The sequence below is a fragment of the Eschrichtius robustus genome, chromosome 1, assembly GCF_028021215.1.
Source record: "Eschrichtius robustus isolate mEscRob2 chromosome 1, mEscRob2.pri, whole genome shotgun sequence".
In the NCBI taxonomy this organism is placed as follows: domain Eukaryota; kingdom Metazoa; phylum Chordata; class Mammalia; order Artiodactyla; family Eschrichtiidae; genus Eschrichtius; species Eschrichtius robustus.
This window is the reverse complement of record NC_090824.1, coordinates 9,671,593-9,815,771: the sequence shown is the minus strand read 5'-3', so window position 1 is coordinate 9,815,771 and position 144,179 is coordinate 9,671,593. Positions and strand designations below refer to the sequence as shown.

General features: G+C 42.9%; 1 protein-coding gene across 7 annotated transcripts; it reads right to left on the bottom strand.

Moving 5' to 3' along the window:
- Window positions 1-70,838: 70,838 nt before the first annotated feature.
- Window positions 70,839-138,634, bottom strand: DICER1 (dicer 1, ribonuclease III). Of its 7 annotated transcripts, none has more exons than XM_068541135.1 (28): window positions 138,574-138,634; window positions 119,955-120,018; window positions 118,870-118,970; window positions 113,925-114,087; window positions 112,808-112,938; window positions 111,735-111,869; window positions 111,114-111,274; window positions 109,081-109,249; window positions 107,305-107,777; window positions 101,437-101,569; window positions 99,958-100,200; window positions 99,214-99,368; window positions 96,484-96,616; window positions 95,428-95,503; window positions 94,275-94,414; window positions 92,386-92,565; window positions 91,944-92,157; window positions 91,590-91,743; window positions 90,417-90,599; window positions 90,033-90,138; window positions 89,420-89,595; window positions 87,646-88,426; window positions 84,696-84,851; window positions 80,781-81,672; window positions 78,563-78,831; window positions 75,906-76,068; window positions 75,739-75,814; window positions 70,839-75,384 (listed from the first exon to the last, which is right to left on the bottom strand). In XM_068541135.1, exons 3-28 carry the CDS (start codon window positions 118,921-118,923, stop codon window positions 75,219-75,221), a joined length of 5,682 nt encoding a protein of 1,893 aa, XP_068397236.1. In that variant the 5' UTR covers window positions 118,924-118,970; window positions 119,955-120,018; window positions 138,574-138,634; the 3' UTR covers window positions 70,839-75,218. The 7 variants fall into 7 exon arrangements, with proteins under 7 accessions (XP_068397236.1, XP_068397226.1, XP_068397245.1 ...); XM_068541125.1 differs by lacking the exon at window positions 138,574-138,634 and adding an exon at window positions 137,857-138,116; XM_068541144.1 differs by lacking the exon at window positions 138,574-138,634 and adding an exon at window positions 138,018-138,116.
- Window positions 138,635-144,179: the final 5,545 nt, after the last annotated feature.

Genomic DNA, 144,179 nt, shown 5'->3' with positions numbered 1-144,179 from the left:
GTTAAAATTTATCATCAACTTCTTTAATATTCACGGGATTAGAAAAGTTGTAAAGCAACTTGTAAGAGATAATAAATAACTAAATACATTTTTGCCTCATCCACATTCCTGTTTTTACCTACTTAATCTTAAAGGACTTCTTCTTAATGCTGAATTCTCCTACTTTTATTGTGTTTGTGATAATTTCCCTTCGTATTATTGACAGATTTTGCTTTCTAAATTTTAATACTATGCAATTCATCCCATACAACTTTGTGATTGTTTTGTTTTCTTTATATACTTTATCAATTTATAGCAACCAAAATTTAGCCTTTGTGGTTTTTTGTTTGTCTGTTTTGTCTTATGAGTGCTTGAAAAGGGCTTTGAAAATACTTTTTCTTCAAACTTTTGAGCCACTTCGTTTTACGTGTGCCTCATGGAAACAATACATAGCTGAATTTGGGGTTTTGTTTATTTTTTTGTCCAATCTTGGAGTAAGCATGAGGTGTAACCCATTTACATTTACTGTCATAACTGATATCTTTGCTCTTGTCTTCATCACCTTGTTTTATAAGATACTGTTAATGATTTATTCTTCTTTCTTTTGCTTTGATTTTTTTTTCTTTTGATTAGGAAGTTGTGCATACCATTTTTATTTATTTATTTATTTTTAATTAATTTATTTATTTTTGGCTGCGTTGGGTCTTCGTTGCTGCGCGCGGGCTTTCTCTAGTTGCGGCGAGCTGGGGCTACTCTTCATTGCGGTGCACGGGCTTCTCACCGCAGTTGCTTCTCTTGTTGTGGAGTACAGGCTCTAGGCGCACGGGCTTCAGTAGTTGTAGCACGTGGTCTCAGTAGCTGTGGCTCGCGGACTCTAGAGCGCAGGCTCAGTAGTTGTGGCGCACGGGCCTAGTTGCTCTGCGGCACGTGGGTTATTCCCAGATCAGGGCTTGAACCCATGTCCCCTGCATTAGCAGGCAGATTCTCAACCTCTGCGCCACCAGGGAAGTCCTACATACCATTTTAAAATCTTCTGGACACACTGGTACTCACCTACAGCTTCAAGAAGCCATCTCTCACTGTTTTACTCTTGGGATAAGGCCTGGCCACCTTTCTATTTATTCATTCAACAAATGTTTAATGGATGCACACTATGTGCCAGGCAGGTGCAGGCCCCAGGAATCAGAGACGAGCAAGGATGGTTTGGTAAGGAGAGAGAGACCCTAAGTAAGTAATCATCAATAACTGGATAAGTCATTATTGTGATAACCGTATAGCTGCCTTCAAATTCTACTGATGTAGAGCAGTTGAAAGGAAATATAACTTGACTTGCTTGCAAATACATCCCTGTAAATAAAGGATCTCCATAAGGTCTGGGTTTCCTCTTACAAGCAATGCTGCTTTCTGGGAAAGGTGAGCTGCACACAGGCCCTTAGCAGCATTTTGGAGTCTGTCCTCTTTCTGCTGGAATCCATTTCTGACCCATGCCTGGTACCCTCCCCGAGCTACCAGCTGGTGCAGAGTTTTCTGTTTCTACATCTCATGCCCATTTCAATAGGAACCAGGAGGAAAGAATCACAATCCTTGCTCTTTTTTAGGAAGATAGAAAGTTTTCCCTTCCATGTAGCCCCAGAAACTAGCACAGCAACTAGCCATTGAAATAGTGACTTAAACAGTACCCTTTGCTCTAAGCTGCTTCAACTTTTGAGAAGAAGAGAGGACATAGAAATGTATATATTGTCATAGTCCTGACTCTGTCCTTATGTGACTAGGCAAGCCTGGGTGACTCCCCTCACCCTCCAGGACTTGGTTTTCTTCCCCATCCTGCTGTGGCAGGACAGATGCAGTGCCCACACTTAAGCAGCATAACCGTCATAAGGTTTCCAATCACATCTGCCCTTACTTGTCAAGGACTCCCTAACGGCTGCCTGCTGCCACACCCTGGCCTCAGGGCTGGAGCCTTTCTAATGAAGATGAGGTGCAAAAAAAAAACCAAAATGAAGACCTAATGGCTGCATTAGGTCTTCCCTGTTGTGCACGGGCTTTCTCTAGTTGCAGCGAGCAGGGGCTACTCTTCGTTGTGGTGCGCAGGCTTCTCATTGCGGTGGCTTCTCTTGTTGCAGAGCACGGGCTCTAGGCACGTGGGCTCAGTAGTTGTGGCGCATGGGCTCAGTAGTTGAGGCTCACGGGCTCTAGAGCGCAGGCTCAGTAGCTATGGCACACGGACCTAGTTGCTCCGCGGCATGTGGGATCTTCCCGGACCAGGGCTTGAACCCATGTCCCCTGAATTGGCAGGCAGATTCTTAACCACTGAGCCACCGGGGAAGCAGTCAACGGGTCAGAAACGGAAGCCCATGGGCCTCAGGTTTTGCCCCAGACCTGAGCGCAGCAGCAGAGGAGGCCATGGGGGCAGGAATTGACGTTCACTGGGAGAAACAGTGAAAGCCAATTCAGGAGACAAACAGAAATTCCACAGCAAGAAATAGATCTAGAACCAGAGTTACCTGCCAGGCCTCCAGGGAGACAAGTGGTTGGGAGAAGAGGCTGTACCAGAAGTCAGAGAGGTTGAGTGAGTCTTGTAGGCACACACAGACCCGTGGGCCCTCTATGACAGTTGGAGCAGACAGTCTTAGAGCTGCGCCCTGATGCTGTGGTGCCCTGACCCTGCTTCACCCTGGTGTTCCGGGAAACAACTTCAGGACGAGACCACCATGGTTTCCCCTTCAGCCCTCCACTGTGATCAATCATTGTAACTAAACTTTTCCAATGACTGCTGATGCCAAACTGCAGTTTCCCAAGAGGCCCGCCCACAAGGAAGAGTTTATGGATTTTGGGATCCAACCAAACCCACTGGGGCCAACTACATGGCCAGATTCCGGCAGGGGGAGCAAAACCCCAAGAGAGGGAGTCCCCGTGGATGGTGTGGGAAGAAGAGGAGGGTTTTTGAGACTCAGCTCAGCTGTAAGAGCTCAGTCCACACTCGGGCCTCTCCATTGCAGGGCCCCCAGCCTACCCTGCAGCCACAGGGCTTGCAGAGGACATGAGTGTCAGCTCAGTCACTGCCTCTGTCCCACCTCTGTCAGCATCTCTTCTGTTACCAAGGGAGATGGCTCTCCATCCATCTCAGTCTTGCGGACAAATATATTAAAAGAACTTCAGCTTTGGGGTAGGCTTGAGGAGGCAGGAAGGGAAAAAGTTCACCTACATAGTGCCCAGCTCTGCCTTCCCCCAAATGTAGTACCTAATAGGAGGCACCATTCATAAGGAGAGTTCGCTGCTGGCTAAGATTTTCCCTTTTTCTTTTTCTTCTTTTTTTAAATCTGGTGTTTATAATTCCAATTGGTGTAAAATTTCCTGATGGTTAACACATCACATTACTGACACTTCTGAATGAATGACTCATTCCCAAATAATTGACTAGGTTTGTAATTTGGGAAGTAAAATCACATTTATGAGTCCCTCGAGGGGAGGGTCTATATTGTTGTGCATAAAAAGTAGATAAATCATAAGAGCAAAATCTGCAAACATTCCCATTAGCCTTTGTCCTTGCATTAAGGCAGTGCCTCTTAAAAGCGCACAGCTGCCTAGAATCACAAGAGTGCTTTAAAATCGGACCCTGTTTTATCTTGATGGTAAAATTACATGTTGGTCACCGTAATCCTATCTGTGTCCAATGGGTCCGCCATGCTCCGAATCCCCTCTGTCCCAGCCCGGCTTCTCAATCCAGTTCAAACCATCCAGGCCACGCTGACTTTGAGTGCTTTGCGGCCAAATGAGGAGCCTCATCCAGCAGAAACACTCCCCAGTTAAGCCAGATTCCATCACAAGCAGCACCCACAAATAATAAATAGGTGCCTTGCCGATTTAGGGTTCAAGAAACCCACAACATGATCCTAATAAGATCTGACAAGGGTATTTTTTTTTTTTTTTTTTTTTTTTTTAGTGGTTGAGAGTCACCTATTATTATTTTGTTTTAACTACACACATGCACGCATTTTTAGGCATATCTATTTTTAAGGGCCAAAAAGTACATATGGAACCGAAAGGCAGACTCGAGCCTGCACTCTTTGGTGCTGAACTCTAATTGTATTTTTATGTGCTGTGGATTTGAAATCTAGAAGTCCTGGGATTTTAAGCCTCAGGTCCTTTTCCCACTTTTCCAGAGTACTGTAAATTAGTTTAGTATGCTTGAAAGAACCCCTAATTGTAACTGCTCTTGTTGACATATCAACTTGAGGCCGCACAGAGCTGGGTTTGGGACTGTTGCCCTTGGTTTTGTACTTACAGTGCATTTTAAGGGCCTGACAGGTCCGGTGCTAAGATGTTCTGAATTAGATTTGAATTACAACCGCTAAATGCCCTTGTCAAAGCTTGTTAGGCCTGACACTAGCCATATACCGTGTGCTGACTGTTCTGATGCAAGGCCCGCGGCTTAAACAAAGACATGCCCCCAAGTTTCATTCCGAATTGTCAAAATGTAATTGAGTTAAAAAGAGCAACTACAGCATAAGAATTGCAATCTTTGCTGCTTCTTTTCACTTTGAAATAAATCCAGGGGACAATTTAGCTGCATCATAGGCGCAAAATGAGAAGAGCATTTTCTACCAAGATGTGGTGGTGTGCTTAAAAAATAAAAATCCAGACCCGTTCCTGTACTGCAGGATCAGAAGAGCCAAAGACCTTTTCAAATGCCTTTCAGTTGTGGACTTAGTCCTCCCCAAATGAAAGAAATAAAAATAGCCAGCCAGACAGTTGACCCGGCCGTGCCAGGTATGCGGTTGTCACTCAACAAATACTGGTTCATGGAAATGAACAGCTGAATTTTAAGGTCATGGGTAGAGAGATGGGACACCGGAGTCAGGCAGCCTGGCTTGAATCCCCTTCCTGCTGCCAGATGTGTGACTCGACCAATGATTTGTCTTTTCTGAGGCTCCTTATCCTTATTGGCAAACCTGAGGCTAGCCAAGCCTACGTCCTCGCGTGTTAATTGCGATCATGACTGTTAAAGCACATTACAGTCACTTGATACATTTTCTTTCCTTTCTTCAAAAGATCACCCACAGCAAGGTTTCAGGACGCTGTTCTGGGAACTTCCAACCAGAAGCCACAGAGGAGCAAGGCCTGGAGAGGCTGGAACAGGGGTGCCCAACTCAAAGGCTGCCAGGCAGCACATCTACATGGGAAGCTGCTGGGGCCACGTAAGGAGTGGTGGAGATCGTAATGGCTGAAGAACACCTGCTCCATCTAAAATTTCCCAAATTCAATTTTCAAACACCTAGGCCAGAGCAAATTTAGCTGCCAGTGGATTCAGCCAGGGACCAATAGTTTATCCCTAGAAGACGCATATCTTCTTATATTTAAGGGAAGGCAGCTGGTAGAGTAGAACTTGGGTTGTTAGATAAAATATAGGATGCCCAATTAAATTTGAATTTCAGGTAAATAATTTATTAGTATATGGACATCCTAAATATCACATGGGCATATTTTTAAAGTATTCACTGTTTATCTGAATTGTTGTTCCTTTTTTTTTTTTTTTCTTTTGCTAAATTTGGCAGTCCCTGTTAGAAAAAGCCTGGAACTGGGAAACAAAAAAGACCAAAGCTGAAATCCTGCTGCCCCTTAGTAATGCATTTCACGTCCTGGAGTCCAGGCAGCAAAATGGTAACACTGGTCCTGACTCACAGGAGAGGGAAAAAGACAGCGCATTGCCATAGGACTTAGGACACTGCGGAAGGCTCTGCTGAGGTTCACTGCTGCTATTATTTCATAACTGGTGAGTGCCATCAAAACGCACAGCGCAAGAGGCTGTTTCATTAGCCGAGTGAGAAGTCCCTCCCTCCCTTGCTAAGAAAAGTACGCAGTGTCTCGACTACACATGTATTTCTTAGCAGGGATGGAAATAGCAAGTTATCGTATTGCGAGGTTGGATTCTTGGACTTGGAACAATGAGCACAAATCTGGGCAGATTAGCATGGAAAAAAATACCCCAGAGAAGACGTTCCAGTGGCTTGTTTGGGGGATCCCCCAACCCGGGACGAGGAGAGTGTGATGAAAGCTGAGGTTCTCCGTCTGCATCTGGAAAGACCATTTCGTGCTTCATTAGGGAAAAGCCGGAGGCGCCCAGGAATGCTGGCCCTGGCAAGTGGACAAGGAGAGAGAAAGAGCAGGTAGCAGAGAGGGACAGAGAGTTCGCTAAAGCTGGAGGGTTTCGCTTGCCCTTAACCATTGACCCGGAGGACTGGGAGAAGCTGCCCTCTTTTCAGGCTGCAGAGAAATCTCTTCCATGCTCTAAAATAAATAACGGGAAGGAAAATTAATAATTTTTATGCGTCATGCATAAAGCCAAAAAGCAAAAATATCCTCCTTTTTGCAAAAAGCGGGAAATGCTGAAATGATGAACTGCGTGTCTGAAATTAACCTACTGGCGCGCCCCGTCAGATAAACAGGCTTTTATGAAAGTAAATTATTTCTCGGTTGAGAGAAGATTCAGACAGACCAAGGAGGAGACATTTGTCTCCAGGCCCATCCGCTCCAGCATTTAAGCCACAGGTTGGGGGGAATGAGCTCAACAAGACACCCCTTCGCCCCTTCATTAATTTCCAATTCCATTAAGAAGCCGATCTGCTCTGATCGGCCCCTTCCCCCCACTTCCACCGGCCTGATTTCGGATGCAAGTTACAGCTCTGGAGTTCAAGCTGCTGCCGCTTAAGAAGGCTTATTTTGACACAGTAATTACAGGGCTCGAACGATGCTTTACATTAGAGTATAAAACACTCATTAAATTAAAATTCTTCCATGAAATCATGAAAATAAACAGTCTGTCCAAACTGGCATCAACAAATTCACAGGGCGTCTCTGCGTTTTCTCAGGCCCAGGCTGCATTTAACCATGAAGTGTGAATGGCTCACATTCCTCTGAAGGCCGCATTCTGCTTCTTTTTAAGATTATTGCTTTAATTGTTTTTACAACTTGTAAGATTTTAAAGCTATTAAGCTTCAAAGTTGGGGGGGATGGGACAACTTGAAATGGGGACCCTTGTACCCTGCTCAGCTTGCTGGTGGGGGACAGGTCACCCCTCCTAGCCCCCAGCCGATTAAAATGAGACAATTAAAATGCAAGGGATAAGAGGGGATGGACAATTTTTGCACAGCCCCTTGAGAGATAGAAAATAAACCACACATTTCAAGGGTTTTAGATAGGAGAGGAGGGAGGAAGAACGTCAGGGCAGCATGGTTTGGTGGAAAGAGAAGGGAACTTAGAGCCAGCCGACTGGACATGAACTTGGCAACTGGCTTTTCTGAGCTCACTTTCCTTCCGTATAAAGTGAAGCATGTTGTGGTAGTTATGTTGTATAAATGTCACCACAAACACTGAGTTAGCCAATATCGAACCACTGCTCTTGGGAGAAACACAGGGTCAGGCCCCCGAGAGCCTCTGATCACAATATTTTCATCAACTGATCAACACGTAACCTTGTTTTATGTGTGTTTCTGTTTGGAGACACCTTATTTAATATACATTGCTGACTCATCAACATTGAACTCATGGCCAATGTAATTCACATCTGAATTAACGCACGTATTTTCACAGTAAGACACATTACAGCCTTCTTGAGCTTGACAGCATGACGCATGGGGGCCACTATAACAGGGATATCGCCAACAAAAGGTGCAAAAATGCAAAACATAGAGTGCTAAATAGACTGCAGCCAGGACCCTGGTTTCCAGCCCGTGAGCAGAACCTGGAAGGCAGAGCATTGCCTCGTTCAACCTTGGGTGTGAATAACTGCACATTAGGTGACCCAAAGGTTTCACTGCTCTGTCCATGCCCATGGAAGACTTCCAAAGCACCTCCAAGTTTGACTTGGGGCTACAGATGAATTTTAGCACAGAGGCAAAGTCACATATATGGACTCCACGAATAATGAAGGTTGACGGTACTTGATAGGCATGCAAAGGGGGGTTTCTTAAAAAAAGAAAAAGGGAAGGTGGCCACTTTGCCTTCCTAGCCGGGGCTTTAGGGAATGGAGTGGAGATGACACAGCGTCACTTGTATCAGGAAGAATAAATCTCAGTACTGCTCCCTGCCATCTACAGAGACCAGAGGGACACGAGTTGTGACAAACAGTTTGTTCAAGTTGCAGGAAAGACAAATTTTAAGACGCAGGGTCTCTAGCAGCTTGTTTAGCAAAATATGTTGATGGGCCACAGGCTTTGTCCAATAGGTGGCGGGGAGAAGCTCTAGAAAGAGGACAAAATTGAAGCAGGGATCGTTCAAGGTTTCTAGGGTATTCAGAGAGCATGGCAAGTAGGTGGGAGGAGAGCTGTGCAAAGACGCACAGTATGGCCAAGTTCTCCTGATGAAGATGCATTCTCCCCCGACCAACCCATGTTCCATTTGAAGCTGTGTGCATCGCTGTGCTGCCAGGGCTGCAGGCTCCGTGTGCTCAAGCTCCCATACCTAGGGGGATTTGGGGGAAATCCAGGTTGCAGGAGGGACCAAAGAGAATGGGCCAGAGCACAGGAGGTAAGATGGGGGAAACGTGGAGAAGTCACTGGAAGCAGAGCTTAGAGTTGGTGAAGGTGAGGAGAAACATACACCCTCGACCAAGAGCCTCCAGAGAAATTGGATGGAGGATGCTGATGGGGGTCCCCTCACACACAGGGTAGGAGTTCAAGCCATTCCCCTTTTACTGTTCAAAGGAAAGGGGGCCCCAAAAGCAGTATTAGGAAACACCTAAGAGGCTAATACTTGGGTGGCTACAAAGATTTAAAATAATTTATCCAAAGTGCTCAGAACATAATGGAGCTCAAAAAATAGTACTGTAGGCATAATGGTTACAAATAAAATGTATTGCCTATAAATTCTCTGGCGGTCCAGTGATTAGGACTCCACGCTTTCACTGCCAAGGCCCCAGGTCTGATCGCTGGTAAGGGAACTAAGATCCCGCAAGCTGCGTGGCATGGCCAAAGGGAAAAAAACATGTATTGTCTTTTACCTCCAATTCTCTCCCCTACCTCTCACGGTATGACAACTCCTCAGAACTGAAACTGAGTCTTTGTCATTTCTGGATCTGCTGTGCTTAGAAGGAGGCCCGGTACACAGTAGGTACTCAGGAAACATTTACCAAAAGCAGAAAATGACCATGTATTACATGAAGACCATCACCTGCCTTCTGAAAGGAAGCGTTGCTGTGATGGGAAGAAATTCACAGGGCCCACAGCCTGGAAGAGATGCCCAGTGTCTCCAAAGCCAGTACCAGAAAATAACCCGGACTCCCCCAGGGTCCCAGACTTTCCAACCAGGGCCATGAGGAGCCCCAGATGGCTGTTGGGTGCACTGTGGGAACCAGGGGGACGGGTCAAGCAGAGGGAAGACCAAGCAGGCCTGGTTCAGGAAGTCCCATTCAACATATTCCACCAGCCAAGCAGCAAAGCTATAAGTTTCTTAGATTATTCAAGGTAGTATTCAACAAAACAGAGATCTTTGTTTTAAAAAATAATAATAAAACACACATTTGCACACTGCTGATAGCCGATCACTTAATAATGGAGAGAAGAAAACTGAGATTCAGAGTGAAAGGGACTTGACCAAGCTTACAAAACAAGAAAGGTACAGACGTCAGCCCCAAAGCCAGGCTCCACTATACCATTATACCTCCTGGCATACGTCCATTTAAGTATGCCTTCCTTATATTAGTCAGGATGAACTAGACCAGGCTGCTGTAACAAACAAGCCCCCAAATCTCAGGAGCTTAACCCAAAACTTGGTTGCTCACTCACACAAGCTCCAGTGCAGCTCTGGGTGATTCTCCAGAACAGCCATCCTCCATGCGGTGACTCAGGATTCAGGATGTGTCTTTTGTGTGGCTTTACCATCTCAACATTCTGTCCTCCTCCATCATCAGGGAGTCCAGGGAGGACCAGACAGGAGAATCAGTCACACAAGAGCTCTTCCCTGCCTTCACCTAGAAATGACATGCACCACTTCCTCTCACACTTCACTGGCCAGAACTCATCACATGACCCCACCTCCCTGTGCAGGGGCTGGGAAGTGCGGTCTTCTTATGCCCAGGGAGGAAAAAAGAACCAGATACTGGTTCTGACCAGTTGTGGGTTTTTTATGCAATCCCTAGGAGAGTAGAAAAACCCTGGGACCTGGAATCAGAAAACCTGAGTTCGAGTCCTGGTTCCACCGGGTTGTGACATGTGATCTCAGGCAAGTCAGTCGAGCATCCTGAACCCCATACTTCCCTCAAGTGGGTGCAATAGTCATACCTACCTTCTCTCAGGAATATTTTGAGGTTCAAAGGACTGAGGCATATAAAGTTGATTTGAAAATTGTAATGAAGTCTACAAATGTTATTTATTTTAATTGTTACCCAAAGGTTAGGCCCTTGTCAGAGCTAAGCCAGAGAATTGTTAAGCCCAATGAAACCATAAATTAACTCTCAAATGAGTGCACACTTGACAAAAAGAACCAGTGCAGTGCATAAACAGTACATGCCTATGGAGGTCTGAGAAAGATCCAGAACTGGAAAGAACTGGGAAGATCATCTCCCTCCTGCTTCTCATTGTACATGATACTGCACCTATCATTCCAATCCTGTCACTAAAAATATAAATACCTTTGTCGACTTAGGAGGATTCACTGAACCCAACTTTTTTTGTTTTTGCTCATAATCGGCATTTATTTATTTTTTTTTATTGAAGCATAGTTGGTTTACAATGTTTCAGGTGTACAGCAAAGTGATTCAGTTATATTATACATATATGTTCTTTTTCAGATTCTTTTCCATTATAGGTTATTACAAGATATTGAGGTCTTTGTCGTTTATCTATTTTATATACAGTAGTTTGTATCTGCTAATTCAATTCCTAATTTATCCCTCCCCACTTCCCCTTTGGTAACCATAAGTTTGTTTTCTATGACTGTGTGTCTCTTTCTGTTTTGTAAATAAGTTCATTTGTATCATTTTTGTAGATTCCGCATGTAAGTGATATCATATGATATTTGTCTTTCTCTGTCTGACTTACTTCACTTAGTATGATAATCTCTAGGTCCATCCATGTTGCTGCGAATGGCATTATTTCATTCTTTTTGATGGCTGGGTAGTATTCCATTGTGTATATATACCACATCTTCTTTATCCATTCATCCCTGGATGGACGCTTAGTTGCTTCCATGTCTTGCCTATTGTAAATAGTGCTGCTGTGAACATTGGGGTGCATGTATCTTTTTGAATTAGAGTTTTCGTCTTTTCTGGATATATGCCCAGGAGTGGGATTGAATTGAACCCAAGTTTTAATATCATCATTTTGGACTTTCCCCATCTTGTTCATCCTGGAGCTTCTTGTAATGCTTAGCTGTCAGAAAAATGCAATTGTGATGGAAAAAACACTGACGGGATTCAGAGCTGTTGAGCATAAAGTGAGATAGACACGTGCATACCTTGCTGGTCTGGACGCGGATCAGAACAATTCGTTTTTTTTCTTTGGCCGTGCCACTTGGCTTGTGGGATTTTAGTTTCCCGACCAGGAATTGAACCCGGGCCATGGCAGTGAAAGCGCTGAGTCCTAACCACTCGACCGCCAGGGAATTCCCCAGAACAATATTTTTGAATAGAGTAATGTCAATATTAATATATCAAAACCTTTGACTCAAGAATTCCATATTGAGGAATCTATTTAAAATACATACAGACAGTTATGTACATAGATATTAACCATAGCCATATTAACCATAATATTTTATATAATCATGAAAAATTTTAAACTCTTTAAAGATCCAACAATAGGGGGGCAGTAAAGATGAAGTGGTGGAACTTTATGCAGCCATTAAAAGTAATAACAATAAAGAGTTTGTCATGAAATGAGAACATGTTTCTGATAAAAATGTTATAGAAAAATAGTATTTAATTACTTTCTTCAATTTCAATGAGAAGCTACTATCTACCAGGCTAGGAACTGAGATGAAAAGCATTTATTTCTTTGCTTATACATTCATTCAAACAAAATTTATTGATGGCCTGGTATGTGTCAAGCACTCAGCTAAGATCTGGATACAAAGTCATGCATTTACTTATTCATTCATTGAATATATATATTTTTGAAAGCTTCCTAGTCAGGCAGTACAGTAGGAAGTAGGAAGCAAAATTGCATGTTAGTAAATAATACCAATGTGGAAAAAAAGGCTGGAAGGAAAACACACTAAAATGTTCATAGTGATTAACCCTTGGAGTGGGATTCTGAATAATTTTTATTTTATTGTTTATATTGTCCGAATTTTCTGCAATGGATATTTGTTACTCTTGAAATCAGAAAAAAAAAAAAAATGATGAATAGAAGGAAATTTAAAATCAGAAGTAGGGCATAGTTGTGAACATGAGTTTGCAGAGAGTTTTGCATGGGGGACAATGAACTCAGATGCAAACATTGTCCCCTGGCTCCAAAACAAGTTCCTGCCCATCTCTGCTTCCTTCTGACACCAATGGCATTTGTTTTCTTAATGAATGGGGTTTAACCGTCCTTCCATGTCGCAGCTAGTTTTCTCTTTGAAACAGAAAAATCACAGAACTTTTAAACAGATCTGAATTTGGGCCCTAGCTCTGTCACCTACTAGTCAGGAGACCTGGAAAGAAAATTGTTTAAGCTCTCCGGGCCCCTACTTCTGGATCTGTAAAATGGGATGATAATAGTTCCTCCTTAGCTGTGCATGCTGGGTAAGTATGTAATGCACCTGGTGCGTAACTGAGAGATATTCATCACGTCTTATTTACCTCCCCGAAATATCCCCCATCCTCCATCCATTCTGGAAAATACCAGGAATTCTGATATGGTATTCTAAAATATATTCAAGAATAATAGACTTATGAGAAATATCCCAGGAGTCCAGAGATAGCTTCCAGGGTGGATACACCATCTCTGTGATGTCCTCATGGCCAGGATCTTTCTCCCTGCCAGCTAAATGGGTGGCTCCCATCCTCTTGGTCTCAAAACCACTCCTTTTGAAGCCAGAAAGCAATAGTTTTCCCAGTAATCTGAAGTTACAAGCTGCTGTTTTCTCCTTATTGAGTCAAAGGGCAATGCCAGCTGCAAGGGAGTCTGGGAAAGTAATTTTAAACTGAGAACATTGCTACCCTGAACAGAATCCGAGGTTCTGTTTATAAGGAAGAAGGGAAGAGGGTAATGAGTAGGCAACTGTGTCTGCTGTGGTTTAATATCCTTTACCAGGAATGTGGCTCTGGGACTCTGTTCACAAGAAGTAATCCAAAAAGACTTGATGTATAAAGACATTTATCGCTGAATTATTTTTAACAGTAAAAAGTTGAAAGCAAATTAAGTATCTAAAAGAAGGGATTGGTTAATCAAGTTATAAGGTACATTCACTCGATAAAATATTATGCAGCCACTAAAATTATTCTTAAGGAGACTAGGAGGCAACTGGAAAAATGCTTATGCTATTATGTTAAGTGAAACAGCAGAATATAACATCATCTCTACTCATGTCTAAAACTATGTAAAATATCTACACACAAAGAAAAACACTGAAGGGAACCACAGAAAATGATAGCAGCCCGGACCAGGTGACGGTGTTGTGTATGGACAAATTTTTTTCTTTATTTCAAAGTTTTCTGCAATGTTACTCGATTATTTTTTCCAATAAAAAAGTTACCCATCAAAAATCAAATTATCCGAAAAGCCTAGCAGAAAATACAATCAAATATTTGTCAGACTCCGGGAAGGGTGGTGATTTTCTAAGCTTTGAAGCCAAAGAAAAAATTTGCAAAGGAAAAGACATGCAAGTCTGATGAAACAAAATATAAACATTCTGCCAAATGCAAGCTTTAACCGATACACTTTATTTAGCAAAAGAAATCATTTTAACAGTACACACACTACTGGCAATGTTACGTTGTAACCCTGGGCTGGCTGGCAGGGGAAAATGGCATGATGTTTTCGGAAGGCAATTTGGCAACATAAATCAAGAGCTGTAAATACCATCACAGGTTTTGTCTTGGCATGACCACCCTGGAAACAGTGTGCTGAAGACACAGTTCAGTAGAAGATAAAGCTACATGCAGGTAGATTTTCCTTGCAATGTTGTCTATAAATGCCACTCTTGTAAAGCTCTTCGTGACATGCCAGTGGCTTAGAAGAGCACACATGACACTTCCTGCAATACTCTTCAGCCTTATAGTATGAAGACAATGCCGTAAACTGGAAACGTGTTTTGCTATAACAACAGATGTTAAAGAGTAGAGTGGACAGGGCCACAGAGGCCACTTATTCAAGAAGCATTTATTGAGCACCTACTGCGTACTAGATGCTGAAGCTAAGCACAGGACTTTGGGAGGGTGAGTGGAGGGGAAAAGTGCAGAACTTCACCTAGTCTGGTGTGCAGCCATGTGACTGTGTGTAGGTGTGTGCACATGTGTGTGAGGTGTGATGCACTGTGATGTGGAAGGTGTGTACAGGGCTGCATGGGAATGTGCAAGGTAAGATTATGGGTGATTTGTTTTCTCTGCTCACAGTTTTATTATAGTTGTTATATTACTTTTAAAATAAAATTTTTAACTTCCAAGCCCAAGAAATTGAGAAAGGGCATGTGTCTGAGTCATTTTAAAATGTAATCTTCATCCCCAAAGTTGGATACTTAGACAACTGAGAGCAAAGTTTCAGCCACCACCGTTTAGAAATGTAACTAGTTAAGCAACAAGGACCTACTGTGTAGCACAGGGAACTATACTCAATACTTTGTAATATCCTATAAGGGAAAAATATCTGAAAAAATATATGTAACTGAATCACTTGGCTGTACAACTGAAACTAACACAACATTGTAAATCCACTACACTTCAGTTTCAAAAAATTTTTTAAAAAGAAATGTAACTAGTGCTGCTAAGGACCTGAATTTTTAATTTTATTTAATTTTAATTAAATTTAGAAACTGAAGCAGTATAAAATATTTTCTGGTAAACACTCTGTTATATTCATTACCTATCATTATCATTAATTAAAACGAATTTTACCTGTTTGCCTTTCCTTTTCTATTATGGCTACCAAAAATTATAAAACTCATACATACCTTCCATTATATTTCTATTGGACAGTGCCGTTCTAGATGTTAATCTTTGGCAATTACGTTTTACAAAAATCTATTCTAGTTTGGAACTTGTCTTTACACTGTTTATAGTATCTTTGGGTAATCAGAATTCTCTACCTCTATCACTTTTAGGTAGGGAAAGATTTCTTAAAGATGACCCCCAAAATCACAGGCCTTAAAAGAAAAGATTGATAACTTTGACTTCATCAAAATTTTATCTTAAATTTTATTACAAAACTTCAGAATTTTTGCCTGTCACATTGAAATCCTTGATCCATCTGGGATTAATTTTAATTCACGGCGTGAGGTAGGGATCCATTTCTTTTTTTCCAATATAAATTGCCATTTGTTTCAGTCCCATTTATTGACCAGTCCAACTTTTCTTTCCCTCAATCTGTCAGCCTCTCCCATACCAGGTCTGCACAATGTGCTAATTAGTCTGTTCCTACATATCTCCTCTGTTCCTTTGGTCTATTTGTCTGTCCTTGTTCATACACACCGCTGTCTTAATCACAATCATTTAATACTCCTAACACCTGCCAGGGTAAGCTACCCTGACTGCTCTTTCTTCTTCAGGAGGGTCTTTGTTATTCTTGGCCTTTGGATCTTTTGTATAAAATTTAAAATCAACTGTCAAATTTCTTCAAAAAAAAAGTGGGGAAAACCCCTGGGAGTTTGACAGAAATGGCATTGGATCAATCAATCAATTTGGAAAGAACTGATGTCTATCAAATAATAAGTCTTCCTATCCATGCAGATGTACATCCTTCCATTTACTTAGATATTTTTAATACCTCTCGACACATTTTTACAGTTTCTGACTTTGTCTTGATCTATTTGGATTGTTCTATTCCAGGATACCTTAATTTTTGTTGCTGCTGCAAATGATAACCTCTTAATGCATTTTCCAACTGTTCATTGTTGATATGTAGAAATGCAATTAATATATGCATATATTGCTTTTACATCTAGTTTATTATTCTGCTCAGGCTGCCATAACAATACCACAGATTGGATGGCTTAAACAACAGAAATTTATTTTTTCACAGTTCTGGAGACTGAAGTCTGAGATCAAGGTGCTGCCAGAGATAGTTTCTGGTGAAGCCTCTTTCCTTGGATTGTAGACAGTTGCCTTCTTGCCATGTCCTCAAATTACCTTTCTTTTAGACACTCATGGAGAAAAATCCCTGGTGCCTTTTTCTCTTCTTAGAAGGACACTAGATTAGGACCCCACCCTTATGACCTCATTTAACCTTAATTATCTCCTTAAATGATCCGTCTCCAAATATAGTTACATTGTGGGTTAGGGCTTCAACATATGAATCAGGGGCTGGGGAGCACATCCAGCAAACTCATAAAATCCCCTTATCAGGTCTGATAAATTTTCCATAGATTCTTTTAGATTTAGGACAAGAATATCATCTATGAATAAGGACACTTCTGTTTCTTTCTTTCCACTATTTACATCCTTTATTTCTTTTCTTATTTTCTGTTTTGACTAGGACCTCCAGCCAAGTGTTAAACAGAAGCAATGATAGAAATTTTTGTCTTATTCTTGATTTTAAAGGGAAAGATTTTAACATTTCGCTATTGAGTAGGATATTTGGTAGAGGTTTTTGGCAGATACTTTTTGCCAACTTAAGGAAATTCCCTTCATAGCTGCTAAGAGTTTCTACCATAGATTGAATTTAATCAAATGCTTTTTCTGGAAATACTGAGGTAATCCAATGGTTTGTCTCCTTCAAGCTGTTAACATGGTGAATTTTCCTAATATACTTTCTAATGTTAATTCAGCCTTGCCTATCTGGAAGACATCTAATTTCATCATAATTTGTTTTCTTTTTTTAAACATTTCTGGATCCAGTTCACCAATATTTTGTTTAGGATATTTGCATTTCTGTTCATGAATGATATTGACCTGTAACTTTCCAAAACTTAGCAGCTTAAAACAATAAACATTTATTATCTCACAGTTTCTGTGGGTCAGGAATCTGAGCATGGCCGTAGCTTCAGTCTTATCTGATGGCTCAAGTGAGGAAGATATGCTTCCAAAGAGATCTTAGTGAATTGGATCCAGAAATGTATCTGATCACAAGGAGGAAATGTTCATGATCAATGGCTACTCCTTCTCTCCACAGAGTGAGTTCACCAACAGCAGGGTCCCCCATTCCTCTCCCTCCCCTGCTCTCAGCCACAAAGCAGGGATCCTGGGTTTTATTATCCCAACAGCATTCACTAGCTATGTGACTTTGGGAAAATCATTTAAACTCACTCTCTTTTCTGGGTGGAAAATACCTTGGTCTTTTGAAGAAGCACTTGAACGTGACAGGTCAGCCTCAGATCAGCTCTGAAAAGAAAAGGCAGAAGAAAGGGATAACAAAATGACTCTGCATAAAGAAACGGGCTGGGGGCTTTGTCCCTGAGAAGTAGAGGAAAGACAAGGGCTCTTATCAACAAGAATAACTAGTATTTAATTTTAAGCTCTTTATTATATAAGCAAATCTGACTCAATAAAGTCTGACACCCTCAAAGGCCTAAGGACTCTGTGTGTGTGTGTGTGTGTGTGTGTTTGTGTGTAAACCAAGGAAAGGAGATGAGGCCCACAAGGGAGCCGGGTGCACATACAGAAGAGAGACAATCTCTGAACTGGGTCAACTCAGTCAAGGCAGCAGCTCTGAGCTTGAAGGCAATATGGAAGCATAGCCATCTGGAGCCCCCAGAAACCTGGAAGGGGGAATGAGTCCACACAGAACATAGAAGGAAATCTTGAGTCCATCTTTGTGGTTCTTTAGAGGCATGCAGTCCCAGCTGTCATGGCGACTGGGGGGACCTGACAATGCTTCCCTGAAGAAGGTGGCTTCCTGGTGGCTCTTCCAGCTTGTCCCCTGTTCAACAGCCTTTCTGCAGTGAAAAGGGAAAGACGTGTGTCTCTCCGTATGTGCAAAGAAGTGTTCTTCTCCCTGAGAAACAGGACTTGGGACCATAAAAGTTTTGGGGAAGAAAGCACAGGGTCTGGAGGGTGAGGAGGCCTCCTGGTCATCAGGGGGAAACTGGGTTCCCGACAGCTCCACACAGCCTGCTTCTGGAGTCTTCTCTCCTCTCTTCTGGCTTTGGAGGTCTGAGCAGTCCTGGAGCCCCGCCTCTCCCTTCCTCTGGACAAAGGTGGCCTGGGCTGGCAGCCATCGAGTGGGACAGGGACCTCAAGTTAAGGCCCATACACACAGCCCTGGAAATCTTAAGCTGCTGTCTACAGGGGGGCAGCTGCCCCATGGTTGGAAGCCTCAGTCCGGGCTCCCCGAGAAGGGCTGATGCAATCATGGTGGTTGGGAACATTCTTGGAACATCTCTGCTCCATCAGAGTCCTCAATTATGGCTGCTGGGGCTTCATCTGAAGCTGTTCCAGGAGATGGCCTGCTCGGTAATTGCCCCGTTTTATCTCAGGATGCAGATCTGGAGGCTGATCTCCCAGACTTATGAAGCTACAACCAACGCAATGCTTTTTCCATTTGCATAAAGCAAATCTGAAACATACACATACATACATTTTTGTCTTGAACTTGTGAAGATGTACAAACCCCAGCAACTCCAAGAGGACTAAACTCCTGACCATTCTGTTAATCCAGGTTGTGCATCCCAGACCATCTGGGGTGGCGACGGACCTGTTTCAGTATTCCGGCAATTTCATGGGAATGTCTTTCACGGATCACGTTGGGTTTTCCCTGCTCCAGCCACACACATTAGTGGATGGTGGGCATCCCTGAGGGACAGCCGAACCGTGCCCAAACCATGCCACCACTATTCCACAGAGTCCTGTGAACTGGCTTGTCACGTTCACAGTGTCCCCCTCCAGTCTAGGACCTTGATATTTTGTCTTCCTGCTCCACAACCTTGAAAGAGTCACATATGTGAACACACGGTGCCTGGAAGCATTGCCATGTAGCCCAGCACTTCCCAATCCTATTCCAAAATTGTGGTTCATAGGAAGCTGATTAGTGAGCTTCAAAACAAAACAAAATGAAAGTGTTTTTATTAAATTCTGGGTTAAATTTTTTAAGAGTTCTTATCCTTTTTCTGCAGGACTTCTCAGAGCCTTTGGTATGCCAAGGTGCCTTGTGAATTTCTAAGAGGGGGATACAGTATGTAGCATTTCCCAAACTAAGGACCACAAAGCCCTTTTGTGGCAGGTGCAGTGAGCAATTCCTGGTTTTGCTTTCCCAGCATCCCTTCCCTCTTTCAGCAACAGATTATTCTTGTTTCCATGGTGGTTTGAAGGGGCTGAACCTGAACCTCTGCCATTTCCCTCATCACAAAAGTAAACAGGTGATTCAGGGCTGGTCTAAAAGAGTCCTCCTTGGAAATTCTCTGCTAGCTCTATTTGTGAAGAAGTTCTTTTTTTTGTCGGAGTTACTGACCTGATAGGATCAACTATCAGTGGGACTTAAAGCGAAGAGGCACAACATGGTCAGGGTCTTTGGATCCAGCCATGCCTGAAGCCTTCTCTTCCTCAGACTCAGGATTGGGTTTTGCCCCAAGGAGCAGGAAAAGCCCTAGCTGGCACAGAGAATAAGCTAAGGGACAATATTGGTACACACTTCAGAGAATGCCTGTGTTGGTCAGGATGCTTCCAGCGACAAGGAACAGTCGCACCCGCTCAAAATGGCCTCACCAATACAGAACATCGATTTTCTTATCCAACCAGAAGCCCCTGTAGGGTGGCCCCTGGTTTGGTGAATCCAGATGCTCAGTGTTGCATCAAACAACTGGTTCCTTCACAGCTTCCATCCAGGACGTGGTCCCTTTAAGAAGTGCCACTTATACTGGTGCCTTCACATTTCCAAGCCTCAGTTTCCTCATTTTTCAGGCTAAAACCTTGGAGTTATCCTTGATTTCTACCTCTTTCCCCTTCTCATCTGCATCCAACCCGTCAGCAAATGCTTGGAAACAGCTGTCTAAACTGCCTTCTTCCCACAACTGTGATCCAAACCACCCTCATCTCTACCCTGGAATTTTTTTAAACAGCTTTATTGAGATGTAATTTACATACATTTCATCCATTAAAGTGTATCATTCAGTTTAGTGTACAAACATCACCACAATCTAATGTTAGAACATTTTCATCACTCAAAAAAGAAACTCCCTACCTGTTAGCAGTATCCAGCACCCCTATCCACCACCAGCAGCTCCAGGTAACCACTAACTGTTTTCTGTCTCTATAGAGTTGCCTATTCTGGACATTTCATATAAATGGCATCATACAATATGAGGTCTTTTGTGACTGGCTTCTTTCACTTAGCATAGTGTTTCCAAGGTTCATCCACATTGTAGCATGTGTCAGCACTTCATTCCTTTTTATTGCATAATAACATAACTAATAATATAAATAGACCACATTTTGTTTATTCATTCATCAGTCGATGGACATTTAGGTTGTTTCCACTTTTTGACTTAATGGAATAAAGCTGCTATGAACATTCACATGTAGGTTTTTTTGTGGACGTATATTTTTACTTCTCTTGGGTATATACCTAGGAGTAGAATTGCTGGGTTGCAAGGTAACTCTGTTTAACCATTTGAGGAACTACCAGATTGTTTTTCAAAGCAGCTACACCATTTTTCAATCTTCTTAACAATGTATGAGTGTTTCATTCTAAGGAGTGTTAGGCAGTATCTTCACTATGGTTTTGATTTGTATTTCCCTGAGGATTAATGATCTTGAGCATATTTTCATGTGCTTATTGGCTATTTGTATATCTTCTTTGGAGACATGTCTATTTAAATTCTTGGCCCACTTTTTAATTGAGTTCTTTGTCTTTTTTTAATTATTGAGTTATGAGAGTTCCTTATATATACTAGATACAAGACCTTTGCCAAATCTGATTTGCAAATATTATCTCCCATCCTATGGGTTGCCTTTTTATTTGCCTTTCCTTATCCTTTGAAGCACAAAATGTTTTAATTTTGAGGAGATCCAGTTTATCGGGTTTTTTCTGAGGTTACTTGTGCTTTTGCTATTGTATCTAAGAAGGCTTTGCCTAATCCTAGCTCACAATAATTTATTCCTATATTTTCTTCTCAAGTTTATAGTTTTACTTCCTGCATTTAAATCTTTTATCCATTTTGAGTTAATTTCTATATAAGGTGTGAGGTGAGGGCCTGACTTCATTCTTTTGCATGTGGATTTCAAGTTGGCCCGATACTGTTCATTGAAGACACTATTCTTTCCCCCATTGAATTGTCTTGGTATCTTTGTTGACAATCGATTGACTATATAGTTGAGAGTTTATTTCTGGACTCTCAATTCTATTCCGTTGTTCAATATACCTATCCTTCTGTCAGTGCCACACTATGTTGATTACTGCAGCTTTGAAGTAAGTTTTGAAATTGAGAAGTGTGAGTCTTCCAACTTGGTACTTCTTTTTCAAGATTGTTTTGGCTATTATGGGTCCCTTGAATTTCAGCATGGATTTTAGGATCAGTTTGCCAATTTCTGAAAAAACACCAGCAGGGATTTTGATAGGGATTGTATGGAATCCATAGATCAATATGTATAGTATTGCCATCTTAACAATATTAAGTCTTCTGCTCCATGAATGTGGGATATTTTTCCATTTATTTGAGTCTTCTTTAATTTCTTGAACAATGTTTTGTGCCTTTCAGAGTATATATTTTATACTTTTTAATTAAACTTCTCCCTATTTTACTTTTGTGATGCTATTGTAAATTGAATTGTTTTCTTAGTTTCATTTTCAGGTTATTCACTGCTAATTTATAGAAATACAATAGACTTTTGTATATTGATCTTTTACCTGCGTTGTGGCTGGACTTGTTAAAGAGTCTTAATAAATTTTCAAAGGATTAGTTAGGCTTTTTATATACAAGATCATGTCATTTGCAAATACTGATAGTTTTACATCTTCCTTTCTAATCTGGATGACTTTTATTTCATTTTCTTGCCTAATTGCCCTGGCTAGTACTTTCAATATAATGGTAGATAGAATTGGCAAGAGAAGATATCCTTGTCTTCTTCCTGATCGTAGGGAGAAAACATTTAGTCTTTCACCATTAAATATGATGTTAACTGTGAGATTTTCATAGATGCTTTTGTCAAGTTAAGGAAGTTCCTTTCTATTCCTAGTTTGTTGAGAGTTTTTATCATAAAAGAGTATTGGATTTTGTCAATGCTTTTTCTGCACTTATTGAGATATTCATGTAGGTTTTTGTCCTTTATTCCATTGATATAACAATTGATTTTGGATGTTGAACCAACCTTGCATTCCTAAGATAAATCCCACATGGTCATAGTATATAATCCTTTTTATATACTGCTAGATTTGGTTAGCTATTATTTTGCTGAGGATTTTCCATCCATATTTATAAGAGATATTAATCTATAGTTTTCCTGTAATATCTGTGTTTAGTTTGGTATCAGGCTAATAGTGCCCTCACAGAATGAGTTGGGAAGTGTTCCCTCCTCTTCTTTTTTAGAAGATTTTGTGAAGATTTGTTATCAACTCTTCTTTAAGTGTTTGGTGGAATTCACCATGGATCCTGAGTTTTTCTTTGTGAGAAGTTTTTAAATTAGTAATTCAATCTCATTACCTATTATAGCTCTCTTCAGATTTTCTATTTCTTCATGACTCAGTTTTGATAGACTGTTTCCTGGAATCTGTCCATTTCACCTAAGTTATCTAGTTTGTTGGCATAGTTATTCATAGTATTCCACTGTAATCCTTTTTATTGCTGTAAAGTTGGTTGTGGTGTCCTTCTTTCATTCCTGATTTTAGAAATTCAAGTCCTTTTTCTTTTTCTTTTTTTTTTTGGTCAGTCGAGCAAAATATTTGTCAATTTTGTTGATCATTTCAAAGACCCAAGTTTTGACTGCATTGATGTTTTTCTATTATTGTTCTAGTCTCTATTTCACTTATTTCCTTTCTAATATTTATTATTTTCTTCCTTCTTCTTGTTTTAGGTTTAGTTTGCTCTTCTTTTTCCAGCATCATAAGTAGGAAGGTTAGGTTATTGATTTAAGATCTTTCTTTTAAAAATATAGACACTTACACCTATAAATTTCCATCTAAACACTACTTTAGCTGCATTCCTATGTTTTAGTATGTTGTATCTTCAATTTCATTAGTCTCAAGGTATTTTCTAATTTCCCTTGTGATATATTCTTTGACCCATTGGTTATTTAGGAATATGTTGTTTAATTTCCACATATTTATGAATTCCTCTAATTTCCTTCTATTATTGATTCTAATGTCATTCCACTGTGGTTGGAGAACATACTTTGTATTATTCCAACCATTTAAAAATTTATCAAAGCTTGTTTTATGACCTAGCATATGGTCTATTCTAGGGAATATTCCATGCGCAGTGAGAGGAATGTGTATTCTGCTGCTGTTGGGTTTTATGGATGTTTGTTAGATCTAGTTGGTTTATAGTGTTGTTCAAACCTTCTAATTTCTTGTGGGTCTTCTGCTACTGGAACTTCCACCTTAAGAGCAAGCTGGTGACTGGAGCCCCGGTAACCTTGTCCTGCTTTTAGCCTCAACTGGGAGCAAGGGGGAGAGGGATCGATCCTATATTCTTCACTCCACTCACCCAGAGTAGAGCTTTTGTCATGCTAAGCTGAGAGTAGAAAGGAGGGGGTGGATTGTGCATCCATTGTCACAGATTTAATAGCTTTTATTGAATAAATGTCTCTTTATTTGCTGTATGCCCTTAGAGCAATTTCCAGAGATTTTAATGGTTGTGTTTTTATGATTTTCACTAGTTATCATTATTTCACTAGGGAGGGGGTTTGCAGAGCTTCTCACACTGCCATTCAGGAAGCCATTTCCTCTGCCATGAATTTTTGCAACAACCTGGTAACTGGGCTCCCCGTTTGCACCCTTATTCTCCTACACCCATTCTCTACCAGCAGCAAGACTGATTCTCAAAAAGCATAAATCAGGTCATGTTACTCCCTTACTTATCACTTTCCAAAGTCTTCCCATCAATTTTAGAGTATCAGTGGCCTCTTTATTCCAGAATATTCCAGCTACTGTCTATCCCTCTAACCTCACAATGCATCATTTCTCCCCTCATTCTGACCATACGAGCTTTCTTTCTGATCTCAGAATATGCCAGACTGTTTCCCATCTCAGGGCTTTGCACTTGCTCTTCCTTCTGCCAGGAACACTTTTCCCTCCAACTGTCACATCACTGGCTGCTTTGTTATTCAGGTCTCAGCTGAGATGTCACCTCCCCAAAGAGGTGACCATCCATTCTATCAAAGTTGCTCTCCCTCCACCCAGAGCTGCATGTCACTTCTCTTCATCATATTGTCCTGGTCCATTTTCTCCATGGCTCCTCCCACTCCCTGAACTTATCTCGTTCATGTATCTTTTCACTTTCTCATTATCAGTTTTCCACCAGTAGAGAATCCGAAGCCCTGCCATCCTATTTCCCACTTTTTCTCCAGTACTTGAAACAATGCTGGGCACGTTGGAGGGGCTTGGCAACCAGCCAAATTCAGCACTGGATTTTATACTCCTTTTAGGTAGTTTGATAGGTGTGACAGTTAATTTTACACATCAGCTTGTCTAAGCTATGGTGTCCAACTGTTTATTCAAACATCAGTTTTGATGTTGCTGTGAAGGTACTTTTTAGATGTGATTAATCCTTAAACAAGTAGACTTTGGGTAAAGATTAACTTTTAAATCAGTAGACTTTGAGTATAGCAGATTACCCTCCATAATATTGGTGGGCATCATCCAATCAGTTGAAGACATTAAGTACAAAGACAGGTTTCCTGAGGAGGAGGAATTCTGCCTCTAGACTGCCTTTGGACTTGAGAATGGTAATATTAACTCCTGCTGGAATTTCCAGCTTGCTGGCCTGACTTGCAGATTTCAGACTATCAATCCCCACAATCACATGAGCCAATTTCTTAAAATAAATCTCTCAATAGAGAGATAGAAAGAGAGAGAGAGAAATACACACACATATATACATATATACACACATACATCTTATTGGTCTGTTTCTCTGGAGAACTCAGACTAATATGATAAGAGTCAGTCCTACTTTAGGAGAAGGACTGAGATTCCTCAAAGGCAGGAACAATAACATACCACACTTTCCATTTCTCCATGTCTCCCCAGCACCCAGAGTGACACCAAGCGTACAAGAGCTCCTCCATGAGACCTTGATGACTTGACTAATAAATCAACAAATATCTCGGGGTCTTCTTGCATGTGGACCCTTCACAGCTGTGCGAGAAAGGGAAAAAGGAAACCTATCTGTGCCCCAGGTTTCCAATCTGTTTCCTTTAAAACCAATGAAGTTTATATTATACGGGAGCCTCTTAAAGACAGCAGGCTTTAGCCCATTGAAATTGAGTCTGTAAATGCAAAACATTAAAAAAATAGCGAATTGGTATTTGATATTCCTATATTTCAATATTCCTTTGATATTGCAATATGAAATTGAAACTGCCGGGGTTTTATGCATTCTTTGTCTTTCCTTTGATTTGGCAAACTCATTGCTTTGAATATGTTTGCTTTAATCACTGGACCATGGAGCAGGAGGGATGTGCATCTTGTTTGGGTAGGGGCTGGACCGGGGGGTGGTGCAGCCATCTGGGCGCAGAAAATGACTGCCTTCTGCGATTCACTGCATCTTCCTGCTGGAACGCGGCTGGTGGGGATTGCCAGGCCCATGGGGAGGGGCGGACTTCCCTGGCCTTGCTCCAAGGGGGACACTTGAACCTCTACCTTACAGTTCAAAGGCGGAAAAGCAGAAAGAGCAGCTGCGGCAGGGTCCCTGGCAGGTGTCAGGACTGGGGATAAGCTCCTGGGACATCTGATTGGCCACGAGTGTGCCAAGTGCACGCTGCCAAGGTTCTGTGCAGGGGAGTCGGGGGTGGGGGGTGTGTGGAAATATGGGGGAATCTCTCCTCATTAATCAGGCAGGCTTCTCCTGAAGAGAAGACCTGACTTTGATGATCACGGGGTGGTGATGGTAACAGTGTTGATGATGTAACAGGGGAATGATATAGCTACGATGGCCCACGCTTATTAAGCCTTAACTACATGCCAGGGATGGTGCTAAGCTCTTGAGATGGACTGCCTCATTTTACCCTCAAAATAACGGTTTCCATTTGCATTCCCTAAAAGCAGACCCTGAGACCAGGACTTGGGTGAGGTTGTTTATTTGGAGGCTGTCCCAGGAAGAGGAAGTAAGGAATGGAGGAGCCCAGCAGGGCAGGAAGTGTGTGCTAATGCATTGGTCGCATCTACAGGCACTGGGGCTCCACCTGGATGGGGACCCTCTCGGGAATTATGGAATGCACCTCAGAATTGTCCCATTGGAGGACGTGGAGGCTGGTGCATTTATCCACGGACCCCCCCACTCCCATTGGTGGAGGGTTTCTCCGAGGGCAAGAACTTCCCTGCAATTCTGGAGTTGCAGTAGCCAGCTGGGGACAACCCTCATGGTGACCTGGAGCCAGACAACGCCCGCAGGCAGGGCAGCAGAGCGACCCAGCCTCTTGAGAAGGCTGGACCCAATCCTCCGCCAGAAACAGTCCACCACAACTAAGCTGAACTTGGAGACGGGCTGAGGAGATACAGGACCTGGCATCAACAGAATCTGCTACAGCACTTTCTGCATAAGTATTTTTATTAACCCCATTTGCCACAGATGAAACTGAGGTTTAGAGAGGAGACCAGCCCTTGCCCAGGTTTGTCTGGCTACAAAAAGTACATAAACCTCAGCAAATATTTACTCACCATCTACTGTGTGTCTGACAGGGTCTGAAGGCTGGGAAACAGATATGAAGACAGTCCATGTCCCCAAGGATGTCGTGCAGGACGTAAGCAAGCAAACCCCCAGTCCTGAGTGACACATACCACCTGAAGGTAAGTACAGAAGTAACATGGGGGAAGGGGGGCTCCTACTCAGCAGGTGGGAGCTGGAAAAGCCCCCTGGAAGAGGTGACAGCTGTTATGGGGGTGGATTTTGCTGTATATAGTTTAATTATATGTCAAACCATCCCTTTTGTTAAAGAACAATTGGGAAATATCTATAAGCAAAACAAAGCTGGGAGACTTGTGCCTGGGCCTGGCTGAGGTCCCGGCACCCTCCCAGCCCTGGGCCTTGGTAACCCTACCCGCCTTCTGCCAAGAGGAGCCGAGGATGGCCGGGGCCCTCACCCCCCTGACAGCCAGGCTGCCCCCTTTCTAAGCACTGGTTACTCTTCAGAGGGACCCCAAGCAGCCTGACGGGCTGGCATGGAGTTGCCCTGAAGGGGGACAAACGAAGGAAGAGTAAGGACTCCGAGAGCGGAGCCCTGATTTCCAGGGCGGGTTCCACCATGTGACCAGCCACGTGACCCAACTTTCTTCGCACCGAGCCTGACTGCCCAGCGGATCCACTCTGCAAGAAAGAGCCCCAAGGCCGGGTGCCGTCTAAGTCCCCATCGTACACTTGGGATGCCCTTGGGTGCAAAGGACAGAACCCAACCCAAACTGATTTGGGCCAAAAGAGGGTTGATGGGTACCTGTAGGGGAGTTCAAGGGTGGCTCCGGTACCGGGCACAGGCTCCCTGGGAGCCCCAGGGTGTCAGAGGAACACGCCCCTTGGGCTGGACCCTGCATCCCCCGTGTGGGTTCACCCCACGCAGCTCTGGGTCCTCAGCCCACCAGCGCAGCCAAGGGGACGTCCTCCTTCCAGAAGGTTCCAGCCAAGGGCTCCCATTGGCCGAGCTGGGTCATGTGCCAGAAGGAGGCTGGCCTCTGCTTTGTCTGACCTGGCTCACTGTCTGGGGTCCACGGTGGGCCCAGCCCCAGCTGAACCCTGTGTACTGGGACCGGAGAGAGGCAGGTCCCCAAAGAAACAGGCTGCTGACGCCAGGAGGACCGACATGTGCAGGGTAGAGGAGGGAAGTGGGCTCGCAGGCAAACTGATGATGCTTCCAGAAGGGGACACCCACCCTCACTCTCCCGTGGGGAGGAAAAGAGTGAGAGGTGTCCTTGTGGAGGGGTGTGTGTGTGTGTGTGTGTTTGAAAGGACATGTGTGGGCGTAGTATGGGGTGGGGGTGAGCACCGGGGCGTGGGGGCGGAGGATGGGGGAGGGGGAGGGGTCTGAGGGTGGCTGCAGGTGCCCATGGTGGGAGGAGCCTGGCCAGCCGGGAGGACACGCAGCGGGGTCCTGCCACTCCCCTGCCTTTCCCTGAGGCTTCCAGATGGCCCCGAGGACGCAGAGCCTCAAGTGGACACAACAGGCCACCCACATGCCTCCCCGCTAGCCAGACAAGATGGGCCACGCTGGCCAAGGCTACATCTAGGAAAGGTCGGCACCATGGCCGGGCAAGGGGTTTGAAGACAGAGCTGCAGTCCTGTTCGGCCCTGGGCCACCCTGTGGCCTTGTGTCCTCATCTCCAGCACAGCACGCCCGGGAGGGGACTGGGCCATCACACATCCCGTCCCAGAAGAGGGGCCCCGAGAGCAGGCGGCCCAGCGCTAGATCTCAGGCTCCCAGCCCGGGTCCAGCCCAGGACCCCTGGTCAGTCAGCTCCACCACTTTCCTACGCCCAGACCCCTCACTTTTTCCACTGAGGGTTTCAGCCTCTGCTGGAAAGACCAGCTCCAGCCTAAATCCACCCCTGAGCTGGAGACTTACCCTTTGCTTCTCTTTAAACAGTACCAACCATGCCCTCGGGCTCTCCAGGTGTTTACAGGACAGAAGAAAAACCAAACAAACATTCTAGAAAAGGAATGTGGCCCAGGCTTGAGCAGGGGTCCCCAAGCCTTTGGTCTCCCAGATAGTTTGGGCAAAGGTAGGGGGAGCGTTTGTGCTCCCGGGAGGGGTGCTGTGTGCCTGTGTGCGTGTCAGGATATGTGGCAGTAGGTGGAGGGGCGGAGAATGCCGGGTCGGTGGTCTCGGGACCATCCCACACCCTCTCGCCTCCTGACTTACCACTCATAGCCCTGGACCTTGACCCTAAGGATGAGAGTGACACAGAGAGCATAGAAGCAAACACTGTTAGTCAATTTATCGTGCCTGGCTCAACACCAAACAGGATTTGGAGCAGGATGAAAAGATGCATAACATGCAATATAAAAATGCTGTGAAGAAATCAGCCAAAGGGAACCAGAACAGGAGGAACAAGACGAAGCCCAGAGTCAGATCAGGAAATAAAGATGAAACTGAGGTCCCGAGCACTTGGGCCGTGGTGGCCTGCAAGTTGGACTTGCACCTTCCAAAGAGCAAAGTTCTCTACAAGTCCTGTCTCCAGGAGCCACAGTATTTAAAACAGATGGAAGTGGGTCTGCTCTGAGTGGGGGAGGGGAGCACTCAGGAGCCCAAGCTCCACCCCCTCCGCTCCCACTGACCTCACAGCTGCCCTGAGCCACCCCTCAGACCCCCAGTCTCCAGATCCCACCATCTGGAAACCTCTACACTGGTTGGCTCTGTCTCCTGTGCGCTCACAGCAAACCCCTGGGGCTGGAGCAACCCAAGCTCTGCCTGGGACTAAAGGAAGAGAGAAATGTCCCCCTTGGGTCCTCACGGGACATGCTGCCATGAGCCGATCCTGACAACGTAGAAGTGGGTTCTAGGTCTACTTCCCTGTCCTGTGAGGCCCTTGCCGTGCCAGGCACCTCCCCATCCCTTGAGATGGGCCCTACCCTCCCCTCGTCAGAGAGGAGCACATGAAGAGTGACAGCCCGGGACTCAGACCCATGCCTGGCACTGCCCCCTCTCTGAGGGTTGTCCTTGGGAAAAAAGAGAGGCTGGTCCAGTGGGTCCTCAAACCGCAGAACTGAGACCAGGAGGGCCAGCCTCACGGCCAGCCATGTTCACAGTCAGGACCACCCACAGCCGGGTGTCCAACACCACTGACCTAGAGCAGCACAGGGGACCAGAGGCCACAGGGTCAGGGGCTCCCACCCACCCCGAAGCCCTGTGCACCCAGAGCCCAGAGGTTTTCTCCCTCCAGCATCCCTTCACCTCCCCTTCTACCCCACACATCTCGACACCCAAACAGGAGCTCGTGCCCTTGTTGACCTGGATGCTGACCTCTCTCGGAGGTCATCTGGACCCCGCCCTGTTCATTAAAGCACAGCCATGACTCTCCACCACCAGGGGACAGGGTGCAAGGGAGTTAGTTTCCTCTGACTGGTCGTCTGGCAACGGGCATCTCTTTTATGCCCTCTCTGCGGTACACATGTCATTGACGGGAATTCCTCTCCTTTAACAGTTTGCGTTGTCAGAGGGCAAAATCTGATGAGTAGCAAATGTCTCTGAGTTCATCAGTAATAACCCCCAGGAGATCATGCTGAGGAAGTTATCTGCTACCAAATAATAAAATATCTCCATCTACTTTCAGAAGCTTTGGACGGCAAAGAGAGACCGCCAGGGGACTCCGAAAACCTTCAGACAGGATCTGTCTGGCTCATCCAGCCTAATTCACAGTGACTTAATACATCATGGGGAAGGGGTGGCGGGGCCAGGAAGCCTAGCACAGCCAGATTTCCTCGATATAAAATACCATCAACTGAAAGATTTAACAACCGTTCAGCGAGGGGCTGGGGGGTGAGTAGCCACACAGATGCAAGATGTACCCTGACTTCAAAAACGCTGCAAAGTAGGAGGAAAGAGAAAGATCATCCATTTCAAATGAAGGAAATATGGTAGATTGCTGCCCCTTTAGACCTGCAAAGTCTTTGTTTCCGGCCCCTTTCCCTGGGTCATGCTTTTTAGAGGTCCCGTAGCCAACGTGTAGTATGAATCACACGCTCTAAAAATTAAAGAGAGAATGTTCCAGGCCCAACACATCAAAGGGTCCCAGGCAGTCCAATCCATCCCCTCAGCCCCCTGTACTGCCACCCCCATGCCTCACAGCCACCCAGCACTGTCCATGTGTCCCCGGACAAGGAGAATCTCAAGGAAATTCAAGGAAAGGGAAGAAATTAGCAGGCCTTTATGGAACACCTGCCCCGGGTCAGGCACTTGCTGGATGCTGGCGTGACCAGGCTAAATGAGACCCAATTCCTGCCCTCAAAGAGAGGAGATGAGAAGATGATGAGAACCCACTGAGTGCCTGCTGCATCAGCCACTGTGCTTGGTACCATGCACAGCATCCCATTTGGTCCTTGCAACAGCTCCTGTAGGTAACGATTATACCCATTTTACTGCTGAGAAAATAAAGGCTGGGTGAAGCTAAGTCACTTCAAGCACAGGTCACCAATAGAAGGTGTAGCCAGAATCTGGACTGAGCCACTGTCCCCAGAGCTTGTCTGCGTTCTTTCTACCACCCCAAGTAGCCTTTTCTCCATAGCCTCAAGCCCAGAGCGGCATCGCTTAGCCCAAGATAGTGTCAGGCCCTGAGGTAGCTCCACACACGGATCACATCTCTTCCACCTCCTGACTATCAGCCTCTCCAAGCTGTCCACCTGTCTTAACTTGCGCTGCCAAAGACTTAGACCAGACCCCCATGGTCATGGTCCCAGGAGGCCACCATTACCTCCCAAAGAGTCTCCTGGCTTCCCTTCTCACCGCTGTGGTCCAATATCCACACCCCAGCAAGCACGGTGTTTGTAAGACACAAACCATACAACATGTCTCCTCTGCTTAAATGCTCTGAAGCCTTCCCCTTGCCCTGGAGATAAAATGCTCCACCTACGAGGACTCACATGATCCAGCCCAACCTGACCTCCACCCCCTGGATCATGCTTCAGCACTTCTGCGTTCCTTCTACTCTTCCAAAATGTGCACTTCTTTCCAGCCTTTGAGCCTTCGCACATGCTGTTCCCAGGCCTGGAATGCCATTCCCCTCCATGAACCGACACCTCTTCATCTTGCTGGGAAAAGACTGAGGCATCCACGCTACCTGAAGTTATCTTCTCTCCCAGATCCTGGCTCTTTTCCTTAAAGGCCTTATCACAAGGTATAACTATCTATTTTCCTGTTTATTTATTAAGTATCGTCTCCTTCACTGAGCCATAAGTTCACTGGCCTCTGGAATTGGGTCTTTTCTTCACCATTGAGTTGCTCACAATGCACAGAGTCGGTGCCAAATAAATGCACTGATTGAATGTGCGAATTAGTGAATAGGAAGAGTGTTGCCAATCACCATGGTATGTCCTCTGCTGACCGGCACGAGGCTTGGCCATTCCTTGTCACCGTGTCTCAGGCAGCTACCACCAACTGGGCAGGCTCGACAATTTTGATGGGATTCAGATGAAACAAACCATGGTACGTCCACCCCATGGACTATGCCTCGGTCATAAAAAAAGAACCAGCTTGAATGGATCTCAAGGGCATTGTGCTAAGTGAAAAAAGCCAGTCTCGAAAGGTTACATACCATATGGCTCCCTGATATGACATCCTCGAGGTGACCAAATCATAGAGATGCAGAGAAGATAAGAGGTACTGGGGGGTCCGGCACGGGGAAAGTGGGTGTCACTCTCCCAGGGAAGCAGGAGAGAGTTCCTTGAGGCACACGGTCTAGATCTTGATCTTGGTGGTGGTTACATGAATCTACAAATGGGATAAAATGCCATAGAATGATACACAAAGACACACAAAAATAAAACCACGTGAACACATGTAAAAACCGGGGAAATCCAAGCAAAGCTTCGAGTCCTGGTCCCTGCAATGTGCCGAATGATGTGCTGGGTTTGATATCGCACGTGAGTTGTCACCACTGGTAGAAGCTGGGAGAAGGGTACACAGGACCTCTTGGGACTATTTTTGCAACTTCTTGTGGGTCTGTAATTATTTCAAAATAGAGAGTAAAAAAAAAATTAAAATTAAAAAAGATAGGGGCTTCTCTGGTGGTGCAGTGGTTGAGAATCTGCCTGCTGAGGCAGGGGACACGGGTTCGAGCCCTGGTCTGGGAAGATCCCACATGCCGCGGAGCGACTGGGCCCGTGAGCCACAATTGCTGAGCCTGCGCGTCTGGAGCCTGTGCTCCGCAACAAGAGAGGCCGCGATAGTGAGAGGCCCGCGCACCGCGATGAAGAGTGGCCCCCGCACCGCGATGAAGAGTGGCCCCCGCTCGCCGCAACTGGAGAAAGCCCTCGCACAGCAACGAAGACCCAACACAGACAAAAGTAAATAAATAAATAATAATAATTTAAAAACAAAAAAAAAGGAAGACTTTGAGCTGTCATTTAAAAAAAAAAAAGATAAATTGACGTGTGACCCCAGACTCAGACTCTCCATACCCACGTTTCTCCCCCTTCCTTCCTTGGGACACCAGGTGACACCTGCCCCAGGTGGTTGCCTCCCAGCCAGGAACTTGCAGACAACCCAGGGCCGTGGACCAGGCTCCCGCAGGAGGAAGGGACTGGACCCCTCAGGCCCACCCCCCGGTGTGGTTGGACAACATGTACGTAAGTCGGGCACCCTGCACAGTGTCTCTCTTTTTTTTTTAAGTATTTGTTTATTTATTTATTTATGGCTGTGTTGGGTCTTCGTTTCTGCGCGAGGGCTTCCTCCAGTTGCGGCGAGCGGGGACCACTCTTCATCGCGGTGCGCGGGCCTCTCACTATCGCGGCCTCTCTTGTTGCGGAGCACAGGCTCCAGACGCGCAGGCTCAGTAATTGTGGCTCACGGGCCCAGCTGCTCCGCGGCACGCGGGATCTTCCCAGACCAGGGCTCGAACCCGCGTCCCCTGCATCGACAGGCAGACTCTCAACCACTGCGCCACCAGGGAAGCCCCAGTGTCTCATTTTTGCACCAGATTCTGAGGGAGGATCCCATATGTTTCTGGTGTGATCTGAGGTCCAGTAAGAGAAAATGCTCCTCTGATTATTTGTTGCTCACACCCGAAGCCCTGCCTCTACTTCTCAGAAGCAGCATTTGGGGAAATGGCCACATGCAAACCCCACACTGGAAACCTTCCCTGTAGACCCCTCCCCAGCAATCTAGGAATGAGGAGTCTTTAACTGAACTGCTTTGTCCCAAAGAGGCCAAAGCTTTTATCTATCAACTGTGTCACAGGCCACAGGCAGAAAAGCTGCTGGTTTTTGTTGAGGGTGAACCCTTGCCTGTGCTGGCTGCGTTAGACCATAAGAGAGATGCACACAGAGGCCTGCTTGAGTTTGTGGCTCAGAGATGGCGGGTCTGGTTTGAGTTTGGTCCAGGTTCTAGTGGGGAAAACTGAAAAAGTAAAAGTAAGTTCCCGGCTTGTGGCCACACAGAGAGCAGGGGCTGCGTCTACACTGACACAGGGCTGTGGGCACAGTGTTGCCTTAACCCTTGGTTAGACTGAGCACTGATGTCTACACAGGCAAAGTGCGGGCAGAGACGGGGGTCTCCGGGGTGAAGCGAGTGACTGAGCTGGCCTGGAGTAGGAGAATGCGCACCGGATAAGGACTCCATGGGGTCCTAGCCCCGGCTCTGCCCCTGATTCACCATGTTACCCTCCATAAGCCCCTTCCCCACCCTGGGCCTCAGTTTTCCCATCTTCAAAGTGCCCTGACTTCTGAGGTCCTCTTCAGAGCTAAACATCTACCTGCCCCAGGGTTTCTCAATCTTCACACTAAGGACACTTTGAGCCAGAACATTCTTTGTTGGGGGGTTGGGGGAGAAATAGTGAGCCCTGGAGGATGTTTAACAGCATCCCTGGCTTCTGCCCACTAGATGCCAGGAAATATGCCCCTCTCCCCCTACAGTGTGACGACCAAAAATGTCTCCAGACATTGTCAAATGTCCCCTGGGGGTAAAATCGTCCCTGGTGGAGAACCACTGCCCTAGACTCACGGACACTCAAATCAAGGAGGATTGGAGAGTCCAGACCTGCCTGAGGGTGGAGCCTGTATACCTCCTCCATTGGACCATCTTCCTTCCATCTCAGCTCCAACATCCTCTGCTCTGGGAATTCTGGAGCAAAGTCCTTCCCTCCAGGACAACACTCCCCTGTGAAAAGGGCTCTTTGAACTGAACTGTAGTGTCCATCACTGTTTAGGACCATCCAGAAGTGGTCTGTGCAATCCTTTGTGTTCCAGGCCACTGTCTATTTGAAGAGAACCATGATTTCCCTTCTCTTGTCCAATACCACACTTGGGAGAGGGCAGGCACATGCTGGTGGGAGGACGGATGTAGAGGGGAAGAGGTGACCCCCACTGGGCTCCGGGAAGGTGAGCCCGCCCCACTGCTCCAGAGCCTGACAACCAGAAATGGCATCCGCCTAATGTGATGGATCTGCTGCCTCACTGCTAGGTTAACGACCGACCTTGGAGGGTCACTAAGAGCCTCCCTAGGTACAGTGTCCTTACCTGCCCTGCCCTCTACATGGGTCGATGTGAAGCCCTAGAAATGAGTATAAACCAAAAACACTGTAGAAATGGGTGTGATTCTTTCAGGGCTTTCCTCTTTCCCCACAGACTTTTTATTGCATCTAAAATGCCCTGATCTGGGACAAGAAATAGTCACAAACTACCCAGGACGGATGACCCAAGAAATCCTTTATGTCAGGAGGAACAAAGCCTTATTAGAGGGGCTGTGCTTGAACACTCCCAGCCTGAACTCTATCCTAAATTCTGTCCTCTCGCCCTGCCCCATCTTTCTCCTGGGCACTCACTGTCCCCTGGCAGGGAGTACACATCACATTTCTGTATCTCATTCCCCCTTCAATGTCAGCTCCATGAGGTGGGGTCTTTGTCTTGTTCACGGCCATCTCCCCAGTACCTCAAGTAGATGTGCAATACACTCTTTTTTTTCGGTATTTATTTTCTTTATTCCCATCATGAGAATTAGTTTGTGTTTCCCTTGGTGAATTTTATTTTATTTTTTAAAAATTTTTATTGGATTATAGTTGATTTACAATGTTGTGTTAGTTTCTGCTGTACAGCAAAATGGATCAGTTATACATATGCATGTACCCACTCTTTTTTAGATTCTTTTCCCATATAGGTCATTACAGAGTATCGAGTAGAGTTCCCTGTGCTCTACAGTAGGTCCTTATTAGTTATCTATTTTATATATAGTAGTGTGTATATGTCAATCCCAGTCTCCCAATTTATCCCTCCCCCCACTTCCCCCCCGGTAACCATAAGTTTGTTTTCTACGTCTGTGACTGTGTTTTTGTTTTGTAAATAAGTTCATTTGTACCGGTTTTTTTAGAGTCCACATATAAGCAGTATCGTATGATATTTGTCTGTCTCTGACTTACTTCACTCAGTATGACAATCTCCAGGTCCCTCCATGTTGCTGCAAATGGCATTATTTCATTCTTTTTTATGGTTGAGTAGTATTTCATTGTATGTATGTACCACTGTTGTTACATGAATGCAGAGACACTGAGTGAGTTTTCATTGGGGAAATGGCCAGTGGAAGGTGGCCAAGTGAAGATGAAGGACCCAGCCTGAAGCTGCCAATGAGCTGGGGTGGTGAGGATTGGAGTGAATAGGGTGACATTTAGAACATTGGTGCTTGGGGCTTGAGACACACAGGGACAGAAGAAGAAAACATAGAATGCTAGGGTTGGCAGCAAACTTAGAGGCTCCAGCAGCCACTGTTATGCACACGGGATTATATATGTGTCAACTACTATGGCAACATACATTAGTACATGAATCAATATATAAATACAACTTTGAAGAGCATTTAATTTATTTTAATATATGTGTGTGTATGTACACAAACCAGATGATATTAATTATAGTAGAAATGGCTCAACAAATCATTCTAACAATTACTCAATGGACGGTTGATTCTTTTCAATTTTTTTAATTGAAGTATAGTTGATTTACAATGTTAATTTCTGCTGTACAACAAAGTGACTCAGTTATACATATATATACATTCTTTTTTAAATATTCTTTTCCATTATGGTTTATTAGGAATGGACGGTTGATTTTTAACAATTGTTGAGCAATCCTTTGACCTGGCTGTTACTAACTAAATGACAGCCCTGTCCAAGCCATGGTTTGACATGGGGAACCCCTGTCAAACTAAGGCCCTGACTAGGGCCTTAGTCAGCCCTGGCTGCAATCATGAAATACCCCTTACTGGGTGGCTTAAACGACAGATATTTATTTCACACAGCTCTGGAGGCTGCAAGTCCTAGGTGCTGGTAGATTTGGTTCCTGGTGAGGCCTCTCTTCCTGGCTTGGGTGTCCGTGTACTTTATGTGTTCACAGGACCTCTCTGTGTGTGAGCAGAGAGCGAGCTCTGGTGACTCTTCTTAAAAGGGCACTAATCCCATCATGCAGGCTCCACCCTCATGAGCACATCTAAACCTAATCACCCCTCAAAGGCCCCACCTCTTAACACCATCACATTGGGAATTAGGGCTTCAATATACCAATTTGGTGGGGGGACACAAACAGTCAGTTTATAACACCCCCAAACTCTCCCAGGGGCCTGCCATCAAGAGACATTAGGACCCTGGTGCCAAGCAGGTGGACAGTAGCACCATCTGTGTGACCGGACCACACACCCACCTGGACACCTGACCCCACGTGACCCCACCATGTCCCTGACCTCGTGCCCATCACTGTCCCCTCACCCCACCCCTGCCTGCACCTGTCCCTTGACCTTTGCCTCTGCTGCTTCCCCTGCCTGGGGTCCTCTTCTCCCAAGTACATACATGTACTTTTACGTGGAAAACTAGGTGGGTTTTCACTCCAAGGTTAACTTCCCAGTTAAACCTGCCTTGGCCACCCTTCCTGACGCTTTAGCATCCCCACTGCCGACAGCCCCCTCTGCCTCGTTTTCTCCCTGCATGGGGCCCCAGCTGGCCTTCCATGCTTTGTGAGTTGGGAAGGAAGGAACAGAGGGTGAGGTCCTCCTTTGGGGAGCCAAGTGGACGCCATAAAGTGGCCTATGGCCGCCACAAGAAGGCTGCTCCCCAAGGACTACCAGGTCCTCCGTAACGAAAATAGAACAGGATTTTAAAGGAAAGGGGAGGCCAAAGGAAAGGAACTTTCCCGAGGGCCCAGGGCCTTCTGTCTATTATCTCTTTCATTCCTCCCAGGAACCTATGAGACAGGTGTTTTCACTCCCACGTTCCAGAGGTGAAATCCCAGGCTCAGAGGGTTGAAGCTCAAGGTCACAGAGTCATTAAGCAGAGTCAGGACCAACCCCAGGTCAGCCCAGCTCTGAAGCCCGGGTCCCCTCTCTGCACAGCCTCTGCATCTGTGAAGCAACGAACACACAAGACAGAAACCAAACCCTTTTGGCAAGGAAGGCTTCCTCTATTCATGTCCAACCCGGGGATCCAAACGGCCTGGATCTCAGAGTCTTCAGAGGGATGTTGGCGGCAAAGACCTGACACTTTGGAGCCACGAGCTTGCGTCCTCCCACCGAAAGGAACCCAGACCCTGTGCCCTGCTCTGTGTTCCTGCCCGTCAAAGCTGTCTGCTCCCATCAGGACAGGGCCCCTGACGTACAAAACCCAGGCCCTGCCTCGGGCTGGTTTCAGGTTTCTACAACACAGTAAATCGGCATGTTTTTATTTCTCCATCTGTAAACATCTCTCCATCTAATACAGTAACTGCTGTTTATACAGAGCTATAAAAACAGAGGTCAGAGCACAATAAGATTATAGTCTTACTTCAATACGTCCAGCCCATAATAAAATAAAATCTTACAAACCATCCAGAGGACCCGTCGAGGCATTCTTTAAGAATTAATGTCTGTCGTATGTAAGGATTCTAGTTGGGCATAATATTTTCCACAGCTGTCAGGACCTATTTAAAAGGCAATATCCTTTTGCTGGCATTTGATTTAGACTCTGTTTATACCATGTGGAGGATTGTTAATTCTGCAACATCTGACTCGGGTGTTTGATTACACTGAGGCCGCCGCCAAGGGGACGACGCATGATGTGGTGTGAGGTCGCGCCGCAGGACCGCGGCCCCGCTCTCGCCAGGCTCCCCCTTGCTGATGAGGTGCACCTGGGGGGATGGGACCCAGCAGCGGGGAAATGAGACAGTCTGCTTTCCAGGCAGCGTGGGCGGGTGGCTAGAGGAGATTTGGAGCGGGATGGGCAGGATGCAATCCAGTCACATGCCGGTGACAAGCCTTGGGCGAGGTCATTTGCCACTTGGAGAGTCAGTTTCCCAGTTAGTAAGTGGGGAACAAGCCTGTACCTTACAAAGGGTTATGGGCTGAATTGTGTCCACCCCAAATTCACATATGGAAGTCCCAACTCCCAGTGCTTCTGAATGTGACTGTGCTTAGAGATAGGGCCTTTAAAGAGGTGGTTGAGTTAAAATGAGGCCATATGGGTGGGCCCTAAGCCAGGCTGACAGGTGTCTTATAAGAAGAGGACATAGATACACATGGAGGAAAGACCAGGTGAGGACACAGGAAGAAGACAGCCATCTACAAGCCAACAAGAGAGGCCTCAGAGGAAACCAATTTATGCATGTGTTTCCTACTGCTGCTGTAATAACAAATGAGCACAAAAATAGTGATTTAAAACAATACACATTTATTCTCTTACAGTTCTGGAAGTCAGAAGTCCAAGATGGGTCTTACAGGGTTCAAAGCGAGGTGTAAGCAGGGCTGGTTCGTGCTGGAGACTGTAGAGAGAATCCATTGTCTTGCCTTTTCCAGCTTCTAGGGGCCACCCACATTCCTTGGCTTGTGTCCCCTTCCTCCGTCTTCAAAGCCGGGAGTGGGGCAAGTTCTAATCTCGCCCTCCCTCTGACTCTGCTTCCTTAGGCCAGCGCCTGGCTTTCCACTGACTCTGCTTCCATTTTTGCCCCTCACAGTCTCTCCCACTAAGCAGCCCAATGACCCTTATAATATGCATTTGGATCCTGACACTCCACTCTCCAGGGGTTCAACTCCTGGGAACTGAGATGGCCTGGGGTGGCCTAACAGCCTCTCAGCCTCCAGCTCCCGATGCCTCTGGCCTCCTCTCCTGCCAGCCACCCCTTGCTAATGCTGTTCTCCTCACGCTGGCCTCCTGGTTCTTTCTGGATCATGCCAAGCAAGTTCCACCTCAGGGCCTGTGCCCTCTGCACATTTCACCCAGAGACCCTCACTGCCTGCGGGAGTTTGCGGAAATGCCCCTTTATCAGAGAGCTCCTCCCTGACCCTACTACCTAAATAACAACCCAATCCCCCCAGCTCCCATCCCCCCACAAATCTCTCCATCCTCCTCCCTGACTGAATGTTTCTGCATAGGATTTATCATTGTCTGTCGCACATTTATTTGCTGATTGTCTTCCCCACGAGGGTGTAAGCTCCGTGGGAACAGGACGTAGTCTGGCTGCATCCCCACAGCTGGCCAGCACAGGAGGCCAGGTACACACAGTCAGGGTTGAATAGACACCTTTGAGTGATCTGTGGTTGACGTTGAAACATGAGGAAAATCATTAAGTGGTTCTTGAACCAGCGAATGTCTGAGCTGGAAGGCCGTTCAGGATCACCCTGTCCTGCCTTGCCCCGCCTTGCCCACCCAGAAACCCCCTCAGCACTGTGTACAGCAGGTGGTCCACCTGGCCTCAGGTTGAAGAGCTGAATTTCCCCGGCTCTCCTAGGATTCCCTCAGTGACAAGGACAGCATGGTCATCTTTTGAATGTCAGGATTCCAATAAAGAGCTTGATATAGATTGGGCTCTCGTGTACGTTTGAAGGATAGATAGGTGGATAGTTGGGTAGATGGAAGGGTAGATGAATGGAAGAAAGATAGTTTGGTGAATGGATAGATGGATGTGTTAGATGGTTGGAAGGATAGATGGGTGTGATGCAGAAGATAGATGGGACCCAGGCTGAGCAGCAGAAATTTGTCCCCTGTGGACAGGTCCTCCAAGATGAAGAGGAAGAGAAGCTGAGCCCTGCCCGGATAAAAGATAGAGACCACGTATTTCTCATTCTCGAGGTCAAGGAGACCTTCCTGACTATATGTGAACAGAAAGGCTCCTTGGACGTCAAAAACGGAGTGATGTCAACCTACCCGTAGACATCTTCGCTGGAATCCAGCTTGGCTAAGAGATGCGTGTGCACACATGGACAGACCCTGAGATAAACCAAATACAGACTCAGAACCAGGCAAAGCAAGATGATTGGCCAAAGGAAACCTGGAAGAAATGTCCCACATAAGTGATTCAAACTACCACGAGGGCGCGACTCTCTCTCTGAGCCCACCAGTGTGTCTATCCACACGTACTCTTTTTCACCCTAATAAGCACTTTATTTGTTTCACGACTTCCGTTTCTTTGTGGAAATTCACTTTCTACGAAGCTGACAGCCCAGGGCCTTGTCACTGGCCACCGGTCTAGTGGCTAGGATTCAGCACTCTCCCTGTCGCAGCCTGACTTCAATCTCTGGCTGGAGAACCGAAATCCTGCTTCAAGCCGCTGCAGGCCAAGGCCACCTGGGATCAGGTGGATGGATAAATGGTTGGTTAGATGGATGAATGGATAGACGGATGGTTGGATGGATGGATGGATGGATGGATGGATGGATGGAAGGATAGGTGGGTAGATACATGGATGCATGGACCAAAGGATGGATGTTTAGATGGATTGATGTATGGATAGGTAGGTGGGTAGATGGATGGAAGGATGAATGGATGGATGGATTGATGCATGGATACATGGAGGGATAGGTGGGTTGATGAATGGATGGATGGATAAAAAGATGGATGCTTGGATAGATGGATGTGTGGTGGATAGATGGAAGGATGGATGGATGGATGGTTGGATGGATGGATAGATGGGTAGAATGATGGCTGCTTGGATGGATTGATGAATGCATGGATGGAGAGGTGAGTGGATGGATGGCAGGTTAGAGGGTAACAGGCATGGTTGGATAAATGAATGAAAATCAGGGACATAGAGCTCATCACCTCCGAGGCAGCCCTTGTCCATTGGAGAGAAGTGATGGACACAAAGCCCTTCCCTGAGTTGCACTGGAGCCCATTTCCCTGTGTTGCACTGGAGCCCATTTCCCTGTGTGCCACACTGCTGTTGTTCCAAGAGCTGTCTTCTTTTCATTTTCAATGGATTCTGGGGCAGAAAAAGAGAGTGGCAAGGTTTGTTATCCCTCCTCTGCTCCCAGGTAACACCTCTGGCAGAGCACCACCTACTGGGCTGTGGCCCGTTAGGTGCATTTCCTCCAGGCACCATGGGCTCTCAAGGTCCAGCACAAAACTCAGGACATCATGCTGCAGTCACGTAGGACAGCAAGATCCCACCCCACACCTGCCCTGCTCGTTCACCCTGTGGTGACTCCATTCTGAAGGAAGTGTCCCCGCAGGGCCATAGGGAGCCATGGGAAGATGGAGCTTGTGAGCCTATAAAAGGAAGGCAAGGTCAGATACTTCACGTCTGCCCATTCCAGAAGATCAGCAAGAATCACTGGTGTGTTTTTTTTACAAACGCATAGTAAATACCAGACCCACGTTCTCACCCACTTAACCTTCAGAACAAACTAGTGAGGCGTCATCATTGCTCCATCCTGTAGACTGGGGAAATGGATGCTGAGTTTAAACTGCTCTGCCCAAGGCCACACAGCTAGTACAAGGTGGAGCAGGACCTGAACCCGGCTCTCCTGCCAACTCTGTCTCCACAGCTCCACACCGTGGGGAGGGAGGGGCGGGTCACTAGCCGGGGCCTGTAGAAGGAGCTGCAGGCAGGACAATGTGGGCCTTCGTGGGGTCCTGATTTCTGCTCTGTTCCTCTGGAGATCTTTGAATATTCCAGACAGGGAGATTCCCAAAGGCCACCTGGTACACAGGGAGACCAGCACAGATGGGGAAACTGAGGCATGTAGCAGGAAAATGCCTTGGCCGTGGTCACAGAGCAAGAACATGGCAGAGGTGGGCCTAATCTCGGGCGTTTTGCCCTCTCCCTGCCCAGACACCACCCGTTTTCCTGCTCTGTGCCTACTTGCTCTGGAACCTATTTCACCCCTCACAGCTCCCTGGCTTGACCCCCTTCCTGGGCCATGCAGGATGCCAAGAAGCCTCCATTTGAGTCCATTTCAGGGTGCCCAATCCTAGGCTCTTACTCCTATTGTGACTTCCACTCCCGAGAAGATGTCTTAGTTAGGGTTTTTCAGATAAACAGAACCAATAAGATATCGATATATAAATATGTATATATATGTGAATTAACTTGCACAATTATGGAGACTGGCAAGTCCAACATCTGCAGGGTGGGCTGGCAGGCTGGAGAACCAAGAATGCCGATGTGCAGCTCAAGTTCAATGGCAGTCTGCTGCAGAATTCCCTCTTGCTGGGGGAGGTCAGTCTTTTGTTCTAGGCAGGCCTTCAACTGATTGGATGAGGTCAGTCTTTTGCTCTAGGCAGGCCTCCACATTAGGGAGGGCAATCTGCTTTACTCAAAGTTCACCAATTCAAACGTTAGTCTCATCCCAAAACACCCTCACAGAAACATCTAGAATAACGTTTGGTCACATATCTGGACACCGTGGCCCAGCCCAGCTGACACACAGATTAACCATCACAGAAGGTGCAATCATCCCTGCAACAAGCAGCTGACCCTCACACAACAAGCAGCTCGAGCTAAGAGTCCACCGGCAGCGCCACTCCTTGCCAGATGTGGGACCTTGAAGAAGTCATCTCGTGTGTCCACTGAAGATGGGCATAAGAGTCCTGTACCTTGAGGCCGGGGCGGATTGAATGTGACGTTGTTGGTAAGAGCTCGGCGGGTGGCCAGCACACAGGGACGTCCAGGAGGCGCTGTTTCTCTGCAGCAGCCGCATGGCCCCCTTGGCTACTGTGCCGAGGGCCTGTCCTCCACCCTCCACGCCCCTACTCCTCGTCTGCTGGCCCTCTTTGCGTCTCACACCTGACCTTTGCTGAGCCTTTAGCGTGACCCCCTGCCCTCCCCCTTGGGGGCTGATCCGTCACTGCTGACCTTCTCCACTCAGTTCTGGGTGCTTCAGCCACTAGCTTCTGATTCAGCCAAGCCCTTTGGACCCCTCCCTGGCGTCTGTCCATGTGGCCACCAACACAGCCCACCCTGGAGCTGATCCCCATTCCCCCATCACACACGTACACAGCCAACACATACACACATAGGACACGTACACAGAGGCACCTAAACACACACATGGGCACATGACCCAACACACACACACACACACACACACACACACACACACACACACATAAGCACACACAGTCCAGAACTGGGCAGCTCTCCTCTCCTGATTTCTAAAAGAAAGCGTTTGGTGTGTGAAATCCCCTTTTATCTCCAGGTTGACATGCGAGCCAGTCACATCCAGCCCTCTTAGAGGGCTGTCATCCTGGACTAAATGGTTCTAAATATTATACAGTTTCGTTCAAAAGTTGTTTACAGAGGCCTCCTGTGTGCCCGGGCCAGCGCGGCATTCTGGGTGTATAGACCCAAAAGTGAGAATGTGGGACGTAATCTTCTCAGCGTCTTGATGTTACTTTCAGGGATGATGTGCGAGGAGCAGACGGACGCTTAGCAGAGAAAAGGGGCCAATGGCCAAGGTACTTTCCTTCATCCCGCGGTGACTGAGCCCCTACCCACGTCCTGGGGGCTTGACTGACCCCTCTGAAATTTCCCACCTGAGGATGTCATGGTCCCAGCCATGAGCTGCCCCCTGGACAGGGCCCATGGGCTGTCCTGCCCCCAGCGTTGCAGGAGCCCCAGCTGCAGGCATGGTGCGTGACAGCCTCCCTCCTCTGCCCTGGGAATGCTTCTCTGCAGAGCCATCGCTCAGAGACCAGCAGGACCCTAACCCCACGTCATCTATGACCAAGCATCATGAGTGGCAAATCTGTACCAGGCCCAGGGACACTGAGATGCATCACCGTGGCCCTGTCCCCAGGGAGGAGGATGGTAAAGAAATCCCCTTGGATTATAGGAGGTGATCTTCAAGGCCACTCTGGCTCTATTAGTCCTATACACAGGGAATGTTCTACATTCCTTCTAGACTGGCAGCAAGCTGTAGCTTATGAAACTTTTACAGGTAACTTCATCCTAGAAAACTGCTAGAAACCATAGTGACACAAAAAATGTTGATAGAAGAACCCAGGGTTTGTCCCAGGCATGAATTAGGGCCTCAGATGGGCACCACAGTGTGTAAGAACCCAGCCTCTGAAGTCAGACAGACCTGGCTTCTAATCCTGGCTCTGTTCCTAGCAGGCTGTGTGACCTTAGGGAAGTCACTTGACCTCTCTGGGCCTCATTTCCTTCATCTGCAAAATGAAACTGATGACAATCACACGGACCACAGAAAGAGAGGTGAGGGCGAAAACATCACACAAGAACTTACTGGCAAACTGCCAGACAAATAATAAGTGCTTCCTACATGTTTGTTGTTGTTATTATTATTGAAATGTGTTCCTGGACATATTTCACATACGAAACCCCATCCACTGCAGCCAGCCAGCCACAGGGCCGAGCAGCACACGGCAGCATTTTGCCTATAAAAACATTTTGGTGCAATTTTCTGACCCGCAAAAATATTTTTACAGTGAAAACGCACGTCTGGCTTGGACTGCTTAGTCTCACTGGCTTGCGTAGCTTCTCAGGAAAATAAACAAAAGTGAATTTGCGGACACCAGGGGATGGACTCAAGTCAAACAAACGTGGCCCTGGACAGCCCCCAGCGTGGCCCCTGCCTGACCCGGCTGAGCAGAGGAATCTCAGACCAGGTCGCCCGACCCAGTCTCCTGAGAGGCCACGGGACGCAGAGCCTCACGGCCTGAAGGCGGCTGGGACCCCAGGGCAGAGCCCACCTCTGGCTTCTCAGAGGAGGTGACAAAGCCCAGAGCAGGAAGGGGACCTGCCCAAGATCACACAACAAGATTGAGTCTGCTCTTTTCTTCATTTGTTTGGAGATTTGATATTACTTATTGAAGACACAATGATTTTTTAAATTAATTAATCAATTAATTTTAATTGAAGTATAGTTGATTTATAATGCTTCAAGTGTACAGCAAAGTGATTCAGTTATACATATATATATATATATATATATATATTCTTTTTCAGATTTTTTTCCATTAAAGGTTATTACAAGATATTGAATATAGTTCCCTGCGCTATACAGTAGGTCCTTTTTGTTTATCTATTTTATATATAATCATGTGTATCTGTTAATCCCCTACTCCCAATTTATGTCTCCCCACCCTTTTCCCCTTTGGTAACCATAAGTTTGTTTTCTATGTCTGTGAGTCTGTTTCTGTTTTGTAAATAAGTTCATTTGTGCCATATTTTAGATTCCACATATAAGTGATATCATTTGGTATTTGTCTTTCTCTGTCTGACTTACTTCACTTAGTATGATAACCTCTACGTCCATCCATGTTGCTGCAAATGGCACGGTTTCATTCTTTTTTATGGCTAATATTCCATTGTATATATGTACCACATCTTCTTTATCCATTCATCTGTTGATGGACATTTAGGTTGCTTCCGTGCCTTGGCTATTGTGAATAATGCTGCTATGAACACAGAGGTGCATGTATCTTTTCGAATAAGGTTTTCCGCACACCAATTTTTTAAGGAGGCGTCAGATCACTGTAGGGAAGGAAATGCAGTTTGGGGAGATGGCCTGATGTCCCCAGGGTCATCATGTCCAGGGTCCAAGCTTCCTTCCTTCTCTCTGCACTTGGGAAGCCTCTGCCTTGCCCTGGATGACTGTTTCCCAATCAACCTACTTTGTCCAGAAAGACAGTGGGAAGGTGAGGAATAAGCACAAGTTAGGACAGAAAACAGTTTCCAGCAACACAGTTTATTAAATGTGTGGCCACAGACGTGCTAGTAAATGCCTCTACGTTCCACCTTTGTCCTTTGTAAGATGCCAGGGACAGACAAACAAGCAGTGACAGCTCTGTACAGTGGAATACTACACAGCAACGAAAAAGAACAAACCGCCCCCCACAACACACACACCCCCCCGACGTGCTGAACTTCCCAGACATGGGTGGAGTGAAGGAGGCCAGGCAGAGAAGCCTGCTCCGTTTTGTGAAACTCAAGAACAGACAGAACTCTGGGGGTGATAGGGGCCAGAACAGTGGTTGCCTCTGGGTTGGAGCAGAGGCTGAGAGGACGCCCATAGGGGGTGGGCCTGAAATACCCCATATCTGGGTCTGGGTGCTGGTTCCCTGGCTGTTACATGTGTAACAATGCGCCCAGCTCTACCCTGAAGTTTCCTGCACTTTAGTATTTGTAAACCAGGCCTCGACACAAACAATTAAAACAAAATGACAATGACAGAAGCGGCTGCTGTGGAGAGGTCAGTGGCACTGCTGACACGCTGTGGGGTATTTCATTTATTGTCTTGATCACTACCTCGAAATCGCACATTTTTCTCCTGCGTAGATTCTTTCGTGACTCAATTGTTCAATCATCCACTCAGTGGCCCTTGGGCTCCGTGAGGGAATTTGGTGCAAGGCACAGCGCGATGGGGCTGGCACCTCAGCCAAACCACTCTGGCGCCAGTGGAGAGGGGCTGCTGGAGGGGCCAGAGGGGAGGCTGCAGTGCCGACGGTGCCGGGCAGGGGATGCAGGAGACAGGCACACCTGGCCTCTGCCCCCCTGGCATACGCCAGTCTCCAGCAGGTGCACACGGCACTGCAATCAGCACCGTGACAAGTGCTGCAGGGGAAAAGCAGGGGCGCAGGACGGGAAGGTCAGGAAGGCCTGGTCTTGTCTGGGGTGCAGGAAGGCCTCCCGGAGGAGGTGGCATCTCAAGGATGAGATAGCAACTGACCAGAGGAAAAGGGGCGTGGGGGAAGGTGCGCCAGGTGGAGGAAACTGCATGGACAAAGGCCCTGCACGGATAAGGGGCGCGGAGGGAGCACTGACGGATGAGAGGGGTGTGGTGCCTGCCAGCGGGGAGTGTGGGCAGAGCAGCACGAGATGAGGCAGGGCCAGCTCAGGCCAGGCCTCCAGGCCCCGGCAAGGATTTGGGTTCTTCTTTGAAGATGGGCCAAGGGGCTGGGGCTCTGAGAATTAAGCAGGAGCCTGACTCGGTGGGAGCTAGAGTTTTTAGCATCGTTCTGCCCACCAGGTGGAGAGTGGCCTAGAGGAGGTAGGTCTGCACAGGACAGGAGAACTTTAGGGCCTATAAGAGTCGTCCAGGCAAGAAGGAGAGGCTGACCATGGAGACGGAGAGAGAACAGACCTCCTTTACAATCCCCAGGGCTTGGTGACCAGGCTGGGTGGAGGGTCAAGAGAAGGGAGGATTCCGGGTGACGCCCAGGTTTCTGCTCGGAGCACCTGGGTGGAAGCAGCGGAGGAAGACAAGTTTGGGGCCCATGAAGACCAGAATGTTCTCCTCCCAACATCAGCCCTTGCAGACCCCGGTTTGGATCAGTCACCCCAATTCCTGTGGAAAACCCAACTGAGCTAGAGGCACTGGAGAAGCAAGTCCATCCATCCTGCTACCCTCCCCATCCCAGGCCCGGAGCTTCTGCAACACCACATGCCTGCAAGTCACCGGACATCTTGGTAAAAATGCAGGTTCTTGTTAGGTAGGTCTGAGCTGAGCCCAAGAACCTGAGGTCAAACAGCCGCTGCTCTCGGTCGGCGACCTCACCCAGTAGCGAGGCGTTTGCAAACTCCGCCTGGGCTGAGCGGCAGGCTGGCCGGCCCCCGCCAGGAGCACAGTTACCACCAAACAGTTTTCCTCTTGCCTGTCGCCACCCTCAGAGACAGGCCTTCCTCTTCTCTCTCCCACCCCCCTCCTTGGCTGTCCCCGGGAGTCCCAGTAGGTTGGCAGTGACATGCTCAGGACCACGCCCTCTTGGCCACTGGATGTCTGCTAATTTCCTGCTCACCTGCTCCAGGAGCCCAGGGCCACCACAGGAGCACGACCAGGTCCTGCTGCAGGGAAGCTGAGCTGCGGGGCCCGGGGAGCATCCAGGTAGACACGGCCAAGTGGTACTAAGGTAGGTGTGCGTGGCGGGTGTGAGCCGTGAAGGGACCCTAGCGCAGGCCTGGAGGTGGATGTGTGCGTCAGTGTCCTAGGGCGGCCGTAACAAAGAACCCACACGCCGGGAGGCTTAAAACAGCAGAAGTGTATTCTCTCTCAGTTCTGGAGGCAGGAAGTTCAACATCAAGGTGACGGCAGTGCCATGCTTTCTCTGAGGGCTCTTGGGAAGAATCCTTCCTCGCTTCCTCCATCTTCTGGTGGCTCCTGGCAATCCGTGGTAGTCCTCGGCTTGTGACAGCCCAACTCTAATCCTCGTCCCTGTCTTCACATGGTCTTCTCCTCTCTGTGTCTCTGTGTCTTGGCCTGGCCTTCTCACCAGAACACCGGTGAGTCATGGGACTTAGGGCCCATCCTACTCCGGCATGACCTTGTTCTAACTCAGTTACATTTGCATAGATCCTACTTCCAAATAGGGTCACATTATCGCGTATCTGATGTTAGGACTTCAACACATTTTTGAAGGGACACATTCAGCCCACATCAGTGGGAGGACCCCAGAGAGTGTGTCAAGCCGGGCAGGAGCCAGGGGCCTCCCGGAGATGCCCAGCCAGGCGGCCCCAGCGGCAAGCGCGTCCCTAAAGTGTGCGGGCCGGCTAGAAATCTGCTCTCTCCGCAGCCCCTCAGGGCCACCAGGCAGTGAAGTCCTGGCCTGTCAACTCTGCTCCGTGGGCTGTAAACTGTTTGTAAGGTTTTAAATAAACAGCCACAGTCCCGACGCCACTCATCAGGGCTCTGGCAGTTGTCAGCAAACTCCACAGTCCCAGACCCTGAAAACTAACCAACGGGCAGAGCCACCCACAGAGGCCAGTGAGGGGTGCCCGCGGCGGCCGCCCAAACCGGGCACCTCCCACGGCCCTGCCGGGGCCAAACCAGCAGTGGGGACGCCACCAAGGAGACCGGGGACGGTGGGTTCCTCTCTGATTCAGACGCTGCCTGCAGGGTGGCAACTCGGCACCTCCTTGCCCCAAGCCGGCCTCGGTTTCCCGGGCTGCACAGGGAGGTCCCGTTCAGCCCACATGGGGGTACCAGCAAAAGGCTCCATCCCTCGGGCGGCTGGTCCAGGAACGGGTCCCTCCCTTCTCCGTGACGGAAGTCGGGGGGCCTCGGAAACAGAGATGCCTGTTTACCCTTGTAGCCCCGGGGCTGGTGGCATGTCTCAGCTAGGGTCACCCGCTGGTGGGTCCTGGGCAAAATTCAGCCCCCAGATGGGGTTATTTGGGCTACTAAATGGTGGATTTTAAGCATTTTTAGATAGTGGCCAATATTTTAAGGTGAGGAAATTTCATATGGAAATCTGGATTTCAAGCTTTTCATAAAATATCCCATCTGGCCGAGTGGAACCAGCATCACCTCCCAAAAGGCCACAAGCATCTGCCCTTGTGCTGGGCTTTCCTTCCAGCAAGCTGAGAAGACGGTGGGATGGTTCTTGTGCCCTGTGCCTGTATCAAGTGGGAAAGGAAGACATCAGTTAGAAAGGCAATGTTTCCTCCTGGGTGTATATCCGGAAAAGAGGAAAGCTCTAATTAGAAAAGATACATGCACGCCAATGTTCATAGCAGCACTATTTACAATAGCCAAGACATGGAAGCAGCCTAAGTGTCCATCAACAGATGAATGGATAAAGAAGATGTGGTACATATATACAATGGAATATTACTCAGCCATACAAAAATGAATGAAATAATGCCATGTGCAGCAACATGGATGGACCTGGAGATCATCATATGTGAAATAAGTCAGACAAAGAAAGACAAATATCATATGATACTGCTTATATGTGGAATCGAAAAAAATGATACAAATGAACGTATTTACAAAACAGAAACAGACTCACAGACATCGAAAACAAACTTATAGTTACCAAAGGGGAAAGGGGGGGGTAGGGATAAATTGGGAGTATGGGATTAACAGATACGCACTACTATATATAAAGTAAACAACAAGGACCTACTGTATAGTACATGGGAACTATATTCAACATCGTGTAATAACATATAACAGAAAAGAATCAAAAAAAAGGATATAGGTATATACATATATATGTATAACCGAATCACTTTGCTGTACACCTGAAACTAACACAATATTGTAAATCAACTATACTTCAATTTAAAAAAAAAAAGAAAGGCAGTGTTTCAAAAAGAGTAGTGGGATGGGAGGGACGGCCTACAGATTTTCTGGGCTCATAGGACTCCTTTTCAACAGCCGCAGGTGTGCCCCGCATCCACGTGGAGACTTCCTGGATTACAGCCCACCAGCGCTTGCCCCGGCAATGCGCTTTCCAGACGGTTCCACCAAGGGCACCAGTCAAAGTGTCTGTTTGCCTAGAGGTTGCAACGTGGGCTCTGACTCTGTAGGAGCTGGAATACCAGCTCCACTCTCACGGGCTGTGAGGCCTCGGGCAAGCGTGTGACCTAAACCTCATCATCTTCATCTGTAAATAGCACCTACTGCAGGCAAATGAGAGTAAGTGAAGACGATGCATGGAAAACGGGGAGCGGGCTAATTGGCAGCTATTTTTATTGTTGTTACGGTGTTTTTCTTGCTGTTGCTGTTGGTAGGCATCCCAGGTCTCAGTTTCATTCTCCCAGAAGCAGACTCTGAGATTAGGAGGCAGATGGTTGGTGGGAAGGAAGGATCCCCAGACACACTATGAGGGGGTCGCAAGAGGAGACAGGGAGGCCAAGGCAGCCAAGAAGGGGTGCATGATTAAGCCCTGTATCATTGTGGGCAACTGCCCCCCAATCTTGCTGGGGGCTCCGGGACCAAAGCAGCCCACAGAGCTCACAGTGTCCACCCTTCTCCCCACCACCCGCGTGAGCCTGGGAGCTGTGGTATTGACACACCCGTGCCCGTTGCTCATAGGTTGAGCCTACCCCCAGAGACTGTTCATCTCCTGGCCTGCATGGGGGTGGGGGGGGGTGGGCTTCTGCAGCCAGACAAATGCCGGTGCCAACATTTGGGAGTTGAGTGGTCGGACCCAGAGGACTAAAGGTGAGGAGATCTAGGCAGGACACCAACCGCATCTGCTGGAGCTCATGTTACTCTTTTAAATGGATGCAAGATTTGTATTCAATTCCGTAATAGGTCCGTGTTTATTTTAATATAAAAATATTTGGAAAAATGTATATATTGGGCTCCAAGAATTGAGCAAAACTGGCATTATTAAAAAGTGCTTCATTTTACCCTGCAACTCTTTGGACTCCCTGGCACACGGATAAACACACACACACACACACACACACACACACACACACACACACCCCAAGATATCCATGACCCAGTTTGTGAAAATAGGACCAACCTCACCTCGTGTGAACCTCACACCAATCTTGTGCATTAGGCATATTTTATCCCCACAGATGAGGAAATGGAGACCGAGGGTTTGGGGTGACTGACTTGCTTAGACCTCAGCTAGAAAGTAGGTGAAAACCTCTGGAAGGTGGCCCTGCAGCTGCAAGACCGTCTGTCACACAGGCTACGGAGGGGGGCTGCCGAGACAGGTGCCCCAGCTAGGCTCAGAAAGAAGACCAACACCAAGAGCTCTAACAAAGAATTGGCAGGACCGGGGCTCACCGGATGGAGGGGAGGGGAGGAGGAGGGGGGAGGGGGGAGGAGGAAGGAGGGAAAGAGAGGAGGAGGGGGGGAGGGGGGAGGAGGGAGGGAAGGAGCATGCCTCCCAGGTTTCCAATTTGGAGTACCGGCTGGACAGAGGTGCCCTTAGTTACGACAGGAAGCCCAGGAGGAGCGGCTTTGGAGGGCCTGAGAAGACGATGGTGCTTCATGAGCTGACGCTGAGGGCCATCTGAGGGGAGAGTCCAGGAGATGGATGGATAGATGGGTCTGGAAGTGGGAAGACTGGTGGGACTGGGGACTCAGACCTGGGAAGCCCTTGCCACTGAGAGTAATTATGACCGTGAGGGTAGAAGACATCACCCAGGGAGAAGGAGGAGAGGGCAGGGGAGAGCAGACCCCGGGGCAGAGGAGCTCCCACATTCAAGGTCAGGCAGAGGATGAGCCAGTATGATGACTAAGGGTGGTCACAGTGGCCAAGGGACAACCTGGATCAAAAAGGACAAGGTGGCCGAGGGCAGAATGTTAGGGTCCCCAGAGCCTCCCTGGGGCTGGCACACAGTCTTGCTCTAAGATGACTTTTTTTTTTATTGAATGAAAAATTCTTTAAATTCTGTAGTGCTTCACAACTTTCAAGAGTTTCACACACATGGTTTCATATAATCCCATAATTACCTTCTTTTCCCCCTACCCCTGTCTTGCCCCTCCCCTTTCCCTCTCCCCACTGACAACCACTAGTTTGTTCTCTGTATCTGCGAGTCTGCTTCTTTTTTGTTTTATTCACTAGTTTGTTGTATTTTTTAGATTTCCCATATAAGTGATATCATACAGTATTTGTCTTTCTCTGTAAGACGACTTTTTTGATTGAAAAAGTGCGCGAATGAATTGCATTTCCTTAGTGCTTTGCAGCTTGCAAAGTTCCGCCGTAGCTCTGGGCCCATTTGACCCTTGGAGGGGGCAAGCAAGACTGACCCCAGGGCTCCAAAAACTTTCTGTTGGTGGCGAACTGAACTTACAGGTGCTTCATGGGGTAATTTCTCCTGCCTTCAGCTGGGCCGGACACTTGGGCCCTTCCCTGGCTCCCCAAGGCTCTGTCTGGCCCTGAGGGCAACTAATCGGTGCCCTGGGCTTAAGCGCTTTCCCAGAGCCCCCGTCTGTCCCCCTCTCACGCCCCTAAACCCCAGGCTGGTTACTTGCACCAAGCGGGGCTATTTGGTGTGTGAGAGCTGATTGGTTTTTGACAAATCCAGTCTGGCCTCTTTTTAGCACCTACTCATCCCCCAGGGGTGGGAAACCTGATATTTTAATGATTTACTCCAGACCCTTTGGGGCGTGGGGTGGTGATTGTGTGAAGCCAAATTCCCTGCGGAGGCAGGCCTGGGAGATGTAATTAGCAGGTGAGGACTCTCTGGGTTGGGAAATCAGGTGCTGTCAGCGCACAGTGGGCTGTGCCGTTGTTACCCCACTTCCATTCCAGCCGGAGCAACTCTTCATCTCCCAGAAGCACAGGGACAGCCTTCCCAGTCCCGGAAGGAGAGAGGCTTTCAGGAGAGGGGGCTCTTTTGTGTCATGACTGCACAAACGTTTCCTCTCTGTTTCTGTTTGTTTGACCCCCATTTGCCTGTTTTCCCCCAACCCTTTTTCTTTCTTCCCTAAAAGATTTTCCTATATTTTGCTGATCCTTTCTTTGGATAACAGAATCTCAGAGGAAAAAAGAGGCAGAAGTTCAACCTCTTTGTTTCATACATGGAGAAACTGAGGCCCAGTGAGGATAAAAGACTTACCCAAGGTCCTACAGTGAGTTAATACGATCAGTATCATCGCCACCACCATCATCACCATCATCCCTACCATCGGCCTCACCATCGTCATCATCAACATCATCACCATCATCACCACCACCACCACCACCACCATCATCATCACCATCATCATCATCAAAATCACTGCCATCATTATCACTACCTCCACCACTGCCATAGTCATCATCAGCATCAACACCACCATCATCATCACCTCTACCACCACCACCACCACCATCATCATCACCACCATCATCAACAAGATCACCACCACCATCATCATCATCATCATCACCACCATCATCATCACCTCTACCACCACCACCACCACCATCATCATCACCATCATCATCATCAAAATCACTGCCATCATTATCACTACCTCCACCACTGCCATGGTCATCATCACCATCATCACTACCATCATCATCATCACCACCACCACCACCACCACCACCACCACCATCATCATCACCATCACTATCACTATCACCATCACCATCATTTACTTGTTTATACCCAACATTATTTCAAAAAGGATCTAGGGCACCTTAGCCACCATGATCTTGGGCCTACAGACTCCTTCCTTGGGGGTCCCCCTTCCCCCATCTTATCCCCCTCTCTCTTTCTGCAGGTCTTACACTGCCTCTTCCTCCCCATCCTCCCTTCCCCACACCAGGAGATGCCTTCTGTCTGTCATCTAGGAACTTCCCTCCAGTTCTCTTACCCCCTTTCCAGTTATTTCACATGTATGACCTTCTTTTCAAATCCCCTCTGTCTCTACTTCTTCCTTTTGCTTCGGGGATGCCAAAGTAGAAGGATCCTGGAGAAGAAACATATAAAACACAGAGGATGGGGGCTGGAGTGGAAATGAAGAAAGTAGCACGTGGTGTAAAGTGAAAGGGTCCCAGGCAAGCTGCTTCTTCAGCTCCACAGCCAGGTAGGTGGGGACGCGGACGAGCCACTTCCCATCTCTGCGCCTCAGTCTCCTCGTTCAGAAGATGGTCTGAGGAGAAGGAAGGAAGGACTTTGCTGGAAGATCTGCAAGCCCCATGCAGTTTTCACATTGCACGACTCCAACAGCATGAGAAGGAGGGAGGAGAGAGGGGGCCCCTAGTCTGGGCGTTCCTTGAAGAGGGCAGAGGAAACTGTCATCACAGCCCCCAGCCTCTAAAATCTGGGCTGCATCTCCACACCCCACTGGGGGATTAGGGTTTCAGCTCCCAGCTCTCCTGACAGGCCATTCCTTTCTCTGGACGCCTCTCACTGGAGCCTCCTTATGCGGGGCCCCGCAGGCCCACTTGTGAAGGCATCAGTGCCCTGATCTGTGCAGGAACAGCCACCCCGGCAGGGTCACCCTCTAGGCTGTGCCCTTCTGGGCCAGCTCCTGAGTGCAGAAATCTCCAGCCTGTATTCTTCCTGCCTCCACCCTCTCCACGTCCTCTTCCCTACACTCCACCCTCCCAGCCTTGCTCTTTGCAGCCTGACACTTCAAAATGCAGGGTCCAACTTCAGCTGGATTTGGCCAGAAAATATGCATCCATCACAGCTGCGTCTTTGGAAGGAGAATGAAATTCACAAACTGTCCTCCAGGAGCCTCCCAGCTGGGAGGAAGGCGGCTCCACTCTCCTCCCCAGAGTGATGAGCGAAGGGACAGATGACTTCAATCTGCCTGGGGGGCCCCCTTGAGCCCAGGGCAAGGGGCCCAGCCAAGGCCTGAGTTATGCCGGGCAGAGCAAGTCTGACAGGCCGGCCAGGCCGCCTTTCCCGAGGCGGCCTAATGAGGCGCTTCCAGTGAACGGCTGCAAGGAGAGGAGGCCAAAGCGCTGAGGATACCGGGGGACCAACTCAGTCCTGGAACAACTGACCTGGCCATGCCTCGTTCCAGCAATCCATCCCCAGCTCAGCCTGGCAGCTCCAGTCTGCTTGGACGTTCATGGCTCCCAAGGGCTGCGCCCTTTCGGAAAGAAGAATGCAAGGTGGCCCCAAAATAAATGGAGGTGCAGCCAAGAGCAGCGCCCTTCCCCTCACTTGGGGATGATGGAAAGGGATGCATAGTCGTCTTCCAGACACAGATGAGATGGATATTCAGTAAGGATAGGCACCTTTACTGCACACGCACTGTACCAGGCCCTGTGCTGGGCACTAGAACTCCTGCTATGGTGCGGTCATGGTCACTTTCGTGTGGTGAGGTCAGACAGCTGCTAAGCAGAACAATCTGGGTTCGAACCCAGCCCCGCCTGAGTCCAAAGCTATGCTTCTCCCTGTTATGTCATGTCGACTCCAACTCCGACCATTCGCTCCAAACAACCCACTCATCACAGCGATGCAAAAACCGAAGTCGGGGGTAAGTGGCTTCCACAGATCACCCAGCAAATGGATGGGGCCTAGTCCCGTGTGGCCCACGTGAAGGCGGGTGGATGGAGAGGAGGTGAAGGAGGAAGGCTGGAGCCAGGCAACGGTGGTGATGGGCCAGCTGAGGAGTGAGCCAGGAGGCCAGGGGGCGGGGTAGGTGGGGTCGGCGCAGGAAGAAGAGAGAGCAGGCGGAAGACGTTTGAGGAGGGCTGGATGTGACCTGAGCTGTTTCTGTCCAGAAATTTTGCCAGCTGCACGGGACAGGGATGGCCGGAGAGGAAGACTGAAGACGGGGCTGTGGCTTAGGAGCCATGAGGAGGGCCCAGCTGGGCCCGAGGGGAGGGCAGAGCCCGGAATGGTCATGGAGGGAGGGCGAGGATAGGCATTTCGAGGGAGAGGTGAGGACAGGAGCAGGGCAAGGTGGCCTGACGTTTCTGGAGATGGAGAAAAGCAGGTCCATCAACCCAGCAAAGAAAAGCAGAGGAAAAATGGGTCACCCGGGCACAGGCTGGGTTTGGGGAAAGCTGGGGAGGCGTTGGGAAAATCAACCTGGGGCTTAAAGTCAGGGCGGGAATGTGGATTTAGGAGCCACTCTGCACATTCAACATTCACTCCTTCATTCATTAAATATGCATTGAAAAACCTCCTGTTTCAGGCTCTGGACTAGACAATGAGGGAGACAAAGATGACTTTGTAATGGTCCTTGCACTGCAGGAGCTCAGACGTCCCCATCCCCGCAGCAGGGATGACAGCTCAGAGTCCTCACCTTCTCCTTCCTCTGAGACAAGACCCAGGACGTCCTCATCTCAACACCCCCCAGCTCGGTCCATCCCCCTCTCCATCACCCCATAGCCATAACCCCCATATCCATTATCCCATCTCCATCATCGCCTTCTCCATCACTCCCATCTCCACCTATCCCCGTCTCTATTCACCCTCCATCTCCATCACCCCCTTCTCCATCCATCCCCATCTCCATCACCCCCATCTCTCACCACCCTCATCTCCATCCATCACCCATCTAGACTCCCCCATCTCCATCTACCCCTTTCCCCATCCATCCTCTTCTCCATTCACCTCCATCTCTCTCATCCTCATCTCCCTCATCCCCATCTCCATCCATCCTCCATATCTACCCATTCCCATCTCCATCCACCTCCATCTGCCCCCATCACGCTGTCTCCACCTATCTCCCATCTCCACCACCCCTGTCTCTATTCGTCCCCCATCTCCATCCACTTCCATCTCCATCACCTTCATCTCCCTGGTCCGGGTATGGGTTTCGTTTCACTGCATCACCCTCTGGTTGCCTCTGTGCATCACCTCCCCAACTGGACTGGCGTCATCTCTGTGGCAGGAGCCACGCCCCACCCCCCCCCACGCACACACACAGGGCCCATCGCACAGTAGAAGTGCAGCAACCAAATAAGATAACCTTGATTACTATGCTTCTTCGTTCCCTAATAAAGATCCCCACTGACAAATAATCATTGAACTGTTCCAAGTTTTGTTTTTTTTAAAAGCAATGTAACTTCCCAAATTTGTGGCTGAAGATAGCTCTTTGGGATCAGCTCCCCCATTTTGTTTTCACATTCATTCAGCAACAGACGTGGCCACCCTGAGTACAGATACAGAAATGAATCTGCCCCCAAGTGGCTGCCAGGGGGATCCAGGAATGCAAAGAGTAAGACTGATAACATGTGATAGGTGTGTGTGGCAGGCATACACAAGGAATGGTTCTGCCAAGAGGAGGAATCCAGGAAGGCTTCCTGGTGGTGGTGGTGTGTGTGTTGGTGGCGGGGGGGGGGGGGGCGTTCCTTGAGAGCTGGGTAGGGCCAGCCAGGTGGAGAGAGAAAGTTGTTCTGCAGAGCAGAAGCCAGGAAGTTGAGGCTGTGACTGTGGCATGTGTGGGGAGGCTGAAGAGTATGGATTTGCTTGTTTGGGGGGTGGGTTGGGGCATCTGCCAATCTGTTCATAACATATGGACCAAGCTAGGCTATTAGCCTTATTGGATTCTGGAGTTTCCTAATCACATTGTCATTCCAAATCAGTTCTTCTGGGCAACATTCCCAGCCCTTAAACCGTCTGGCACGGATGCCCAATTGACTTCCGGAGTCTGAGCTTCCTGGAAAGCCCGCTCCTACCACTGCCCCAGGGTCCTGCCAGCATCCACCTCCCTTCCCAGGTGCCCCCGATTCCGCCTCCACCCACCTTCCCCACAATCCACCACTCCCTTCTCTCTAACTCTGGGACTCCTTTGGTACCTGCCTTGGGGTGCAAACTGTGTTCTGGTTGGTTAGTCGGATGTTCAAATATTTCCTTACCCCTTTGTAGGAGGCAGCACAGCATAGTGGACGAGAGTGCAGGCTCTGGAGTCAAGAACGCTCCAGTGGGAGGGCAAGGGAGGAGTTGGAAAGCTTCCTGGAGGAGGTGACCAAACTATGTCTTGAAGGGTGAATAAGAGTTTGCGAGATGAAGAAGGAGGGAGGAGGGAAGAAAATTCAGGCAGAGAAAGTTCCAAAAGCAAAGGGTAGAGGTATGAGAATATTTGGCATATTCAGATCCTGGTAAGAAGTTGGGTGAGGCGAAGTATAAGATGTTTGGCTGACTAGGACACGGAGTTCCTAGGGGCTGGATCAGATGAACTGCCCATAGAGTATCTAAGAAGGCAGCCACATCCGAGGCCCCCAGCAGATGCTGGCCGTGCAGCCACCTCGATGACACGATACCTCTAAATGTCTCGACCCTCCAAAAAACCAAGGCATCTCCTAAAGAGTTTTCTAACTGACCCTACCAGTGAGGAGCGTTCTGGCTGGACCCCGCCTAGCCCTCCTTCTCCCCTCCTTTCCCAGCGCTCCAAGTCTGCGATCCTATCTGTCATCTTTTTTTTTTTTTTTTTCATTCATTCACTCAGTGATCATTATCCTCCACCCTTCCGACGCTTCAGACAGGCCGTCCATTTAATTTTGTAAAACTAAACAGCATGCTGAGTTCTTTCAGGACGCATTCGGAGTGTGATATGTTCTGGGGAATGTTTTTCCGAGCAGTGAAAAATTTAATTTTTTCCCCCAGCATCAAGATGTGTCAAACATAATTTATGCCTGGACATAATTCATCCCTAAAGATAAATATTGAGACCCAAGAGAGGAGAGACGGCTGCAGAATTTCCAGGGGCAGGGGGTAGGAAAGGGGGTCTCCCTTCCTGATCCCACCACTGAAGGGGTGAAAAAGTGTAAACTAAACGCAAGCAAGTAGCTAACTCCAGGTCTGGTCCCAGTCTCCTTCTACAACTGCTGCAGACTTTTTTTTTTTTTTTTTTTACAAGCCTCTTTTGTGTCTGTTGAACTGTTGCTCTGTCTTGCATAAAATCTCTTGCCATAGAAGTCTTCAATTAAAGTCACCTGCTGGTCTTTGTCAGCTGAGCTTGATGCTGTCAAATCAGGCAGAGCTCCTTAAGCCAATACAAGTCATTAAGGAGGAGGTGAATTAGAGATCCGACATGGCGGACAGGAGCCATCCATAATCAATTGATATCTTCCTCTGCTGGAGGCGGGGTCTCGGTGAGCCCCCTCCCCATTCGCCTCATCCACCGGGGCCTCTACCCCTGGATCTAATTAGGCTGAGGCTCAGCAGGTCCGAGGCTGTGCTGAAAGGCCATCAGTAGGCGAGCCCATTAATAACTCGCCGGTGCCCTGCGTATTGTAATTGTCAGGCTGCAATTTACAGTAATCCTCCGATGCAAAAGCCTACATGGCCGCAGCTGATTGGAAATTCATACACCCATTTGAAAGAGAAAAACACAAGATGCATGGGTTAAAAGGCCAAAGCATGCAAGTGTGTGTGTTGAGTGACAGACATTTTAGTACTAGCCTGGGACCATATTTTAAAAGGTCACTGAAAACTCTTGGCTTGGGCCCTCTGACAAACAATGAACGTTCCATATATTTATTTGCCATCTCTTTGTTTTTACAGCAAGCAGAATAAATGAGTTAAATGACGTTGTGCGGGCCTGCATATTGTCAGCACAGGTTATAAGTCATTATTAAACTCCATCAAATCAAACCAAACCCGGTCAAGGCAATGAGACTAAAAGTTATTTGCATTCCTTCTGTCATAAAAAATCATATCCCCTTACTCAAGACTTTCGTTTCTTTATTAAATGCAGCCACAAGAGTATTTCAGGTCTGGCAATATAAGCTCAGGGAAACCTTCTCGGTATAACTCAGTGTAACTGCTTAGACCCGATTCCACTAAAAAGTCCCAGTTGAGTGTATCTGGGCACTCAATCAAGACATACATATTACTTTTAAATAAGATTAGCCTTTATATTTTGCTGCTTAAGTTAAAACTTTTCATGTCATTCTCTACTTTTATGTAAACTCCAACATAATTCTGTTTTAGCAAAATACTTCAAACAAATTAAAAACCTCAAGTCGAGCGTGTCCTTAACAAAAACTTTCTTAATGGCATCACAGTGTGTTTGCTGACACTAAAACACTTTTAAATAAGATGGGTTTTCCCTCCATTTCCCTGCATTTGTAATTACTGCCGTGCAGAGCCAGGTTGCAATGGCAAAAGCAGTTATCTGTACTGCAAGTATTATTTGACCAATAACTTAACCAGTGACCTGCAGCAACTGTGTAAAAATTCGTCTGTCCCTTTCTGTCTCCAATTGGGTTCTACATTAGCTGTGAAATGGAAAGTGATGGACAGGGACCATTTTGGGGAGGGGTACCAGGAAGCCAGAGGGTAGGTAGGTGGGGAGGAGGGGCAAATGCGTCCCACTGAATGGCCCTCATGTGGCAAATCACAGGGTTGTTGATCATGGTGTCTTTCTGAACCTGGTGAATGGCTGGGAGGAGATTAGGGGGTCAAAGTAAACGACTGGACACTGCAACCATTCCCAATCCAGAAAAGATGTCAGTGGTCATTATTAAGACTGTGAGGAATTTGGAAAAGCAACTCTTTTGAGAAGTGAACTATAAGCAACTTCAGTGCCCATTCAGGTCACTGATCAAATGAAAGGGAACTGAAGATGTGTCCATGGTGTCTTCATTTTTACATCCACTCAGTGTATTCAGTGGTACCTGCAGCCCAAAGCAGGTAATACTCCCCACATCTTACACTTCCACTCAGGCACCTCTGCCTGCCCGTGGCACGCAGCACACTGCCTGGGCACCGCACCAGGGGCTGCCCAGTTTACCCCCTGATTTCCTACACATTAGCTCATTGAGGCTGCCAACGTCCCTCCAAGACAGGTAGGAGTTACCATCCCCATTTGACAGTACATCAAAAGGAAAGCTAAAGAGGCGAAGAGACTTGTGTAGGGTCACATCTGTGGTGTGGCAGGCAGAATTCTAAGGTGCCCCCGGGATTCCCACCCCTTGGTATACACACCTTCTGTAATGCCCTCGTCTTGAGCGTGGGCGAGACCTGGGAATACGATGGGACGTCGCTGTCATGGTCAGGTTATGTTACATGGCAAAGGTGCAAGGATTTTGCAGATGTAATTGAGGTCCTTAATCAGTTGACTCTGAGTCAGTTGATGTTATCCTAGGTGGGTCCAAGCCTTCCCCGAAAAGAAGGACTGACGTGGGAGAGAAGTTCTCCTGCTGGCCTTGAAGCTGCAAGCTGCCAGGAGCTCTGCATCTGCAAGAAAATGAACTTTGCCAACAACCATGTGAGCCTGGAAGCACCCCGAGCCCAGATAAGACCTCAGCCCAGCCAGCACCTTGATTGCAGCCTCACGAGACCTGAGCGGAGGACCCAGCTAAGCTGGTGCCCAGACTCCTGACCCACAGAACCTGATAATGAATGCATGTTTTTAAAAAACAATTAATTAATTAATTAGGTTGTGCTGGGTCTTGGTTGCTGCGGGCAGGCTCCTTAGTTGTGGCTCGTGGGCTCCTCAGTTGAGGCATGTGTGTGGGATCTAGTTCCCTGACCAGAGATCAAACCTGGGCCCCCTGCATGGGGAGCGTGGAGTCTTAGCCACTGCGCCACCAGGGAAGTCCCGAATGCATGTTGTTTTGACCCATCAAATGCATGGTTATTTGTAGCAGTAGAAAACAAACATGCATGACTAGTAATGAACTCAGGGCCTCCCGCCCACCAACCTGGTAGACTTGCCCCAACATCTAGGCTGTGGCCATATTTCCACCCCAGATGTGTACTCCTTCCTCATACTTACAGTCTACACATCAAATATAAACTTACTTTTAAGTTGCTCTTATTCAGCCATTTTCTTATCGTAAAATATACTCTGAAGTATACTAAAATGCACTTCTTGATTTGGCTATTACTGTGAATATTACCGAAGAGCTTTCTTATAATTCAAAAAACAAAAACAAAAAAAACTACAATACCTTGTCTTTTCTCATTTCAAAGGCCCGCAAACAGCAGCCTTCTTGACACCAATATGAAATTTGCTTGTTAAGCCCATAAAAATTAGTACCTTATGAGTAAAATCATACCTTTAAAAACACCTGACTAAATATTTCATAAATGCAACACACACCAAATTCCTACAGTAGATTCACTGGATTTACAACCATCAAACTATACTAAACTTACAATATCAAGATTTATCACCTATTAAATGGAGCCTCATTTTAGTAATAGCTCACATTTGATCCCAAAGGATTTCAAATACCTTTGACCCTTCACCAGGGCTCTGTGCTGTAATTCACAACGAGGTAATCAAAACTCTCACTGTAATGCAGCCGCTGCCACATTTGGGAATTAGCTCACCTATCAAGGCAAGGTAGCCAGATCTGGGAGAGAAGGCAGCTGCTCTACAGAGTGCAGAAATGGTACCAAGATCCAGCCCTCGGGGGAAAATCCCCCAGAGAACCACAGATGTAGAGTCAGAGGGTCCGAGCAGGCTTCTGGGCCAATGGTGTTCAAACATGAGTTTTGGCAGTAGGGTCCTTTCTTTCCGCACAATGTTCTAAGAAAGCTCAGTGAATAGAGCAGAGCCAGCTGGAATGGCTCTGGCCGAGGAAAGAAGCAGGGTCCTCACCAGCGTTCCGCAGCACACCGGGGAGACCCTGCTTCCGCTCCCGTGGCCCCTCACCTTGGCTACACATTAAGATCATCTGGGCAACTTTCTTTTAAATGCAGATGCCCGGGCCTCACCCCAGACATTCTGATTTCGGTGTGATACTCAGAATCACTGGTTTGGCTGAACGCCTCACCACCCCACCCCACCCCCCGCCCTTACCTCTGAGGAACCTGAGACCGTGAGATTTGCTGAAAGAAGTACAGGTTTAAAGCTCCCACCCAGAAAAATATAGCCTGCTCTCAGAACGTCTGCAGGGATGTCATTAGCCACATCGACATTACAAATCTGGGTTAAAATATGTGAGTTAATTTTGAAGACTTACAGTGATCACTCCCTTTAAATAATTCCTCAGAAACATTCAGGGCTTTATGAAATGGCCATATAACGTGACCCACGTCTCAGGAGCCCCCCTGGATCCATCATGCCAAAGAATTATGTGGCCTACTAAAGAGCCTGCAAATATCCACGGTGCCACGGACCAACAGCTCCCACAGGGAGACATTCTGTGAGAACTTCTACTCGTCCCTCAAAACCCAGCTCAAGTATCGCCCCTTCCTTCCGTAAAGGTTCCATTCATCCTCCAGCTTTTTTCAACTTTGCCCTGGTCAGTGCTTCATCGGAGAGGACACGGGATTGAAGTTATTTGGTTACACACAGTTGTCCCCACCATAAGCTGAGCCCTGAATGCAGCGTCTTGTGGTTTACTCATTTTCAAGGACGTCAGCAGCATCTCTGCATATCTTTACTCATCTGTAAACTGGTGGTCGAACCTCCTCTTGTATGAACCACAGGGACAGTGCTTAGACCAGTAAGCACTCAATAAATGTTATCTTGTAATCTAACCTTGGCCACACCACTCCACATGCCACTCGCTTCCACTACCTCGTTTCACTGTCTTCCAGGCAATTATTCTCCAAAACTATCAGATTTCTTTCACATCTGTCTTTCCTCCCACCCCCACCCGACTGGAATATGAGAGACCTAACTGACTGAATCCCATTGACTTCGGGCACCCGGACAGGGCTTGACCGTAGTGGATGGTGAAGCGACATTCGCGGATGATTGCACAGCTGATGAGTCGAGCGAAAGAACAAGAACATGGCCTGGGCTTCTAGGAATTCATGATCTTGACCAGCCATGACTCAGATATCTACTACTTCTGCATTTACAAGTTCAAGTTTTGTGGCTTTATCAGCTGTTGGATCCTTTACTGTATAGGGAGGAGCCAGAGGCCTTGGGAGGCCAACGACTTGCCCACAGTGCAGGCTTCCGAGCACCAGCTGACTGGCTCCTTTCAGCATCCTCGGTACAGGAGGGTTAAAGCTGGATCACCCTGGGGGCGTGTCTGGGACTCAGGAATCCCCGATGCCTAGAAATGCTCAGACCACTAGCTGACAATACCTCCCCTTTGTCAACAGAATTGGTTTTAGTGAGCTTTAGTTCTGGAAAGCCTCGATTTTCTATTTATAAACACAGCCTCAAGCTGGAATTCTGGCTTGTTAAGAGGACTGATTCAGCCCTTTATTCCAAAATAGGTAAATGTAAGTAAAAATAACTAACCACCAAACAAAACCCAAAGTGGCCTTACGGCTCTTAAGAGAACTTAAAGCTCAAACACACTTTCCCATAAAATCAACTTGTGTCCCACTGTGTCTGCCCACATTTGAGCCTGGGCTCGGGAGCCGGGGGAACACCGAGAGCACGACGCCCCCCCGTCGTGGGAGAACACGGCTGGCCGTCGCCTTGCTTGTCTTCACAAAACAGCGTGTGGGCTGCGGCTGTACCCATTTAACAGGCCGGCCCACTGGGACGTCACAGCAAAACCGGAACAAAGTTCAAAGCTGTGACTCTACTGGGCTACCGGCCTTCTCAAGAACTACCTTAACTCATTTAGGTCAGCTTCATGCCAAATACTTAGTAGCTGCTTAATGCATACCCTGGACCAAGGTGTATCGATATGCTTGTTACAGCCCATCTTATTCCCAAGATCTGTGGCAACGACTGAAGAGATGCTGTAACAGGATAGGATGGAGACTTAGGGGGATGAGGGCAAAGGGAAATGAGAAACTAATACAAACACAGGGTTTTATTCCCAGAAAGCAACGACCCGTTGGTTTGGCCATGGAATGTGACAGCCTGTGATGAGGACGAGGCCTTCGTGCCCCTCACAGCTCTGTCCTCAGTACCTGGAAGAGTGCTGCACACAGACCGTGCCCACAAATGTTTCAGTGAACGGGTGACCCATAGGCCTGCTGCAAATCTGGCTCTGAGTTGCCGAGTAGTCAAAGCAAAAAGAGAAAAAAGATCAGTTACAAGATCAGTGTCCATTCAAACCAGATCTTCAGGAAAAGCACAGGTTCTTCCAGACATTTCTCGACTGGGTTTTCAGCTCTGCATGAACCAACTGTGTCCGATGGACCAGAAGGCCCACTCTTCACCCCAGACTAAGACACAATAGTCAGGAGGGCCCAGGTCCCATTCCCCTCGGTGAAGACATTGTGCAAAGCAGGGATTCTCCCCACTCTCTTCTCTGCTGCCTCCACCCTCACCCCTCTCCTGACCCTGCCCTTCCTCCGTCTCTTGAAGAATCATTAACACCTGCAGATAGAGGGCACACGGCACTGGGCTGAGATCAGCACATACTGAGGCTCTCCTGTGGTCCAGTGGCATCTGGGACCCAGAACACACGGTGGTGGTGGTTAGGACACGGTCCTTTCATTCCAGAGGCTCGCAGGCGTGTGGCGAGGGGGGGCAGTGGTGTGAGATGTGCTGTGAGAAGGGTAGGGGGCTGTGGTGGGGACCTGGGCTGAGGGTGGGCTGGGTATGGGAAGATGTCCCAGGGGGCCAGGGGCCCGGCTCTGTCTGCAAGGAAGGGTCGCACTGGATGAATAAAAAAGGTGGGGAGAGGGCCAGGAGAGCTTTAGGCAGAGTCAACAGCACATAGAAAGGCCTCCCTGAAAGCTGCAGACTTGGGACGATAGGGAAGACAACATCCATCATCCTGAGATGGCCAAGGTGCAGCCCTCAGCAGGAGGCAAATGTCCTGAAGTGTGTCCTGCTCTAGGACTGTCAGGGACCAACCCCTGCACGAGCAAAACTCGCTTTAACAGAAAACACATCCAACAGGAGCATGACTTCGTGACTGCCACCTGCAAGTCACGCGTAGCCAGGACAACAGGACTTGGACTCACCTACGCCTGGGGAGCCAAAGTGACGCAGTGAATAAACCCTTAGGGTCCCGCACGGGCTGCCTGTCACCTTCATGTGACGCTGGCTGACCGACCACAGGCTGCTGGGTTCCTGGGCACTGTCAGAGACACGGTTCACCAAACGCCCGCATGCTTGGCAGGGCAAGTCTTCAAGTGTGTCGCTCAGGATGCTGGTACCTAAGATCTACTGTGAAGGTGTCTGTGGTCTAATAAGTTTGGGAAATGCAGCCCTCTCTCAGGCCCAAGGCACTTCAGCATAATAAAGGACCTGAGAAGCCCTGCAAAGAATCCTGTTCAACTATGTTGAACCCATAAATGCCCAAGCTTAGCGAACCATGGAACTTTTTTTTGCCATATCACATCTACGAACATCCCTGGGATCTACTCAAGTCTCCATTGCAAAGGCAGATTCAGGCACTGATAGGAAAGTGGCGGTGGGTAGGGAGTGTTACGAATGAAAGGCAATGTTCAGAACAAAAAACCCAGCAACACTCAGCACTAGTAAGCGGCTCATCAAAAATTATTCCCTAAAAATGTTAGAAAAAAATTTCAAGACACAAATAGCACTCTAGTACTGCTTCATCACCTGATCACTTCCTAGTTATAGATTCGAGGTTGTGCACACATCAACCACCACACTCGGCCCCCCAACCACAGAAAACTGGGAGGAGGTCACCAAGATCAGGGAACACCCCCTTCACTTTGCACGGCATAAACGCCATCATGGGCCACACTTCTGTTGCAAGTGTGTGTGTGTGTGTGCGTGCGTGCGTGCGTGCGTGCGCGCGCGCGCGCGCGCGCACGCAAAGAACACACACTTTGGACTGCAGTTCAACTTCACTCACTCATTTTGGTCCTGTTTTAATGGCACCTTACAGCATAACGGGAGTGGCTTTACTGAGGTAAAAGGGCTTTCCTTTCTTTTCAAAATACAGTGAATGCAAAAGCAGGAGGGAAAAAAGCAAAGAGGTTAAAATAAACGCTTATTTCTTGCTGGACCAGGAAGAGCGTTATTTAAAACGGGGAACCAATGGCTTCTCTTACCAAGACTACTGGCCTCATGCACAGCCCTTAAACAGCCACTGGGCACATCCCTAGTTTTTCAGACTAATGTGAGTTGGGTAACAGAGTAATGGTAGGTTTTAACTCGGGCTCTCTAACAAAGGCCATGAATTTCTCCTCAGGAGCTACTAGGGTTACATACAAAACAAAGAAAGAAATCCCACAACTGCCGCCCATGTTCATTATGAGTCACCATCTGGTTTTCTTCTCAACGTGAAAAATCTATGACACACATACACATACATTCACGTATTTTAATTTCACCTTTATCTTAAAGGAGACACATAAATTAGGGAATTGTTGAATGATGGTTAAACACTCCTTTTGATTTAGGTAGACGGGCGTTCAAGGGCCAGCCCTGACTTGCTGTGACCTCAGGCAAGTTACTTCCCTTCTCTATGCCTCGTTTTTCCCATCTGTAAAATGGGGATCATAGTAACAAGGAGCGTTCATTACGGGCTTAGGATGTGTGGGGCCCTGAGCCCAGCATTTTACACCAACCCTCACTGAAGCCAAATGACTCTCCCTCATTGTAAAGGCAAGGACGTGGGGCTAAGGGTGGCTTAACAACTTGCCTGAAGTTGCACAGTGCCGGAAGCCAGACGTCGTGACCCCAGTTCTCAGTGTGATGCACTATGCTCTACTTCCCTCCAAAGGCTGCCATTTCTGTAATCGTGGTGAGGAGTAAATGGCATAAAATGTGTAAAACATTTAGGACAGATCAGGCACCTCGTACGTGTTCAATAAATCTTAGTTATTATAGGTCCGAGAGCCCTTATAATCCTTGAGGCCAACGTGTCTTGCAATTCAGAATTTTTCAAGACAGAATTTTCAAGGGAGTAAAAAGGCAACCCACAGAATGGAAAGATGTATTTGTAAATCACGAACTTGATAAAGGTTTAATATCCAAAATATATAAAGAAATCCTTACAACTCAACAACAAAAAACAACCCAATTCAAAAATGGGCAAAGGGCTTGAAGAGATATTTCTACAAAGATATACACATGGCCAATAAGCACAAAACTACAATAAGATACCACCTCACACCCACTGGGATAGCTATTATCAAAAATAAAAATAAAGAGTTGGTGAGGATGTGAAGAAATTGGGATCCTTGTGCACTGGTGGCGAGAAAGTAAAATGGTGCAACGCTGTGAAAACAGTATGGAAGCTTCTCAAAAAATCAAACAGAGAATTTACCGTGTGATCTAGCAATTCCATTCCTGGATACATACGTTAAAGAACTGAAAGCAGGGATTCAAACAGGTAAATGTACACCAATGTTCACGGCAGCAATATTCACAACAGCCAAAAAGTGGAAGCGTGAAAGCAACCCAACGCCCATCGGCAAATGAATGGATAAACAAAATGTGGTCTATATATTACACATACAACGAAATGTTACTCAGCCCTAAAGAGGAAGGTAATTCTGACACATGCTACAACATGGCTGGACCCTAACAAACAAGCCAGACGCCAAAGGACAAATCCTGTCTGATTCCACTTATCTGTAAGTACCTAAAACAGTCAAATTCAGAGACAGAAAGCAGAATGGTGGATACCAGGACTGGGGGACGGAGCAGATGGGAGTTGGGTGTTTAACGGGGACAGCGTTTCAGTTTGGGATGAAGAAAAGTCCTGGAACTAGATGGTGGTGATGGTTGCAGAACAATGTGAATGTACTTAATGCCATTAAATGCTATAATTAAAAATGGCTCTGTGGTGAGTTTTCTGTAAATTTACCACAAAAAGAAAAAAGAGAAATAAAAAAGATCTACGAGCTGTCCCCACATTGCCTCGCACACGGGTCGGGAACGCCCCTGGCCGCGCGTCTACCGCGAGGGCACTCCCTTGCCCCTGGTGTCTCCGCGGGGACCACAGCTCAGTCCACGCCGAAGCGGGCTGCTACCAGCACCCACCGTTCCATCCAGTACCTACAATGATACACTTATGGATCCGCAAAAAGAAAAAAGTTCACTTCCGTCTGGATCCTTTTCATGCACATCACAACCTGCAAGCTGATCTGCCTGGCCTGGCCTGCCTGTGTTCCCTGTTCCAGCCACAGGAAGGGAGGGCGAGGCGGCGGGAAAGGGCTGTGGCTCTCAGGCTTGGCCTGAACCACGCAGTGAATCCTGGGCAGTAACACCAACGAACGCAAGCACGTAGAACTCAACCAGATTCCTCAGGATTAAAATACGTATACTTTTTCCTCCTTCAGTTTAGAGAAGTCAGAGTGAGCGGAAAGGAAGAGATCAATTTAAACTCTTATAAAGGAAAACTGAATTTTTTTTCTCATTCTAAGAAACTTATACTCACCATCTTGTTCCTACAGCAAAGGCATTCCTTTCAGTGCTTGGTTTACTGAGTTACAAAAAGATTAGGTCAAAGATTGAAATAATGGAATTCTTTCTTAACCAGTACTATATTGGAAGTGTGTCCTAAAAACCTGGAAGCCGAACATTCTGTCCACTTGACTTCAGAATAACCAAATTCACTTAAGGAATGTGTCAAATGTGTCACAGATAATCCAGGACCTGGAAAACATCGGTCAATGTGGCAGAATTTCAGGCAAACACACTGGTATTATTTAAATCAGAAAAGAACAAGGCAATTGTTAGTAGATAACTCCACCAGTAGATGCGAAGCATAACTTGGTAAACAACATTTTATCATATTAAAGTATGCATTTTCAGATGACCATGGAATTAAAACATTTTAAAGACATTTCTGCTACAACTATTTAAACTTGACCTGAATCAAAACAAGAAACGAAAAAGACAAAAGGACACAAAGTGAACTGACCATAACTTTATTGGAGATTTACTTGGCTACAATTATTACAAAAAAAAAACGACTAAAGGTAATGGTGACCCATAAGGTGCAGACTGCAAATTTCTGCAGCATGATTACTGTATGAATGAATTACATCATGTTCCTGAAAAACAGCTGCAGCATGTGATGGTAAATATTTTTTTGTCAATCAAATTATATATGTGTTAGTTTTACTTGATTTTAGTCATTCTCCTTCACTCTATTTACAGCAGAAAAGCCAGAAATTTCACTTCCTGTTCACCTTTGCATTTTTGCTATGTAACCTGCTGCTGCAGTGAATTCTGAGTGCATCTATAAAATTTAAATTGTGGGTGATGTCCAAATAAAAATGGACTAGAGAAAAAAAAACAATTAACGATTAAAATATATTTACAAGTTAGCTTCAAAAGATCATTTTCACTGCTAGTGGAAAATACAATAGTCTCAATGCAAACACCCTAGATATTGCTACTGGCGAATCCAACAACTTTTAAAATCATTTCAATATTCTTGGTCTTAAAACATATCTTAAAAACTTCTCATGTACAATATAAAATAAAGAAATTTATTTGGAAATAATTAGGTTCCTGAAAAGTAATCAGTGGTTGAAAAAATATACCTATTTAAATGTAATTAAAATAACCATATAGGTAATAAACAAGACATGAGTTTCAGTTCCGCAGCTAACACAAACTGGTTCGGGGCACTAAAAGAACTTCAGATGCAGTTGAAATGAAGACATCAGGGTCTCCGTTTGGTGGCTTAAATTTTGTGTAAAAGGATTAGACACCCTAACAGAGGAAGACAGAAAGTTTTAAATCAACTGGGCCTTAAGACTGAACTGTGGTAGGTCTGGGTCTCGATTAGTCTCTGCACTCTGCAGTTACACAGGCTGATGTCAGGTAATGACTAAAAGAGCCGACTGCTGGGTGAATAATTGTATTTATGAACTGAACCAACAGAACCAAAGTAGCCTCCAGTCTCTTGCTATTTAGGCAGGGCAATTTGAATCTTTCTGAGGGCAAGCTATTATTAAGAGAGGAAAAATATTAGTATTTTAAAAGATAATTACAGGAGTGTTAGAGGTCATTCTAAATTTAATCACTTCACATAATGTAAAAGAGAAAAGAAAAAAAAAGTAACAAACATCTTTAAAACATAATTAAGAGTTCAGTTAACAAATCTTCGTCATACTTTCACAAACAGTAAAAATGCCACAGACAAAAATGACCTATTTAAGTTGTGCAAGTATATGACACATTGCAGGCATTATAATTATCTTTTTCAAATTCGGTAAATCAAAACAGCAGCGAGGCCAAACCACATTTTTTCCTCTCAGTTAAGCATATTTTCCTTGAAATGAGGTAAAGCATGGTACCAAGTGCAATGCTTATCTGTGCTACATGAACAGAACAGAGGGGGAAAAAAGCTATTACAAAACGCAGCATAGTCAGGACTGCTGAAAGTGTATTATAAAAAAAAAAAAAAAAAATCAAAAAACATTTACAATGAAGGTTCATGCCAACTAACCTCCACACAATCATCGTAAGGAATTTCTGCAGTTGCTTTTCAAAACGCGCCTGCCCAGTCCTTCCCGCATGTGCTGGCCGCACAACCACACCAGGGGGGTTTCCAAATCACACTCAGTCTCACATGGCAATCACAGGAACAGAAGGATGACAGACAAGGTGGTAAAGTGGAGCGACAAGAGTGATTTTTTTCCTTAATTAATTCATGGGAAACATTGCAATAAACGAAACTAGGGGAAAGTTTACAGCATTAAAAATCAGCAGCACAAAAGCGTTCATAACCATTTCATATGTCTAACTCATAGTTTTTATTTTTTAACTTAGTAACCAGGGGATCACAGATTGCTTCAGAGCGTGAGTCACAAATTAAAATCAGCTATTGTCCTCCAACCAAAAAAATTCAAAAAGCAATAGCTAAAGTTTGCCGTTGATAAAACATTTTGAATGGTAGCAGGAAATCTGAACCCCTGAGACTGTGTGACCTAATCTCATCCAAGTCTGAACTTTTTAGTATTAACAAAAAATACTCGTCTTAAGGTTACAAAATATATTGAGGCATTTTTCTCCCCACGGGAATTGTAACTGTGAAACAATCTGATTTTGGTGCCAGGAGGCCAGTGAATCCCTTAACACTGGGATTAGTGCATTAAGACACAATGCAAGGCCCTAAACTCCTGGCATCAGGTAGTTTATAAATTATCAAGAGATTTGTGATACAACTTTATCACAAATCACCCTCACAAGTGAAATTCACATCCAGCCTTACTTGTTAATTGTATACATTTACAGTTACATAATCCAACAATTGCTTGGTTTTAAATTGCCAGGAGATCTTACATGGAGGTTTCTTAAAAAAACCAAATAGAAATCTAAGGTTCCAAATCAGAATTAAATATTTTAAAAACATGTCCACCCAAACTGATTTGCTCTCAAGCGCATTTAATAATTTAGATCTCAACTGAAGTGTAAGATTGGAGACAACAAATCACGCTGGAGAAGCTTAATGCCCCCTTCACTCAGGTCTCCTTGGAAAGCAGAGCTGACGGTTTTCTGCGTGCACTCGCGCAGAGGTGCTTCTCTGGGGGTGGGTGGTGCAGATAAAGCAAGAAGTACAGTATTCAACTGCAATTTCAAACATAAAGGCAGCATTACATGAGGCATCACGTTCAGAATGATGTGCTGGAAATCACTTAGACACCTCTGCTCAGCTTCTTGAATTTCAAGCATAATTAATGGGGCAAATTGCAGCAAAACTCTACTGGTATGTTGGTGGGAGTGCAAGACTGACCCACAGCTTTTAAAAAGGTAAATTAAGAGGTATTATAGTTACAGTGCAAAAAAAAAAAAAAAAAAAAAAAATTTAAAATTTCAAGCATAATACATAAACATAGCACCAAACAGGGGAAAAAATGCATGCAAAAGAAAAGAACTGAGGTATTTAAATGAAGAGTGCCTACAAGTCTAATTAAAGAAACTTAGGCAAATGCCTAAAAATGCCTTTTTTCTTCCTTTTCCAAAGATGGAAACAGTGAGCTAGTTTATCTAAATTAATGGCCTAAATCACAGATGTATCAAAATTACGGCAGTTTATCGCAAACGTTAAACTTTCATGGCATTGACAGCACAGCTTTGGTAGGTGAAATATGCATGCAACACTCTGAAAAGTACAGTAAGAAATGTATGTGAGAAGACTAAGGGTAAGGTGCTCTGTTTTGCTTCTTTAAATAAGTAACCAATCCATTATAAAATCGGCAGCATATTTTAGGTGTGATATGTCTAAAGTTTATTTTGTTAGAGCAACAGCCTACAGGGCAAAATTATTTGCCACAAACAATTTCCATCAGCGGAACTACCTAGCAGGAGGTTTTCAGTAAAATTGGGTATTTAGCCAACGACTATTTTTATGATGGTATTTTAAAAACTCCATAGACTACCTATTCCGGTTTTGAACACGTCTTCAGTACACATATGACAGAAATTCTCATATAAGCCCGTCATAAGTTAGGTTACAACTATACTAGTGGGTTTTAGGTATCACGCTCTCGCAAGGTCTAATGCATAATAACACAATGAAGGGAATGTAAAACAGTTTGTTCCAAAAAGATCAGAAATGAAAGAATATCCATGAGGGTTTCACTCTTAAGGCAAGAACCTCTTTTATGCAAGACAACACGGCATGAGAAAACTAAAACGTGATTTGCCAACATGCCAGCCAATGTTAATTGAAAATCTGTCCCTTACTGTTAAGTGCAACAGCGACCAGGAAACATCATCTTACACGCTATAATGTGGAAAGGAAAGACAACGCTGGCACACTTCTCTCGCAAACTGCGTTGCTCTACTCAGCTTATCAACTATGCAGGACTGGCACTTCCACACACACCGTCGGGTGTCAAGAGCTCTCAACAGAACCCTGGGGGCTATTCCAGGTTTAAGCTCCTTGGCCTCCGAACACTAAGCAAAGCTGACAGAATTAAACTAAAACAAAACAAAACAAAACAAAACAAAAACTCTCAATAATTTCTTTGAACACTTGCTAAATGTCATCAGTAAAGCACTCTTGTGATTTAAACAAAGCAGAAGTGAGGAAAGAAGACAAGATTGTGTTTGCGCAAAAAACTAAAACTACAGTTAGTTCCAAAACTTTTATACATATGTTAAATGTTTTATTCTGTAACCTATCTTGTTATCAAACTTTAAATTCTGCCTTCAATTCATTCCACTCACTATCAGTTTTAAATCATCCTTTCCAACTTAAATATTTTCCACCTTAATTCTGCTTTTTTTCGCTGTTTTTTTTGTTTGTTTTTTTTTTTAATTTTGAAAAGGGGTTTCAGCTGTTGGGAACCTGAGGTTGATTAGCTTTGAGGCTTCGTAGGGCTCTTCTTGCTGCTGCAGATTTGGCAATCCTGTAACTTCGGCCAACACCTTTGAATTTCCCCTTTCCTACTACTTCCACGGTGACTCTGACCTTGCCATCATAAGTTCTCTCAGCCGGGCTGTAACAAAGCCAAACAGCTTGAGTTAGAAGTCAGAAGTATTTATTATTATAGTCAGTCAGCACCAAGTATGTACTCTGAGGCTGAGACTCCCCGATACAAGCTGACACCGCACGAAGGAAACACACGTTATGACTGCTGCATGCTACCAACAGGCACGGCTGCCGCTCCTTCTCTAACGCAGCGTTACTTTACAAAACAAAAAGAGAAGTCAATCAGGCTACAAACAGCAACTGCATAAGAGCATGTCCCAGGGTAAATATTTTTCAAAATCATTAGTTTATGGCATCTTTGAGAACTCTTCCCCCTTGTTTTTCAGTAAGTTAATTGTTTCCCCCGCGTATTTTTGCTTACCTAAATTTGGCGGTTTCTGGTTCCATTTCAAGCAATTCTCGCACAGGGGAACGGGGCACATTTGCAGAAAATTTTTCTGTAATCAAAATGAACGAATGATGTGATTAACACCCTTGAGGTTGTTTTTAATTGTGATTCTGCTTCTTTCGAAGGGGAGCCAACTGTACCTATCAGCGGCCGCATCATAGGATAGTACACCTGCCAGACCATCTCCAGCGACATCCCGCTATCCATGTAAATGGCACCAGCAAGCGACTCAAAAATATCCCCCATGGCCTTCGGAACTTCAATATCCTCTTCCTTCTCTTCATCCTCCTCAGATCTCCTAAGCTATTATAGGGAGAAAAGTGACTTGTAAGCAAAAAGGCCACTTTGAAAGGCAGTCTACAGAGATGTGTTTCTTTTCTTGGATACGACTCTTACTATATCTTTAACAAGGTATGTATAACAACATCAAACATTTATGACATGCCAATTATACTGTAAATAGGTTCTTCACAAACATTATCTTACCTTAAAAAAAAAAAAAAAAAGAAAAAAAGCCCTTCCCTATTTAGCATTCTACATTCAACAAAGGAAAAAAGATTACTTCCAAATAAAAACAAAAACAACCCTAACACAAACTGGAAATAGTCAATAAATTGATGAAAAAAATTTTCAAATTTCACTCATAATCATAGAACTGCACACTGAAACAGGTCTACCCCCTGGCGGCTTGGCAAGGAGCAGGCAGAATACTCAGTGCAGTGCAAGCAAGGGTGTACACTGCTTTGGGGAGTGTAAACTGCCACTTTTTTCACAGGGAAATTCTATTTGGAAGATATTTTCCTCCAAGCTCCCCTTTTACTAAACCACTTACTAAACCATGTTCACTATGACAGAGATCCTGACACAGAGTAGGTATTCAAATTAATAGAATAAAAACTCACATATGTATCAAACGCCTTTTAAAAGTTCATAATTCTTTGATGTGGCAACTCCGTCTCTAGGAATTCGTCTTAAGGAGGTAACTGGATATTTAAGTATATTTACCGCATCCATGTTTATTACAAACCCTAACAAAAAATACCTTAACCGTCCAGTCGCAAAGGATTGTTTAAACACATTACATTATAGCCACGTACTCACTAGCGTGCAGCTACTGAAAGCTGTAATCCCAATTATTAATGATCGGGAAAAGTCATCCACAGTATATTAAGTGAAAAGAATAGGGTATGGTACACTATGCATGCTATAATTTCATTTTATATTGTACATAACTTTATGTCTATGTACATTAGCAATAAAACATCACAAAATGTTAATTTCGGCTATTTGTATTTTCTAAAATACACACACATTTCTTGTGAAAGAGAAATAAAAAGCAGGGGGGATAGTAATTTCTAAATGGATGGTTTAGCCACACAAAGTTCTATATAATAGACGCTGACTACTGGAAAAAAATCAGATACTTACTGTTGTAGATGGGAATTTTTAAACTTATCAAGTTTAATTCTCTCCTTTTACAAATGAGGAAACCGGGGCCCAGAGAGGTGGAGAGACTTTCTTAAAATCAAACAGTAAGTTAGAGAAGCCAGACCATGACATTCCCAATCAGTTTTTGTAACTTCTACACATATGTTTATATAAACAAAGGGAAGGAAAAGAATGAACAAAAACTAACAAAGCCAGTATGTCCAACTGTCATCAAAAGAGAACTTCAGGTTTAGCTAATTCCTCAACTTCTAAGCTTAAATACTTCTACAGAATGAGACTAGAAGTAACACTGACTATATCTGAGACGGTTCTGATTCCTGGTCTCACTGCTCGCTGTGCTCCAACTCAGACCACTAACCTTGGGAGAGCGTGCAAGGGTGAAAGGGGAGGGAAGGGCACTGCCTACTGATTCCCCTTCAGCACAGCCTCCATCCCGCTCAACGTGCTCGATCCTTCTGCCCTGTGGCTACACCTCAAAACCCAGGCTCTTCATTTCTCTCACAGGAAGCCAAGGAAATGCACTACTCCCTAACGACGGTGTGTGCGATTAAAAAACAGGAAGGTACAAATTAAAGAAAGAATAATTAAAATGGCTACCAGAGTTATGAATGAATTCCATGACTTATAAGAAATCTACAGAAAGAAGAACAAAGGAATCAGAATGAGGAGAAGAAGAAATGAAAGTGCTCTCCTGGGTACCCAGGTATGTGGATGGATGTTAGTGAAGGATTAGAGGAGATTAGAAAGATCTCGGCAAAATCCTTTCCTACAAAATTTCAAAATAGTTCACAAACACATTAGAATTAGCTCCATCACCAAAGAACCTTTGGCTGAACTTACAGTAGAAACCTCTCAAATTCCAGTCCTTAAAAATTTAGAAGTTTTGTTTTTAAATGAGATTTTCCCATTTCAAGTAGAAGCAGAATATACATTTGTGATGCTTATCTGAGATATTAGCAAATACTTCTGACCTATTTTAAACAGAAGGAAAGACAGAACCAACCAGGCCGAGCTTTCACTGAGGTTAAAGCTTCTCTGGGGGCAGGGGGAGGGCTGCACCTCTCCGGCGTGCCTAAACGCCGGGAGCCCGAATCAAGGACTGGGGGTGGTGAAGCAGCTGAAAGCCCCTTGGCTCCCTCTCCTCGCCAGAATGACCACAGCATGAGTGCTCAAGTTGAAAAGGCCTCCCTGAAGACTGCGACCCGTTCAGTTTTCCCTGGAAAATGCAGAGCGTGCTGGGGACCACAACCCTGGCCTTCGGCTGGCTCTCTAGACAGCTATGTCGAGAACCCTAGTCGGAAGGCTTATTTTAAAGACTGAATTCAACATATCTTAAAATGGCACTAACCTCAGAATCCATCCCTTGCATTTCATTCTTCTCGAGCTGAAACTGCACAAAATCATCGATGACGTGGAAGAGCTCAGGAGAAACTGCTTTAAAGTACTTGTGGTAGTCATACTTCACAGCCAACGATGCAAAGATGGTGTTGTTGACCAGAGCCGAGCGCAGGTCAGTCAGGACCCCTGGGGAGTGCTGCCGTGGGTCTTCATAAAGGTGCTTGGTTATGAGGTAGTCCAAAATTGCATCTCCCAGGAATTCTAAGCGCTGGTAACAATCTGAGGGAAGATCCAAAGTGAAGCCCTGAGCTCCGGCAAAAACATTTACACAATTTTCAAATAGTAACTCAGATAAAGAACTGATTCCCCCAGACCCACTGAAAAGACTTTTATTGGGATTCACTTTCATATACATTCTTCAGTGACAAAAAGTATTTGACGTCATATGGAAGCCTCTGGAAATTAAATTCTAATGACCAATTAAGCATATTTCTTACATAGAAATTGGGGTCATAAAATCTTTAAGTGGCCGAAAGACTAATGCTCGTTAAGAAAAAAGCATTTCCCAAGTGACATCATCACTGAACCCTCTTCCTTCGGCACTGTGCTGGCCAGGCAGGTGCTGGGGCACCATTCTAAAGGCTCCATCACACATCGTCACCTAGCAACGAACGCCAGACCCTGCACACAGCCCTTCCCCACGCTCTGCTGTCACCCCTGCACACTTGTCCACTCACACTCTGGAAAGTGTGGGAGTGATGCCATGCCTCGCCACTCCTGGGTTACATTTGCTACACGAGATGACAGTTAGTACAAGACAGTTTTCTTCTCAACTTGAATGAAAAATGTTGAATTTGACACAAACCAAGAGGCTGAGAAAGGAGAGTCATGGAGGCGAGCAAAGACCTTTAGCAAAAATGATCGATGTCAAAATGTGAGAAGTTATCGACGCTGATCAACACCTCTGTCTTCTCACAGTGATTAAAAAGCAGCTGTTCAGGTGGGATGAACTGGGAGATTGGGACTGACACATATACACTATTGATACTGCTATAAATATAGATAACTAGTGAGAACACACTGCATAGCACAGGGAACTCTACTTAATGCACTGTGGTGACCTAAATGGGAAGGAAATCCAAAAAAGAGGGGAGATACATACATATATATATGTGTGTGTGTATGTATAGCTGATTCATTTTGCTGTACAGTAGAAAGTAATACAGCACCGTAAAGCAATAAAAATTAAAAAAAGAAGCCGTTCAACTGTGGAAACTGAGGCGGGAACAGAGATAGTGAGCTGCCCCCGCACAGCCGATGAGCTCAGAAGCAGGGGCCGAGGCGGACTAGAACCCAGGGCCCCTGCCAGCAGAGCGTGGTAGAAAAGGAGGCCTGGTTTCTTCTCCACAAAGAAAAACAGGTTTTAGTTTCACCAGTCTTTCTAGTCCAGAGTCAGATAGTTTTTCACTTCTGGTTTTACATTTTTCTGATCATCTTAACCTACACTGTTTTTCTTATACAAACTTTATACTCGGCTTTGGTTTTCTGAACTCAAGCGCTTATTACTCTGACACAGAAAAAAAATACAGACTTTAGCTGTTTCGAAACCTGAAGCCGATTTCGGTTTTAGGCGCCTATTCTCCCTTCTAATCGAATGGATAGGGAGCCTATTAAATAAAGGAGGGAAAAAACACGGAGCACGGCGCAAAGCAGGAGGTGACAGCAGAGTCAGAGCGATGAAACCTTCCTGTGAAAGAGTTTCTTTTAATCGGTTCATCTTTAGATTTTAAAAGACCTTAAAGGGAGGGGCCTTTTTGTTCAGGAAGAACAATACAAAGATGTGGAAAGACATCCAGAATATACGAATAAATTATTCAAGAACCAAAAGCAGCAGTGACCGGGTATCAGAAGGACAAGGGGGTAGCAAAAAATGGCAAAAACACAGCAAAATACTAAGGCCCGAATCTGCCTCATTGTGCTGCATGTAAAATGCCAGAGACACGAGTAGCGAAGATAGCTCTGCTCCCAACTGTCAAAGTTAAGGAGCAGTGCCTGCTCCCAAAAAGAAAGGCTTCTTTCACTCTCTTGTGCTTCCTCCCCGCACCACGCGTACTAAGCTCTAAGGCTGTGCATGCATAGATTATTCTTTTTACATCATTCTACAGAACAATCCAATTAACACAAGGTCTCATTTTCAGAGCAGTGAGCTTCGGCCTGGGGCTCCTTACCAGTGATAGTGTTGTAGTGGTAGGAGGCGTGTGTAAAAGCCTGCAGTAGGTAAGCCTTGTTCTTGAATCTGTAGTTGATTTTCTTTTCGAAATTTTCAAAACCCGAGATAAGGTGACTCAGTGTCCTATCTGCATCTGGGTGATCAAACATACATCTCGGAGGGATCTCCAAACACCCATACTCCAAGTCTTTCAACACACAGGAGCAGGAGCCAGCTCCAGAGGCGGCAGCGCGGCTCCCTGAAAGGTTCCTTTGTTGGCTGCTGACATTCTCCCTGGTCGGGCACACGGCCTTTTCCCGATCGGTCCTCTTAATTACCGGGAGCACCTTCAGCCCCAGCGAACAGAGGAAAAGCTGAGCAGCCCTCTCGCCACAGCTGGTTAAATAGCAGCCCAGCAGGGCTTCCACGCAGTCGGCTATGCTTTTGTCAGCAATGCACTGCTCGGTGTGCAGGTCGTAAGAAATGGACTGTTTCCCTGTGTCAACACCACAGTTTTCCTCTGATGGATTCCAGAACCCCACCACAAAGTCATCCTCTTCAACAGCTTTGCTAGGATCCAGATAGCACATTGCATCCCAAGAGCTATAGTCAAAATCCTCAAAATCTGATGAAAATGGTATACTACCTAAGGAGGACTTTTTGGGCATTTTCCATTCATAGGCAGAATCAGTGGCTGAGAAAGCAGAAAGCGAGATCTTCTTTACAAAGGCTCCTGACCCCATCAGCATGTTGTCTATGAACTGGATGTGCTCCTGATCGTACTCCAGGAAGTCATCTTCGTCATCCGCGTCCTCCTTTGGAGCCCTCCACATCAGGTCCTCCTCCTCCTCCTCCTCCTCCTCCTCCAAGTCCGCGTCCAGTTTGCCATTAGCCAACATGCAGTCTTTTGTCTGAAAGAGGGAGAATGGGGAAGGAGGGGAGACATAGCTGCTGTTTTTAAAAGGGCTTGAGACTCAATAAAAGCAAGGGTTATGGATAATTTCAAATGACAACCACAAATACTAAAAGGCAACTTTCAAATCATGGCCATTTGTTTTCAATTAACATAAAATAAGTTCTTTATAATCATATAAACAAAGTAAAACACGTTCTCTGAATGTTCATTTTCTAAGTTATAAAATGACCTTTATCCAGTATGAAGCTTTAAGTCAAGGATTTTATACATGGATATAAAGTTTAAAATTAACCTCCACAAGGCAAAAACTTCAGCTAAGAATTCTAACTGTAGCAGGAGACACAAGGAAAGCTCTCATATATGCTGATCACAGAGAGCTTCAAGTTGGCTGACAAAGTTCTAAAATGTTTTTTAAAAGGTTTTCAAATTAATAAAATTAAATTCCAGATGTAGAAAAAGCATTATCTTTGCAATTAAATAAGAGAATAATATGTAAACAGATAAAATTATTTTCTTTATAACATTAAAAATGGACAGTGGGGTTTCATAATAAAGTTTTGCTCCCTATTTCCACTTCAAAGCTCATTCGCTACAATGTAAAACTAAACTACTTTGCGTGGAAACTAAAAGTGATCACTATGAACTAAGCTATGAATTTGAGAAATTATGCTTTTCCCTTCCGGTGAGCTAGAGTAATCAGGGGAACAGATTATAGCATAACTGACAAAAACAGAAGACAATTTAGACTAACATGAAACACAACAATCCAATTTCTGTCAGAAGATCTTTGCTAATTCCAATTTCTTTGGCAAAAGCTTATTTGTGAATGACAACCTTAATAATGGGCCAGGATTCAGTAATGATGTAACTTTTTTGCAATGCTAGAAAGATACCAAATTTCTGTTGTGCAATAAAAAAATAAATAAACAAGACTTTACTTGGGGGGGAAAGGCGGGAGGGAGTGCTTCAATGAGGGTGTGGTTCAATTTCGATAGTGACAACTTTGCAGAGTATTCTGATAAAAAGGTTTTCAAACTTTGTCAACCATTTTTTTAAATACTGCAAATATTCTCATTTTAAGCCAGACTCAAAAGAGATACAAACAGTGCATCTGTCTGAAAAGAAATAAGTGGAATGAGCCAAGCCATCCATATATCTACAACTATCTGTCTGTATATTTTAATTAAAAAGTTTACAAATTTTTTTCAAGAATAAGGAAGAAAACCAAAAGAAAAACCTAAAATGGTGGACACCTCTAGGAACTATTACGTAATAAAAATTACATTTTCCCAAGGTAACGTGAGATGTTTTTGACTATCTGGTCCTTAAGAAAAAAAGGCCAGATTTCAATTAAAAAAAAAAAAAAAAAAGACTAAATAATATTTTTAATTTTAAAAAATCCTTATCTATCTTTAGTAAGATGCTACCATAACCAGACACTGGCAAAACACACAGCAAGGGCTGGGTTTTATCAACAAATAAGCTGTGTGATTTTGGGCAAAGTTCATTAATGCCTTTGGGATTCAGGGGTTTTTTAATCTGCAAAATAGTGGGATTCTACCTCACTAAATGGTTTCCAAGAGCACTTCAACCTCTCCAAAAAACAAAAAAAACAAAAAAAAAACCCAAGAAAAACAAACACAAACAAACAAAAAAACAAAACCACCAGCATGAAACTCCTTTCACAGTTCAAGTTCACTTTCCACCTGAGTTACTCCCACCTTCAAGCGTTTGTATGCAAAGTTTTCACTTAAACCTATTTGCTGAGGAGCGAGGCAGGTAGAATAGGAATGGATCCAGCATATGCTTTCCAATATCATATAATGGTCCATTTCAAGAAGTAGAAATTATTAAATGAAAATATAAACAGTATTTAATGTATTCTAAGAACCAAAGTGCCAGGTCATTTGAAATGTTAAGGAAAATAAGAACTTTGTATCTTAAAATTAAAAAAATTTTTTTAAATTAAAAGGACACGCTAACATCACCTTTATGCTAAATTTTTTTTTTAAAGCAACAATGATACTATGAAACAGGACTTATAAGGCAGGATATGTGTTACTGGAATGTTTTTCATAGAAATGCAGTATTTTCTCTAAAGTTCTCAAAATCTTACACATCTTCCTCTAAGGTTCTATCTACTTCTAAATTAATAACATAAATAATTTTTCTAACCCAACTTGCATTAAAATATTCTAATGATTTTCCAGATAAGTTCAATTTCTGTAGTAAGTCAAATACTGCATGAGTTAAAAAATATACTCAATGAATAAGTAAAAATCAAAATAGAGTCACAGAGCATGCTACCTGGAAATGAAGTAACAACAAGCCAGTTTATCATTAATGCAAAATAAATGTCTGAAAAATGAAACTGCCTGCGAGATGGCCTCCCAGCCAACCACACTGGACAGACTGCTTCCACAGCTCTCTGGCTCACAAGGCCCTCCAAGGTGCCCTCTGGTGGCCTCTGAGACAGGACAAAATGAAGCAGCTGCAGCTAACGTTTGGAGACTTAAAGTCATTGGCAAGATTTAAACTATTTCCAGAAAACTACAACCTTTATGTATTTTTTTTTTTAAGGTCACAAGAGGAGAAATAGTCCTGAGAAAGCCCTGAGCTGCAAAAGCAAGATTTTACTGAAATTATTTCACATACAGATTGGAGATCATAGGTCACTGAAAAGTCATTTCACTGAACAGAGGCTAAGGATCTACAATAAATCGTAATATGTAATATTAAAGTGAAATGTTACAGAGCTTTGCTTTTTTTTTTTTTTTTTGAGTCACAGCATCAGATACCCTTTTGCCTTTGGAAAAAGAAGATCACAGAAATTGTTCTCTATCAAAATTACAACACTGTTCTAAATTCAACGAAAAGACGTCTGTTTAAAGGAATTAATTCAATATATTGAATTTCTACTCTATTATAAACACACCAGGGAAAAGAAACAAAAAATTAATAGAACAAGACTCTGCCCTTCACCAAAAAAATAAATCCATCCAGTTACCAAAAACTTACTATTTCATCTTTTTCCCATTTCTCTGTGTTACTTTTGTCTTGATTTACTACATAACCAGGAGGAAGCCAATTCACAGGGGGATCAAATATTGACACCACCATGCGGCTGGGCAGCCCCTTCTTCTTTCCAAGCCGATACAGATTACAGTTGCTGACCTTTAGCAGAAAAAATTTATAAGACACAGTCACTGCTGAAATTCATATAAGGCATTAACATAATTTTTAGCTAAATATTCTTCATATTCCATAACTGGTCATCAATTATTCAGACTGTATAGTTTCTCTACCTCTTCACGATAGGAAATGTTAAATTCTCATGTAATCTGATGATATAAAATTCAAATTGTTAATTGGGACTATCAAAATAGAAAAGAATACAAATCCACATAAGTCCAAGATGTCACAATATTTTCAATGAAATAAAAGGAGGAAATACCATAAACTCTAGCTATAAAGTGAAAACTGGCACTGAACTGAGCTAAAATAATTTTATGTTCCTAGGGCCTAAGCTATAAATATGATTTCGACTGCAATGCTTTCTCAAATATTATTCCTTAGTTTTGGATGGCATTTCAAGATATTTTGTTCAACCATTTTAAAATAGAGCAAAAGGCAATAAAGAAAAACTCCGTGTTTACTGTCATCAATAAAACAGCTTTACTGTCTACCCTCTAGTCTGTTTTTCCTAAGGCCTCCATCTCCTCCTTAATTTACTCAAATCCATATCTCTATCTCATTTTTTCTTGGAAACCAAGGTCTAGAACGGTCAATCTCATTTTCATTTTCTAAAAACTGGGTTCCTTTTTATTTAAGTACTTCATGAGCCTTTTTTCCACGTAACTCAATACCCCTGAACAAGCACCCATGTCAGAGAGGCGCTGCTGGGCAGCGAGACAGAGGAGCGGTCCCTGGAGCCCGCAGGCTGGGCCGGGAGCCCCCCGTGACGCTCACTCTGGGCCGAAGCCCTTTCCCACGCCGCCTGCACGGCTTAAGTACACGCTGGCTTCCCTTTCCACACCACGGGAACACAGCATCACAGATGCCAACCAGAGGGTAAAGTGCGACAGGGACGTGAAAGGGACAGAAATCACATTCGAAGTCGGCAGAAATGGTCCGCCGGATGGAAAAGGAAGAAAGAGCTCAGCAAGGGCCCATGTGAGGCACAGGGTGGGGCAGGCCGAGCTCAGCCCGCAGAAACGGGGCGAGCAGCGGGGAAGGGGCAACAGCAGGTGTGTGCGCGGGTCCCGGGAAGGACAGCCAGGGGCGCCAGCCCCGCCGGGACACTTGGGGGCGGGGGGCACCCTGAAAGGGCCTTCACCACCGTGCTGCGGGAGTGACAGCGATTTCTGCAGCACGTAAGGAGTCAGAGCTTTCTGAGCAGACGATGGATGAACTTTCAAAAAGGAAAAATAATTTCTTTCTTACCTAAGAGTATGCTGTTACTTTATACTCATTCTCAGCCTCTGATACTTTCTTCCTGCAACCACCCCTGGGAAATCTCATTCGTTCTCAATTATCACTCTTACGAAGACTGTTTGCCCAGACTGCATCTAAGTCCTAAATTCTTAATTACCTGAACATTCCACTTCCTAGTCCATGAGGTCTAAAAACGCTGACCCCAACTCTCACTCCTATACTTCTGTCTTCCTCAGCACCAGCCCCGTCATCGCCCCAGCTGCTATGGCCGTTAGTACTGCATCACCCTCTCTACCAGGAGGCAGCAGAGAAGAGTGGGCAAGGCTATGCGCTCCAGCCTCAGCCACGCTCCTGACCATCCCAGACCAGCTGGATGACCTGCACGAGCCAATGAAACTCCCTAGGCAAGAGTTTTCTCAACTGCAAAATGGGGACATGTCATCTACCGCTGAGGGGCACGTAGAGAAGACTGGAGAGAGCAGGTGTGTAGAACACTCAGTGCAGTGCCTAGTGTCACAGAGAACTTCAGAGGGAGGTCAGTGTAACGGTCAAGAGTGAGGTCTCTAAAGCCAGACTGTCTAGGCCGTGCCACGTACTTGCCATGTTAACCTGAACCAGGTAATCTCTCCTGCCTCAGTACCCTCAGCTATAAAATGGGGATGATTAAAGTATACACAATTACAAAACAAAATAAAATAAACAGAAGTATACAGAATTAAATTAGGTAATTAATATGTGTAAGGTGACAAGGGTAGTGTCTGGCTAGAGTAAGCGCTCGTAAGCGTCGGCTAAAATGCTTATTGCCGCTGAATCTCACTCCCCTCGGTGCTCTCCTTGCTGCCAGACTCTACATCCGTCTCATTTTCTGCTTAAGCTTAGACTTCTTCAAAGGCCCAAATGATCACTCAGCTTGGTTCGGTTTTGCTTTTCAACTCATGCCGCATCCTGCTTCCAGCCTGACCCTCTAAAACTACCGCTTTATTCATATTAATAGTCCCTTACACAAGCAGTACCCTCAACGTGCACCTCGTTGAAAACAGTGCCGACTCTTCCGCCTGGCACTGAAGAGCCTCCACAATACAGCTTCAGCCCACCCGCCTCTTTAAGTCTCTTCTCGGACCTTTCCACAGTTTACTCACCGAGTCCTGACATGCTCTGCCATATGTTCCCTGTTTACACACTACAAACGCACCTCTTCTGTTCATGCCTGCCCTGATCACAAGTGATATTCCTTCCTTCCGAGCGCTTGGCAGTTTTGTGTGTTACCTGTCAAGCAGGTGCATGGCGCCTTGTGACACCTCTTTTATCATCATTTAAATATTTATCTTCGTTACTTTTCTTCCCTCAATCTTACTTCCACACTAAATTTAGTGTCACTCCCACGCGGGTACACAGGAGGCTCCAGCCGCCCTGTCGGGTGCGGCAATCCCTGCGGCAACACTTTCCTCCGCCTCTGAAATTTATCCGATGCTTGAAACCACTTTTATGCACGCTGAATAATATAACTGCTCAAAATCAAAGGACGCTTTCTTACCTTTTTGCTTCTCATATAGGAAAGGCGGCCCTCGTGAGCATCGGGATAAGTGCAAAAGAGATACGTGGTGATGGCATGCTTTAGGAAGGAGTCGCCAAGCATTTCGAGCCGCTCCAGGTTAAATCCATCACTAGCATTTGAAAGGGTCAAAGCCTGAAGAATAAGTCCAGGGTTTGGGCCAAGCGTTCTCGAGGAGTACCCGGGAGAAGGGCTCTGCTCAGAAGCCGTCCTGTCCGTGAGCGCCGTACCAGTCTCTGTAGTACCAGGCACGGCGGCCGTCGCGGGACTTCCATCTGAGGTAGATTTGTTAGTATTTCCATCAAGGTATTTATTACTCAGTAGAGTACATTCATCGCTGGGCTTGGGCTGGTTCTCATAATTGTATAAATTCTGAATGGGATATGAGGTAGTTGGTTGTACAGGTATTTCCTGCTTGTAGTAATTCAGATGGTTTCCTTGGCAAAAGTCTCTGTCAGCTAAATCGTAACTGCCATTGGCAAGATTTTTATTGTAAGAAAGACCATTAATTGCTGTAAGATCTGCTGAAACTTCAATTTGGAGCTTACCAGGTGACTCGAACAACGTTCTGCAGTTCACAGACATTTGGTCATGATTTTCTAGACAGGAGGTTCTGTTAGCACCTTGATGTGCAGCATTTTCAGGGACGACAATTGTGCTGTGCTTACAGTAATTCTCATTTTCAGCTGAAGAGGAGTTAGCAACTGAGATGAAAGATTTGCTATCAATAGATTTTTTCCACCCGAAGTCTAAGTTGGGGTATCTGAAAGACATTTTTATAACTTTTCATCAGATCCTTCAAAAAGGCTAGGCTTAGAGCAAGAGCAATTTGAGTAAAAGCTAAATAAATGAAGATCCCTATAAATATATTCCTACCTTAGAAGATAAATAAGTTTCCAAGGCAGGAGTCAACACAACTGGAACTCTGCACAGTGTAACCATCAAGTGGGACATGGGTCTCTGCACAGTGTGGGGCTTAGCTCATGAAGCCTGGGGCCAGCCTACGGGACCTAGAGCCACCGACTGCGAGGGCTCGGACCCCAGGCCAGCCAGGTAACTAGCTGGGTAACCTGGGACAACTTACTTCACGTCTCTGTACCTCAGCTTCCACACCTGGAAGAGGAACTAACACCTCTTACGCCACAGGATCCTAACAATGAAATCATCTGACATGAGCTACAGCATTTAAGCCAGTGTCTGACGCTGTAGTAAGTACTCAATAAATGTAGGTGTGATCACTGCTATTATTAAGTTCCTCATTTCCTGAACCATCTTGGTCTTGCCAACTGGATAACCAAAATAAATCTGAGTGATTAAACCAGTAATTTCTCTAGAATGCAGAGACCTGACAGGTGAGAAGAAAATAATGAAGACAAAGACCACACAGAGGCAACTGCTCTTTCATGTACATTTGATTTCATAAAAAAGGAAGCATCTTAAAATGTCAGCAGTGGGCAACAACTGTTCTCATTTTCACTTTAACTGCCATCTCTGAAGGGGGAATGACTGTTTTTGACCTCAGGCTCTCCTCTCCAGCTGTAACTTCCCAAGAACGTTAGACTCATTGACCCAATGTATAGATTTTCACTTATGAGTCAAACGATGCATTTATTTCACATATTAGATAGGCATCCACGTTTTCTTTCTAATCTTTTAAAAATTATTCTACATACAATTAAAATGTGAACTTAATTCCACTCCTCTGCCAGCAGGACCTCAGGAGCCGAGCTCTTCCTGGCCCACAGCACAGGCGTACCTAAAATCCGCGGGCAGTGACCTCACTCCCACACCAGCGTCGCCGGCTGTCTGCGCTCTTAGCTCCTCTGCGGTCAAAAGGCAGTGAAGGCGATAAAGTATGCTGGGGAGACAAACCGCTTTTCTCCACAGTGATGCTGGAATTGGATGTATAGCACAAAGTTCTGGAACCAGTATCTATGAGTAAGCAAAAATGTGGATAAATATAAATTGTGGATAGACAAATAGAAAGCAAACACACAAGAGAAGAAAAAATAAAACGTAAGACCAATTTCACTAGTGAAGAAAGACAAAAACCATAAACAGTAGCAAAAAATCTAAAAAATATTTTTTAAAATAATCCTTTAAGGAAAATGGGATTTATCCTAGGATTTACATGGATAATTTCATGATATAATTGCTATCAGTCGATCAAGTATAAAAGCCAAACCTCTCACACTTACCAAAAAGACATTCAAATGGAAGTCAGTACATCATATTAACTAAAGCCAAACAAAACGTAAGGGCTGGGCAACTTCCAAAAACCTCACGAATCACTCAATTCACTTGATAAAATAAAATTCAAACTTATCTTTCAAAACATTAAGTTATGCTAGTAGCAATTAACTCACTACCTGTTTATTCTGCAGACTTTCCCACTTGGCTTTCCTCTTTTCAGCACTGCTCAGAGGAAGAGCCTTCCCCTTCTGATTCAAATGGCGAGGTGTCAAAAGATTCAGTCTATAAAAATTTCAAAATAATTTTATCAAACAGACAAAAACAAGTACACTCTCACAGTGGTTCTAAAACTTCAGTGTGCCTACAAGTCACCTGAAGAGCTCATTTCAACTGCAGACCGCTGGGCCACACTCTGGGCAACTCTGTGTGCAAAGGACCTCCTGAGTTCACAGCCCACATACAGGTGGGCTGCGCGGACTGTGAACCTCCACACCTGCCTACTGACCTCTGGAAATAATGCCACAAGCAAAATCAAAATGTCATTTCTAGAGCTCCTTTACCTTGAAGATGTGTGGTCCACATCCAGCAGCGGCTGGTTGAGATTGGTCAGGTCAAGGTTATACTTTGTTTTATAATATTCTGCAAAAGTTTCATATTCAGGGGAAGGAAATTTACTCAGGGGGGTAAGATCAGTGTACACATCAGCTACATAAAATCGATGAGGCTGATCAAAATTGCGATATCTAAAAAAGAAAAACAATCAGTGACTTTCTGGCTTAAATCAACTATTCTCAAAACACAACTGCTTTTAATATGGAAATGCAAATTATTTGACTTTAAAGGTTTAAAAACCTTTAAAAAAGGTTAAAAATAAGTAACATTAATGAAACTTCAATTCTAAATAATACGTTTCAAGTGGATTTAAGATGAGAAGAACTATATTTATATCAAGTAAAAACTGACTCCCCATTTTCCCCTATTTTACTACTGTCCTTGTGCTAAATATCTATACTTCGATAACACATGAAAGCTAAATGGCACCTTTAAATATCTCTTAATTTCATCAGTATAAATAGTATAGAAAACTTTCAATATCCAAACAACCAAGTAAATACTTTGTATATTACTAACGCTAAACATGAAAGACACGTGCCACATAAAATGTATTACTGTGCCATTTATGATATTGATAGGTTGGTGTTAGCTAACATTTAAAATATGGCTTTGAAGTGCACAAAGAAAACAAAAACAAAAACCAAAGACTGAATTGCAGCCAGTACTTTAATTCTTTAAAAAGTGCAGTGTTTAATTTTATTGCTCAAAAACTCCATCCCCTAAATTTTTACAAAATAAGAAACAAAGCATAGTAATTTACTGTTTTCACTGGCACTTAATAACACTATGCCTTTTAACAATTCTAATAAACTATTATTTACACCCAAATTCTTTAAGACTTTGGGGATTAAAAGGATGGAGGTTTTAAGAAGAAAGCCTATCAAACTCATTCAGATGATCTGACCTTCACAAGGTAAAATCCCTTCATCAACAGTGTTTTAGGTTTTGTTTTTTAAGTAAGTAAACTGGAGAGAACAGGTCCACCATGAAGAGATACCTATATTTTCTATTAGTAACATCAGTGCCAAAGTCACAGGTCACTTACGTTCCCCATATGAACAAGGGAATCTTCTGAAACGAAGTATCACCACCACTTAGCCTTCCACTTAAAATCTTACCTTGGAATGATAACTGCATCTTGGTAATCTTCTAATTTAAAAACAAAGGGAGTTTCTTTTGAATACTTTGTACTGGGAATGCCTATGCGAGCTTCAGATTTCTCGATATCTTCCATGAATTTAAAGTCAATGTCCAAAGTGCTGGAGTCATTAACTTAGGGAAGAAAAAGACCCTTTAGCTTGTTAAAATACAACAATACAGGTAAGATCTTTACTCAAGCTATATATTCATTTTATGTGTCTAATTCAGAGTTATCAAAGATATTTCTGTAGTATATACAATAAGCTCATTGTTAAGCAACAGTTTCATTTTTTAGCTAGTATACAGAAACACTTTAGAGTCTGGGTCCTTACCAACATTAAGAGGTAGAACACAGTATGCTGAGTCAGCGTCTGTGGGTTTAAATTCTAGTGCAGGTTTTTCAAGCCGAAGAATATGTGAGAATATATACTGGTGAAGTCTTGTAATCAACTCAAGCATTTGTAGAGATAACGTGAAACCAGACTTCTTCAACTCAATAGATATGGTAACCTCTCCAGAGCGTGTGTACACAGGAAAGTGCGGAATCTTAACAAAAGAAAAATAATGCACCTCCAAGGTTAGCAAATGTTTCAGTCCATTACAAACATTTAACCTCAGAAAAGGAATGGTGCTTTGTATCAGGGGAACAGAAGAGATACCTTAATTTTAAAATATTAAACATTCTGAGGTAACAAAAGATAGTTAAAAGTAGCTTTTCCTTTTTTAAAAAAGAAGAAGACAGTTCAACATAAACAGTCATTATGAAATGTCTACCTGAGGTATGGGTTTGGCTGTCAGTATTCCAAAGCATCTTGTGGTATCCTCAGGGGGATAAAGCTTCCGCCTTCTAAAGTTGAGTTCATCAGGTAAAGGTGTCGTTAGAACCATTCCTATCACATACAGGTAACAAGGCTGATCGGGCTTGGGGTAGCTATCCCTCAAACATTCTGGAATCTGGGATTGGAAAGAAAAATTAAGCATCAAGTTCAAGTGTATTAACCTCTTTTCCAGATGTTGGCAAGACAACAAATTTATTCCTGGCTTTACTTAAAGCTGATGAGAGAAAACTGAGAAAATATCCAAGGCAGGAGACCTCCTAATTTCTTAACCTCACTGGAAAGTCGGCACTTCTGGGTCTGCAAAAGTATATAAAACCATCAAACACTGTAGGGCCTTTCAACACAATACTGTGCATTTGATCTGTTTCTTTTGACTAGAGAACAAACTCTTTTCTTTCTTGGGTTTCTTAGTCTTTACTAGCTTGTAGAATACCAGAAAATAAAGGTAGCCAAATTTTTTAAATCCCATGTAATCCTGAAACCCAAAGATAACCTTTATTAACACCGTGATATACTGTATCATCTTCCAGACTTTTTCTGGAATAAATGTATACATTCCAGAATAAATGTATATAAACATATACACATATGTATTTTTCATTACAAATGGAATCACAAAACAAAGACTGTATCATAACCGGATTTTTATCTCCACTTACTACAATGAGAACATCTTTCAGGGTCAATACAAATCAGTATCATTTTTAATGGCCATCTCACTGAAGGAGTAAACCATGACTTAAACTAAGATTGCTTCTAAACTTTCAATATTCATACAACCTCACCCAATAGTCTTGCAGTTTCTGAGGCTCAATAATATAAATAATTATGTCCACAGTTAAAAGGTACAGAAATGCTGGCTATGGGATAGTTATAGTTAATAGAATATCAGATAATACAGAATGCACCTATTAATTAGACAGGATGCAAAGCAGTACTATGCTTCTCAAAACACTTATTAGTGATAACATGTCATATGAAACTCGTCCAGTAATCTCCAGGATAAATGTTAGAGCAGGAAAATTGGATATGAGGAAATAAGCATTTCAGAAAATCGGATAACTTAATTCATGATTTTTGAAAAACTGACATGATTTTGAATCTTGAAAACGCTTAGCTGGGTGCAAACTTTTTAAAAAAGTAAAAACTCAATAAAACTGCAAAAATAAAACAAAAAAATCATACATTTAGGCCAAGATGAAAGCACACAGCAAATTTTTGCTTCTGTTTGGGGTTTTTATAAGGTAAAAATATTGACAAACATTTTTTAAATAAGTACTTCAGCCCAGTATGGTTACAGCTAGAACTACGCCACAGATCCCGCTAGACACAATACGTTGAAAAAACTAATTTTAACTCCAGTCAAGCCACATCCTAACTCCCGACAAGTAACGGTGCTTGCACCTGCTGGTGTGCCCCTCATCTGGATGGGCACTTGCCTGTTTTATCATACACACCCTCTATGTTTTAGCTCCAAACATAAGGTAAAGCAAGAACCTTGACACTAAAGTGAATGAAACAAAGAACGTCTCTTTAAATGAAATTAACGCACTCTGGATAGAATCTGATAGATGAGTCCAGGAATCCTTTTGAGAAGAAAAACAAAAGCAATGTCTGAAATGAGAAAGAGTACACAGTGTACACATCACAGCGAAGGGGCTGATCTGAGAGAAGCTGTGAACGAGGGAGGGAAACAAGCTGAGATCCACAGAGTGGGCTAAATTACAAGGGTTTTGGGAAGCCAAGCAAAGGGATGTGGACTTGATATAGCAAGAAATAAAGTCAGAAAGGCTAGATTTTTACTCGGTTCTAACCAATACTAACTGCTTTTGGGTAGCACTGTCTTCGTTTTGTGGAGCCTGGTCTCCCTGGAACACTTGTCTCTTCTTCATCATGTAAATCAAGCTCTTCTTCGTATTTAACAGTCTCTTTCCCAACTGGCATCAAATGGTCATCCAGTTCGCCTAAGAAATTTAAAGAGCATTAACAAACAATCCTGATTTTGCCTCTCTAACTCATCAGTGAATAATCCAGAACAGCACTATGTTAGGAAGCAACCGGAAAAGTCATGAAAACTAAAGCATCTGTGCTTTTAAAAATACAAGGGCTTCCCTGGTGGCGCAGTGGTTGAGAGTCTGCCTGCCAGTGCAGGGGACACGGGTTCGAGCCCTGGTCTGGGAAGATCCCACATGCCGCGGAGCAACTAGGCCCATGAACCACAATTACTGAGCCTGCGCGTCTGGAGCCTGTCCTCCGCAACAAGAGAGGCCGCGATAATGAGAGGTCCGCGCACCGCGATGAAGAGTGGCCCCCACTTGCTGCAACTAGAGAAAGCCCTCGCACAGAAACGAAGACCCAACACAGCCAGAAATAAATAAATAAATAAATAAATAAATAAATAAATAAATAAAATTTTTAAATGTTCAAAAAAAAATACAAAAGTAATCAGATGTGATACTTAAAGCCAAGTCTATTTTGACATTTGTATATTCAATATGATCAGGATTATAAATTCTGTTCTAAGATTAAAAAATAAAAACATGAACAGGAAAATAGCACATGTCATCCCTTTACAACAAATGCCACTGGAAAACGAGTCTTCCCATTAAAAAAAAACGTTTTAATTTGTACACTAACATAGACTATAATTTGAGAGACCAATACATTAAAACACAAAACACAAATGTTCATGATTCAACAGTTACTAGAAGACCTTTATGTATTTATATATTTAAAAGAGGTCAGGAAATGGGAGCAAATAAATTGTAGCTGTTAAGCTGTGGGAAACAGAGCTCCTCCATCTTACACAAGATCTTCAGTTACATCATACTTACATCTATCTTCACCAAAGCACACCAAGAGCAACAAGTTCACAGCCCGCAAAATCCTTAGGCACCTATAAAGCCCTTGATGTGCTTTTGTTTTACAGTGTTTTTAACTTTATTTTTATTTACATGTGCCTTTCAAACACTCTTACCAATTTTGTGCAGTTTTTCACAGCAAATGAGAGCTACGACTCTTTCAGCCAATCGTATACAGCTCATTGGGGGACCCTGAAAGTAACAAAAAATGTGCCCATTATATATGCATGAAGCTGTATTATCATTAGTGCGTAAAACATACATGAAACCTCTACCGCGAAATCTTTAAAGTTGAAATTTACCAGAACAAAGTTTCATTTTGAAAAACGTCAGCAAGTTTTAAAAAATCCTAATCTCCATATTTGAAGAGCCATCTTTAAAAATCCAGCCCAGGGCTTCCCAGTGGCGCAGTGGTTAAGAATTCGCCTGCCAATGCAGGGGCCAAGGGTTCGAGCCCTGGGCCAGGAAGATCCCACATGCCACGGAGCAACTAAGCCCATGCGCCACAACTACTGAGCCTGTGCTCTACAGCCTGCGAGCCGCAACTTCTGAGCCTGCGTGCCACAACTACTGAAGCCCATGCGCCTAGAGCCCGTGCTCCGCAACAAGAGAAGCCCCCGCTTGCCGCAACTAGAGAAAGCCCGTGCGCAGCAACGAAGACCCAACGCAGACAAAAATAAACAATTAAAAAAAAAAAAAAAGCCTGCCCAGTAAAACCTACATAGTTATAACTAAGATTTTACAATTTTGATGAATTTAAATTTTAGTAAGAATTTCATATATCCGTATGGAGACTAAGGATAGCAGTTACACAAAGGCTGATTTTCAAGTCAACAACGAAATAACTAGAGCAACCCAACTGCATTTAATGAATTCTGTGTCACTGTAAGTATCTAAGCCACAGCTGAATGATTCTGCCAGAAATGTTTACAGTAGTAAGATCTTACAGGAAATTTCAGAGGTCATCTAATCTAATCCTGGGAGTCTACGACTTATACAGTCTACTGAAGATTTGAACATATAGTTGACTACAAAAGAGATTTACAAATTTACTTTTTTTAAAGTAGATTTAAAGCCAAATTTACCTGTAACTTGCATAGCCTTAGAGAAGCTGAAAACAAATCCATTAATGACATATTTTAAGGCACAATCATTTCTTTTTCTAAACTTACAACAATGGAGGCTCGAAGAGGTGAGTTAATTGGCAGATAAAGAGTTGAATAAAATGTACCATCAGGCAACTCTCGGGTTCTACATTTAGGAGCCAGGTGAGTAAACGGATCACTTGGTAATCTAGCACAGTATCTGTGAAGAAAAAGAAATTCTGATGCTGAGTCTACAACTGAGAAACAGAGGAAAGAATTTTTACTGATATTCACATTCTAAAGTTTGATTTTTTTATGCCCCTCTTCCCCTCTACTGGATTGGTATTTATATGTGGAGTCTGAGCTTCACTGCTTCAAACTTTCAATAAGATGGAACAGTACATTTACATACATAATGGAACGTTCTGCAATGATGTTCTTTCTGTATCTGTGCTGTCTGACAGGGAGGCCACTGAGCACGTGCAATGTGGCAAGGGCAGCTAAGGAACTAAATCTTTTACTTTATTTAATTTTCATTAAAATTGAAATTTGAATATAAATAGCCATATACGTCTAGTGCTATGACTGGACTGTGCAGAAAGTATTGTTCAGAATCCGTTAAGGGAATAAATTGCCAGTGTTTGTTCCTTAATGATCTTACATTTGCCCACAACTACTGGGGTCTATGCAAGGAAGGCATCAGAAGCGGGCCCAGTGTTCACACAAAGGAGGGCAGCAGAACAAGACGACCACCCAGCAGCAGCACAAAGAGAGCACTGCAAGCAGGGCAAGAAGCCAGCCTCGAGGGAGCCGGGGCCCAAGTCAGGAGGGCGCTGGGACACGAAGCCAACCCAGCGGGGGCCAGGACGCATGCAAGGAGGGCAGTGGAATGGGCAGCAACCTTGCAAGGTCAGGACCTGTGCAATGAGGGCACCTAAACATGGTGGCAGCCCTGCAGACTGCTACATACAGGGAGACTGAACAGTCAAGTAATTATTTTGAGGACAATGGGAATTAGATTCCTCACTATTAAAAAAGCCAGGAACAAAGATGGAAAAAAGGGAAGCTGGAATAAACCCTCTGGTGTCCTACTAAAAAATGGAGTTAACAACAGACACGTAGTCAGATACAGCAATAACTACAAACGTGTATTTATATAAATGTTTATATAAATATAAACGTGTATGTGAATAGGTGTAAACATTTTCTAGCTCCATCTACTAAACAGCCTGGTAGCAGTAATACTCCAGAGGCAAAGAACACACCTAGTGTGCAGATCTTGGTTTCTAAACACAACTCATTCTCCACTAAAAGGAACCAGGACCTTTCGGAGAAATAGCCAATATCTAGGCTGGGGCAGGGAAATTATGAGTCTAGAACATCTTAGTTGCCATAAAATACAGAAATGGTCAAAGAATAATGGTGACATGTTAAAAAGACATAGAAGCTAGAATGAAGGGGCCCCCACCAGCCAAATTTTACACAATTTTAACAACAAAATAAATGATAGTAAAAGACTATAAATGACTGAATAAAACAGGAGCCCATTAGTTCACATTGGATAAAAAAAATAAAAGGAACAAATAAACGGAGAGAAGAGAAAGCTCTTCCTCACAGTAAAATGACAACTAATAAATACAGAAAGAATAATGCAATCGGAAAATCACCAATTTGCAGACATCACAGAAATAATCAATTCAGGCAAGAAATATCAATTGAGTACTTACACTGATGGGTGAAACTGGGAAGAGGGATAAATTTCATATAATCTCAAAATATCTCCCCATGAAACAGTCACTAATTATAAAGGGGAAAAAGGCAACTTTACAGTAGAGAAAGCTGGCAGACCTTACGTAAGTGATCAAACTCACCACCATAATAAAAGGACAAATAAACACCGAGTGACCCCATTAGAGAGAATGAAAGGAACGCAGCATCACTTCCATGATATGCTGGCCAAAAACACATAACCTGGGTCTAATCATGAGAAAATATCAAATAAATCCAAATTGAGAAATGACTGGCCTGTCATCTTCCAAAGTTGCAAGGTCGTTAAAGTCAAGGAAAGACTGCAGAATGGTTCCAGGTTGAAGGAGACCAGAGAGATGAGGAAAATGGGTACAACCCACGATCCTGGACTGGACCCTTTCACTCCAAGAACATTCTGGTGAAACCTGAATGGGTCTCTCTGGGTGAAGGGTATATGTGAGTTCTTTGTAGTACTCTTGCAATATTTTAAAGTCTAAAATTGTTTCAAAATAAGAAGTTAAAAAGAAAATCTTATGTTTTCTGCTCCTTTATTTTGCCTCTGCACAAAATTTATCCTGATACATAATCTAGCTATGTATCTGCTTTTCTTAGTTCTTAGAAATGTTACCACCGACTCAGGACAAAGTAAAACAGAACATACTCCAAAAAAAAAAAAAAAAGTTAATTTATCATAATCTTCCATTACTGCTAATGGAAAATTCAACATCCACCAACATTCATGACACAAAACAAGTTTCAAGATTTATAAAACAGTGAGTGTTGCAAAATTAATTTCAATCTAATTAAAATATGCATGCCTTCATTATGTCAGCCTTGCCAATGAGAACTAAACATTTATTACTACGCAACACTGGTTTTGCCTTCTGACAAAAAAGAACAATGAACAAAAAAAAGCAACTTCTTTTCCTTCTCTCATCAAAGTATCACAAGCCATAAGTAGAAAGACTGGTGATTGTTTGCAAAAGGTAAACAACACAATACTCATAGGTTTAGACTTAAATCTCGCAATTCTCACAGGCTTTCCATGCAAATGATTTGATGCCATACCTATTGATGTGTCCAATGGCCGTGTTGATTGTGACTCGCGGACCACCATCATCGGGCCTCAACACGTATGGTGGGAAAACATCATCATCATCCACAACAGGCTCAATGTCAGTCTCACCGCTATCAACTGACTTGGAACATTTGTTTCTCAAGATCTGAACATTTTAAAAACAGAATTTATGAGAACAAATGCTTTTTCTGCCATTAGTTGTCTGCCTCTGTACCTACAGAAAAAGCTCTCTTGACATGAAACATCTCTCCTAAATACACTTCAATACTCCATAGTTGCCTGCTGCTGAAAATTTCTCCTAATTAATCCTTTCCAGCTCCAGTCATGTGGAGAAGTTCCCCATACAGGTAACAAGGCTTAAAAGGCACTGTACCTACCTACCTACCTACACACACACACACACACACACACACACACACACACACACACACGTGATCCCCAGCCTTTCATGAGTATAGGGGCTATGTCATCACTCTCAAATCACTCTGCATCTCAAACAATCAACTGTGACTACACTGTCCGCACAAACAGGACACTTTTTCCAGGTCTTCTTCCCCAATAATCCATATGACCATTTTCACTGCTATTTTATTGTAAAATACTGCTGGCTCTGTGTAATTACTCTCAACTTTCTAATAGTGTACACACTGCACACCTCTGTTGAGACTATTCTCTGAAGATAAAACTATTTCTATACACATAAAAACAACTTAAAGATAACACATGAATCTTACCTTTTCAATAGCTTTGTATGTTTTAAGGTCTTCTTCAAAACTTTTTATTTTGTCTGTATCTGCTAACATTACATAATTAGAGATCGGTGCCCTGGCTCTTCCCTTAGATTGAACATAGGATCGATACTCTGTGGGCAGATCAAAACGAACCACCAAGTTGCATTTCGGTATGTCAACACCCTCCTCCACGATACTTGTTGCAATAAGCAGGTTGGTTTCATGTGCTCGAAATTTCCTAAGTACCTGAAAAAAATCCACCAAGGATAGCAATTCTAAGAAATTTTCCAAAGAAAACAATGTAGTAAAATTAAGGGACAACTGTCATTTCTGACAATACTCTGAGCACGCTTAAACCCGGCCAGGCTAAAGATGATGACAACAATCACACAAAACTCGAGACGCATGAACACGTGACATTTTCAACTGAATATGACTTGAAAAATCAAAGTGCCTTTCTATTTTACAGAAGCATCCACGGACAAATCACAGCCTTCAAGATGAAGGCGCTGGCTTCTTTAATAACCAAAGTGACCAAACGAATCCACTTCTGGAGTCCCGTTGCTATTCTGAGCCTCCGTAATGGGATCTTATGGCTGTGAGTTTGTGCCAACATCCCTCCAAAGATGTCAAAACTCTTTCACTAAAATCCCTAAATCACTTGGAATTAAAAATTACAAGCAAAGCATTACTTATTTTCTGGCATCTTGGGACACATTTAAGGGATCAGAAATGATTTTTTTTTTAAAGTGAAAAATTTTTTCATACTAGATTTAAGGTAACATCATTTCCCAATCCAGAATAAGTTAAATACGAAAGTAAGTTGGGTTTTAGACTGATCTGTCAGACTCTGGCTATTAGACTCCCCAAACCTGGAATATTATCAAAGAGCTATCACATAGAAATGACTTCAACGTGAATTATTCTGCTACTTTTAAGTTAAATAACAAATTTTAAATAAAAAGTTTTTATTTGCAAGCTGGAACACTATATTAAGTTTTAGCATCTTTACAATGCTATTTCCTATATCAAAATCTTAAAAAGCATGAAAAAAATTAGGCCAAAATCTTTAAAATATATTGTTATTTTTAAAGGACTCAACCAAGGCAGGACTTTAAGTAGAATACAAAACACTCTCTAGGAAAAAATTTCAGTTTGTCGCTTCAGAGTCGTATGGAGTCAAAAGGAGTTAAGTTTTCGCAAGCCTTCTTTTTCTATAAAATGTAGTTGTGTGCCATCAGCCCAATAAAGGAAAACAAAATGGGTGATGGCAATTAAGACACAGAACTGATTTTCCAGACAGATTCTCAACGTATGAATCACTATACAGCTACCTCAAAGGAGACGGCTAGTTTCTATATGAACAAGTACTCTATATTACCAAAAAAATGCAGAAGAACTATAAAGAAAGGAAGTTCCTATGGGCAGAGTTTGTATATGTTCTGAAAATTGTTACTGTACAATTAGTTGAACTTAGGTTACCTCTTCCTGTTTTCGGAATTCTGCTTCCATCTGTTTGTTACGAGGCTGATTCTTTCCAATGCCATGTCCAGTTATAAAATTGCTGCTGATGTAAGCCAGCTCTGGATCTTGTTTGCCAGCTTCCTTTATCAATCTAAGAAAATTATATACATTTGGAAGTTAAGCACTGCTGAGGGAAAAAAATTTAAACTTTTGTTTGTAAGGTCTCCCTTAAAATGGAAATACATATCCTTTTGCCAACATACCTAACAAAATAGTCTTGGTATTTTTTTTTTCAACTAGCTTAAAAAGAAATCACTGTCGCTCTTCTCTGCGTCGATCTGTGGACCAAATACTTGTAACACCAAGTACAGGGCTGATTTACACTGATGAATGAAATGGTCACAGTACCTCAAACTTTCTAATTTGGCAGTGACGACCTTCATAGAAATGTGGCCCAGGGGGGGACAGCGCTAGGCAAAGAGAAACATGGATTCCTCATGTATTTTGGCTTTAGTCCAAGTCTTATAATGAAAAAACCACACACACTCTTTCTCAACGCACTTCCCTAAGCACACACAGAACTTGCAGCAATGGTCATGCCCTTGTCTCCGCGGCCAAACTTAGGCAAAGTACCAAATACCCCAAAGGAATACTTCATTCTCCTCCGCATGTAGTAAGAGAGTTCCAGCTGTGCATGAAGAGAAGTGCGTTATTTCTTGTAGTTTTACCCCAGCACCCGGTACCACTGGAAGCACGGCTCTCGGGAAAGGGATCCCTCCATCCGCTGCTAAGCACCTCCATTCCCAACACTCACGTCCCTGGGCAGGCCGCTGACCACAGTTCTGCACAAAAGGCCACTGAGCTTCGGCGCTGCAAGGCCAAGAGAGCTCCCACCCCAGCCTGTCAGGAAAGAGGACATACTCCCGAGCTCATCCCCCTTTCTGCCTGCACCTCTGTTATTAGCCCAGAAAGCCTGTCCCCTCCGACGGGCCCTCCACTAAGAAACGGAAAAGAGCTACGGGACGGGCTCACGTTACATGGGTGCAGAAGGTTAACAGTTAGTGTTGCCATTACAGCTATCTTGGAAATACCCACATTCAAAAGCTCAGCACACAGGATAAATGGTTCCACACCTGACCTAAGCGATTCCATATGGTTCTTCTGAAGTCATACAACATAGTATAAATTCCTAATAGAAAATTGCATTTTTAAGTCAAACCATGCTTTTTTTTTTTCCCCAATAAGTACATGAAACAGGCTAATATCAAAGCCCTGGAAGAAACCTTGAAGGGCCATCTAGAATATCTTCCTGCCTCCAAATCAGTAAAACACTTGTGTGTCTAGGTTAGTTTGAGAGTCTGCTCTATAGTTTAAGTACTTAAAAAGTTCAAAATCAGAAACTTCTTTAATATGTTCCAAGATTCGTTTAGTTATTATAAACTTATGATGTCAGTAACAGGAAACAGTGCTACATGCCAACAGCATGCCCCAAAATCTAAAATATGAAATTAATTATCTTAGAAATAATATGTACTCCCAAATTTTAGTTTATGTAAATTAGCATCAATTTGAACATAACAGAGGTTTAAAAAAATGCATTTCAAGTTACTCCTAATTAGGTAAAGAGTGTATTTTAATTTGCCTAAAAAAATAAATCTGGTAGACTTCAACTGGCTGAGAAGCAGAAGCACTACAAGTGAATTTACTTCTCCTTAACGAGACTCTCATCAGTGCTGCCAGGAAGAGCAGAAACAATGTGCACATTAATAAAAAAAAAAAAAATCTCTTGTAAGCAATAATTGAATTCTATATACCTATGCTGATAACGTTTAAAGAGAAAAATTTCTCTATCAGATAAATTTAAGGAATCCCTGCGAAGTTATGGGCTTCCAGAGAAACAAAACAAGGTCTACTGTTGTCAGGGAGCTTGTTACTGAGTAACACACACTGCCTAGATTTCACAGTACCACAGAATTGCTGGGACAGAGTCTGATTTGTTTCTTCTAATTTTATACTGAGTTTATGTGAGTTGTTCCACAAGCAAGCTGTTTGATAAAGAATGCTGTTCTCTAGTGCACAGAGCTTCTCAAACAATGTATAGCAAAGAACTGGTTATTTTTTTCCTAATTTCAAACTCACCTGAAACCAAAATTTTTGTAAAATTCCACGAAAATTAACTACTAAGAAAATGTAACTTTAAAAGCATTAAAATTCAACGGCCAATTGTATAACATTCAGCAGACATAAAAAACTAAGAGTTTATGAATATAACTGTATTACATTCAGCAGACATAACTTACTCTTAAAACTAAGAGTTTATGCTTACCCTCAATCTCTGTATCTTACTCAACGCCGCTGGCACAGACCCAAAGGTCACAGTGCATGTGTGTGCATACAGCCTCCCCAAGTACAGTGTCAGGTGGTAAGACTGTCATTTTTATATACAGTGTCTCTTATCAACAACCCAGTAAGAGAGGGAGGTATTATTACTCTTTTACAGATGAAGATGCTGAGGCTTTAAAAAGTTAAATAACTTGCACAAAACATACACCTAAAAAGTGAGTAGAAATAAAAGGAACCAGGGCTCCTTGGAGAAATGGCTGATCCTATGCAAGAAAAATACAAGATGAGCCTGGAACATCTTGTAGTGCCAGAAAGTAAGGAAGTGTTCAAAAAAACAAAAGGATGAGGGCATGTCAAAGGGACCCAGGAGCTAACCTCAAACAGCCCCCAATGGCCCAGGGTGGAACAACTTGTACAAACAACAAAAAAACAAAAAACTAGTATCAGATTATAACCGAAGTATAAAATAAACAAACACGAGTTCATAATGATAAAAGAACATGATTCAACAAATATAAACAGATAAATCAGATAAAAGAGACACACTTTCCTTACAGAAGAATTTCTGTAACATACATATATATAAGCCCCTCTCCAGGAATGAAGTTGAATCCCTCCTTCCCCAGGATAAACTAGATTTGGTGACTTGCTTCCAAAGAATTAAGTAAGAAAAGAGAAAAACAGTAACTTTACAGTGGAGAAAACTGGCAAACGCAATCATAATCACATGATGAAGTTTAACATCACCAGTGATGTTCCGTGTTAATACCATGAGTCCCTCTGAGACGAAGTGACCAGAAGGGCACTTCACATCTGCAGTATTCTTCCAAATCCTAAAACTCAGTCTAATCCTGAGAAAAACATCAGACAAATTCAAACTGAGAGGCATTCTACAAAATATCTGACCAGTACTCCTCAAGAGTGTCAAAGTCATCAAAAACAAGGAAAGAAGAAGCTGTAACAGACCAAAGGAAATTAGGGAAATATAACAACTAAATGAACTCTGGTACACCTTGAATTAAAAAGAGGACATTAATAGGGATTTCCCTGGTGGTCCAGTGGGTAAGACTCTGCGCTCCCAATGCAGGGGCCTGGGTTCAATCCCTGGTCAGGGAACTAGATCCCACATGCATGCCGCAACTAAAGATCCTGCATGCCGCGACAAAGATCCCGTGTGCCGCAGCTAAGACCCAGTGCAGCCAAAATAAGTAAATAAATAAATACATAATTTTTTTTTTTTAAAAAGAGGACATTAATGGAAAAACTGGTGAAAGTCACACAATACTAGTAAATTACACAGTGAAAAGAGCTCTAGACTTGGAGAGTGGAAACCACTTTCTGCCACTTGATACTTGCATTATTTTAGGAGGTCACAAACTGAGTGTTATTTTCCTCATCTATGATATAGTAAAAACATCTACCTTCTTCCCTCATGGAGTGTTCTGAAATTTTAAAAAATATATAAAGGTAAATTATAAATGATAAAGCCCTAAACACAAAAGGCAAAAGAAAAACTATAAACAGAGACTGTACACATACTACATTATATATAGAAGTAGCTGTGATTTATTTTTTTAATTAGGAGAGTAGAAAACTGCCTGTGTATTACAATAGCTTGTACTCCCATGAAGCTGTTCACTGAAGAAGGGTTTTTCCTCCCATTAAACTGATGGAAGGAAAGAATCTGGATTTCAGGAAGTTTTTCTAAGCTTATTAAAAAGCTTACTGGAACAAGACCTCTATTGTATATTTAATTAGCTGTCCATAAAGCCAACCCTCAAACCGCTCCTGATTCATCGTCCAACACTAAATTCCAGCCACACTTTATGAAAGTTGATCACAACTAATCTGATCCTCAAAGTCAATAGGAAGTAACATTGACTTCTGATAAACCTTTTCAGGCTAATATTCCTGCAGTGAAAGCGGATACATCTCTACACTTAAAAACGCATGCAGAAAAGAGAGGAAAGGAAGAAAATGAACCCCGACTTCTCTCCAAGCCCCAGAAAATTTATTTAATTCTTAAACCATCCTGTATGGGGGCAGGGAGTACGTCTATTACTCGGCTTACAACTGTGCCAACACTAAACTTTTCTGACCCCCAAAATGCCTTTCCCCCATTCTAAGAAATAACCCGAGCAGATATGCACTCCCTGGACTGCCTCCTGGCAGTCTTCCCACTGGAAAGCACTGGTTTTTAGTGTTCTGCCATACCCAAGGGCATTATGATTATACAAAGAACTGGAAACTAGGAGGTAGAATATCAGGATTCTAGAGTTGTCTCTGCCACTGACTGGCAATTTAACTCAGAGCAAATCACTTTTCCTCCTGAGGCCTTTCTCTTTTTTATAAAAGTAAGTGGGTTGGATTAGATAGTCAGTGAAGTCCCTTTCCAACCTTAAACTTCTGATTCCAATGTAATTCACTACCTAAGGTTATTTTACTTCATATTCATCATAAGGATCAGGCCCAATGACTATGAAAATTACCTGACTGAAAACCGCCAGATGACTACCCCAGAGTCCAATTTCTCGTTACTCAAGTAAGTTCTCAAGGCCCCCAAACAGTCAGAAGCAGTTTGAAAAAAAAAATCCCAAATTACCTCAGGAAACAAAGCTTAATTTCTCCTCAGAGATCAATACTTGCAGAAAAGGCTCTTAGGGATCAACTTTGGCCAATTAATGGATCTTGTAGAAAAGTAGATTGAAATGCAAAATAAGGACCCTTTTTGGCCCTTATAAATAGTAGAGCATCCATCCACAAGTCAAAAGAACCATACATTAAGTGACCATTTGACACAAATCTGAAGTGTAGCTCCTTGGCTGGCTGGGTCTATATTCAGGAAAAATACACTTCTATTGAAGAAGGGAGTAGGGTGGGAATTCACAACCTAATTGGCATTCGCTGTCACCTTTGCCAATATCCTCTGAATTCCTCCCTAACATTTTTATTTTCTTCTGATTCAGAAAATTTTAATATGTAGTCTATGAACCAATCCAAATTTCAAATCCAGTTGTTAAAAACTTTTCACTGCAAATGTGCCAACCTGAATCGACATCTGGCAAGGAAAAAAGCTAACACAGAAAAATTAGCCACAGTAATAACCTGATAAAATTTATCTTTAAGATTACCTGAAGGAGAAAGCTTGGTGCGAAAAGCTCAACACAATGCCTAACACATCACAGTCACAGGTTAATAAATATCTAACTGAATCTAACAATTAATATAAAACAAGGAATGCTTTACTTTAATGTAACAATTTTCCTACACTTGCACTCTACTTTAATGGATTAGAAAAGATTAGCATCCTTTAGGGGAAAAGACCTCAGTCACGTCAAATCTAGCCTTTGGGGAAAGCTATTGTATATATAAACATCCTGTCAATCCCAGTATAGCATAACACATGAGTTATGATGATGGTGCCAAGTACAGGACACTTACATAAGCCTTCTGGTAGCTCTTAAAGCTATTACAACGTATCACTTCACAAAACAAAAAGCTGCCTGTTCTACTATAGAAAAAATGTTAATCTTAGAGATTTACCTGTTTAAGACAACTGCTGTATATCTTCTTTCCACAAAAATAATTCCACACAAAATATTGGTAAATGGAGAAGGAAAATTTGTCTCTGGCTTTTCTTTTTCTTCAATTTCTTCGTCCTCCTCATCATCCTCAGAATCACTCCAAGACACGTAATTATCCTGATTCCTATTATTATACCACTCAACGCTTTCAAACTGCTGTCGCTCATACGGTTTATATTTGCGTAAGATTTCAAGCAGTTTTATTACTTTAGGAGTTACAAATTTCAGGTCAAGTGAGGCAGGTGAGAAGTGCTCTTCACATAGTGCATGGATTTTCCTTAGGAAAGTGTCTGTAAACAATAGAAATTTCCTGTGCAGCTCCTCTTGTTCGTGTTTGATGTATTTCTGTAGTTCTCTTACCATCATTCCAGCGACTTTATCCGCACACCAGGGTCCCAGAACTACCAGTACCGCACGACAGTCTGAGAGTATCTACAAAACAATGTAAAGGCCCAAATGCTAAACAATAATCATGTAGTTATTTTCATATGTAGTTTAACTGGGATTTAAGTTGTCTTTAGTCTGCCCCTTCAAAATAAATTTACCCCTCTAATATAAACACTGAGGTTAATTCCCCAAGGTTAGGGGGAAGGGCCAATGGTCTCTTCAAGCTCTACTTTTTCATATATATGCCCAGAACCATCCTTTTGTTTTCCCCAGTGAAAATAATCAAATAAGAGAAATTAAAAGATGCAATTGTATACAATTAATAAAGCAATTTTAGAACTGTGATTAGTTAGAAGTACAGCTGAGTCATTTACTTCTAGGTAAATATGCAAAGAACTATGTAGCAGAATATACATATATATGTATATGCATATGCAACAGAGTATGTAATTTTATTTTAGGTATCAAAGAAAAGCAAAACAATTTTCCTTGAACTTTATCTATGCCCAGAGTGCCACATCTTACAACCCTAGCTCAGAGCAGAATATAAATCCATAGTAAGGCTATAAACTAAGGAACTGCCAGTTTTGCAGGCAAGTAAAAGACACACTGGGTTGAACATGGACTTAATGAGAAGACAAGTGCTGAGCAGAGCCTGGGCACTGCTGCTCCAGAAAAAAATCAGCAGGAGAGAATTAAGACTTAGGTTGAATACAGTGTCAACATTCACAACTGGCTGCAAAGTCCTGGGACAATGGTTCTCAAGTTTTAATGGCATCGGGATAACTGAAGGGCTTGTCAAATCTCAGAGAGCTGGACCCCACCCACAGAGCTTCAGATTCAGCAGGTCAAGGGTGGGGCCTGTCATCTGCATGTCTAAAAAGTTCTAGAGGGAAGCTGCTCATCTAGGGCCCACACTTTGGAGACCACTGTCCTAAGGAATTGCTTCTCAAAGCTGCACTATTCAGGGATGACGAGCTCATATCCAGTTACATGCAAAGAAAGAGCAGAAGAATTCATTCAGCCCAGGGGTTTGATCAGGAACTAATTCATCTGACCAAGAAAAAAAAAAAAAAAAAAAAAAAACTGGACTCACTTCTTATACTTAAATAATCATGACATCTCCTTAAACCAGGGAGGTCTATATTTAATAATATAAATGTCTGTCGGGTAATAGTAAACTCAACCCAATGCGATACATTCAATGAAAAATGTCCAGAGATAAGAAGGTAAGGCCTTAAACTAAAATGTATATAAAACAGCCTCATTAGAAGAATATTCATTTCAACATTAAAAATAAATAGAAGCCTTTTATTATACTCCCCATACTTACTTTGTATATGCTTACCTGTTTAGAAATTAAAGTAGAATCTCTTTCTTTTGAATGTACAGATATGTTACAGTCATTGATAAAATTAAGTGCTTCTTCTAATTCCATCAGCAGTCTTTCATAAAGCCCACTTCTGTCAGTAAATGGTCCACAGTCTACCACAATCTCACATGGCTGAGAAGTATATCTTTAATATCCGAAACAAAAGTTGTCAATACACAATACACAATAAATTCACTATAGCATTACGATCCATTATATATCTAAACCAAAAAAGAAACTTCCTATTTTCATTTGGAATAACAAGCAGGCTCACAACAAGCATTCCTAAAGTGGTACTCCTTCTATCCGCACTATGTTTGCCTGTTAGGTCTCAATATGAATTTTGTTACTGCATTATTATCCCAGGTTTTTCATTTTGTTTTTTAGGTTTAGCCTTTCATCTTTTGCCCCCTTAGGCATCATCCAGAATGAGAAACAATGTTAGTCAAAATACTCAAGAAACTCAATAATGATTATTTCTCAGAAGCAGAAATAGGGAAGGGGGAGGGGAGAAGATCATAGGGAGGAAGTGTTATCATTAAATTTATCCATTTCCATACTATTTGAAAACTTTTAGCATTCGCAAGCGTCAATTTTATATTTAAGGTGTTTTTAACATATCTTCATAAGGAAAGCTCCCCCAAATTTCCATCAATTACAACATCATTCCTTGGATCTTTCATGACTTTCATAATACGACAACCAGAACAACACATAAAATCCTAAAAGCATATAATAATTAATTAAGGAAAAGAAATACAATAAAGATATTTAAATACTACAGTTTACATTATTCCCAAAGAGAATTTTTAAGAGTCACATTTTGAGAATTAGGGAATGCCAGACTCAATAGATTACTTACCAGTTTTACCCAAACACTCTAATACCACACTGCTTCTCCTAAAGACTTCACGTAGTACAGGCCTACCAATCTAATTCAGGTCAGGTAAAAGCAAAAGTACAGCCTTTCACTTCTACGTCACAGACTGTCTTAGCTCAGGAAAATCAGAAACAGCATGTCCTTAAGGCCATGAGATTTGTATTTCACCTTACATTTGGATTCGTAAGTTTCAAGAATCTACAAGTTACCTTTTCACCTCACTCCACAGAGAACTCTTTCCAAAATCCTACTAAATGACAGGTATACCGCAAGGTGTTTTCCATGTCAATGTAACTGACCATCAAAGAATCCCTTGAAACCACTAATGCCATTTTACAGGCTCAGGAACAATAAATGACTCACTTGAAGTCACATGGCTTACAATTAGTGGAGCCAGTACTCAAAACCCATGTGTGATTTAATTTCATAACCTGAGAAATAAGTCATCTCTACTATAACTGTTCTAAGAACCACCGCTTGGTAATCTTTAACCTTGTTAAAGGCGATATCTAATAAGGGTATTTTAATATGAACTGAATTAGTTATACTTATTTAAAAACCTCATTTATATAGGCTCACTTCCACCAACTTAGATCAAAAAGGCTGTTTGTGTCTGCACGTTTTAATGAAACTCGAAATAGCAACCCCTTCGAAAAGAGACAAACCTCAAAGTCATAAACATCTTCTTAGAAATTCACACCCACTTTCAAAACTAGAGGGTGTTTCCCATTATTTTAAAGCAGGTTGTAAAATATTGAATCCTGTAAATAAATAATGCCCTTTCAAAGCATCATGTGGGACACGTGGGTCAGAACAACGAAGTGTACACACTGACAGAAAAAGACACCGATTTCCTGAGTTCCCAGTCCTCGTCAACATCAGCAAATAGGATGGGCCCACGCTTATGCAACATTTCCTCTTAAGGCAGAAACACTTCCGTTACTCTCTGTGGAAGTAACGTTCGATTCTTGCATTCGAAGATGACTGTCCTGATAAGGAATTCTTAGTCTTGCTCTTTCCTTTTAACAGCCATTTGTTCTCTTAGAGACTATCTGCAAGGCACTGAGACTGAAGGCCTAAAACTGTCATAGCAGGTCTCATTAAAGCCAAGTCAATACTAAGTGCATACCTGTCTAAGACCACCAAGTCAGTTGCAGTTTCAGCATTACTCTTAAGAATTTTCTCCAGTTTCTGAATCTTTTCTTCCAATTCCTCTGGATCACATTTCCCATTTAAAATGGAAGCAGTTAGTCCCAAAATACGAGGACATGATGGACAATTTTCACAGAGCTAACATAACAGAAGATACTGACAGTAAGGAATTCATTTTGCAAGGCCCTAACCAAAGAGACAGCATCCTAATAAAACATGTCAAGAAGACCTAACAAATACTAAAATTATCACTTATAGAATTACTGTAGCTTGTTTAAAAGCTCAGTTTATCAAAAAGGAACATTTAAATATGCTATGATGGATTATGTAATTCACTTATGATAGATCATATAATTTATTGATTTATATTATGTTTAAATTTTTATTCTAGATTTAGAACTTGTTATAAAGTTATTACAGTTTAGTGTTATAGGTTATAGATTTAAATGAACATTAATTTAATATTCATTCATTCATTCCTACACTGGAACCAAGTTCCCAAAACTGGTAACTAACACTGCTTTTGATCTATAAGAACATTGCTTATACTCAGTAATTTGACCTGCATTATTAAGACTGATAAAATCTAAAAACTTACCTTCATAATTTCTCGGTAGGGGTGGTCTAGGATTGCAAGATGACACTCATCAAACACCAAAAGGTTAATGTCTGATAGTGATAAGTAACCATTTTTCAAAACATTCAAGGCGACATAGCAAGTCATAACGAGAACCTAAAATAAAACTGCTATCAGTATACAACACATGCCATTCACCTGCCTGGACACACTTCTATGAAATCAGATTATGGAACCACTGTATTTTAGGTGAAGATTAAGAAACTCATCAGTAAAAATTAAAACCCAAATCCTCAACGTATGGAAGCTGGTACTTGAGAACCAAGATGTAAAATTAGGAAAACATGGAAAGAGACACGAAAAAAATTTTTGATAATGGAGACCATGTTTTTATGATAAATCTACTAAATCTACTTCAGGTTTTTAGGTTCCTACAGCCATAATTTTGAATGATTAAGACCTATCAGTTTTATCAGGTCACAAAACAATTTGCACAGTTCTTCCCCATCAAACTGACAAGGTTTTCTGGAAGAAGACAGGGACTTATCATTCTGTGGATTTTACGTGCTTTATTAATGAGGGCTTAACCCAATATGTAAGACATTCTAGCAAACTGGGGACTGCTTGAGGTTAGTTAGGAAGCATCTCTTAACCACTTCAGATCCAACACACGAAAGGCCCTCAACACAAGCTGGCTACATGGAAACGTCTATGAGGAAGTCTTCCATCAAAGACGCTAAGATCTCAACCAAGAAATGTCTTCAGTTTCAAGACATTTAACTCAAGAGTAAACTTTCTGAAAGCAAGTTATCTGCAAGATGGAAACAGGTCATAGGAATTTGTGTTTTTCAAGCAAGTAAATCATACTGTAAAAGCTGTTTCTTTTCTATCGAATAAGAGCAATACATGTTAGCAATTTATTTGGCTTTAGGATGAGATTATAGTAAGAAAATGCATGAGGGCTAGCTTCTAGGCTGACAAAGTACAGAAAAGTAGAGTTTTCAAACCTAATTCAGACAACCAAGGCTACAGATCATCTTACAAACCAAGGACTTGTACAGATTTATTAAGTGAAAATTCTCTACAAGTCTTACCTGGTGCTTAGTAAACTCTTGGTTCCATTTCTCTTTTGTCCAAGATGCACTTACTTCCAGGTTTGAGTATTCCCCAACCTTGAGATCTGAGTGAGTTCTGACAGCTGACACTTGTTGAGCAACCTGGTTGGCTGATTACAAATATAATATGCCATGTAAATATGAGAACTCTTCCCTAAATGGCTCTCTGGACTACTAACAATTAAACAGTTAAGGAAATCCTTATTATTATATATTACACCTAACCACCAATTTTTTAGATAGCCAATTTAAAATCATATTTTCACAGTTATCTCCAAAACACACTTATTAGACTCACCACCCCACCCTCTGTCATTCACTTCAGAGAGCCTTATACCACCTTTCTTCTTTAAAGGTGATTTTCCCCAATCTAAGAATATAATTTCTAGGTTGGAATGGCAACTACTCCACATCCACCCTTCCTGTTTTCTTCAATAAAATCAGACTGTATCACCAAGAAATAAGACAGACTAATATGTATTTAAAGCACATGAGAACATCACATGCTGAGACAATCTAAAAAAAAAAAAAAAAAGAAGAGGAGTGACATGGTTATATTAGTACCTGAGCAGTTTATGTTCACATTTTATACTTTTTATTTTAATACCTAATCCCAAACACATAAAAACCAGTACTTTAAACTCTTACTGAATATCCAACTTTTAAGTTAAGCATCTAACTTTCTTTCTACAACTGGTATAGCAAGATCATAAATCAAAGTTACCTATTTCATAATCAAGCACCTTTTGATACACTTTGTGAAGCTAAAACATCAAAAACAAAAATAACCACTTAGATCAGATTATATTCCGAAAGTAATCCTTCAAAAGAAATGCAGAATCAGAATTAAACGCAATTACGTTTTAGAAAAAAGCTGAAGTTTAACACCTATGAAGTAAGATGACTAACATTTAAGAGAAATACTATAAAGTTAAGAAATAAGACAGAATGATATTTCTGCTTCAACAAACACATTATTCATCAACCTCTCTATACTTTCAAGAGTTTAACTTAATACCCACAGAACAAATCTGCTTAACCATAAAATCTCATCCAATTTTCCTCCACACAATTTGATAAAATAATTTTTTATTACCAGAGTTGACCAAGAACACCGTCCTTTTGCCATTTCTGTTGAAGTCTCCCCTGATCTGATAGGACAGCTCTTTAGTGAGTAGTACTGCAATAAACGTCTTCCCTGAGCCAGTGTTTAAACAGACTATGGTATTATGATCCAGAGCTGCTTCAAGCAGTTCAACCTAGAAATACAGTGGGAAAAAAAGATTATATACACTTCTTAGCTAAGTACAGAATTTAGAAAATTGGATTTGTTTTAATTCAGAAAATTACAGTTTTCTAAAATCTTCCTCCAACAAATCTGCCCCTTCAAAGAGCATACGTTCTACATCTTTATATAAGAATAATAATCAGAGGCATTAAAATACCGGTTACACATAGCTGTGCTGCGTAAATGTGCCTAAATGACATTTACAATTTCTTTCAGAATTATTTTCACAGGGACAGAAAACTTCTCTAGAACAATATGAACTGAAATGACTATAACCATGGTTCTTCTTCCAGTCCAAGGTTGTTCAAACCAATCTCAATTCCTACCCAGATCGTGAGGACAGACACACCCAAATAGATACTAAGGAACAGTGAGGTTTTCACAGGGAAAAAAAACAAAGAAAAAGAAGAAATTTCACCAATGAAACTATCAAATAAATCAATTACCCAGCAGATGTTAGAAAAGAAAAGGACTATTAAGAAAAGACAAAAAGTACCTGGAATGAGAAAATTAATCAGACGAGGAAAGCTTGAAAAGGTAAAGGAGTTTTATATAAGTTGTGTCAACTATATGCTAATTTATTCCATTTTAGTAAAAATGCTCCAGTATTAGTGTTCTCATTAGTACCTGATATTTTCTTGGCGTATAAATGTTATCATGAATTGCTTCTTGTTGCCATGGCAGTCCAAAGAAAGGACCCATTGGTGAGGAAGCAGGGGTCATGAGCTGCAGGCCTGCCATGCTGAGGGGTTGCAAAGCAGGGCTTTTCATTCATCCAGTGTTTCTTTCATTGCATTTTTGTTCTAGCACAGCTTACTACAAAAGGGAAAAAGAATACCATTACACAACCATGCAGGGTTAAAAACAAAAGAAAGCACGGAAACAAGAGAAACATCAGAATATCATTCCTATGGGCCTTTTCAAACTCTTCATAATTGTTTTAGCTTTTTCGTGATCTAAGAGGATCGTTTTAAAAGTCAAGCATTCTGTACTCGCCAACCCAGCAATTCTACACCTAGAAACCTGTCTAAAAGAATTAGGCAGCTGCACAAAGAGGTAAACACATGAATATTTACTGCTGCAATATTACTTAAGAACAAGAAATAACCTTAAAATGAATTAATCAAAAATTAGCTAAGTAAATTATGGTCTAGTCTTAAAATAGAATACTATAAATCCATAAGATAATACAGATCTGTATTTACTGACATAGAACTGTGTCCATAATATATCTTTAAGAGAAAATATGTACAGTATTGATGTCCTTTAAAATACATGTGTATATATACAAAACATGTAAATACATACGTAAACATATTTCAAACATTCTTTGTAAATTCTAAGATGCTACTATTGATAAAATAATGAGAAAACTGTATGGAAGGCACTTCGCACTGTGCCTGCACACAGGAAGTATTCAAACGCCTGCCAACATCTGGTCATTTTATCAAAGGACCATAAACACAGAAGGTCATTCTTCTCAATTGACAACCTATCACAACTGCACAGCTGATCAACTATTTACATATGTATCTTTAAAATTATTCATATCCTAGATAAATTAAAACAAGGCAACACCATTCTGTGAAATAAAAGTTATTTCATGGTATCTAAGCACTCTTCTATATTGCATATATTCTTCCCCAAAGATAAAAATGATCATGTAAAATGAGAAAATAATAATTCAGTCTCTTTAAAATTCCTAACCTGCAGATAGAGGGTTAGGGTTTCAAATCTCTACGTGAAAGTCCATCACCAGCAGAATTTACTTGCCTTGTAGAAGGGAATTTTCTCCCTTGTACTGCTTTGCAGTGTTCATTGTTATTACTCTATGACACTGGAAAGAAAGAATCCCCAACTCTTTGTTCCTTGACAACAAAAACTCTGAATCTCTTGACATGTTAAATTTATAACCATTGTACAACACAGTGACTTAAATTGTTGCAGCTAATCCAACAAGAAGTCTCAAGAGTAGTCTCTTTTATGCATAGGTATAATACCAAAGTCTGATTTCAGAGCTCAATTCAGTTGACGAGAATTCAACATCCAGCTAATACAAGTAGGATCTCAAGTAAATGGGACAGGGGCAAATGGCTGCAGGGCCAAGGACCTCAGCAAGGCAGGCGTGTCCGTGGACCAGACAGCAAAACCATTCTCATTATCCCTCTCGGAGGAAGATGGCAAGCACAGCATTCCAGAGTACATTATGAAAAACTATCAAGTCATTATTTTGCCTGGGTCAAGCAGAACTATGTCTTTCATGAGAAATAATGTACTCACTCTCTACTGAATCAAAGTCCCAACAGCCTTTCCTTTTACCCCTTTTACACTCAGCATTCACTTCTCTCAATTCTACAGGCCCACAGGATAAACACCCTCAGGTTGATCATTCAAGCTTCTTAACACCGCTGCAGAGAACCTGAAGCGGAAGGCTGTTTTACCTAACTTCCTAAGATCCAGAAGGTCACGCTGAAGGCCCAAGAGATTTGCAGGCACTTCCCACCTGCCTACTGTTCTTGGGATAGCTCTACAGCCTCCTTATCCGCGGGCTCCACACCCGCAGGTCGAATCTATCGTTGGTTGGATGAATCCAAAGATACGGAGGGCCAACTGTACTATGCCAGGGACCTGAGCCTCCATGGATTTTGGCTTCTGCAGGGGACCTGGAACCGATTCCCGTGGGTACTGAAGGACAACTGTACTTCTCCTTCATTACTCCAGGCTGCTTACTGGTAGGATGACTTATCATTGTTAAGCCTGACACCTCACTTTTCACCCAACCCAAATGTTAATCCGAGACCAAACAAAGACATGGAGGAAGGGATCAGGAAAGGAGCCTAAATCCTGGTGGTGGATGGAAATTTTAAAAGGAGAAAAGAGGGCAGCAATATAAATCCCCAAACACACTTCTTCCACCTCCAGAAACCAAGTACAGCGGGAACCCTCCTTCTTACCACTGTCATCATTTCTTTTCACGTAGACAACATTCATAATAATGACAGTGCCAGAAAATAGTCTAAAAAGTAAATGAATGTCCTATTTTTAGAACAGTCTAAAAAATAAAGTCTAAAAAAATACTCTATAAATATTTAAATACTTAGTTAAAACTTCATTATAGACTATATAAAGTAGTTTAAAAATAAAGTCTGTTTTTAGAATAGTCTAAAAAAATAGAAGAATGTTCCTTTTTTTGTTGTTGTTGTTCCGTTTTCTTAAGGGGGAACTATATTCTTCAAAATTACCAGTATCAGTACAAAGAAAAACTATGAAAGTGTTCCCGATTAAAGAAGACTCTAGAGACATGACAACTAAACGCAGTAACTGACCTCAGACTGGATCCTTTCCTGAGAGCAATGCCATAAAGACCATTACAGAGTCCACTGATAAGGCTGTAGATACAGCAACGTTACGTTCACTGAGTTGATAACCGCACCATGACTATGTAGGGGAGCTTCCTTCTTCTTGACAAATAGACAGTGAAATATTCAGGAGTAAAAGGGTCATGACGTATGCAACTTATTCTCAAGTGGTTCAGAAGAAGAAACTACACGCAGATATACAGAGAGAGAATGGCTGCAACTGATGAAGCAAATGGGGCAAAATAGGTGAAGCACATATTCTTCGTCCTAATCTTATTTTCTGTCAGGTTGAAATTAATTACTTCCAAATAAAGGGTTTTAAAAAGTAAATAAATAAATACGACCCATTAGACTAGGATCTCCCTGAGTACAAGAGCTGTATGTCTCACACATATTTCTACCACCTACCGAACCAAATCGCACCCCAGACATGGCAAACAAAAAATGCAGGTTTGTAAAATGCAAACATTGTCCACGTGCGTGACATAAAAACCTTCAAACAGTTTCTATTTGCCTTTCATAACTTATATCACATTGCATATATTCACAGAGACACATACGTACACGACTTATTCTTTTACTGGCACACTGGCAAACATGCTGGCAAACACTGGCAAACACACTGGCAAACACGAGAACAAGATGTGTGTCTCATTCTTTGCAGCTCTTAAATTTCCTGGCGTAATGTACCATATGTACATTTAAATAAATATCTGATGAACTGAATCAGAGATTCATGAATGTCCACACAATACCATACAGAACAGAATCATGGTTCGAAAGATATTTCTACAGTATTTGGTTTGGAAGTCCATACCCGCCCCACTCCTACTCACCCTGAAGGGTGGATACAAGAGAGAAAATTTTCAGGGAAATGGAGGACGGCAACTGAACCCTCCCCATTACGTTTCCAGAAGGTCACAATATTTAAATTAATTTTCATTCACTTTGTACACAGTGACTGGCCCCAGCGATACACTATCTATTTGAAGAAAGCAAATCCAACATTAAAAAACTCAACAAGTAATCCAATAATGTGAAAACTGAAAAACCTATAATTTTGCCAACTTTTACTTTCTTTGGCATGTTTAAATAGATTTTTTTTTTTTCTTAACTTGGTCTTAATGAAAAGCTCTGAATCCCTGCTGGTAAGTGAAAGTTCTATAGTTTCACAGATTAACTGACTAAGGTTAACTGCTTCAGCAGAGCCAACAGAGTAATCCACATGACTATTTTCCAATCACAGATTTCAAATTTCTGGTCAAACAATTAACACTCATGAAAGCGGTGAGGTTGTTTCATAGCTTTCGTATGATTCATTTAGAAATAACTTAGCAAAACACACGAATAAAAACTCTCTTCCTCTTTCCACATACGATAAAGCCCAGATTTACCGTCTTAATGTTTGAGATCTCTGTGTTGCTGTTGTCTGAACTGCATTTTGACATTGTGATAGCAGTTTACTGGAAAATCACAGCATACCCAAGCTTCTGCTCTAAAAATAAATGCAAAAATAGCCAAGTTTAAGACTCCTGTACTTAAACTAAATATAAACGCATCTACAAGAAAGCCTTATGGATATGAAAAGCTGAATAAAAGGCCATTACTTTGTATTAAAATTTAAACAAAAGACATTTGGGTTATTTTAGGATACTACGTCTTATTCTAAAACAAAGAACAAGAGAATGAGCTATAACAATAGCATGCCTAATTCCCAGAGACTGGGGTGGGCGTGGGCTGCCTTGAGAAAAGTTAGAGGAAAGATTTAAAAATGAATACAAGGAAATCAAACAAAGTACATAAATTCTAAAGATAGTGATTAGGGAAATGAAAAAAATAAATAAATAAAAGGATAGAGATGTGTTATTTCCTAAATTCATATATACAAAAGAAGTAAAGAAGATGACCAGAAGAGGTACCTGGCTGAGTAATCCAAATCACCCGGCAGTAAGTTTTCACTACAAGCATGAAATCTATCAGCAATTTCAATTTCTCAAAGGAAATTAAAAATACAAACTCAAAGAACAATTTAACGATAAACTCTTTTATAAAATTCATTTATGAATAAAAATTTAAGAAAACAGTTCAACAATGTCAATACTGTGGAGAAATTTAAATTTAGGGGAGGTCCTAAATAATCCTAAGAGATTATAAATCAAAATCAAAATTATAAGTCAAAAAGTAAGGAAGCGTAAAGTACTGAGATGAAAAGCTTGATTTAATCAACAAATGTTGCTTTTTTTAGATTTGATACCGGATTTCATTTATGCTCCTTAACTGCAATGCCTCTACTACCACAAGCTCAGGAAAAACAAATTGGCAGTGGTTTCTTTTCACTTATTTGTGTCTAGTCTAGTCTAGTCTATAGTGCGTGCGTGGAGGTTAAACTTTCTCATTTCATACACAAATTGGTTTTGCTAATAAGTTAACAAAGCAGAATGGGGAAACCTTAACACTACTTTAGTATGTATATATTTACCTCAAAATGCTGATTCTAAGTTCTTTCAGTTTCCAAGTCTGTATTAATTCATACCCTAGGTAACCTAAAAGCAATCAGAGAGAATATTTTAGAACATACAACTCATTTTTAAAAAACAGCTTTAAGAAATTTCCTACTTGACAAAATTTTCTGGTATTTATCTTATCAGAATAAGATCTCTGATAAAAACAATTTTTGTATTTATCTATTGGGAATCAAGAAAACAGTATATGTATGAAAGGGCTGCCCTTTAAAAATTAGTATTTATTATGTCCTATTACAATTGGGAATTTTTAAAAGTTGTTAGTACAATCCAATTAGATATAAGGAGAATTCCTGGAAGTAAATTACATTTTCCCCCCAGTAAAATCTGGCTTTAAAAATACTAAAAGACTACAGTAAGTCAGTATCATGCTTTACATGAACTTATAACCCTTTACTCTCCTAATGAGTTAAGTTCGTGTTTTCAAAAACTACCTCATGCTTTGACTTTTAATTCCATGCTGTACTGCCACCTAGTATGATGCAAATGCAATACACCAACTTGGCCTGATGTGTCACACTCGACATCTGTCCAATTCATATTCCCCTCTTTTCTAGAAACACCGTAGCCAAAATAATAAGCTGATAATCCTTTAAAATTTAATGCAACTCCACTATTACAAAATTATTGTTGAGTTATCCAACTTACTTCCCTAGACAATTCTGTATAGAGATAAATTAGAAAGTTAACATGCCAAGTACAATGACAACTTATGTTCATACTACGGAGCCAATAGGTCAAGTTTTCTAATTTTAATTGATGACTACGATTTAAATTACATACATGAAAACTCATGTTTGATAGGTCCCTTTAAGATAACTCTGAAAAAGACATGCCACATACCAGATGCTCAGTCAAGTTCTAGTATAAACCAACAAACTTAACCTAATTAGCATCTAAATCCCGTATGTGGCTGTACTCTTTCAAAGGCTTGTAACAACAGACAGCTAACCCTCCTAGTCTGAAGTCTAAAGGCATCTAGAGCTTCCTCGTGCATATTTTCAAAATTGGTAACAGAAAACTTCCAACTCATTCATTGTATTATGTGTCACAGATTCTGATACTACTAACTTTACAAATATTACTGTCCAGATTTCATTCCTACTCTCATGAAGCCCAAAATGCACAACTACCATGAAGTTCCATAGTGAACAAAAAGAACACACCCACACAACATCAATGTTGTGACATTAAAACACTTTCAAAAATACTCCTGGAAGCTAACAGATAAAACTAAAAAACGTCTGAAGAACTTTTAGTCTCTAATACAGTAACAAATACGCTATGGAGATCCAAGACATTAATTTAAACTCCAACCAAAGCCTAAATGCTAAGAGCATCCTTGGCTATGGATATAAAATAACAGGTTTATAATACAGGTTGCTGACGCGAGGGCAAATTAAAAATAAGCGGTTCAATTCTCCCGCTTGAAAATAAAGGAGAGACTCCTTCCCCTCCCTTTTTTTTTTTTCAGAACTTCTTTTTCAGTCCTTTTCTGCTGTACTTGAATCTTTATAAAAGCCAAATAAGCCTCTAGCCAGTCTCACTTCTCAGGAATGTTTCCTTAAGATATGTCATCACCAAGAAAGATAATGCCCAATCTCCCAGTTTCCTAGGATGGCCTAATTTGGCAACTGACTCCAAATTGCAAAACCTACCACCAGTCATAAAGATACGAGAAAATTAGCAATTTTATCTTGAAAACATGGATGTAAAGTGTTGTAACCACTTAGCTATACAAAAGAATAAGATTTCTGTCTTTGCAATCTCTTTAGTGGATAGCCTGAGATACACATCACATTCTGGTTTAATGCTGACTCAATAAAATTCTTCCTTCCCTTCTACTTTTTTGGAGAGATTTTCTGGGTTGGGAGGAGATTTTGTTTTTAATTATATTTCCCCAACATTAGCTTTAAAAAAAAAAAAAAGTCCAATTCTCAAAAAGTATTCACGCCAAATAACAAAATCCACTTCTTGAAACTTAAAACAGTAGTGAAATCCTAAAATATACTGCTCAACTGCACTGGAGAGAGCAGTTTTAAAAATGAAGACAGAGCTTAAGTGTGCAAACACCCCCTCCTGTTCCTAAAAAGGAATCTGCACACAAGAAGGATCCAAGGTATTTACAAATAACTCCCACCAACCTCCCTTTTCTAAATTAAAGTTAGAGGAGAAAGAGAGGCGGCTGTGCTAAGTTAATTCCTAAGTCAAGCCGATGCTCTCACCTCTTAATACTTTGGAATATAGTCATTCCCTCCTCACCGAGGCCCTCTGATGTGGGAGGGACACTGGGTACGGCCACTGGGGATGGAGAAAGCAGTCTTTTCTTTCTCTTTCTTTCCTTTTAAGTATCTTTCATTTAAAATAATCTGAATGCTAGCAGAGTCCAGTGTCAGGAAGACCAAGGTTTATCAGACTCCACTACCTCTCTCTAAGGTTGTTTCCTTGCCTATAAAATAGAGAACTATTACGAGGATTAAGTAATTAAACGCATATTAACCTTGGTAGAGCAAAAGTGCTTGCACAGAAAATGTTCAATATACGGTAGTTTTAAAGAAACCACACTACCATCTCTATCTACAACCACTGTTGTCATACAATTCTTAAGACTTTAAGGAACTCCTTAAAGAACCTAAAATGTTGTATCAATCCTAAGATTCAATATAAAAAAAGTATTCTCATACAAAGTTAAAGTACTATACAAGATTTTATACAGTATTTTTAATCAGATGAACCTGAAAAACCACAAACTCCAAACTACCTAGTCATTATGAATTTACAGTACAATGAAAATCAAACAAATTTAAATCACAAAACATGGTATATAATGTAAAATGAAATTAAACACCTTTGTGTCCACTAGTTCTCTTTAAAAGCAAAACCCAAAAAATACTACGTGCTACTTCTGTTTGGCTCCCCAGACATCACTGCAAACATGACTGAACTGTTTCTTAGGCAATGAAATGGTACACAGCTGGGCAAGTAACCGTCGTCATCATCATCATCATCAGACAAGTTTTGAAAATATAAAATGCAAGAAAAGAGAAAACAAAAAGATAGGAAATATCCAAAGTACCCATTGTACATAAAATAAATATTTCAAGGATTTATCAACTATTATTTGGTGAATATAGATTATGAAAAGACTAAGGTCAAACCAAAGAGTGACAGACCAAAGAGAAAAGGGATTAATAATTTCAAGAATTTAAACACTGGAATTTTTAGTCTTAGGTAGTTAAATACACAGCACAAGAGAAATATTTCCATTTTCACTTTTGTCATATCTGTCATTATTAATTAGAAATCCTTGCATATAAATCTAGCTTACAACATTAACACAAACTACATTCAGATATGCACCCTTCAGCATTACCATTTATAATAGCAAAAAATGTCCCTCCCACCTCCCCAAAAAACTCTAAATGTCTAACAATGAATGAGGGAATGGTTTGGTAAACCAAGGATGGCTCACTTTATATGAACTACAGTTCAACTGAGCTATTAAAATGATGACAGTTTATAATAAACAAAAATGCTTATGTTATGGGATTCAATGAAAAATCTTTTATTTACAGCAAGATCTGATTGTGTCCTCAAGTTAAAAACTAAAGAAAAGAAGAAAGGGAGGAAGGGAGGAATGGCGGGAAAGAAAATTCCACCCAAAATTGAGGCTGGGATTACTACCATAAGTAATTTCTTTCTCCTTAAAACTTTTCTGCATTTTAAAATCCCCTACAATTTGAACGCTTTATTACTTTCAGAATTAAACACACTCTTAAACTGAGGATGAAGACAATAAAGATATATGACTCTGTCTTAAGTATTGGGGGAAAAAACTCCCTTCTTAAGCCACTGAATGTGGTAAAATTTACCCCAGTTTCTATAACTTAAACCACAAATTCACCAGCCTTCTTTTCCTGCACTACTCTATGAACCAAACAAATTTCTGCCTTTCTCTAAAATCTGTAACATAAACACATTATATTTACATTTCAATGTAATTATGCCTAAAATGAGATTTGTCCAAAATTGAAGTTGAATACAGGTCAAATACCATTTTAACAAATTCCATCCACCCAAATCTCCATATAGAAAGTAACTCTAGGCTGCCAGCCAATGGCCCACTTACTTGGAATACTTCTTAAAAAGACAACATTCCAACACATCAAAATGGCACAGATACCCGCCCCTGCCCTTCAAGTTACCTATAATGACCCTCACTTTTCAATTTTGTTTTCAGAAAGGTAAATATTTAATACATCACTAGCTTTCAAGGTGAGTTTTAAGGTTAATGTTTGATTCCAAGTTTCTGTACTTTACTCAAAAATATTGTTCAACAAGTGCTAGAATGTTACTCAATTCTACCTTTTACAACACATAAGAAACATCCATGAGGGAAAAGGGCCCACAATTCTCTATGTCAAGCTGCTTTAAGATGCTACAATGTGAACATTTCACTACTAAAGAGAGGTCAGTTCTGAGACAAAATGAGCCTAAGAAACGTATGATGATTATGGATGGACGCTTAGTCAATGCTGAGTCAGGAAGCAAACATATCAAAGTTCCGGGTGAGAGGCAGAGCCTACACCACAGACACGTGGCAACCACTCATGCTCTCTGCTTTCCCTGTAACTCCACGACGAGTGTACCACAGCTTCCACAGATGAGTAGTACAAAAAGTGATACTTAAAGTGGTTTTCCCCACTTAAAAAACTCTCATTGCACCTCCTGCCCCTTAAATTATTTGTTCCTTCATTCAACATGTATTTATTAAGCAAGACATCCCTAATGCAAACTTGTATTCTGGAGAATGTGAGAACTTGAGCTCAGTTTTGAAGAATGTGTAGTAATAGCACTGGTTAGGGAGAAGATAACAAAGGACCTCATGGGGACGAGGAGACAGCATGTGAAGCAGCATTTAAACAGAAACCAGGCAAGTCGAGTGGAGGGGGTTACAAGCTGTGTGCTGCAGCGCCGTGTCCCACAGGAGAACAGCAAGACCATGAAAGTGGTAGGATAAGCAGGGGCGAGACCATAAAGGGCCTTATACACAGCTCTAAAGGGATTAGAATCTCGTCCTGTGGGCCTTTTTAGTCTCAGCATACACCAAGGGTTGTCACCTACTTAATCTCAGCCTAAGAATGACTCTCTATCAAGGCCCATAGACAAGAACATCTGAACACAACAAAGTAAGAGACTCCTGAACTTTACTCTTTCCTTCACAGGGGACATTGCTTTTCCTGGTTACGATCGTTGCCTCTATGAATACAGGTTTGGCTGGAGCTGTCCCTGTTGCTGCACTGAAATCCCTTGTCCCAGGAACCACCCACCCACCTAGTCCAACCACGGAAGAACCAAGATGGCTGGTCACCCCATCTCTAGCTCCAATGCACTATCCCCGACTGCCTACAGCACATTTCCACTTGGAGATCCGCACTTGCCTCTCAAAGGAACTTCTCCAAAAATTCCGAAAATTCAATTAATCTAAAAAGAAAGATGAAGATCTGCTACTGCTAAATACAATTAAAAAAAACACCCCCTCACACAACCATTCTTACAGGAATTCCAGAGATGCTTCAAGAAAGAGAAGCAGCATCAACATAAACGCAGTCTCCTAAGGTAACAACTCTTACTTCACTCAATTATGTTACAATTAAACCCAATATACATATATTATAGAAAGAATCCAGATAAGAGAGGAAAGGAAGTAGGCTCCAAAGTCAGAGTGGTGAATGAACCGTTAGCTCTAAGACTGCGGGCAAATGACCTCACCTCTCACTCGCAGCCTCATTTCTATAACGGGACCTACACAGATGGCAGCCCCTTGGCTCCTCTTTCTCCCCTACATAATCCACAACACATACATTTAACTCATTAGCTTAAGTCAACTATGCAAATCACTAAAAAAAAATAGGTAAGATGTTTGTTGTGGAAAAAGGAATTGCACATATTGGGGAGAAGAGGTGAGAGACTGCGGGAACCATGCTCAAAAAGACTCTCAGAGCCTCTCCTTGAGGGTCAATTAAGAGTATGCTACATGGTTCACAAATTTTGGGACTACTGAGAATGGGAAGAAGAGCAAGAACCAAAACAGTAACTGGTCCCACCTTCCAGAATTTTTAGAGTCCTCTTTAAAAAAACAGGCAAGTACCCACATTGGACCAAAGGACAAAACTGGCGGCTACCGTATCCTGCAAGCTAGTGCTTTTAATCCTACATTGTCTGAACATGAGCAAAGCCACCAGGATACCCCATGTATATCTGCTTACAGATGATTGCAAAGATAAAGTCTGGAACCTCTAAGGGACCTACTCAGTAAGTAAACTGTCTGAATGGCAAATAGACAATGTGACTGAGACACAGTATCCAACACTAAGAGCAGAAGAAGTAGCTGTCATTTGCCAAACTCAACCTCTTGCCAAGGACTACCGACAAGCATCAGTCCCAGAAAAAAAACAAAGGGATTAAAATCAAAAAGTAGAGTACTCATGGAGCGTAAAGCTCCAGGTGACTCAGGGTACGAGGAACGTGATGAATCAAACCAGGACAGCAAGACAGCTCAAAACCTTCAACGAATTCCCCTTGCACTTAGGATAAAATCTAAAATCCTTACTACGTGTGACCCTGCCTCTCCCTCTCCCCGACTGGGGCTGGGTAACTCCCCCGTCTCCCACTAGTCACAGGGCCTTAGCCCCTCCACCAAGCTCTTTCCTACCCCAGAGCCTTCACACACACCATCCCCTGGCCATCTGCTCCTCGATCTTCAAGTCTCAGCTCCAGTGTCACATTTTCACAAAGTTAACAATATCAGTTAAAAGACAGTAATGTAATATATATAATCCATATATCCAGAACCAATCCGAGTACCAGGCACCAGCAGGATCTATCTGAATAAATGAAGAAAGGCTGACAATTCTCACCACTAATAGGCAACTCTTAGGTAGAGGCCATTTGAATATTGATTGCCCCCCACCTCCCGGAAAGTTTTTAAAATACTACTGTTTCATACCTTAACAACTTATTTTTGTTTACTATCACTTAGAAACAATCCTTCCAAGACCAACAAAGAATATGTTAAATTATAATTCATCAGTCAAATTTATCCAGAGTGAACTTTGGCCAAAGATTAAAAATTTAGCTTCCAATCTAACTACAGATGTCACATACCGACAGCTTTTGAATATCATTTTCATGAAACTAACTCTGTTAGTTTTCAGGGAACTAAATTTGTCCATATAAATCATACTTGTGTCTAAATTCTAAGGACATAAAAAACCTAATTTCAGTGACATTAAACACTTCTATCCTTCCATACACCACAACAAAGAGTATTTTTTTTTAATATTAAATCATTAAATGACTCTTAAAAAGTTGTAATTTTTTCCACGTAGAGCAAAGTTTTATCTGGTTATGTTTTAATATCAATTATATCTTACTCTGGAGAATACTTTGAATGATACGGACAAATTCCTTGAAAAATACAATTTACCAAAATTAACATCTAAGAAAGAGAAAATGTGAAGAAGGCTATAGCTTTTAAAGAAATTGAATTGAAAACTGATTATGAAATACTCCAAGCCCAGATGTCTTCACTAGTAAATTCTTCAAAACATTTTAAGAATAACCCCAATCTCAAAGACACACTCTTCAGGAAGACAGAAATAAGAAGGAATACTTCCCAACTCTTTACATGAGACCAGCATGAACTTGACACCAAAACCTGAGTACAGTACAGGAAAGTAAAATTATAGACCTGTCTCTCAAACAAAAAATGTAAAGACACTAAATAAAATATTAACAAATTGAATTCAGAAATATATACAAAGGATAATGCATCGTGAACAGCTATGGTTTATCACAGGAATGCAAGGATGGCTTAATATTCAAAAATCAATCAGTTTGGGGCTTCCCTGGTGGTGCAGTGGTTGAGAATCTGCCTGCTAATGCAGGGGACACGGGTTCGAGCCCTGGTCTGGGAAGATCCCACATGCCGCGGAGCAACTAGGCCCGTGAGCCACAACTACTGAGCCTGCGCGTCTGGAGCCTGTGCTCAGCAACGGGAGAGGCCGCGACGGTGAGAGGCCCGCGCACCGCGATGAAGAGTGGACCCGCTTGCCGCAACTAGAGAAAGCCCTCGCACAGAAACGAAGACCCAACACAGCCAAAAAATAAATAAATAAATAAATAAAAATCAATCAGTTTATTAAAACAGCATGGGTACTGGCACAAGAACAGACAATGCAACACAACAGAATGTAAAAACAGACCCACACCCATAAGGTTACTTAATTAATGGCAAAAACAATACTGTAGCACAGTAGGGAAAAAAGATGGTCTTTTCAAATAAAAGCTAGTTAATTATGTATCTAGGTGGAAAAAGTGTATCTTGACTCCTGCCTCACATCATACACAAAATCAATGCCAGCTGGATATCTAAATGTGTAAAGTAAAATAAAGTTATTAGAAAAAAATAGAAGAACACTTTCCTGTTCTTGGGGTGAGCAAAAATTTATTATAAGGAAAGAAATTAACAAGCTGGACTACATTAAAATTAAGAACTTCTGTTTAGAAAGTGAACTGATTAAGAGAGTGAAAAGCCAAGCCAGAACAGGAGATATATAATCAACTGCTACAAAGCAATAAGAAAAAGGCAGACAAGCAAACACAGAGCAGGCAAAGGTCTTCAAAGCACAGGTTACCAAAATGGTCAATAAACTTCATCAGCAATTAGAGTAATACAAATTAAACCACCGAGAGCTACCACCACACACCCATCAGAAGAGCTAAAATGAAGACAGACAGCATCAAATGATGGGGAGAACGTGGAGCTTAGAGAACTTTCACACACTACTGGCAGCACTGTACACTGGAAGTGTCTGCTACGGCTGAATATACACGTACCCCCCAGTAACTCCATTCCTAAGTGTATGCCCAACTGAAATATGTACAAATATTCTCCAAAAGACATGCACGAGAATGTTCAGAACTGCACTATTCATAATAGCCAAAGCTGAAAACAAGCCAAATCTCCATCAACAATATAACAGATAAGTAAATGCTGACATATCACATAACTAAGTGCTATAACTCAATGATGCAACACAGAATGAATCTCACACACTTAAAATATTAAGTAAAAAAGCCAAACACAAAACCTTACCATATAATTTCACTACATAAAATTAAAAATAAGGAAAAGTAATTAAGTCAGAATGGTGTTTACTCTTTTTGGTGGGGGCTGGAGGGGAGAGAGGGAAGTGCCTGAGAGGGGGCACTGAGAAGACCTTATAAAACACAGGTCATACCTGTTCCTTGATCTGGGCACTGGTTACCGGTACGTTCACTTTGTGTGCCCCTGCGATATATGTACTTTCCTGTATATCAATTGAAACTGATGTCACTTAAAGTTTATTTTAAAAGAGAAGTAAACAATCCTTAATACAATGTGTAAAAATTCTTCATATACCATGGCAAGTATGAAATATCAAAAGCTCCCAGAGTAAAGAAGGAAAGGGAGAAAATTTACCTTTATTGAGCACTTATATTCTATTATCTCGTTTAATCCACAAAGCAACACTAAGACAAGTTGTCATCTCCATTTTAAAGAGATTTGAAATAACTTGCCCAAGGCCATTTGACTAATGAATGGGAGAGGTAGAATTCTGCTTAAAATTTTGTCTGGTTCCTATTTTTATTTCCACAATATACAAAACACTATGGTCTCAAAGGAAGTGTCTATTTACACTGATCTGCCGGTCAAAATATGTATCTGGATATGTTCCTTTTGATCTCCTCAGGGGGTTGAAAAAGAATGGACCCATTTTAAGATTAACAGATGCCCACTGAATATTTTACTTTTAACTGAGTCTGCATAAACACATATAAGTAAATATTGCTTTAATTATAAAGCCTTAGCAACTGAAATCAGCCCTGACTACGGATATTTCTCTTGGCCTTTCTAGTCTAGGTGCTCAATAAATACACCATAACAGACTATACATCTCACCATTTTTTTCAGTACCTTTATTACATTTAGCTGAAGACTAAAAGTGATTTACTGCTTGACACAGGAACTACATAATGACTTCTTTCTCCAGTGAAATGAATTAAGTGCTACCTTAAGACAGATTATTATAAAGGGGGTTCAGACATAGTGAAATAAACTAGATAAATGAATATTATAGAAACTACAATGTACCATGTAACTTTTTCTTCACTCAATACAGAAAACACAGGTAAGCATTTTGCCAGAGCATTTGCTGCTGAGGCAAGACACAGATTTCATACATGTATATATGTATGTATAAGTGTATGCTTTGCATGTGTACATGTATGTGTGGGTGCATGCGTGCATGTCCACATGTATAAGCGTGTGCATGCTAAAGAGGCCTTAGGAAAATTATTTATTTCCCTACTCCTGGCCAAAATATGGACCCAATTCATATGTAAAAAAACTTCCCGGAATTCTCCTAATGTTCAGCAACAGAAAAGCTAGAGATGTACAAAGACTGATTTTAAATAATAACAATAAATATTCTCCTTCAGAATTCTGTCATATGTCAACAAAACTTTTTTTTACAAATTATCCCCAAAAGAAAGCACCCTTTGACAATGCTTCATTTCACATATTTTATTGAAGAAGGGTTGGAAACTAAAGTCCATGTATTATATAAGCAATAAAGAATTACTCTTTTTAAGCACTAATAGCATTTGGAAATTATAGCTTTCCTTAACTCCAGTAGAATGTACACACTACATTTAAATGCCTAGTATAGGTTGTTCTATTATTTGTTCGTATGTTTTTAATCAACAAAATTCTGCATTTTCCTCTGAACACCAAAATTATGTTTGGTCTAAGATAAATAAATTACTTGAGTTTATTATATGTAACAGGTACAAATAAAGATTTTAAAATTAGGGGTTTTTTTCTTTTTAATGTTTAGCTATACAATATACAAGACCCTTGGAAAAGGTAGGTAATCCCGGTAGTGTTATATACAAAATATAATAAACGCTTTCTTTTTTTAAGATTTTTTTTTTTAATGTGGACCACTTTTAAAGTCTTTATTGAATTTGTTACAACACTGCTTCTGTTTTATGTTTTGGCCTTTTGGACGTGAGGCATGTGGGATCTTAGCTCCCCGACCAGGGATGGAACCCGCACCCCCTGCACTGGAACGCATAATCTTAACCACTGAAACGCCAGGGAAGTCCCGTACAAAATATAATAAGCTTTATAAAATTAAAATACGAAGGTGCCTATCAAACACTTTTTTCCTCTTTAATAGTACCAGAGGCCTCTCAGTGGGGTACTTGCTCTTCATCATATTGATCAGATCAAGAGTTTAAACAGTTCCTATCAGACTCTCATTCATTCACAATCATTCACTAAGCTGTACTAGATGCAGAGATAAAAGATGAAAAGACTCAACTGTCTCTGAAAGATCTGGCCGTCCTTTCAAGGCACAATCCGACTTGACCTACTTTCCAAGCCTTACTTCCCATGGTTTTCACCTTACCTTTCCTGCTCAGAACAGCTCACAATTCCATCACCTACTTTCTTATAGTCACTACATACAAACCTCAGTAAATGCAGCCTCTCTTTTCCAAGTCTCACATGTAGTTTAGATTCAGCTTGAAATGGAGAAGTCCCTGAATTGTACAGGTGCTTCAAAGATTACCGACTATAAGATACCCTGGAGCCTTACAAATGTTCTCATTTTAAAAGTGAGAAAACCAAAACTAAGTCTAGAAAGGCCAGGGTGACCTGCCCTTAACATATCTAGTTATTTAGAAGCAAAGCCAAACTAGAACACAGGTTTCCTAACCACTCGTTATTTTACATTGTTCATTCGTTCCACCAATCATGTCTGCTTCAATTGTCTGAAATTTTTTTACCCTTGGTTAACCTATTACTTGTCTTTATTTGTGTTCACATAGCCTACATCAGCATGTACGGATGGGGTTCAGCTGGGGTCCCTGCACCTCCTATAACTGTATATAAAATTCTGAATATGCACATGCACATTTTTCTGGGGATAAGATTCATATCTTTTGTCAAATCAGGAGTCTCCAAAGAATAAGAATCACTGGACTATATCAAGTACATATGATATATATACATAAAAAGTTTATGCTGCTTCAAAATACAGATTCAAGAATGATGCATTTATTCATACATAATAGAAGAATGATAGTTATATAGGGAAATTTAGCAATACTTAAGGCACTATTATGCCTGGTCACTATTACAGAGACCCAACTAAGGTAGCTGAACCATTTGATCCAATACAGACAATCCTCATATAGAATATTTGTCTGTGAAATATTGCACTCAAGCCCTCTTTTCTTTTTCATCTTCCATTATAAAGCTAAGAGTAACATCTCAATATTCCTAATTCTGGGGGAAATCACAATATCATCAAATCACATAAAGAATAGAGCAAAATTTCCCCTAATGTACATATCTGAAGCAAAATAATATCAACTAAATTTTATGAAATGGTGATTATGTGATAGAACTGGGTTAAGAGTTTAAGAAACTCATTTTTCCTCACAACCTCAAGAAGTAGGTACTATTATTATGACAGGATTTCAGATGAGGGAGCTGACTCAGAAAGGGTGCCAGACACCCTGTGCTCCTCAGCTATAAACTGGAGGAATCAGAATTTGAACCCTGGTCTCCCTGACACCAAAGACTTGCTCTTAAACATCCTTATAATGCTTTGATAAAATACTAATATTTAATTCTGCAAAATGGAAAAAGCTTAAAATACCGCTAATCAGAGCTACCCACGAGTGATGGCAGCGTAGCAGGATGGGCAAGAGGAGAGGCCACGCGAAGCTCTGGGCTCAGCATGTTAAAGTCGCCCTCTCAAAAAAAAAATCTCAAAATATCTCAAAGTCTACTGCCTTTCTCTTTCCCTTCAAACAGGGTTACTGATCTAACTCCTTAATCAAAGAACCTTTCTACATCATGTTAAAGATCAGTTCTTAAACTGAGATCCTTCTCTCATTATCTGAGTTCTTTAAGCACATTATTTTTAAAATTCTGAACTGGTTTGCTGACATATTCTAATCAAAAAAGAATTTCCAAATGTGTTTTCTAAATTCTTACTTTATTGCACACATTGAGCTGTCACCTGAAAAAGAACAACCACAACAGCTATCAGGGTTCGCCAGCTTCAGCAATGAGAAAGCCTACAATACCAGGAAAACTCCCAATTTCATAGCCATTTTCTTCTATGAAATTCTTACTTCTCTCCATCCACAATGTCTCTAAGTACCTAGTAAGTCGTCACTAATGAAGAATGAGGCAGCATGATTTGTCCAAAATCGGAATAGTAATGATCTTTTTAAAAGCCTTAATATACAAGCAATATTATTTTCCATAAAACTGTTAGCTTCTAAGTCCTTTAAAAACTAATATAAAAATAATTTATTCACTCAACAAATATGAGCACCCTCTTCATGCCAGCATCGTTCTATTCTACCCTTACTAATCCTTACCATTCCATGAACCTTAACACAGCACATTTAGTGTCACTATGAGCTTCAAAAATCAGAACAGTAAGGCCAAAATTCAAGTCTTTCGTGTCTTATTTCTAGTAAGTCTTACTGACAGCCTCAGACGATGTTTTCTTGTGGCATCTTCTTAGCCACCTACTTAAAATGTATAGCAAATTTGCATATTAAAGGAGAACCAACAGTTCACTGACAATTCTAGGAAAACAGGAAAGCCATTTTGTACTCAAAATTTATTTTAACAAAGGCCTTCTTACATGACTGAAAATTTCAATTTCATCAGCTGGACCTCAAAAATAAGGCTATACCACCATACAAGCAATCCTACTTTTTAGACCAACACACATTCCTAAAGACTGGCAGACAGAATCTGGAAAATCCTGACTGCCTATACTATCCAGAAAAGAGTACATTGTGAATGGATTATTACTCAGCATCTGTCAAAAGCCTGAATGAGACAACTGATATATGACGGACATCGTCTGAAAGAGAAATTAACTAAACTCTAATGAATCAAATCACCAGAACATGTATACCTACATTACTAAAGCTTTTCCATTATGCCTGAGGCCTTTATCCAGTTTCTCTAAAATGGCATGTGAAAAATATTTCTCCATCATTTATAAAATGTAAAACGTTTTCTCCATATATTGTTAATGTCATTTTACATAAGAATTCAAATGCTTATTCATCATACAAGAGAAAAGTCTGCTTTTCCTGATTAACTGCTATACTTCCTTTCATTAATCAATACCAACTATAATTAGTCCTGTTTCCTCTTTTGCTTTGACTAATAAAATAGTAAAAAAAAAAAAAAAAAAAAAAAACTTTAGTGACATGCAGACGCTAATTATCCTTGCGCAGAGCTTCTCATCTAATTCCCTCCACACTCTACCCCTCAACCTTCACCACTATTTTCACTGTCCTCTCAAACATCTATCATAAGACCATCTCAAATCCTTTCTCAAAGGAGACAAATAATAAAACATATACATCCATCGGGCTTTGAGAATGAGCTGAACTCTTGAGTGTCCAAAATGCAGAGCACAAGGATAAATCACTTGACTCCAACTTACTATTTACACAAGTTAAACAGGGACCTGACCAGTACCTTCCTCTGGCATCCAACAGAGCAGAACATGGCTCCATGATGGATCAACTGAATGAATTCAGTTACTTGCCAAACACTGGTAGGAACCGAGATCATAAAAACAAGTAAATCCTGGGCCTCAAAAAGATTAAAGTCTTCTATTAACAAAAAGTTCCTATTTGTAGGGAAGTATAACCACCTGGAAAAACCCTGAGAAAACTCATACTGCAATAAGTTCTGAGTCCAGTGTTCTGATGATCTAGAAACAATCCGACCACTTCCAGGTATACCCAAAAGCAGCGGAAGCTGGGGCTCAAACAAGTATTTGTATAACTATGTTCATAACAACATCACTCACAAGGCCAAAAAAGTACAAGCAACCCAAGCGTCCATCAAGGGATTAATGGATAAGCAAAATGTGGTGCATACATATAGAATGAAACAGTATTCAGCCTTAAAAAGGAAGGATATTCTGACACATGCTACAACATGAATGGATCTGGAAGATGCTATGCTAAATGAAACAAGCCAGTCACAAAAGGACAAATGTTGTATAATTCCGCTTCAATTAGGTTCCAAGAGTAGCAGATTCACACAGACAGAAAACAGAATGGTGGTTGCCTGGGCCTGGGAGGAGGGTGGAATGGGGAGTTAGTGTTTAATGGGTACAGAGTTTCAGTTGAGAAAGATGAAAAAGTTCTGGAGATGTATGGTGGTGATGGTAGGCAAACAATGTGAACGTAGTTAATGCCACAGAACTGTACACTTAAAAATGGTTAAAGTGGTACATTTTGTTATATTTTACCACAACAAAGGTAAAAAAATCTTAATTATTCAGATAACCAAAGGTCACCTGAACATTTAAGACAGAGTTCCATTCACTTAACAAGTATTAACTAAAAACTTACCTGCAAGTTACACAGGTTTTTCCCCTAAAATCCACTTGGAACAGCAATGCAACGTAAGGAAGACAGCCCACATGCAAAGATTTTGAAATCAAACCATGATTCAATCCTGGCTCTGCCACTTCTAGATTCATAACTCTCTGAGTCTTAGCTTCCTTGCACATAAAATAAGACAATACTAAGTCTGTCTCAGGGTCACAGTGAGGATTAAGTAAGAACACATATAAAAGCACCTGAAACATCTTGGCACACAGTAAGGAGGAAGTTCTTATGAATAAATGTTTTCCCTTCTCTCCTTTGCCACAAGTAATGACCACAGGATGTTAGGGTCACAAGGGAGAGAATGTTGATGAAATACCTATTTTCTCAAACGAAACAAGCCATCTCACACATCAGACAGTGGCAGGGAATAAACCTCTCAATGCCATAAAAGTCATCCTTCTTTGAAGGCAGCACTACACTCAAAAGTACTACCCACTATATACTACCACAAAATCACTATCAAATAAGAATCATGAGCCACATCAAAATAAAATGTCTTCTAAATCAAGACAATAAAATTCAGCAATGGCAAAACCACCTCACTTTACAACACACACACGGTGCCACAGATATATAATACAGTAGACAGAACTTAACCTTTAATCATGAGATGACAGCATAAAAAGTAAAACAAGTCCTTATTAAAATAACTACAGGAAAAGAAGGTCTTTTCTCCCCAAATTAAATGTGCACATCTTTTCTTAAAACAGCGTTTTGATGCCTTGAGTAAATCCATTAACCAACACTGCCATTTAAATGTTCATAAAGATCATATTAAAAGCAATCTTTGTAGTGTTTCTAATCTTTAAAGTTTTATAAACTATGTCCTAAAATAAAATTTTGAAATAATTATATATGTAAGTATATACAGCATATATTACATATAATATACATATGCCACAGATAGCTACTAGCTAGCTTTAAAGACAACACTTTGCAAAATAAACTGATTACAGCAACCTAGTTCCCAAAGATATTAACACTAAAATTACTATTCACTAGCAGCCTCCATCAGCATCTTGTACCATCATCCACCCTCTCATAAATTATTGGAGCTCTGGGTTAAGATGGGTATTTTTATTTCAAAAATTTAATGTTTACGCCACTATATTTGCAATGGAGTTAACCTTTTATTGAAGCACTTTTTTAAAAAGTATTTTCCGAGTGACTCCTAATTTGTACCCTTTTCCATTCACTGAGTGTGCTGCATTTGAAAAAGAAGCAACACGAAGACAACTGAAAATCAGGATTGTGAAGATTCAGAAAAGTCAAAGACCAAAGCACGTCAAGAAGCAAAGACTTCAAAGTAATATTCTTTAATCAGATGAATGTTTTTTAAACCGTGATAGTCACAACAATAGACTTATCATCTGGGTAAGTAACGTGTCCCCGTAAGCATGACTTTCTTCACAAAAGCACTGACTAAACACTCTACAGCAAGGAGCCCCACTCATCTCAGTCTTTGCAAATCTTCAGGCCATTAAAGATACATTAAGTGGTCTGTTAGTTCTGTACTGCGGGCAAAGCCATGGGGCAGCTCAGCTTTTCTGGAAAATCTACAAAAAAATCTGCCGTGCCAACTTAAAACATACACTGATTTCCCCAAAGATTGAAAACCCTCAAGAAAGCCTCCTTTGCAGAGTCCAGACGTGCTGGCACAAAAACACCGGAGAGGAGGGGCTTAAAGATGGCCTCGGCCACCCATCCCTGGGGACCCAGATCTGGTCACCTGCCAATAAACACGAACAATCCTCGCCGGGCGCGCCCCGAAGTCTCGCGCTTTCCTGCCAGCGCGGACGGCCCGGCTTCCTTTCCTCCCGCCCCCTCGAAGGTGTCCACCCAGGAGGCCCAGCGCGGCCACCGCCACCAAGCAGCCTCCCGAGGATGCTCCCGAGACGCGGCGGCTGACTCCGTACCACCGTCGTGTGCGTAACCGGACCTGTCAAACCCCCGCTCTCCGCGGGCCGGGAGCGAGCTGCGAGGACCCGCTCCACTCCGGGAGCGGAGGCGCCCGCGTCCCCGTCCGGTGCCAGGGCGACCACACAAAGTCCCTGGGAAGCACCGACTCAGGATGGGCGCTGGGGTCGGGGAGGCGCAAAGCCCGGCGGCGTGGACGCCCGGCCCGCAGGCCGCGCCGCCCGGGACCAGGCGAGGCCGCGCCATCTGCCCGCGCGAGTCTCGCCACCGCAGGCCCCGGGCCGGGCGCCCACGCGGGCCTCGGAGCCCAGGCAGGCGCGGGGCCAGGCGGGGCCGCTCCCCGCCCCGGACACAAAGCGGCTCCGCGGGAGCCCGCCTCACCTGCAGCACGGGGCGCCGCGGGCCTTCGAGAACCATCGGACCCCGCTCCGGCGCGCGCGTCACAGCCCAGGCCTCCCGGTGCCGCCCGGCGCCGCCACCGCCGCCGCCATTTCCTCCCGCTCGCCGTCGCCTCGTCCCCGCTGTCAGGTTACTCCATTCACCTGGGCCTGAAGCAGCCGCGCTGCGCCGCGCCTCCGCCGCGACCCCTCCCGCCGGCGCTTGCGGAGACTGCGCAGCGCCCTGCTCGCCCGCAGCCCGCGCACGGCCTGCGGCAACGGCGCACAGCGGCTTGGAGAATACCACGGGCGCCCGCACCGCCCCCTCCGCGCCCCCACGCTCCACTCGCCCCGCGCCGGCATGAGAGCGAGCCTGTGATTGGACAGAGCGCGGCGGTGAAAGGTTAATCCCGGCCCCCCAGCCACTCAGGAGCCGGGAGACAGTGGACGCGAGCGGCGGAGGCCCAGGCGGTGTTTGCGGCCCAGAGCCGGGACGGGATCCGGACATGCCACGGCCCGCCGCTCGGCACCTTCGCACCATCCCGGGCCCGCGCGCGGGGGTTGCGGACGCTCGCTTGAGTCGGCAGAATCTGCTGGCTCTCGGAATTCGTCCGCCTCCATTGTTGCCCTTTCTGGCACCCACGGCCGCCGAAACGAGGCCCTTCCCCATGGTCGTAATTGTTGTGCGCAGGGCTCGGCTTTCCTTTCGCCGCCCCCGCACCTTTTTTAAAGGACCGTCCCCCTCGCCTGCTTTTCCCCTGCGTTAGTGGTCCAGGGCCCTCCGCATCTGGGGAGACAACTAATCCCACCCCCCAGCCCCACCCCGGAAGGGGGATAACCAGAAAATGAGATGGGGGCAGCGGCCCCATTTATGTAAATTGTTCATTTGCATAGGTCGGAGCCGTGTAGTTTATCTTGCAGCTGTGAATTAAAATACAGAGATCCAGTAAGTGACTGGCTAAAAGAAAGTTCTATTAATTTATTCCCAAATGTAGGCCTGTCTTCCGGATGACTCACCTGATAGATTGCTTTGCTCCAGACGACGTGTGGTGGCAGCAGCCATGCTTCTGCTAAGAGTTAGCCCTTAGCACATGCTACGTGCGAGACATGTCTAGGGCGGCGCTGGTCCATACAGCAGCCGCCAGTTCCATGTGGCTACTGAGCCCTTCAAATATGGCTAGACCTAATCGAGATATGATAGCTGGAAATCACATGTATGTGTTCTTTACCAAAAAAGAATGTAAACCATCTCACTAATATTTATTATATTGATTACGTGTTGAAGTCATAGTATTTTTGACCTATTGGTTTCATTTTTTTTCCAATGTAAATGCTAGAAAGTGTTTAATGTCTTCTGTGGCTCGTATATATTGCTATTGGACAGGCTGTTCTAAGCTTGGATTGTTATGTGGACCCTGTGAGTAGATGCTGTGATTGCCCCCCACTTTAACAGATGAAGACAATTCATAACCTCCAGCAAGTAAGCTGCTAATAAGTGAACAACTGAGATTTGAACCCAGGCGGTCTGGCTTCACGGCTGGTATATTCAATCACTACGATGCTCACATTTTGGTCATATATTTACTGGGAATTGGCAAGACGTTTCACATAAACAGAATGTTCGTGGGCAAAATTAGGAAGTAGTCAGAATGCACTTGGCGGACCTCCATAAAAATAACTTTTCTTATGTATATCCAGCGCTTATATTGAACTGTAGGCAGAAGACCTCCCCAGTAATATAAATAAAGCCTTTTTGGAGATAATCCTTTATGAGAAGGATGGCATCTTAGGGTGGGAATAGGCACTGGGGTTCACTACAGTGGAAATTTGTGGGCAGGTAAAATTTCCATCCCCTCCTAGAGTCCTCTCAGTCTGTCAAGACTAGCTGAGCTACTCCATCAGCAGGTTTGTCTGATTTTCATCCATTTTTTGAATTTTTAAAAAGAGGTACATATGTATGGTTCATTAATTAGAAAGCATAAAAAAGGCATATAGTAGAAACAATTCTCCCCACACCTGTCCCTATGCTCCAAACAGGTAACCACTGTTTCTTGCTCATTCTCCTAGAGAATTTTTTTATGCAGTACAAGCCAAGACATTCCTCATTTACAAAAGTGGTAGTGTGCCATACACATTTACTATACCTTGCTATTTTTTTAACTTAGTATATCAAGAATAGATGTCTATAGCAATATATACAGAACTCCTCGCTATTTTTTTCAGTCCCCATAACATTTAATGGCAGGGATATGCCTATAATTTATTTAACCAGTTCTCTATTGATGGACATTTTGACTTCCAGTCTTTTGCAGTTAAACATTGATCCTCTTGGACCTGATTCAGTGTATGGCGTGAGGTGTGAATCCAAATTTTTTTTTCCAGATGGCTACATAGTTTGCCGTTTATTGGCCATTTGTTGAAGAGTTCACTTCTAGATTCTGTGTTTTCTTCCAGTGGTCTATCTATTCATGCTCCAGTTGCTGGTTTGCTTTAAATCTGTAGACATAAAATCTTGTAAGGGATAGTGTTTCACACTTTGTTTGGATCACAGGAAATCTTAGAGCTAATATTTCAGCGCATGTTAAGCAACAGTACAGTACCATGTGGTATGCGTTTTCTGTGGGCTAAATTTTTATTTTCCCTTTTCCCTGATTATTTCCACAGTTTGTTTTATTTTTTGTAGAACAAGCCAGGATATAAATATACCTTTGTTTAAGATATAAATATACCTTTGTTTAATATACCTCTGTTTGCATGTAACAGAAACCAACCTGAAGTAGCTTAACCAAAAGGGAAGAATTTATCATAAGGATGTAGGCGCTTCTCACAAAAGCTGCGAGCAGGCATACAGCTGCATCTTAGCAAAAGGCTAGAACCAGGAGTTGGAAAGCTTCCAGGAACCCAGAAGGTACTCTCTGTGTCCTTCTTTTGTGATTATTTTCTGTGTGCCTGTCTCATCTGTGCATCTCTCTCTAGTGACTGGTTCTCTCTACTCTTCCATCTGCATAGGAGAGTATAGGCACCCCCATATTCAGCTAGGAAGTCAGCTCAGTGTGAGGGTCAGAGCCCAAACAAGGGGCGGAGTCGGTCCTGCAAAGTCAGGTGACTTATCATGTACAGGGAGACTTCGCAAAGAAAAACTATGTTAAGAGTAAGGCGAGCCAGATTTCTCACTGTTGGAGAAGGGCGTTAAAATACAGAAAGGGGAACAGCAAGAAGGCTTGAGTGATTAGATCAGAATTGTAATTATTGATGTGAATTCAAAGTTTTCAATATATATAGATATAAAAATAAATATACATGTGAAAACATCATATATAAATAAGCCTGGAGCACCTTATTGTGCTAGAAACTATGAAAATGCTCAAGGAGTGATGGAGAATTTCAAAAGGACAAAGCAGTCAGCTTGAAGGGGCTCCCGCTGGCCAAATATGGGACGATTTTAGCATCAAAATTAATTATGATACTAAGAGATTCTGTCCCATGGAATAATATAGAAGCCGTGAGTCCACACTGATGTTTTTTAAATGAATAACCAAATAGGGGGAAAAGATAACTCTTGCTTAAAGTAGATCGCAACTAATAAATTTAGCAGGTATAATGGAATTAGAAAATCATCATCTGGCAATCATCAGACAAGAAATATCAGTGTTTGCTAAATTTAGTGGGTAAAAGTTGAACAAAGACTGAGATATTTACATAGGTTCAAAGCATCTCCCCATAAAATTCTTATTTAAAAAATGAGAACTTTACAAAAGAGAATCTAGCAGACACCACCTTACTCAAGTATTCAAAGTTAACTGACATACAAGGAGTCGCAGACACACCCCCCACTAGTGCCATGTGGTGCAGCTGTAACATGGGGCTTATTGAGGGAAAGTTACATGCAGACAAGGGTCAGGATGCACACAATCCCCTGAACTTTCCTTACGACACAACATAGTCCAGGCATAGCTGTTGTGTGTGTACCATGGTCAAGTTTGCAGGCCACAGTTCCAGCAGGACGAGGCCTGCCTCAGCCAGCAGCCAGACGGACAGACGGAGCCAGAGCCCAAAACAGAAAGCGTGCCCCACGCCCACAGTGCATTAATATTTATATGTTAGCCTAACTGGGGTTAGGGAATTCCTAGTTTCTCTAAATAGCAAGGAATACGTCAAGGGAAACCCCGTGTCCAGTGCTAGGAAATAAGCATACCAAGGGCAAAGGTCTGCTCAGAGGGTCCTAGGAACAGCTTTGCCTACCCAGCCCAATGTCTTGTCTCCCCACAGCCCTGCTCAGTGCAGCTCAGCCAGCTCTCACCTCTGCTATGAAAAGAGGGAAGGAAACGAGTCTCCAGAGACATCCAGATTAGTCTCTGAGCATTAATGTCACAGGGATGGGACAAATCGACACCTGGTGCTATAGCATCACTTCTGCAGTATTTCTGCCAAAAATGCGTGTCTTGACTCTTAATAGGAAACATCAAACCCAAATTGAGAGATAGTTTACAAAATGACTGGCCTATAACCTTCAAAAATTTTAGATTATGAAGGTCAAAAAAGGGCTAAAAAACAGTTTTAGAATGAAGGAAATTGAAGATACATGACAAGTAAGTACAAAGTGTAATCCTGGTTTGGCACTTCTTGCACTAAAAGATATTATTGGCATCACTGGTGAAAGGTGAATGGAGTCTCTGGGTGAAGGGCATATGAGAGTTCTTTGTTCTTGTGTATTAGTCAGGGTTCCCCAGAGAAACAGAACCAATAGGATAGAGAATAATGGATGGACGGATGGATGGATGGATGGATGGATGGATGGATCAATTGATCGATTGACAGATAGATAGATAGACAGACATAAGAGGGGATTTATTCTAGGAACTGGCTCCATAATGCAGTTCTGGAGATGGAAAACTCCCACAATCTGCTGTCTGAAGCTGGAGAACCAACAAAGCTAGGGGTATAATTCAGCCTGAGTCCAAAGGCCTGAGAACCAGGGGGCTGTTTGTGTAAGTCCCAGAGTCCAAAGGCCCAAGAACTAGGAGCTCCAGTGTCTAGGGCAGAAGGTAGGCGTCCCAGCTCAAGAAAAGAGAGGGAATTTGCCTTTCCTTTGCCTTTTTGTTCCATCCGGGCCCCCAACAGATTGGATAACGTCTATGCACATTGGTAAGGGTGAGGGGTCTCTTTACTCAGTCTACTGAATCAAATGCTAATCTCTTCCAGAAACGCCCTCACAGACACCCCCAGAAATATTGTTTTATCAGCTCTCTGGGCATCCCTTAGGCCAGTCTAGTTAACACATAAAATTAAACATCACAAATTTTTTGCATCTTTTACGTTTGGAATTATTTTCAAATAAAAAGTGAAAATTAAAAGCAAGGAAAACTGTAGAAAGTTCTAAATAATTAGCAAAAGACCTTCTAGAACTAATGCATGAGTTCACCAAGATCACTGGATACAAGGTTAATAATGCAAAAATCACTTGTATCTCTATATAGCATCAGTAAAGAATTGGAAATTGAAATTTTAAAATATCACAGTGATCAAACACATGAAGTATTTGGGGATCAATCTAACAAAACATGCACAAGTTTTACATTGAAAAATACAAAACATTGATGAGAGAAGATAATGAAGGCCTAAATAATTAGAGATACCATGTTCATGGACTCAGTATTATGAAAATGTCAGTTCTACCCAAATTGATCTATAGATTCCAATCAAAATCCCATCAGGCTTTTTTCGGGTAGAAGTTTACAAGTTGACAAGTTGAAAGATGCAACTACCTGATTTCAAGACTTACTATGAAGCTGCGGTAATCAAGATAGTATGGTACTGATGTAAGGACAAACATCTGGATCAATGAAAAATAACAGAACATCACACACACACACACACACACACACACACACACACACACAAAAGACCCATACATATATAGTCAATTGATTTTTCCCAAAGATGGCAAGGCAACTCAATGAAGAAAGGACAGTCTTTTCAACAAATAGTGCTGGGACAATAGACATTAAAAGACAAAGAAGAAAGAGAGGGAAGAGTAGGGGGATTGGAGAGGGTAAAGAGGAGGAGGAGGAACTCAAATAGATCATTGGCTTAAATGTAAAGCCTAAAAGGGTAAGACCTCTAGAACAAACCATGGGAGAAAATCTTTGTAACCTTGGGTTAGACAAAGGTTTCTTTGATACGAAAAAACTGTAAACCAGAAAAGTTTTTAAATTGATAAATTAGACTTCTCAAAATTTTAAACTTCTGCTCTTTGGAAGATGCTGCTAAGAAAATGAAAGGCAAGCACGGACTGGGAAAGATAACTAACTCTGAAGTATGTACCAG

Bases quoted from the DNA above. Each gene is read 5' to 3' on its own strand.
- DICER1 (XM_068541115.1), bottom strand. From the start codon at position 114,887: ATGAAAAGCCCTGCTTTGCAACCCCTCAGCATGGCAGGCCTGCAGCTC. The intron at 92,566-94,274 runs GTTAGTATTGGT...TTCCAATCCCAG, and splicing joins GACAGTGCTACCCAAAAGCA to ATTCCAGAATGTTTGAGGGA. The intron at 90,139-90,416 runs GTAAAGGAGCTC...AAATTTTTATAG, and splicing joins GTGGACCACACATCTTCAAG to ACTGAATCTTTTGACACCTC.